The sequence below is a fragment of the Sceloporus undulatus genome, chromosome 1 (assembly GCF_019175285.1).
Source record: "Sceloporus undulatus isolate JIND9_A2432 ecotype Alabama chromosome 1, SceUnd_v1.1, whole genome shotgun sequence".
Classification (NCBI taxonomy): Eukaryota; Metazoa; Chordata; class Lepidosauria; order Squamata; family Phrynosomatidae; genus Sceloporus; species Sceloporus undulatus.
Window position 1 is genome coordinate 122,103,523 of NC_056522.1, and position 106,207 is coordinate 122,209,729.

Here is a 106,207-nt window from a genome sequence, read left to right on the forward strand (position 1 = left end):
GGCTACAATAACATGTCCTCTAAATGACTCAAGAAGGTCTTGAACAGTTACCATCAGAAATCGTTCAAACTCCCAATTAAAGAACCAGTAATCCTCTTTCCGAGTGAGCTTTTATTACAAGCATACTTCCCCCTGCCTTTGGTTGACTATGGGAAGGGATCAAAAATAAAAACAGTGAATAATACATCTCTTTATATCTCTCTAGTGCAACTGCACTTATTACACTGAGTGGCAAACAAAGTACTTTTACTAAAGATAAAGTACTTTTAATCTCTGTACCGAAGCCGAAGAAGATATCTTTTAGACTGTATTGTGTATCACTTCACCTGCCAACCCTGCTGCCTTTAGGGCCATCCTGAAAATTCTGCTGAATTGGACCTGGATGTGTGCCCCCCACCTTGCCCTAACATTTCCACAGGGAGCACTATGTACAATTCTGATCACCTCATTTCAAAAAGGGATATTATAGAGCTGGAAAGGAGAGCAGAAAGGGACCTCCTAAGACTTAATCTGCTTCCCTGTAAAGGTATTTAAGTGGTGGTTTATTTTAAAGGGGGAGGAGAAAGTAACAGGACACATGAGAAATCATTGTTTTTAAATTCTGCATTGTATGGAGAAAATGCTCATATAGTACTAGAATCCAGGGTCATACTGTGGATCAGAGCGATGGGGAAGTACAAGACAGATAAAAGGAAGTCCTTTTCACAAAGCACTAAGACACTGCAGAATTAGTGCTGTTTGACACCACTTTAATTCCATGGCTCCATCCTATAGAATTCTGGGATTTGTAGTTTGTCATGGCACTAGAGCTCTCTGACAGAGAAGCTAAATATCTCACAAACCTACAAATCCCAGATTCCATAGCATTGAGCCTGGCAGTTAAAGCAGTGTCAAACCACTTACTTCTAAAGTGCGATCCAGCCATAGTTGAACTGCAGGATTTGCTACCACAACCTCTTTGATAACCATCACTTCAGGTGACTTTACTGGAAGATTAGACAAATTCATAGGAGGAAAAAACTATGCAGGATTACAAATTATTCTGAACATGCATTACTTTCAGGTTCGGAGGCAGCATGCTTCTAAATTACCTATTGCGAGAAACAAAAGTGGAAAAGGATTCTTGCCGTTAAAGTGGTCTCAAACTGCATTAATTCTGCAATGTAGATGCAGCCTTACACTTCATGATAGACTCTCCATTTGACAAGAACCACAGTACTGTAGTAGTGTTTCCATAAAGAATATTATTGTCACTCAGAACCACATATTGGGCAGTTGATGCAGTTGCATGGGATCCATCAGTATCAGGATGTAGAGATTCAGGATTGGTAAGAGAAAATCCAAGAATATAACACTTCTAATCAATGATGAGATGAGCCAGATTTTGTTTCTCACTCTCAGCTCTACAGACTGGATTGTAAATGAAGGCAAACATGCTAGGTTGAAATATGCAGGCAGACTGTATACTACAATAATGACATATGCAGTAGGATTACTCTTCCTGCTGCTTACATTGCCATTCACTGTGTCATCTCATATCAGAAACAATGATCCTTCAGCATCATAAGAAGAGACTTTTTTTACTTTGCTCAAATGCCAAGGTCACATTCAATCCACAGAAACTGCAAAGCTACCCTGTGGTCTGGTCTTGTCTATATAATCTTCTAATATATAAGGAGAACGTGTACCACAAATCAAGCACCAATAAGTCATCTCTTAGAGCTTCATGAATACATGGCACCAGAGATACTGGTGTCTCCACCTTTGGTGCCACTGGTGGAGGGGAATAATGAGGTGGCAGCAGCCAAAATGGAGTGCTCACTCTTTTCTTTCACCACAGTAGCTGCCTCCTCCTAAGGAGGGAGTTGCCACTGTCACAGCAAAGCCTGGTAGGATGCACTTGCACTTTCAGGCTTCACCACAGTGATGGCTTTCTCCTTGGGAGGAGGCCACCAAAGAGCCATGCTTGCTCCTTCTCACTACCACCCAGAGGGAAGAGGGCTCAACCAGGTGTCAACCTCTCTTCTGGGTGGTGGTCCACTCCTTGAACCACCCCTCACCCTCCCATCCACCCCCCAGTAATACCACAGACCAGAGCGCAAAGGACTTTGGCCTACTGCTTATTCCTTGGAAGCTCCTAGCCCCATGCACAAATTGATTGCACTTACAATGCACTAGCACCAGTTGGAAAATTATATGATATTGACACACCAGAACTCACAACATACACTCAATCTCAATATTACTGTAGTATTCTGATCTGAATCATGCTAACTGATCCACTAGCAATCTGCATTTAAGGGATATGGGCACATGTTCATATTAAACACCATCAGACTTTAGATTGATGGCTTATCAATATATAGATTGGCAAATGCCATCATTTCATTAATTTTCTGTAATGATGAAAAATCTGTTCACTTCCCACAGAACACTGACTGTGTATCATGAATTGTATGTTAATAAAACGCTTACTGTGTCCCAGGACTAGATGATCCCCCATTGTTATCAGGTAGAACAGACCAAGCTTTTTGAATGTGGGTGGCCCTGTATATCACCCCACATCTCCTTTTATTAGGCACTTAATGATCAACAAAGTGAAAATAGAGAAACAGGTTAAAGAGAGACTACAGGGCATGGTAAGGAAAAGAGAGATTTATATGATGTCATAAATTTCCTCCAATTGTGTTTGCTTTACAGCTGAATGGATTGCTTGATAGAATGATATAACATGATGCTTCTTAAGATCCAGCCTCACAACCTCATTGCAACAAAACGTTTTAACCACTTTGGCACCTACGTTGTAAAGATTAAAATGTCCCCTGATAAAAAGGCACATATGAAATTACAAGGAAAAAATTGGGTTGTCTCCCTTTCTTCAGATACAACATAGAAGTGGCACGGTCACCATGTGAAATATAATTCATTTTTCAAGCAGTCATATTTCATATTTGCCTTGCATGATTACACCTAAGCTCTCAAACTAATTTATCCTTTGGAAAAATATCCTGCAAGGGCAGCAAGAGACATATTTGTTTGCCTGAAGTTAGCTAAGATATGTGCAAATGGATATGAGCTCACAACAGAAAGCTAAAGCCTGCTCGCACTCTTCATTTTTGTCTATCTATACAAATATACATCCCCATCCACAAAAAAGGAGACACAAAAGACTGTAGCAACTAAAGGAGCATAGCATTAATTTCCCAATCAAGCAAAATTATGCTCAAATTCTGCAGCATAGACTCCAATCACAGCAGGAAGCAAATCAAGAGATAAGTGGAAATGAGGCCCAAGGCTGCATCATTTCAGCTGTTCAACTGCTCAACTTGGATGCAGAAAATAGCAGAAGAAGAGTAGGCTTGGACACAGTGAAGATGGAAGGAATACAACAACCTAAGATATGCAGATGACACCTTACTACTAGCAGAAAACAACACAGATGTGGAACAATAATTAAAGAAAGTCAAAGAATAAAGTGCAAAGGTAGGCCTAATGTTAATGAAAACAAAAATAATGACCACAGAGGATTTACATAAATTCAACCTAGATAATGAGGATATTTAAATAGTTAAAGATTTCCCATACCTTGGATCAAACATTGATCAGACCGCAGTCAAGAAAGAAGATTAGGAATGGGAAGGGCAGCTACGAAAGAACTAGACAAAATTTTAAAGTGTAAAGATATATAGCTGAACACTAAAAACAGAATTGTGCAAGCCATTATCATTCCTATTACCATGTATGGCTGTGAGAGCTGAACAGTGAAGAAAGCAGATAGGAAGAAAATTAATTCATTTGAGATGTGCTGCTGGAGAAGATTGCTGGGGATACTGTGGACAGCTAAAAAGACAAACAAATGGGTCCTAGCACAGATCAAGTCAGAATTTTCCCTGGAAGCCAAAATGACTAAATTGAGGCTGTCATATTTTGGCCACATAATGAGAAGGCATGACTCATTAGAAAAGGCAAAGATGCTGGGGAAGGTGGAGGGAAGCAGAGGGGGAAGACCACATGCCAGGTGGATAGATTCGATCAGGGAGACCGTGGGCCTACATGACCTGAGCAGGGAGGTAGAGGATAGGGGGGCTTGGAGACATCTCATTCACAGGGTTGCCATGAATTGAGATTGACTCAAATGTAGCTCTAAATATGAAGAAGAGTTCACACTATGGTGGACACTCTTCATTATTGGCTATCTGCACCTCCACCAACCAACCATTAGCAGTAACAGAGGACTAGCCCCAGCTAGAGCTTGAAAGTAACTAGTTATAAAAACTAGTTGCTTGTAATTAATTCCTTTCCCTTAAATCGATATTGTAGTTAAGATACATTATGACTGTAATTTAGGGGCTGTACAAATTATGACTGTAACTTAGGGGCATGCAGCCACCCCTTTACTGGCTGGATTGGGGCTGCGGCCACCACACGCTGCAGCCCTGATCCAGCCTCTGGAGGGCAGAAAAAGGAGCCGCAAAATGCAGCTCCTTTTTGCGCTCTCTAAAAGGTGTCACAGCCGTGGCGGCATGACTTTGTGATGTCCTTTTGGTGCTGCATTATTTAGATGCAGCACTAGGGTCACACCATGATGCCGTGCGCTGTCTAGAACGGTGTGTGGCTTCATGGCACAAGGGGTGGAGTCGCAGCATTGAGCGTGCCGAGGCTCTGCCATGACTCTGCCCACAGGCCAGCACTTTGTGCCTGTCTGTACCAGGCCCTAGCTAGGGAGAACTCCATTCTTTTTGCAGTATAACTCTAAGATATTTTTAAAGTGATGGTGGTCTGGTTAAATGGTAGAAGAGGAATATTGCATGCTTCAAGTACTGCCTCATGTTGTGGATGTTGAGGAGAGCATAGTTTGTATCACAGACCCACAGTTTAAAAGGAACCTGCTATTTACTATTGGTCAAAGGAAACCAGGCTACTTACTCCTGAGAAATGAGAATGCAAATGGCTCCTTTTTTTAAGAGTGTAACTATAATGTTATTTGATTACTGAAGCATCTTTGTAACTGTAATTGTAGTTAGTTATTACAATATAATTACAATACAATTCAGGCTCTAAGCTCTGCCATTTGGCAGAGTGAGGCAACTGCATCAGGAAGCAGATGCTGGGGACGGCAGTGAAAGCCTACTGACTTTTCTTCCAGATCTCCCTAGTTGTTCCTTTCTGTAAAAAGTCAGAGGTGTGTAGCCACACAAGATAGCCTGTTGTCTCAGGTGCAATGCAGGATATTTTTGCAAGACAACCATTTGCCAATCCAGATAGCTTACGGGATGAGGAGGGGATCCCATCTTCTTCTTTGCTTCAGGGAAAAGATGTTTTCGGCCAGCCCTGAAACAGCATGAGGCCCTTCCATACTTCACTTGTAGTCATGGACCACCATCTCTTCTCCATGCTCCCAGAGCACAGCCAGTGCCTTGTTGCATTAGCCTTGGCAATGATACCTGGAAAAGGAAATAACAGTGTGCCTACCTGAGAGTCACTGTAGTAGAGGGGACAAATAAATAGAACAAATATCCTTACTATGCACTCCTTTCATGTGCCCAGAACTGGCAGGGGCTCTTTTTAAAAAACAAAGATTAACATTAAAACAGTAGAACAACAGAACAAAAATATTGACAATGATTACATAGGTCATGAGTTATGTTTTTATGGTCCTGAAATGCAAAGTTTTGCATTCCTAGAACTGTTCATGTATAGAATTTTCCATACACAAGAGAATATGAGGCATGTCAGTTACATTTACCATACTTTGGAGAAACTGCAACCATAATGTTAATAGGCTTAAAATCACATCAACAGCAGAAAACGATACTTTCACTCTCCACAATATTCTTCCTATAATATTCTCACTTCATATAGTACAGTATTTCCTTATTTTGTTACCTATAAAGAAGGCACTCAAGTAAGATACTTTGCCCATCTGCTAATTGCTGCTAATCACAAAAATGCAAGGCATTTATATATCCAAGTCTCATTCCCAATTTTTTGTATTCCAATCTAACTGCCATTGCAAGATCTTATGGTTTGTAGTTTGATGAGGCTCTAGAGCAATCTGGATGAGAATTTGAAATGCCCCTACCTAAACCTCAGATCCCAAGAATCCATAAGATGTAGACATGGCATTTAAAGTGGAACATAGTAGTACAATTGGGTAGTGTGCATGGGTCCTATGCCTTTGTATTTAATAGTGGGCATTCTGTACAATACTAATAAATACAAAAGAAGAATAGATTTAGTACATCCAGTATGACATGAAACTTATAAAACTACAGATTCACTTGGGCTGCTGCCACACTGCAGAATTGACAGCTTTAACTGTCAGGGCTCCATCTTATGGAATCCTGGGATTTGTAGTTTGTTGTGCTACCAGAGCTCTCTGAGATTCAGCTACTTGTTTCACAAACAGAATTCCATAGCATTGAGCCATGGCAGTTAAAGCAATGTCTAATTGTATTAATTCTGCAATGTAGATGCAACCTTTGACTCATTGTGAAATATAACATCAATGTCACCATGAGTAATATAATAGAATTGTGCTGACATCAGTAGTACAAAAAATGTAAATTTATTGGGCTTTTTTAGAAATAGTCTCAATATGAGGCTTGCAAGTCAAGAAAGGTATGTAAATCTTTTTACATGTTTTATATTTATAAACAGCCATGAAACTTTTTCTCACCTGGAAAAGTTTATGAACCTGAATAGTTCAAAGCATCAAAACCTTAATATGTTGAATAATGTATAGAGTATATACTGTTGTTTCTGAAAGAAACAGCTGGCTGAAAAACATAAGCAAATGAAGTCATTTTTTGAGCCTAGTGCCCATACAAAATCCACATGGATCAAGTTCTCTTTGCTTATAATAGTAGATGAACCATTCTAATGAAATCAAGTTACAGGTTTATATTGGAGCCCCATCTTGTCCTCCATATAATTATTGTGACAGCTTAAACGCAGTGTTTTCAGATCTATCTATTTAAGTCAAGATGAAGGTGTGTTTAAGCAAGTCATTTTTACAGGTGTGCTATTAATTATTAACCATAAATCTAAAAAAGTACTGTGCAGGAATAACATTGCTCTTTTAAGGAATAATATTGCTTGTTGTGACACATACCATCCTTGCAATCATCCAGAATTGCTTGAGTTGTATTATAATCCTGACTGTTTTAAAAACAAACAGCAAAGATATTGCCTTCTGGCTCTGTTTTGACTCAGAAGGAAAAGTCCTATTGAGAGTTGCCTTCCATTATGCAGAGCTCTCTCATTTTGACACAAGATTGATTCCTAGTGATTCTGACTTTTCATGCTTTGAGGTCAATAAATAATTTAGTGATTGGTAACAGTGTCACCCTAGGCTTCATGATGGCTTTCACCATGGAATAACTGGCTACCACTCAGAAATATGTAGAAAGTTTAACAATGTACTATTAGTTTGTTTGTGAGAGCTTCAGGCCCTGTATACAATCTTCCTCCCCATTGTCATCCTCACAACAAACCTGTGAGGTAGGTTAGAGTTTATAAATGGCCAAAGGTCAACCAGAATACTTCATGGATGAGCTGGAGCTTGAACCAGGGTATCCCCAGTCCTGATAAGTAAATTCAGAATGAATTGGAATAAATGGATCAATGAATGAGAGTGCCTTGAGCCACAGAAAGATTTTGATACAGATAGGTCATATGCCAGAGCATAACCCTGGTCCCCCTGTGCAAAAAAGTAACAGTACCTTGTGGCAGCTTTATCATCGCACTGATGCATTCAACACAAAGAGAGAGAGATGTACAAAACTGGCACAATCCCTAAGACTACTATATTTTGTACTGTATCTACATTTCCCCTTGGTTGTGCTTTTTTTCTAAAATGGTCAGACGTAAAGAAGTGCTTAGCACAAAGAACAGTAATGTGGGTCTAGAAGTTCATATTAAATATCAAGCAGTATACAGAGTGCTCTCATCTTTTCTTTCACAGAAGATAGCACTGTGTTGCCAGAGTAAAGAAAGCTTCTAAATTTTCAAAAAGAGTGTGCATCTTTTAATTTTAAACTCTGTATTGGCTCTAAAAAGAAAATCAAAATGAAGTCTTTTACAGGCCAAAGAATGCCATTTCAGGGTGCATCTGCACTGTTTAAAAATGCAGTTGACAGCACTTTAAGTGCTGTAGCTTCATCCTATAGAACCCTGGGATTCGTAGCTTTACAAGGTCTTTAGCTGTCTCTGTTAGAGAACTTTGGTGCCTCACAAAACTACAAATCCCAGGATTCTGTAGGATGGAGCCATGGCAGTTAAAATGCTGTCAAACTGCATTATTTCTACAATATAGATCAGTAATTCCCAAAGTGAGTGGTCTGGCCCTTCCTGGAGGAGGTGGAAAGATCCAGGGGGACGGTGAGGGGAAAAGGTTTGGCAGGGCAGCCTTCAGTCAAAGTAATGGCACACAAGGAAGACAAGGGGAACTAGTGGCTATTAGGACCATGGTGGGGTTGAGGAGTTATGTGGTGGCAGGGGAGAAGCAATGGAGAAAAGAACTGTTTACATTTGGGACCCTACTTAAGTTATGTGAGCTTTGCCAAGACTTGGTTGGTGTTCCTGCTTTCTTTCATCAAACAGGGTGAGAGAAGTACCAGAAGAAACAATGTTTGTGGGGGTGGATGATGACTTGAAACCATGTGAGGAAGGCACATCTGTGTGGAAGGAGGGAGGAATATCTTAGGTAGATTCTTTGAAACAGTCCTTTGCCTCTCTTGAATTGAGAATCCTTCATGGCTGGTGAGAAAAGTAGGAAGCTGGCTGCACCCTTTTCCTCCCCAGCAAAGAAGGATTGAGAGTCCTTCCTCTCCAGGGAGAATCTTCTCTTTGCATCCAGTCACCTTGGGAGCAGCAACTGAGCAGCCAGTCAAGCAGCAACCAAGAAACCTCTTGCCCACACTGGCCTTTGCTGCAAGGCTGGCACAGTTGCTACTCAACCAGCTGCCCAGTCACTTCTTGGTCATTGTTCCCTTTGCACCCAGTCACCCTGGGAGCAGCAACTGAGCAACCAACCAGCCACCTTTCCTTTTGTTGTAAGGCCAGCATGGACAAGGAGGAGAAGGCCTGGGATGCTGTCACTGCTGTATTCATGCATGAGAGGAGTACAATGAGTTAAATGTTGAGAAGAGGAGGAGGCTGTGGTGAGCTGGAGTCACCTTAGGTAGATGCCGTTGGCCTGATGGCTGCTGAACAAACAGTAAACCTAATACGAGTTGGGTTATCATGCAAAAGGAAAGGGGATGGTAACTTGAAAAAAATTGGGGATCACTGGTGTATTATTATTATTATTATTATTATTATTAACCTTTATTTATAAAGCACTGTAAATTTACACAGCGCTGTACATACAATCTTTTTAATTAGATGGTTCCCTGCCTCACAAAAGGAGAAGGGAGTGGTGGTGGGGAAGGGGATGAGGTCTAGCAGTTCTTCTCTGCCTCCGAGACCTGGACCAAGGGAGATGGACTGGAGCGAGGGCTTGCCTTCTTAATGGATGGTTAAAAGGAGGCATTCTGGGGCAGAGAGGGGCTCGCCCCTGGGAATATAGTCTTTAACTCAGTTTTGAAGCTGGGTAGAGAAGTGATGAGGCGTGCACATGGGGGAAGAAGGTTCCAGGAGTAAGGAGCAGCAAGTGAGAAGGGATGAATCCGGGAGGGGGCGGTAGCAATCCTACACTGGGACAGGAGACCTTGACTACCAGAGTGGAGGGTACAAGTAGGAATGTAAGGAGAAAGAAGGTCAGATAAGTAAGGAGGGGCCAATCCATGGAGGGCTTTGAAAGTCAACAACAAATGTTGCAGTGTAGATGCACCACTACACTGCAACATTTTCAACTACTTTCCACCATCACCAATAATGTACCCAGTTCTGTAGAACACCAGCACTATAATTCCCAGGACTATTTTAATATGAGTACGTAGAGAAATCTTGTAGAACCTTTGAGACTAAGGTACAAACAGGCCAAAAGCCTGCGCCAATTCTAGGGTTCTGGAATGTGCAGCAACCGCACGCTGTGGAACCCTAATTCATCCCGGCGGCACCATGACTGTGCAGCCCCACCCACACATGGAATGCATCCATGACATAAGCACGGTACAGTGTCCAATGGCGCATTGATGACGTCGTCCGCGTGCACCAAAAAAAACCATTTTTTCCAAGTTCTTTTTGGTCCAGAGGGACACTGCTGCGGCGTCCCTCTGGAGCAAAACTGGGTGCCTCCAGCTCACCCTTTTGGGGTGGTTTGGACTTCAGTCTACGAAAGCTCATGCTGCCAATTTCTTTCTTTCAGTTAGTCTCAAAGGTACTACAAGATCTCTCTACGTACTGATTCTATAAACTAACATGTCTATATCTTTGTATTTTAATATGAATTTGCTCTCTGCACACAAAATCTATACTTCTATTCAAATATTTTTTTTAAAAAATCTCATTAAATATAATCATAACATTAAGTCATATTCAGACATTTTCTCCTACAGGAATGCATCTTAATCACTGTAATTCTCCATGGAAGCCTAACTCAATTTGGGCTTTTTCACACTAAAAATTATAGTGCTATTAATCCACTTTTAATAGTGGATTAATAGTGCTATTAATCTATCATGGCTGCATCCAGAAGCCCTAGTGGCGCAGTGGTTAAATGCCTGTACTGCAGCCATTCACTCAAAACCACAAGGTTGCGAGTTCAAGACCAGCAAAAGGGCCCAAGCTCGACTCAGGCTTGCATCCTTCCGAGGTCGCTAAAATGAGTACCCAGACTGTTGGGGGCAAATTAGCTTACTTGCTAATTAGCTTACTTGCAGTTCACCGCTATGATCTTTGGAATAGCGGTATATAAATAAAACAAATTAAATTATTACTATTATCCTACGGAATCTGGGACTGGCAGTTTAGGGGTGAACATTAGAATTCTCAGCCAGAGAACTCCTTTATTATTTCACCAAACTGCAAATCCCAAGATTTTGTAGGATGAAGCCATGCCAGTTAAAGTGGAATCACAGTGTTATAACTGTGCAGTGTGAATGGAACCCTGCTGTTGCTTTATGTAATGTGAGAAAAGAAACATGCTTCTCAAACACAGAACTACCTTTGGATAAAAGACCTATATTTTAGTCAATAGCTTATTCTCTGTTTAAAATATTAGTTGGTTTTGTAATACTTTCTCATCACAATGAACATGAAGAATTTTTTGTTACCTTTTTTTAATTTTATGCCCATTAATATTTTAGTTCATGTATTTTGTTTCAAAATAGCAGGTATTTGTGTATGTCCATGCCTGCATGTCTAGTTATATTTACGATAAATTCAGTTATGGATTTTAGAGACTATCAGCCACCACTTGATTAACAAGAACGTATAATTAATTCCATGAAAAGGATTTTAAATAAATTCAACACTTGGAAATAAAGATATCAATTTAATTGGATGCCTTCAAAGGTAAAAGTTTGCTTTTATATTCTCTTAACTTTGATTCATAACTATAGTAATAGAAAAGTCTATTTGTTCATATGGTTTAATGGTTTGTATTTCAGACTTTAGCGAACCTGAAAGAAAACCATCTGGTAGAGATTTCGTTTATACATGATTCACACTGCAGAAGGGAATGCCTTGTGAGATTTATGAAAGGGACATATGTTACATCATACAATACTAGTGTATTCAGCTTGCATGCTCCTGTTTCTGGATGCTACTAAAAATATATCCTTTTTTACAAGCTGATTCAAAGAGAAGTGTAATGCCCATACCTCAAATTCCATGTGTGACTAGACATAGACAGTGCCAACGTCTTGTGAGTTCTGTGGGGCCTCACAGCAATTTTCAGTATCATCAACCATGCTATCCTTCTGGGCCACATTGCCAGAATTAGTTTAGAGACATAGGCCCCATACAGACAGGCCAAAATAAAGCTGCTTCAGGTCACTTTGGAAGTATGCTGTTTAAATGATGCATGCGTCCTAAGAGTCTGGAATCCACACCAAAGCCATGATCCAGTCCTAAGGACTGGAGCACAGCTTCCAGACTTTTATGACACATGCATCATTTAAACAGCATACTTCCAAAGTGACCCGAAGCAGTTTTATTTTGGCCTGTCTGTATGGAACCATAGTTTTACAGTGCCTTTGTTGCTTCCTCGAGGGACAAGTGCTGGGAGATTCTCATCCACCACCTTCTCTTGATGATACCTGCCTTTGCATCAGTAAGGACACAAATAAACTGAAGCTTAATCCAAACAAGACAGAGATGCTCCTGGTCAGTGACAAGATAGATCAGGGAACAGGGATTCCACTGGTGTTGAATGGGGTCATCATCTCCTTAAGGACTTTATCACATGGGGGAAATCGGATTTAAAAAGGCATTTTCCTGGGACATTCACACAATCGCAGGAATGATTTACCCACACATCATGCTTAGAGAGGACTTATCCTGGGAAGAACCAGGAATGCTCCAGGAATATGTGGGAAAATCCTTCCTGCAACTGTGCGAATGTCCCAGGAAAATGCCTTTTTAAACCCCTGAGTTCCCCCATGTGATAAAGTCCTGAGACTTGGGTTCATAGTTTGGATGTACTCCAAGAATCAGTCCTGAAACAGGATGCTCAGGGTTTTGCAGTACCCAGGAGTACATTTGCAGAGTACAAGCTAGTGCACCAGCTGTACCTGTTCCTGAAAATGTTTGATCTAGTAACAGTGCCACATGCCTTAGTTAAAACCCAGTTGGATTATTGTAATGTATGGATGTGATACTGCTTTGAAAACTGTCCAGAAATGTCAACTGACCCCAAGAGTTGCAGCCAGACTATTGATTTGGGTTGGTTAAAATGGAGCACACATCTCCCTTGTTACAACAGCTCTATTGACTACTGGACATTACTTACTAGAGCAGGCGTGCTTTTACTACAAAATTATGGCAGTTCAATATCACTTTAACAGTTGTGGTTCCCACTTGAAGGAATTATGGATTGTGTAGTTTAGAGAGGGACTTTAAAATTTTTGTTAAAGAGCTCTAGTGGTTTAGGATAATGTTCTATGCCAGTGATTATTAGCCTTCAGTCCTTCAGATATTTTGGACTTCCCATTTCCAGAATGCCTGGCCATTTACCATTCTAGCTAGGACCTCTGGGTACTGAAGGCCAAAACATTAAATGGCCTTAGAAGTTTCAAAGTCCCTCCTCCAACGACACATCCTAAGATTCCATAGGAAGAGCCAATATGTTTAACACCATATCAAACTTCTATAACGGTCCAGTGTTTTTATACCCTGCACTTCAGAAATAACTTGTATTTTTTTACTATTTTGCTCATTGCTTCCCAGTCTATTCTTAGAGGGAGGATCTTAGAAATGATAAAATGGTATAAAAGATGGAAAATCTTGCCAAATGCCTCTAAAATGTCCTAAAAGTCACTTTGAAAGGAGTTGGTAACTATTGAACATTACAGAGCTAAAGCAACTTTGTTCCCATTCTTTACTTTTTGGCAATGTAATGTTCTTGCACCCTTGTTGCCACTCAAAAAGTAACATGCTCACAGGTGTAGAATCATAAAATCATAAGAGTTGGAAGAGTCCACAAGGGCCATCTAGTGCAACGCCCTGCCATGCAGGAACACAAAATCAAAGCACTCCCCAAAGATGGCCTTCCAGCCTCTGTTTAAAAACCTCCAAAAAAGGAGATTTCGGCAGGCCTTTCCAACTTAGTTACCCTCCCCAGATATAGAGATATTTGTCCCCTCATCTGTCTATTTTTCCCCTGCCAATGTTTCTGCCTATTTTTTGTTTGTTCAATGTTTTTAATGTTTTTAATGTTTTAAAGGTTTTAATATTATTACTGTTTAATTCTATTTTAGTACTGGGAATAGGTGGTGGTGGTAGGTCTAGGGTTTGATTTTTTAACTCTATTGTAATTTATTGTATTTTATTGTTGTAACCCGCCCGGATTCTTCGTGATTGGGCGGGCTAGAAATAAATCTATTATTATTATTTATTATTATTATTATTGATTCCATTACCCTCTGACCAAGTGTGTTCCACTGTCAAACAGCTCCTATTATCAAGAAACTCATCCTAACACTGAGGTAGAATCTCTTTTCCTGTAGTTTGAATCCATTGCTTTGGATCCTAATCTCTGGCTTGATCCATCCTCAATATGACCCCTTCAAATGTTTAAAAAGGGCTATCATGTCACCTCTTAACCTTCTCTTCTCTGAGCTAAACATATCCAGCTCCCTATAGTCGCTCCTCATAGGGCATGGTTTCCAGACCTTTCACTATTTTAGTCACCCTCCTCTGGACACACTCCAGCTTCTTGACCTCCTTTTTGAATTGTGATGCCCAGAATTGGACACAGTGTTCTAGGTGAGGCCTGACCAAAACAGAATAGAGTGGTACTATTACTTCCCTCAATCTAGATATTATAGTTTTATTGCTGCAACCTACAATCACATTGGCTTTTTTAGCTGCCATAGAAGAGGTAACTACATTGCTTGTAACTAAGTATTTCCATGACTTAGAAGATCAGCTATTTCTACCCAAGCCTTCTCCTTCCATGGACAGTACAAAGTTCCCCCTATAAACATTGCAATCAGCAAAGCAGAATGGACTAAATGATATCAATAACCAAGGCCAATGAAGAATGCAGCCTGGAATAAAAAGTCTATTTCTTACAACTTGGTCTTACACCTTTACACTGTGGTGGGATAATAGTTCATGTTTTTCCCCCATTAACCTAAAAGTTGTTTAATCAGGTTTGTTAGGCACTGCATATTATTGTCTGTTTTTTTTTACTTTAAAAAAATAGCATTGCATCAGATAATAGACCAGGAACTGTGATGCCCTGTACCTTGGAGAACAGACATGGCCACAGCTTGGAAGCAATCAGTTTCAAATAGCAAGTTTGTTCTTTTTTTTCCAGTCATGGAGATATAACAATATTACACTGTGGTAATAACTTAAAGAAGAAGAAGTTCACTCCTTTTGTGCTGTAACTGTAATTATATATATAGGACATGGCCTAAGGGCTCTGTAAGCTGTACCCCATGTGGTGTTGTGACTGGTGAGGCAATGACAACATGGAAAAGCGGATTGTGTTTTTTGTACTACTGTATAACTATAAAAAGTTTAAAAGTAACTTTCTAATGTTGCAATGATTTTTAAGTGATATTGGTAAAAAAAAAAAAAGCACCAATACTTGTGGCCTGACATCCCAAAAGTACTAAGGTCGAGTAAATGTTTACACAATTTATTTAACTAGGGTTCAAAAAACATTTTTTTCTTTGTGGTTTCTGTAAGTTCACATAAATAAAAGTATATGATGTGGGCCATTACTTGTCATTATTCTGTAACCCAAACTCAGTTTCAACCCCAGAAACATTTATTGCAGCACACAAGGGTCAGCAGTAACCTACAAAAGAATGAAGCAAGGTCTGAATGTTAAAACAGAAATAGTGCAAACTAAATCCCTGTTTGGAAAATTTGCCAAAGACCATACTCTAGAAAATGAGAGGCAAGTTCACCTGCAAAAGATCATATGCCTGTTAAAACTTAGAGATCTGCATCAAGAAGGTGTTTATTTGGCTAATTAAATATTCCGCCTCTGCTCCTGGGGGGAAACACAGCCAGTGGGGTGGAAGAGGGACACCACTGAGTAGCCTGTGCTGCATGTGCTGCTAAAAATTAAAATGAATAAATACTTTGAGTTAAGAGAAGAATTTTGTGGACACTGACTCCACAAAGCTTTTCCACAGACATTGTGCTATAATTCATTTATTATATTTCTATCCCATTCTTACTCCAGAGACCTCAGGCCTGCATGGATTATCCTCTTTTTTTTTTAATCGCAACACAAAGCAGGCTCCAGCAGACTGGTCAAAATGCGGCTGTATTCATGCAATGTTTTTTTCTGTCAGAGGTTGGGGGTTTTTTCCCCCTAAAATTCTTATACTAGCTACAACTTTTTATTCCGACTGCAAGGATTTTTTCTCTCTGTCTTCCTGGAGTTTCCAGTATGGGCCAAGATAACTGTTACACATCTGTGTCTGAAAGAAAGAAATTGGCAGCACAAGCTTTCGTAGGTCTAATGATATCACCCACAATATTAGGCAGGCCTTCACATGCTCATCCTTCAGTGTGATCTATGCTATACTGTGTCAGCAATGCCCTTCAGCACGCTACATTGGTCAAACAGGCCAGACCCTATGCCAGATGATAAATGGAAATGAATCGGAAATTAGGAATGGGAATACACAGAAACCAGTGGCAGAACATTTCAATCTCTGTGGGCATTCCATCTCAGACCTCAAAACAGCAGTCATAAAACAAAAGAATTACAGAGGTAGATTGGAAAGAGAAACAGCAGAACTGGAATTCATCCACAAATGACAGCCCCTCAGCAATGGACTGAACAAAGACAATAGTGTCCTGATACACTACACACAGTTCAACACTATTTGACCCCATCCTCATGGGGATGCCCTACGTTCATCTATTTCCCTTACCACAGGCTAGTCACATTGCAAAATTGGATCTACCACTTCATTTCCATGCACAAAGACCACTTTCTTGTGTCTTTGTGCACTAATGACTATCGTTAAAATTGGATCTGCAACTCCATTTCCATACACCAAGGACTTGTAATTTGTATTGACATCCCCACATACCAATGGCATAGGAGAAGAAGAGAATTATTATTAAGTAATTCTAATTAATATTATTAATAAATATTGATTGATTAATAAACATTAATTGGTATTATTAATATTATTAATATTTAATTAAAATCTATCTGTGGCCCAAAGAAGTTTAGCCGATTTTCATGTTGGCCCCTTCCTACTGCCAAGTTGTGTAGGCCTGGTGTAGATTAAAATGCATAAAACTATTTAAACTCACAAATTAAAACACATAAACATAGGATACATTTAAGCCATCCAACATAAAATTTAAAATATAAAATTCATTTTAAATTCATAGTTTAGCCTTCAGTATTATACAAAAACTTTTTGAAACATTAAGCAGAAAACTAGACAGAGAAATAATGTACACGATGGGGGATACTAGGCAAGGAGCATACAGAGGAGGTATTGACTTCATGAAGGGGTTGGCAGAGATGGAGGGAAACCAAGCCAGTTTAACCACATCTCAAGTAGGAGGAAAGAGTAAAATGTAGACTAGGAGAAGTGCTAAACCCATGGCAACTAGGAACAAAAAAGGACCAAAGCCATGACTATTTCAGGTATAACTAGATGGATAAGTGGAAACAACTGATACAAGGCATTTCTTATTGCTGTGTGCCTTCAAGTGGTTTCTGACTTAAGAGGACCCTATCATGGGGTTTTATTGGGCTGAGAGTGTGTGACTCAACCAGGATCAGCTCATGGTTGAGTGAGGAATTTAACCCTGATCTCCAGAGTGGCACCACGCTGTCTCTGCAAAGCATTACAATGTGTGAAATCCTGAAACAGAATGCCCTAATATTTTTATTGGAAATATTGGCCAGTCTGGAGGAACAGAGATTAGGGAAGGAGAGTGAGAAAGAGAAAGCAAGGACAGAGGGAATAGTACAGACAACAGAGGGGGGGAAAGCACTTTTCAGAGTAACTCCCAGAATTCCTCACGTCCTAGCTGGAGAATTCAGGGAAATGTAATCCGCCATGTAATTTTTTCAAGTTCTTGTCTAGAGCACTTAAGAATGTGTCTAATTCTCCCATCCCTTGTGAGAGCATCAACCATGACAGCACCACTGATTATGCCACACTGGCTTTCAGGAAAGATGAATCACTGTTTGCTCATCAATCTTCCACATCATTTTGGTGCCAGACACAGAATCAATATGGCAGGTGGCTTCCATGTCAGTGGGGTGCTGGATTTTGCTCTGGTCTCTAGAATCGTAGAATCATAGAGTTGGAATTAAGGAATACACAATCAAAGCACCCCCCAACAGATGGCCATCCAACCTCTGTTTAAAAACCTCCAAAGGAGGAGACGCCACCACACTCCAAGGCAGCATGTTCCACTGTTGAACAGCTCTTACTATTAAGAAGTTAGGAAGTCCTGAATTTGTTTATTTTTTTCTGACGTATCCACTATGAATTAAGGAGTGGGTTTTTTTTTTAACTTTGTGATTTAATGGAATAATGTAAATAGTTATGAAAATCTTTGAAAGGCATGAGATACATACACACAAACACACACACACTCACACAAAGGTCTTTATGCCCAGTCTTTCCCTTTGATTGCTCAGTGATAAATGAATGCCAAAATAGATGGAGAAGTAGCCACCAAGACAGAGCATGTAAAAATGTTAGAGGCGCAAAAGTTAAGGTTCCCAAGACAACAGTAATTTTGCCATATGGGACAACATATCTGACAGATGTTTCGCTTTGGACTACCCTCTTTGATTGTGCTAATAAACATGCTTATTAGACGATCCCAGTGGTCTCAGTGGCATGTGTTCATGAGTAACTGTGTTTAAGAGTGTGACCTCCTTTACAATATATTCACCCTGGTTCCTTGAAAGAAAGAAAAACATCGTGATATAATGCAGAAGCACCAGGACCAGCTGAGTTAGCACATCGCAGCACAAAAATACTGTTGGGTTGAGGGCATACTAGAACTATCCCTGCATCTTTCCATTTATGAGTATTTGAACCCTTTCCCTCTAGATTAGGGTGCCCACACTGCCAGGGGGCACAAGATGATATTTCAAGGTGTGCAACAAAGGAGCTTGTGTCCTTGAGTCACAAATTGCATTTTATACACTGAGTTAAAAGCTTATTTTACCTTTTCTCACAAGACTTTTCTATGTGCAGGGAGTTTTTATACTGGAGAGGTGTAATAGATCTATGTGGTGCAGGGAGACCTTCCCTATTCATAGACCCCTTTTTTGTACTGTATAAGACTTCCTCCAAAAAAAGCAATAATTATCTTAGGCTGCCACCATTCAAACTAAATCAAGTGACACATTCTATGCTGTCTAGTTGCCCTTCTGCCAAGGGCACCTCCCCTTCAGCTCAGCTACAGAAAAAAATAAAAATGATAATAATCTTTGGATTTCCTTTCCCATAGCCTCGTAGACATCCAAAGTTACTAGATATTATGAACAATCTTACCACATGAGCAAACTGGCCTGAAAATACCTGAGAAAATACATTTTTAAAAAAGAAAGTAGCCAAATGCCCATTTTATACAAGTTCATTTGAGTAAAATTTGGAAGAAAAGGAAAAAACAGGGGACAATAATGCCACACAACCAGTTAGGAAATAAAATCAATAAAGTTAGTTTAATTTAACTAGTTACATACTACCTTCTGGGCTTTACACAGACTTCTTTGTAGGAAAGAATACCTCATACATTTTTATTGCCTGCTAAGGTGGTTCCAACACCCAATATATGACAGGGATGCTTCACCTCTTTAAAGAAATAGATAAAAAAACAAAAAAAAAAAACACTGTCCCTTACTGGAAAGACGGTTATCTGGACCATTTGAGATCAAACTGCTTCTAACAGAAGTCAGAAATTTAGAGGATGGATCCATCTCTTCAACAAGTCTTGATTTACATGACAAAAGGACTAGTCAGATTCAACTACTGTGAATAAAGGATTAATTCTCAGAATGTATATTGGACATAGGATACCTTTCTACGGTGGACTTCCAGAAGAGGCACTTTGGATCTATTCAGAAGTTAGCATTTGTCATGGAAAAATTCCTTCATATGATTCCTCATCTGTAGTGAAATGGCTCAAAGACAGCTCTACCATGTGATCTATCTGTAGATATATTTCAAGGGATTCAAAGATGTGAGAAAAACACTCTTGAAATGTATGAAACCAGACATTTGGTGGGCCAGAGGTTATGCAAAACCTAGTCAAGGGCTAATAACCATCTCAAGAATTGTAGGTCTCAGCTTTGGAAGTACCCATATCTGCTAAGGTAACAAGCAGCTTTATCAAGAAGTACGAACATTCTCTTTGTGGAGAGTTCCCTTGAAATACATTGAAAACCCCATTCCGTTTGGGCAACCATCTGTTGTTGGTGACAGTGATGGCTTTTACTACTGCTTGTGATCTTTTCTATTGTAGATGAGGAATCCATGCTGTCTAATTCTCTCCCACTTTATCACAACTCTGCAGAAAAACAGACTACACACTGAACTCTTGACAATAGCATTGTCCTTCCTAACTGAGGCTTACTGAGTATACCTTTAACAAATTAATATTCATGTAACTGTTTGTTCATGAAGGAGTGCTACTGATAGATAGGCAAGAGCCAGTGTCTCCAAAGATTTTGTATCTAAATAACTCAAGAGAGAAATAAATATAAGATGAAGTACAAAGGTTTGCTGTAGCAGAGGGAAACAAGGATTACTGCTGGTGAAAAACAAAAGGAAACTATTGAGATGACTGAGTAGATAAGGGCAGGTCTACTCTAAGCATAAACACAGAAAGTAGGACCTGTGGGAACAGAGCTTGAAGAGACGAGAGAGACACTTGGAAAGGGTTTAGAAAGTGAAAGGAAATCATAGTTGGTGAAGGAAGTCACCTTTTAAAAAATATGCAGTAAAGATGGAGATGACAAGGTCATAGAAGAATTTTCAAAGTTTGTTCATTAATCATTGATTAGACAGAGTTTGGGCCCTTGTGTTATTAGAGAAACTGGCATACAAATTCCATTTGGTCTTCTTCCATCAGTTTATGAAAAACATACCACATTTAATTGCTTATCCAGGCACAACAAATTGACAAATATATCCCTTGAAACAGCCTGTTTCAGTATCCTTCATGCTCTTTTTTTGTCAGCTAACAACTAACCTGTCATCTTTGTTGTTGTTGTTCTTATTCCAAAAAGGTAAAAATCTTGACTGCTTACAAAAAGCAAACCCAAAAATGTTTGAAAGCCACTTAAAGTTTAAAAAGAATTAAGAACTTTAACTAAAATACATGTTAAAACATACATATCCACATGTATTGTGTATGTTGAATTAATCCTAATAAAACAAATGTTAGAAGGTCAACACAAAGTTATACTTCTCCAAGGGGCATACAAGCGACATTTACTTCTAAAAGATTTCTTTCAATTTGGATTTTACATTTTCTCAGACACATCAATATTTTCATTTGTGTTCCTCCAGATGAACAAAAATGAGTGCCTTGCAAAAACCCAGATGTGATGTATAAACACTTATTTCTTTTCCAAAATGATACGAGTGCAGTTATTCTAAATAGTGATTCAAAATAATATGGCCAGCCATCTAAAACAACAATTCACATTTCTTTTTGCTGAAATTCATATAAGATCATACCTAAACATCTGAACCTTTGAATGAGGGAGATGTGCTTTTCTCCTACCATTTACACATGGAGAAAAGTAATAAAATGAGATAGCTTTCATCCATTGTGAAAGTAATGTTTTATATGTATCTGACATTTGTAGGGCAATATTTTTAATGGTGACCTGTATGATATGCATTATTTTTATCATCTCTCATCTCTGACTGTTCATGGACAAATTATTAGCACTGAGAGCAGAAAGCGGAGCTAATAAGAGGCACAATTATGGGACCTGATTTTGCAGGGAAGGGGGAATCCTATCCATGATGTTGAGCTCTTTGTACTTGAACCTGGAAATCATAAAAGCACTTTCACATAAACAAATACATCTACATAAATATACATTCATAGTCCATCTGGATTCAAGAGTCAGAGTGCTCTTGAAGACATAACAAAGGTATTTGCCAAGATCAATATCCCGCAGGGATACATTTCCCAAGAGCATAGCTGTCCAATTAACTCCAGCTCAAGTAATTTCATTTACTGAATTCTTATGGCTCCACTGCATAAATGTTTGCATGTTTCCCAGCTCTTCACAATCACTAATCAGAGTAAAGTACAGGAGCATCTGGGAGAGAGTGGCACACTCAAGCTGTATGAGAAGAAGGGCAGGACTGAAAATAGGTGTTCTGGCTGGTTTCACCCACACAATTCTACATTTTGGATATTTGATCTGTGAACTGAAGGGAAAGTTGTATTCTCTCAACCTGTTTTCCCCCCAGTGATGCAATACCTTGTAGCAGGCTCTGAGTGCAATCCAGTGTGTGTCCCCGTAGTTTGGAAAAGGCACTTTCATGGGCCACAACTTTCAGAATCCCCCACAGATATGGCTGCTAGGCATGCTGGCTAGGAATTTATGGAGCTATACTCAAAAGAGCTGTTCACACAGGCCAAAAGGCCCTTGTTACCCCCAGCCTGAAATCATCCTGTCCGTATGACACAGGTCAATAACCCTAGGCCATCTGCAAATGTCTATCTGGCATTTCTGGACCAATCCCAACCCAAATGGGCATTAATTTGATGTAAAATGACTGGCTGTTTGCCACTGGAAACTCCACAGCAACAGCCAGCAGGCCACACAGCCCTGTGCACCCCATACCTGGCATTGCATTCATGTCTGCTGCACAGACCTCTGCTATGGCCTGTGACATCAAAAGGGGAAACCTGGCCACATTGGTGTAGCTATGTCCCTTGTTTTACCCTTATGGGTTGTGGTGGTGCCATTTAGAGCAGACACCAGAGCAACAGCACCAAGTACTGGGCACATAGCTGCAGCAGATTCACAGCACAGTGGTGGGCAGACAGGTGAACACCTCCTGATCACTGCACTGGCCCAAGGACTGACCCATGTGGAAAGCACAGTCAGGATACCAGGGGATTGCTCAGTGGAATCCTGCCCATCTGTTTAGGTCCATTTAAAAAAAAAAGAAAACCAAACTCTTGCATGTTTTCCCTTTTGCATCATGGAGAATGACAAATCAAGCTATGAGGAGGACACTGTTCAAGTGGCAAATATGTCAGGAGAGTTTGAGTAGGGATGGATGAAAGATCACCATGTAGGTGTTGAGCTTACAATAACGCTCATGCACTATCCACAAGAGGGATGAATGAATGCATGGTGATAGGGACCCCAAACACACTTCCTGACATTACAGCTCATAATGGAGATTATCAGATAAGAGCAAAGTGTCCTTATCCCGTCCTTAACCCGTGGTATTCATATGACTGGGGGAGAGATTATCACACCCCTGTGCACTTATCACATTCTTCTCCTGTCTGTAAAGAATAATGGACCCATTATTGGTATTAATGGAATCTCTCATTAATACCAAATGATGGTCCATTACTCTTTACGGATGGGAAAAGAACAAGATAAACCTGGGGGGCTTTAATAATCTTCCCCTGATCACACAAATACCATGAGTTAAGGACAGGATAAGGCTGCTTTTGCTCCTCCGCCTGATAATATCCAATGTCACCAGTGCTACAATTCAATACACTCTAGTGGCACAAGCAGCAACAAACATACAGTTTCAAGTTCTCAGACATCCTTAAAGAGAAGAGTTTTGTTTCTCACAGCCATTGTTTAAGAGCATGCCGCATAAAGAATGAATTCTGCAAGAGAGGCCCTTCTTTCATTCCACCACCTTCACAGATAGAGTTGGCAGAAACACAAGACAGGGCCTCCTCACCGGCTGCCCCTGAACTTTGGAACTCTCTTCCTAGGGATGCTAGAATGGTCCCCTACTTGCTGTTTTTCTGTCAACAGGCGTAGTCTTTTTTATTCAGACAAGCTCTTAGAACTGAAGCAGGGTGACCAAATGTCCTCCTTTTCCAGGATATGTCCTACATTTCAACCTTCTGTCCAGGAGGAATTCCAAAATGTCTTCCATTTTGAGCATGATTAGTAAGCACATTGAGTAACACTACCCTTGCTGTTCCCTCTGAGAAATTCATCTACTTGGCAGCTGCTGTCACTGCAAATAGGGGGATAGGATGGATTCTTCTAAAGTTCTTTTTTCCTAGGAGCAGCTGCAGCAGATAACACTTGCTCTCCTTTCTCAGAGGGGAAAAGGACAGCAAACATGTTAGGCAATAGGCTGCTTGAGGAAACAATGCAAATATTGAAAGGGGTCTTTCCTTATTTTCAGCACAATAGACAAATGAAAGGAATAATTTAAATATAAATTCAATCAAGGGGTTGTTGCTAGTAAAGTGCCATTTTAAGCCTTGTCTTGCTCAGAGTTCTGTAAGTATATTCCAAGCCAAAAAGGCATTTTAACAAAGATATGATCATCCAAAAGATACAGTTGAGTACATAATAAGATCCAGTATATGCAATACACCATATGAAATGAATTTTTATTCATATTAATGTTCTTAGCTTTTATTTTGTAATGACCTCGATTTTTTAATGTTCTACGTTTTGCAGTGCTTTGTTCTCCTTTGTAGTTATGATGTCTGGTCACCCGGAACTGAAGACTTTTAAGGAAAGAACTGCAAGATGGTACCACTACCACTACTATAAAATGTATCTTTTTAAAGTGTATATTTTGAATTGTCTTAACATGGTTACTGTTTAATTTTGTTTTAATATCAACTTTTTGTATGTTTTTATTATACCTGTAATCATTTTAATTTGCAGACCCCACTGAGTCCCAGTCTTGGGGTGAAATCAGGTTATAAATAAAAATAATAATAAAAACAAGAATGGGAATCAAAATTATCAAGGAGCTGGAGCAACTCTTTTATAAGGTGGCAATATTTCAGCATTTTAGCTTAGAAAAAGAAAAGAAAAAGGGGTGACCTGACAGAGGTGCATAACATAGTGCTTGCAGATTATTGTAACTGCAAAATGTCCTCCATTTTGAGCATGATTAAGAAGCACATTGAGTGCCAAACACCACCTGGAATTAGTCAAGGAAGCTGAATAGTAAGAGTTGTGAAACGAATAAAATGAAGTACTTCTTTACACAGAACAAGGTTAAACTATGATATTTAGTACAGTGATGGCCACTAACTCACACAGCTTCAAAAGCATATTGGGCAAATTGATGAAGGACAGGACTATTAATGGGTACTAGTCATGATGGCTATAAAATTTTCTTCAGTACTGAGGGCAGCATGCCTCTCAAAGCCAATTGCTGGGGAATATGAACAGGAGGCTCCTCGTGTCTAACTTTTGAGCTTCCTGTGATAATATGTCCTGCTTGATTCATTTGTTAGCAGAATGTTGAACTAGATGGACCATTGGTCTGATCCAGCTGACTCTTCTTAGGTACTTATGAAGGGGATAGCGTGACTGTCAATTTCCCTTGCTCATCTGTACAAGGTGTTTTGTCCTTGTGCTCTCAGCAGCCCAATGGCACCTGCTATCTGAAGCTGAGTTGGGCAGGGACCCTGTAGTGAGATACATGTAGAATTTTTAGGCAGATGAGTGTTACAGTTGTGTTTTCTATGAATGCTGCAGAAATAGGGTGGTTTGTGTCCTTGCCCACTGTCCTCGGGAAAAAGGACTTTTCCCCTTATGAGCAACACTCAGAGAGTATAGTTTCAAATTACAGGAAGGGAGATTCTATCTAAACATTAGAAACAAATACTTTACTGTAAGAACTGTTCAGCAGTGGAACAGTCAGCCTCAGAGGCTGGGAGACCTTCCTTCTTTGGAGATATATTTTTTTTGGTATCCTATACTGTTCCACATCCTGATTAGATGATGTTATGTTTTGTACCCTATATTAAGGTGTAGCAATATGAGTGGAGCCAACATTGTGGCATCACCTGTTTTATTATTCCCATGGCTACCATTGGACTCCATGGGGAGAGGGTTTCCTTGCACTAGCTCTGAGACTGTTATGAAGCTGTACCATGGATTGAGTCATAATCTGAGAGAGGATAGAATACGGCATAAATGTACTCACCCCTGTGGCATCCATTCCCTTGTATCTACCCTGTTTTAGCCATTCTGCCAGCATGTTTTCATTAGTGCAGCCAGGTTGCCTGCACTGGCCCGGTTACCCAAAGAAAGATGGGGCAAACTGCAAGGGGTCCCCACCAGGTATGTCAGGATTACTTTGAACACTGGGGAAATAAACTTTGCTAAGTAACCTTTATGACCGTTTGCATATGTATGTGCCAGTAATAACTGAGGATAACTGCAGGTTTGGGTGAATTAAGAGGCTTTTAGTTAGAAAAATGTAGAGTGCAGTCACACACACACACACAGAGTAGCAATTCACACAGGCAGAGCATTCACAGCTAACCAAATGGAAATATGAAAACATGACAGCGGATTTTGAAAGGTTTAGAAGGTGATATTTACCAGGCTGAAGAGTTGACCATGGAAAGCGAGCTTCGCTCAGACTGGGGTCTGGGGGTGACACAGAACATACACAGAGCATGGCCTGGGACAACTGTATGAATACTGTGTGTGCAGAGGTGTGTGCTGACTGTGTGCAAAGAGGCTAGGTTTTGAGGCCAATATTTATACTCGAAAACTAGCCTCTAGGGATGTGCTATCTTGTAAGGTGATAAAGGCTGGATGTTCTTTCCCAGGAATCAGCAGTGGGATTCTGAACTGGCTGATGACTTTAACTTTAAGGTGACAAAAACAGCAGTTGGATCAGGACAACCCCAGGGTGACTGGACAGCATGAAGTAGCAAGGAGATCCTTCGTCTCAACGTACAAGAGGAAATGCAGATGGGAGAAGGAAGGAGCAATGAGTAGCTGCCATTTAGTTTTGACTGTATTTATTACCTGGATTGTCCACATGCCTTGGGGCTCTCATCTTTTCTCCTGGGACCCTGACCCAGTCCGTGCAACCTCTCAAGAACATTCTGGCTCTAGATATGGAATATGAAAATATGGGGCCTCCAAATTCAGCTCGGGTATGCAGGGTGTAATAACAATCCCCAGTATATTTGATATTACATGGGCAGCGTGGGGCTAACATTATACCCTATAGCCTATTAGTGCTTGTAACTTTACAAGCGACCTTAAATGTCATTGCATACTCAGCAGGGAATGGCAATATGAATAACATTTATAACAACTGTTAAGGAGTATTAAAATATTGCCACAAATACGGATCTTGCACATATATGGAACATACTACACATTTAATTTAGCAGTTTCAAGACTTCAGCTCAAGTTTCCAACAAGAGTTGTTCACATTTTTATAGCATATTCTGAAATCATATGGCTGAAAATGGTTTCAGAAATAACAAGAGAATTGACCTTGCAATAAAACTGGTGCTGTTTACAATGTGAAAACTAAGGGAAAAATAACTTTGGTATGAGATTGAACAGAACACTTTAAAAATACTTAGAAATATAATGCTTAATTTTTAAAAATCTTCGAATGTGAAGATCGGGAGCTGGATTTTAGAAATACACTACCACAAAAGGGTGGAATTTTTTAAATAGTAGTGCCACAGTACCACCTTGTGGAAATAAAGTACAGTTGTAATTTCCTATTCAGTTTTAGGAAAGGAAATCAGCAGCTTGCCTTCTTTTCCACATGTTATGTTTTATTTATGGACAGTTCTTTTGGTGTTGGGGTATGTGAAATGCATTCAATAAGATCTGAGTTCAAAGGAGAAGAAAGGAGGAGAGAAAGGAAGGAAGGAAGGAAGGAAGGAAGGAAGGAAATTAAGTCTAGTTATGTAAACATGTCTTTTTGTTACACAGATTAATAATTCGCAGGGGCAGCTGTGTTGGCCAATTAAGAAATACAAACAAAATTCCATCAGTGATACTTTTACTGGCCAACCGAAATGCACAATATACTTGTTGCAAAAGCTTGCCACAAGTATATTGTACATTTCAGATGGCCAATAAAGGTATCACTGATGGAATATTAATAATTTGTTGTTGTTGTTGTTGTTGTTGACTGCCCTCAAGTTGGCCCCGATTCATGCGGACCCTATGATTGAGGCAGCTCCAAGACTCCCTATTCTCAACAGCTCTGCTCAGGTCTTGCAGACTCAGGGCTGTGGCCTCCTTGATAGAGTCTATCTATTTGGCATGCTGTCTTTCTCTCTTCCTACTGCCTTCTACCTTTCAAAGCATCACCATCTTTTCTAATGAGTGATATCTTGTCATGATGTGGCCAACGTATGAAGTCTCAGTTTAATCATCTTGGGTTCTAGGGAGAGTTCAGACTTGATCTGTTCTAAGATCCATTTGTTTGTCTTTCTAGCAGTCCACAATATCTACAGAACTGTTCTCCAGCACCACATCTCAAATGGGTGAATCTTCTTCCTATCAGCTTTCTTCACCATCCAGCTGTCTCACTCATACATAGTGATGAGAAAGACGATGTTATGGACAATCCTAACTTTAGTGTTTAGTGTTTAATCTTTGCATTTCAGGATCTTGACTAGTTTTTTTTTCCCAGCTGCTCTTCTTAGTCCTAACCTCCTTCTGATTTCTTGACCTCACCCAGCCTTCTGATCAATGATTGATCCAGGATATGGGGAAATTTTATTTAAATTTCCTCATCATCTACACTGAATTTATGTAAATCCTTTGTGATCATTATTTTTGTTTGTTTTTTAATGTTCAACAGTATACAGCAGCATAATACCTCTATCAATATTTAGTATCTAGTTTTTTATTTATAAACTGAACAAAATTTGCTCTGGCTGTAAAGAACAATGGATGCAGCTTATAGTATCAAATGTAGGGTGCAATCTTGTATAGAGTCTCCTGGATCCAGAACCAGTCTTTCCATTAGGCAGAATGAGTTAACTGTTTTAGGTAGCAGATTTGGGGTGTTATGAAAGGAAGCAAATTCTGTTATTTTATTTCTCATTTTTGTATTTTTGTAAGTAATGGTAGCGTAAGGTCCCTGTGAGATTTTTTGTCTTGTATGTCTTGGTAGCTTTGGATAGTATGCACATTCTAAATCGGTGCCATTTGCTATACTACTCCAAGAAGACAAATATCTTGGCTAGATCAAGCCAAAGGCTCAAAAGGTTCAGCAGGGTTTCAGTAGGATGTCCAAACAGGACATGAAGGCAAGATCCCTTTCTCACAAGGACACTCTCATGTCACACACACAATCTTTTCTGCTTTCATAAAGTAGGCTAGGTCAGCCCTGGTTAGTGTCAGGATTGGCAACCACTAAGGCAGGGGTGGGCAAAGTGTGGGCCATGCCATGGGCTACATGTTTCCTCTCAGGCCATTTCTATAGCTTCAAGGTATACCTAGAGGTATACCTCTTAGAAGTATAAAGTGTGCTCCAAAATGCCCCCAAATGGCCTATATGTCACCACTATATTTGGAGTCCCCCCAGGTCCTCCAAGGATGAAACAAATGTTTTTGCAAAATCCCCCCCCCCAAAAAAAATCAAGTTTTTACAGATGATGAATCTGAGGGGGAACATGGTTCCCAAAATATCTGTACATGAACATCCTTTAACAGAATTGAATACGATTAGATCTTGCAGAAACAAATCAGAAGAAATGGGTCTTTTTTAATCTCAGTGCTGCCACCTATTATGTGATGATGATGGCCACTATCCCACCAATTCTTCACTGCAATACTCAAACCTGGGATTCTCTTAAGTGTCCCCTGCACTATACCTCTCTTTAGATGCCAGCACTCTGGGTTTCAAGTTTTCCCTTCAGCTTGTCACCAACTATTCTTTGACAATCACACATTCACTATCCAGTGTGTCCCAAACCTAAAAGACTTTTTTCAATATTGGTAGCGTTTTAATGTGTTTCTGAAATCACTTCAGACAGCTGCTTGTTGAAACAAAATCATAAATTTATTTACAAGTCAGGCTGAATACAGCATCTCTTTTGGTGGGTGGTGTTCGCAGTAGATATGGTGTATAAATACTTTATTAGTTACACAGTTTAATAGTTTCTTTAGCTTGTTTTTGTAATTGTTTCTCCATAGCTTTATATATGTTTCCTTACAAACTATGTTCTCACAGAAACTTTATTAAACTTTTTGTATCTTATAACCCTTCTGGTTATCTGTGACTCCACTAGTCACCAACACTATGTCTCCCGCAGGACACTACTACAATTTAATTAAGGATATTCTTTGTCCCTTTCTTGGGTACCTAAAACCCCTTCTAACTGACCCTCACAGCAGCCTAACCTAGCCTCAATGGCTCTTCAACCCTCAGGACACAATAAACATCAACAACCCTTTCAAACCTGCTCCTCCCTCTTATATACTCCTGGGAGCAGCCTCCACCTTTTCCTGGCTTTGCTTCCATTGGCTAGTACCAAGGTCCTAATCTGCTTGATGTCTCCACAACATCTAAAGAACCACATGATTCCTAGTCTTTGTATTAACCTCAATACACTATAATACTCCCCTGCTGTGATTAGTGGAACACCTACACTAGCACATTCTGAACTAATAGAGGTTGTTGGATAGAGTCAGTAGAATCCTGGTGAGCCACTGCCTCAATCATTTTTTATTATTTTCAAACATGAAAACAAAAACCAATTGTTTTAACATCTTCCTATGTTACAGTACAAGAGAGGTTAAGATGGGTACTCTATCTCTCAAGTAGCTTCTAAGATACCATTGTTTCTAAACTGTAATACTACACTGGTTGCAACAACAACAACGGTGCTGTCCTGTTTAAACATTCATAGTTGATAATTCCAACATATTCCTGCTCTGAAAGAACCACCATTGTTTGACTTCTCTTAAGAATTACATGTTACTGTGATAGGTCACTACTTCATACAGTTTTGTACTAAGTTCCTACAGTGTTAGAACTTAAAATTCTATTTACTTGTTGATACTAAGAATACCCAGATTTAATATCCAAACTGGGAGGAAATGCAGTATCGCAAGGAAGACTCAGTAACATGACTGCATATGTTAACTGCTCAGAAAACATCTTTTGGGGCCTAAATCACGACTCATGGCATGGCAATTGTGTTTGTTCAAAGCAATTATCTCTTTCTCAGCATGAAACAAGTTGTTGAAATTTCTCTACAATCTCTCAAGCTGATTTTCCATTTGCAAAGCCAAGAGAGAGCACATTTCCAAGCTGTTAGTGCTCCCTTTGGAGGCCAATTTTTGTTTGTTTGTTTTATTTCAATTTTTAGAGGAGTCAGCACCTTGTTTTATTGACTAGGGTCACGCTCTTAACAGTTTGGACATATGTTTTGAGACTGAGAGATTAACCCTATTTAAAATTCCTCTTTTCCAGCATTATGAACTTGACATTATGATTTTCAAATATTTAAAAACAGGTTAGAGATAATATGTAGAATAATTTCTTACTATTCTCTTAAGAATATGGGCACGAAGCTGATAAAAATCAGCCTGGCAAAAAATCCACAAACTTTAATACAGTGCACAAAAATTGTCCTGTTTCCTTTCATTATGATTTGCTCTTCATTATGCTCTTAGCCTGTGCCCCCTCAATATATTATACCATTTGCTGCCTAAAACAGAAAAAGAAAACCATTGTAAAGCTTGCTGCCAATTTGGCTGGGACTAATTTACTGCCAAAGAAGACTAGGACGATATCACATGAATGAAATTGGAAATATAATCCAGTGTCATCCTGAACAGAATCATGCATATTCGTGTTATTGCGTGAAAAGTTACCACACATGATCGCTGGCAGTCTGAACGCACTCCGAACACAATCACATGTCAATCCACAGTTAAGTAAATTCGGTGAACTAGCCAAGTCACAAATCCTTTTCCTAGACAACTTTGCACTCAGTGCGCTGTTGTTTGGTGTGATGTGCATGTCTCCTTTGGTCCTGGTCCCCCCCCAATCTGCAAGGGGGGTTCCCATGAAGCCACGCTGCAATTCCGCTTCGATTTTGCTTCCGCTTGTCCTTCAGCATTGCTGAGGGGCTGCTGCCTGCTAATTAAGAGGCATGGACCGGGAGCTATTGGATAACCATTATATTCATGTTTTAATGTGACAAGAGTGAATATATGCTCATTTTAATATGAACAGAGCATGTTCTTTCAACCATTCGTCCCGTCCGCCTCCCCCAACCTCTTTTGTAAATTGTGGGGTTCCTTGGTTCCTCTCTCTCACTCGCTTAAATATGCTATGCTCCAGTCATCTGGAGTCTCACTGAGCATGTGCAAGGGTGTCAATTCGCAATTAAGAACCCACCGATGTGATGGCTTACTTTGCACAGAATCTGGATCGCGTTCGGGGAGGCCATTACAGCAAATTTAAGGTGTGATAGCGTGAATTTTCGAATTGACCTCGCTATCTTCTCTTTTGAAATTGAGAGCCTCCCATTTGATAAACTCCTAGGAGCTGGAACAGATGGGCAGGAAAAAGAGGCCCAATCTTGCTTTTTTCCTAAATCAGGTCAAAACCCCACTGCTCTCATGGCTCGTTCCCTAGGCAGGCCAAATAAGCACGGGCCGACTGCACAGCATGGCATCAAGCTGCGCTGCTGGGAATTTGTTGTTGTTGTTGTTGTTATTGCCTTCCCACCATACATGCACACCGTCATGCAAACACACCACCTGCGATCTCTAAGTACCTTCCATATCTGCCCAAATATCATCTCATTGCATGGCCACGTAGTCACACATGCAATGCTCCATTGATAGAGGGCATCAGTGAATTGGTGTGCGAGTGATATACTGTATTGGTAAATCATAGTCATGAGGGACCCCCTCCTACATGCCCCCTTTACCCCATGCCCCCAATGGACTGTCTTGTTTGAGTCATCCATTTGAGTCATCACACTTTCATTTCTTTGCTTTGCTGCAGTCCTGCACTTGCACTGGGGCCTTTATATGCACAAAGATGCACATTTTCTGCCTTGAGTCGGATTATCCCAGCTTTTTTGTTTGTTTGTTTGTTTGTTTGTTTGTTTTTTGCTCTGGTTTTTACTCCTAGAGCATGGCTTTGGTCCTGTTTCCAGCCATTTTCTAGGGGTGCATCATCTAAATGTTTCACCTTCAAAGTAGCTTGAGACTGCTTTATTTGCCCATCTGTTTCACCCCTAGGTGAATAGTCTGAATTATCTTTGTATTGGAATCTTACAGCTAATTCTGTTTTTAGGCCCAACCAAAGTAGACACACTGAAATGGAATTTTAGTCACTCCTTGTAAGATCCATTGATTTATATGGCAAAATTGCTTGAGAATCATAGGCCCGGTACAGATGGGCCCTGAATGACACCCTCGTCACATGCTAGGGTTGCCTTGGGGCAGAACATCCACATGCCCTGCAACCCTAGCACGTGACTAGGGTGTCATCGCTGTGCAGCACCGTATAAACAGCAGGTGCAGCGATGACATCACTGCTGCGCTGCAACCAAACTAGCAAAGTTCCATGGCACAAAAAGGAGCTGCTTTTTAATGCTCCTTTTTTGCTGTGCAGCAGTGCCTTTTGGGCCCGTCTGTACCAGGTCATAGAATCATAGAGATGGAAGAGACCATATGGACCATACAATCCAGACATATGGACCCCCTGCCAATTCCCAACAGATGGCCACCCAGCTAGTTTAGAGACATGCAAAGAACAGCCCTCACTGTCAGGAAGTTCTTCCTAATGTCTAGGGTGGAACCTCCTTTCCTGTTGCATGAATCCATTGCTCTGTGTCCTAGTCTCTGGAGCAACAGAAAACAAACTTGCTGCATCTTCAGTATGATACCCCTTCAAATATTTAAACAGGGCTATCACCACTTAAACTTCTCTTCCCCTGACTAAACATAGCCAGCTCCCTAAACCGTTACTCATAGGGCATGGTTTCCAGACCTTGCACCATTTTGGTTCCCCACTTCTGGACACACTCCATCTTGTCAATACCCCTCTTGAACTGTGGTGTCCAGAACTGGACACAGTATTCCAGGTGAATTCTGACAAAAGCAGAATGTAGTGACACTACTGCTTGCCTAAGTCTAGACACTATACTCCTACTGATGCAGCCTAGGATCACACTGACTTTTTTAATTGCTGCATCACACTGCTGACACATATTTAGCTTGTGGTCTATTAAGATTCCTACATCCCTTCTGTATATACAGTGGATCCTTGTTATACGCTGGAGTTTGGTTCCAAGATCCCCCGTGTATAACAAAATCCGTGTATGCTCAAGTCCCATTAAGTATAATGACATAGCAAAATGGTGTCCCTAATAAAAAATGGAACATCAAGGTAAATTTATACTTTTTTGGAACATTTTCAAACCGTGTATGCTTGAATCCGTGTATAAAAAATCTGTGTATAAGAAGGGCCGACTGTACTGTTGTCAAGCCAGGTGCCACCCATACTATATCTGAGCATTTACTTTATTATTATTATTATTATTATTATTATTATTATTATTATTATTACTATTTGCATTTTTCATAATCTGTTATGGTCATTTTGAATTCCAATCCTCTCTCTCAGGTATTAGCCCTCCTAATTTGGTATCACCTGCAAATTTCATAAGCATACCCTCTATTCAATATCCAGTTCATTGGAGATTTTCATACAGGGGGAAAAAGCCAGGAGTAAAAGGCATACTCCTAGCAAAGTTCCGCGATCACACTGAGGATATTCAGACACTGCACTGATCCAGAACTTCTCCTGGGAAGAACTAGGAATGCTCCAGCAACAAACCATTCATGGGGAAGTCCTGTGAAAAGTTTATTGCTGGAGCATTCCTACTTCTTCCTGAGATAAGCCCTGAATCAGAGCGAAATCTGAAAATCTTCAGCGCAATCATGCAACTTTTCCAGGAGTATGCCTTTTACTCCCAGCTTTTTTTCTGTGTCTGAAAATCCTGATTGATAAAGATGTTGAACAGCACTGGACCCAGGACAGAAGCCTGTGGCACCCCACTAGTCACTTCTTTCCAGAATAAAAAGAAGTCATTGGTGAACACCTTTTAGATTCAGTTACTCAACCAACTAGAAATCTACCTGACAGTTGCATTGTCTAGCCCACAGTTTACTAGTTTTTTTGCAAAGATCATAGGGGACTTTGTCAAAGGCCTTACTGAAATCAGGATATACTACATCCACAGCATTCCCCTCATCTACCAAGCTTGTACCTCTATCAAAAAAAGAAAGTTAAGATTAGTGTGGCATGACGTTTTCAAGAAACCCACGCGGACTTTTAGTTATCTTTGCATCTCTTTCTAAGTGCCTACAGACGGTCTGTTTCATGAGCTGCAGAGTTGGGGTGTACAGTGTGCGGCTGCCATGTCCCCCATTCCGCCCCGATGCCGGTGTTTAGTGCCGGTCTGTTGAGGCCCTTAGTTTGTAAAATTATACTACGCATTTACAGCACAGCATAACTGTTACATATACTGTAATTACAACAACCATTCCTAATCCAGATAATCAATGGTTGCATGATTGGATTATAATCAGAAGCATCACAACTGTAATGCTTGTAATGCCAGAAACTATACCCTTACTTGAATTGTGTATTGAATACCATATAATTCCATCACCCCACCCCCACTCCCCCAAAAAACCAGAAGATAGCTTTCTGAAATGGAGAGCTTCCTCTGTCCATGATCAGAGGATATTCTGGGACAACAGAAACTGAGATGGGCAAGAGATAAGGCTAGCATGCGCCCCATGAACACACATTGACTAAGTATACAAGAGAAACACCTGAATGAGATGTAAGATGAAGACGCTTGCTCAGCTGTTTCTTTGTCTTGGACCTGTAAAGTCTCCAGCACAAATAAACAGCCCACTGCTATAACTACCTATAAGCTATCCCGGTCAAGGGAAATATGAAGCATTTCCACGTCACTTGGTTTATGTGTTAAATCACAGCACTGATAATTATTGGAACTGAGTTGCTATCTGGCTCTTGGTGCTGTTTTCTTATGAATCTTTAAACTTTAGAATCAAATGGGAAGTCATTCATTTAGGACTGAAGAAAAATGGCGAAAGGAAAAGGGATACCGAAAGGAAAGGGGATACAATACAATAGCCACCATTCTGAGCTTTTGCAAGAAGGATGTTGCTGATAGATTTCCCCACCATTGCTCTTCCTGTGTAACATAAATTGTTTACCAAAACACACATAGATCTCAGCCATGTTATTCTCTCTCCATTCTTTCTCTTTCATACAGATTCATCAGTTCTCCACATCACACACTGATCTAGTTTGTGTACTTATATAATACTTTTTCTTTCTTGTACACATATCTGTAAGAGATATTCTATCTCATATAACTATGCACACTCTGTATCATAAGGTGCAGGCCTACAAGTACTACCCACTGCTCTGAATTGCTACTCATTATCTATGTTAGAAGTGTGAGCAGATGTATAATTGATACTCATTATCTAGGTTAGATAGCAGATGTGTATCTCAGTTTGTCAGCCAGTAAAGTGATGCTAAACATCACCTTTGTGCAGAAAATAATACAGGTGCCTTCCTTACTCTGAAAACTGGAAAGCTGTGCAAACATTTATACAAGAAAATTAAAGCAACTTCATTCCTGTAACCTCATTAATAATATTAACAAAACTTGTCAAGATGTAAGAATGCCAAAGAAGCAGCTATGGGAAAGTGTTCAGCTTAGAAAATTGGGAAATGTAAATTAAGCAAAATATTTCATAAATATGTGCATCCTGAAATTCTTTTCCATCAAATGAATGGGGATTTCATAGCAACAGCTGTGCAGTAGAACACTTTAGTGAGCTGTGTTGAGTTGCCCAGGAGGTTTTGAAAAAAAGACTAAGCAGCTCTTTCTCCAACAATGATGTTTGTAGTTGCATGGACTATGCTGCTTTATAAGGATTCATCTAGGTTACTCTTTCCATTTCCATCCCTCTCACAGGGTTCATTAATAATAAAAATGGTGTAAGATTCATGCTGTTGCCAGCATTTTGGTAATGGCATGGCAGCAAGACAGATCTGAAACTATTCTTTTTACAGCACAGTTCAAAGATATGGATACGTTTGTTGTTGTTGTTATTGTTGTTGTGTGCTTTCAAATCATTTAGCAAAGAAGTCAGGCAAGGCTGCATAACCTGCATGCAGAAAATATGGTATGCGAAGCAGGCTTGGACTCAGAGAAAGGAGGAGTGAAGATCGGAGGAAGGGAGATTAATAGTCTTATATATGCAGATGACAGAATACTACTAGCAGAAATAAACAAAGAAGGTCAAGGAGGAAAGTGCCAAGGTTGGATTGAAGCTGAACATTAAAAAAACAATAATAATGACCACAGAATATCTAGAAGAATTCATCCTAGACAATGAGAAAATTGAAATAGTTAGAGTTACCGTAATTTGGTTCAAATACTGATCGGTGTTTCTTCTTCCCTTCTAGGTCCAGAATGGCCACCTAAAGCATATCACAGATAATGATATCTGGAAATAGTCGGGTATGCTTTCATTGGGAGTTCCTGCACGGCAGGAGGTTGGACTGGATGGCCCTTGTGGTCTGTTCCAACTCTATGATTCTATACCAAAGAAGAGATTGCAGTCAAGAAATAAACTAGGACTAGGAAGAGCATCAATTAAAGAACTGGACAGGAATCTAAACAGTATACAATTGAGCATTAAGTAAGAATTATCCAAGACATTGTATTCCTCATCACCATGTACAGGTGTGAGAGCTGGACAGTAAAGAAAGATGCCAGTGGAGATTATCACACGGGGATGGGACGTTTTTGTCCTGTCCTTCCCCTGTGATCACACGGAGTTTTTCAGATGACATTGTGCTTATTCAGTCCTTCTCCTATCCCTGAAGTGGCATGGCTTTAAAAAGGCAGTCAAGATGTATGTCTTCTGATAGGCTTTCCTAAACTAGCCTCTCAGTGGCCTCCCATCAATTGCCCCTCAATTATCCTTGCTTAGTTTTATAATTAAAATGTATTTTTATTGTGGATAGGAGGGTTTATGGATTATGTATTTTAATGTTATTTTATTATTGTTAGCCACTTTGATCTCCTTGGAGAGGCAGAATATAAATTATTATTATTATTATTATTATTATTATTATTATTATTATTATTATTATTATTATTAATATTATTATTATTATTATGGCCCTGTCAGTTTGTATTAATGGAAACTCGCAATACAATGAAATGTGCCACTGATGGGAGAAGGATGGGATAAGTGCAGAAGCGATAAGGACAGGGTAAGGACGAGAGCAATCCCTCCTGTCTCATGTGATAATCTCAAAAATCAACTAATTTGAGATGTGGTGCTGGAGAAGAGTGCTGAGGATACCCTGGAGAGCCAAAAAGACAAACAAATGGCCCCTAGAACTGGTCAAGCCTGAACCCAGTCCCAGAAAGAAAGGAAGACCACACACCAGATGGGTAGACTCAGTTGGGGAGGCTATGGACCTGAGCAAAGCAGTGAAGGGTGGGGATCTTGGAGATGTCTCATTCACAGGGTTACCGTGAGTTGAGGTCAACTTCAGGGCAGTTAACAACAACAACAACAGGCACCACACTGCTGGGGGGAGGGGAGGAAGCATCTTTTCTTGGACTGCAGTGCAGATCATGACCTTTCACTTTCCTATCCCTCCTTGGCCATTTGCTCCTGTGTGGCGTTAACTGAGGCTGAATCCGCAAATGCAGAAATCATCCAGTTTGACAATGCTTTAACTGCCAAGGCTCAATGCTATGGAATGCTGGGATTTGTAGTTTTGTGAGTCAACTAGCCTTCTCTGTCCTGAAACAGACAGGCCAAAATTGCAAGCTTCGGACCAAGCTGGGGACATGGCATTCAGATGACGCAGACTGCCTCAAAGTTGCACCGCGGCTGCTGAAGACAGTCCAAACCTAGCTGCAAAAGGGGTGCAATAAAAGCTGCCAGTCTGCTTGACCCCTCTCATCAGAGAGCTCTGGTGTCACAACAAACTACAGTTCCTAGAATTCCTTACCATTGAGCCACAATAGTTAAAGTGACTTGATTATTTCAACAGTGCAGATGCAGAGGTTCTCTCTTCCTCCCGGCGCCTCAGGCCAAGTCAGATCCTACTTAGAGGAAAGCACAAAGCTTTCCACAGCTAAGAGGCAGCCCACATCAAACTTCAGGGCGGAGTGACCCCATTTTAACTGTTCCCCATTTTGAGCATGACTAGAAAGCACAAGTTTATACAGTGGATCCTTGTTATACACTGGGGTTTGGTTCCAAGATCTCCCGTGGATAACAAAATCCGTGGATGCTCAAGTCCCATTAAATATAATGGCATAGCAAAATGGTGTCCCTTATAAAAATTGGAAAATCAAAGTTTGATATTTGAAATGTACAGTGGTACCCCGGGTTACGAAAATAATTCGTTCCGCCGCCGCGTTCGTAACCCGAAATCCTTCGTAAGCCGAAAAAGCCATAGGCGCTAATGGGGAAAAGCCGCGATTTCGTGCGAAATAGCGCCGAAAAGCACCAAATTTTTTTTCGTAACCCGAAAAAACCTTCGTAACCCGGAACAGTTTTTTCCTATTGATTTTTTTCGTATCCCGGGAATTTCGTAAGGCGGTGCTTTCGTATCCTGGGGTACCACTGTATAAGGGACATGTATGTATTTATGAGCAGTTTTTTAGCTTTTGTTTGGCCATGTCCTCCATTTTTCTTGAAATGTCCTCCCTTTTGAGCCTAAGCAGCATAAGAGTGTTTTTAGCTTTTATTCATCCATGTCCTCCCATTCTTCGCCCCTTCAAATGCCCTCCATTTTGTGGTGCCTTCTCCACCTTTGTGGTTAGGACAGAGTGGCCAGGGGCCCTCCTTTTCCAGGACACATCCTCCATGTCACCCTTCGGTCCAAGAAGAATCCCAGAGCGTCCTCCATTCTGAGCCTGACTAAGAAGCATGGATTAACATTCCTATTAGTATGTTTTATTTTTATTCTGTCCAGGAAGGATTCAAAAGTATCCTCCATTTTGAACCTGGCTGAGAAGCAAGGATTTACAACCCTAGGAGTGTTTTTATTGCTTTCATTCAGCCATGTCTCCCCTTCCCAACACCACCCCTTTGAAAAGGCCTCCATTTCTAACTGATGGAAATGTGAGCAACCCAACGCCGCATTTTATCACGTGTGGTGGAAGTGCAAAGAGGCAATAAAACTTGGGGAAATAATTCATGGGGAAAAAAGAATTCAAGTTATTTTTTCAAACTGAATTTGAGATGAATCCAGAACTTTTTTTAAATCAAATATTACCAAGGATATAAAAAGGAAGCTCAACCAAGAAGAAGTAGGCGTATTTTTACATATGATTACAGTGGCCCGCCTAACACTTGTGAGGAGACATTGGAAGGACAAGACTGTCCTTGTATTAGTTTGAAGATACAAGGATAATAAAGTTAAATGATCTGTCAATAATGGACAGATTAACTATGATTATAAATGGTAAAACAGAAGACCAGTTTCAAGAGAAATGGGAAAGAACTGAGGTGCTTTGGGAATAAGGGAAATCAGATGACATGTACATTTATGTACATATATATATATATATATATACACACACACATATACACATACACACACACACACACTTGTCCCTCCATATTCTCTAGGGTTGGGGGCACAAGACCCCCGTGGATGTGGGAAAACCACAAATAAGAAAAGCACCACGTTTTTACCTGAGAGGAGGCCTCTCCGGGAATCTCTAGGTCCTCCAGGGCAACTCTGTGGCCAACGTCCGACAGACACTGACCATAGGACGCCTGGAGGGGCTAACAAAGGCCCCTAGTGGAGTGTTCTCTCTAGGGATTCTCATGTCCTCTTCCAGGGGCAAACTCTGTGCCAACGTCCGACAGACACTGACCCTAGGACTGCATGGAGGGGCTACAAAGGCCTAGTGGAGGTTCTCTCTAGGGTATCTATGTCCTCCAGGGCCACTCTGTGGCCCAACGTCTGACAGACACTAATAGGACTGCCCTGGGAGCTCCAAAGGCCTAGTGGCAGTTTTCTCTTAGGGATCTCTATGTCCTCCCAGGGCAACTCTGTGGGCCAACGTCCGACAGACACTGACCATGGACTGCCATTGGAGGAGCTACAAAGGCCTAGTGGAGTGTTCTCTCTAGGGATCTCTTGTCCTCCAGGGCAACTCTGTGGCCAACGCCGACAGACCTGACCATAGGACTGCCTGGAGGAGCTACAAAGGCCGTGGAGTGTTCTCTCTAGGGATCTCTATGTCCTCCAGGGCAACTCTGTGGCCAACGTCCGACAGACACTGACCATAGGACTGCATTGGAGGAGCTACAAGGCCTAGTGGAGTGTTCTCTCTAGGGATCTCTATGTCCTCCAGGGCAACTCTGTGGCCAACGTCCGACAGACACTGACATAGGACTGCATTGGAGGAGCTACAAAGGCCTATGGAGTGTTCTCTCTAGGATCCTAGGTCCTCCAGGGCAACTCTGTGGCCAACGTCCGACAGACACTGACCATAGGACTGCATTGGAGGCTAACAAGGCCTAGTGGAGTGTTCTCTCTAGGGATCCCTAGTCCTCCAGGGCAACTCTGTGGCCACGCGTCCGACAGACACTGACCATAGGACTGCATGGAGGAGCTACAAAGGCCTAGTGGAGTGTTCTCTCTGGATCCCTAGGTCCTCCAGGGCAACTCTGTGGCCAACGTCCGACAGACACTGACCATAGGACTGCATTGGAGGAGCTACAAGGCCTAGTGGTGTTCTCTCTAGGAACCTAGGTCCTCCGGGCAACTCTGTGGCCAACGTCCGACAGACACTGACCATAGGACTGCATTGGAGGGGGCTACAAAGGCCTAGTGGAGTGTTCTCTCTAGGAATCCTAGTCCTCCGGGCAAACTCTGTGGCCAACGTCCGACCAGACACTGGACCATAGGACTGCATTGGAGGAGCTACAAAGGCCTAGTGGAGTGTTCTCTCTAGAATCCCTAGGTCCTCCAGGGCAACTCTGTGGCCAACGTCCGACAGACAACTGACCATAGGACTGCATTGGAGGAGCTACAAAGGCCTAGTGGAGTGTTCCTCTCAGGAATCCCTAGGTCCTCTGGGCAACTCTGTGGCAACGTCCGACAGACACTGACCATAGGACTGCCCTGGAGGAGCTACAAAGGCCTAGTGGAGTGTTCTCTCCAGGAATCTCTAGGTCCTCCAGGGCAACTCTGTGGCCAACGTCCGACAGACACTGACCATAGGACTGCCCTGGAGGAGCTACAAGGCCTAGTGGAGTGTTCTCTCCGGGATCTCTAGGTCCTCAGGGCAACTCTGTGGCCAACGTGCACAGACACTGACCATAGGACTGCTTGGAGGAGCTACAAAGGCCTAGTGGAGTGTTCTCTCTAGGATCTCTAGTCCTCCAGGGCAACTCTGTGGCCAACGTCCGACAGACACTGACCATAGGACTGCATTGGAGGAGCTACAAAGGCCTAGTGGAGTGTTCTCTCTAGGATCCCTAGGTCCTCCAGGGCAACTCTGTGGCCAACGTCGACAGACAGAACATAGGACTGCATTGGAGGAGCTACAAAGGCCTAGTGGAGTGTTTCTCTAGGATCTCTAGGTCCTCCAGGGCAACTCTGTGGCCAAGTCGCACAGACACTGACCATAGGACTGCATTGGAGGAGCTACAAAGGCCTAGTGGAGTGGTCTCTCTCTAGGGATCCTAGGTCCTCCAGGGCAACTCTGTGGCCAACGTCCGACAGACACTGACCATAGGAACTGCATTGGAGGAGCTACAAAGGCCTAGTGGAGTGTTCTCTCTAGGGATCCCTAGGTCCTCCAGGGCAACTCTGTGGCCAACGTCTGACAGACACTGACCATAGGACTGCATTGGAGGAGCTACAAAGGCCTAGTTGAGTGTTTCTCTAGGAATCCCTAGTCCTCCTGGGCAACTCTGTGGTCAACGTCGACAGACTGACCATAGGACTGCCTGGAGGAGCTACAAAGGCCTAGTGGAGTGTTCTCTCCAGGAATCTCTAGGTCCTCCAGGGCAACTCTGTGGCCAACGTTCCGACAGAGCACTGACCATAGACTGCCTGGAGGACTACAAAGGCCTAGTGGAGTGTTCTCTCCGGATCTCTAGGTCCTCCAGGGCAACTCTGTGGCCAACGTCCGACAGACACTGACCATAGGACTGCATTGGGGAGCTACAAGGCCTAGTGAGTGTTCTCTCCAGGATCTCTAGGTCCTCCAGGCAACTCTGTGGCCAACGTCCGACAGACACTGACCATGACGCAATTGGAGGGAGCTACAAAGGCCCTAGTGGAGTGTTCTCTCCAGGAATCTCTGGTCCTCCAGGGCAACTCTGTGGCCAACGTCCGACAGACACTGACCCTACATTGGAGGAGCTACAAAGGCCTAGTGGAGTGTTCTCTCCAGGGATCCCTAGGTCCTCCAGGGCAACTCTGTGGCCAACGTCTGACAGACACTGACCATAGGACTGCATTGGAGGAGCTACAAAGGCCTAGTGGAGTGTTCTCTCCAGGGATCCCTAGGTCCTCCAGGGCAACTCTGTGGCCAACGTCTGACAGACACTGACCATAGGACTGCATTGGAGGAGCTACAAAGGCCTAGTGGAGTGTTCTCTCTAGCGATCTCTAGGCCTTTCAGTGCAACGTTTGGTTAAATTTGACCTAGATATTCCTAGAGATAACATATTAATCAGTATCTGTGAATAATCAAATCCACAAATATGGAGGGATGAGTGTGTGTTTGTGTATACATACATATATGTGTGTGTGTGTGTGTGTGTATACACACACAAATGTGTGTGTATAAATATATATTTGTACAATATGTACAAAGATGTTGAATTTTATGTACCTCTGCTATGTAGAAAGTAAGTTCTATGTGTACAGCTATTAAATAATTTAATACTAATAAAAAAAATGTTTGGGAGCCAATTCCACAGACACAAAAAAGAAAGGAAGAGAAGGAAAGGCCTCCATTTTGCGGGGCCTCTCCAGCCTCCTCCTCCTGGGCCTTTCCATCCTCTGCTTCCTCGGGGCCTGAGGGAGGCGGAGCAGCGGGGAAGGGAGGAAGAGGAGGGCCGAGGCCTACGACGACGAGGAGGAGGAGGCCTGGCCCTTGTGAGGCTTTCCTGGCCTCCCCTCGGGCGCGCTCCTCCCCGGCGCCCTCGGCGAGGCGACCCCCAGGCTCCGCGGCCTAGCAGTGCCTGTGTTTGAGGGGAGGCTGGGCGCCGCCGGGGGTAATAATGAGGGGGCTCCAGGCTCAGTGAAGCCCCGCAGGAGCCTCGCATGAGGCCTCTGGGCGGCTCGGGAGGCCTGCTCCTGCTGCTCCTGCCGCCGAGCAGAGGGGAGACCCCGCCGCTGCCGTCGCCGCCGCCGCCCGGGAGGGACGACGAAGGGCCCGGGGGAGGAGGAGGAGGAGGAGGCGGCAGGGACACGAAGAGGCGCCGACGGAGGGATGTCTTCGGCCGCCTCCGTGGACATGATTGAAACGCCGCCCGTGCTCAACTTCGAGGAGATCGACTACAAGGCCATCGAGGTGGAAGAGGTCGGTGTCCCCGGAAGACGACGGGGAGGGAGAGGCCGAGGGGCGCCTGCACTGCGGGGATCAGCCAGGCTGAGGCCGCTTTGACGGCTAGGAATGCTGGGGTTGCAGGGTCTGTGGCACCGGAGCTCTCCCTGGCAGAGAAGGCTATGGGTCTCACAGACACTACTACGCTCCCCGGGATTGAGAGGTTGGGGGCATCCGCACTCTGTAGATAATGCGTAATACAGTAATAACAACAACAACAACAGCAAAGCAAAGCAGCGCAATCTATATGAATGCCACCTTCCTATTCACGTTTAATTTCTTTCCAAATCCCTCTTTTTGATCCCTTTGGATCAAACACACTGCAGCTCTCTCTGACAGAGAAGGCTAAATGCCTCACAAAACTACACTTCCCAGGATCTTCTAGCATTGAGCCAGGACAGATAAAGTAGTCTCAGACTGGATTATTTCTGCAGTGTGTTTTGGACCAGTGTTAGACTGCATAAATTCAGGCTCAAGTGTCTACTCAGCCATTTCAGGGTAATCCTGGGTCAGTTACTCTAAACCACTGAGTAATTCCTTTGAGAAGGAAGAATTTACACACACCCAAAGCACTTTATAAAGTACCTGCCCTGAGTCTAGGTTCCAAAATTTAGATCTGAAGCTAACCTGTTGATATTTGGCTCACATCAAGATCTGAACATACCCCAAAGGCATACATGGAACAAACCCAAAAGATACACACATCTAAAAGTCCCACACTATGACAGTTAGTAGACCTTACAATTCTTTGCAGCAAGTTTAATTTTTCAAGCTATCTATGCAGCATAAATTTTTGTGGGTTTTTTGGGGCTCTGTGGCCATGTTCTAGAAGAGTTTCTTCTTGACGTTTCACCAGCATCTGTGGCGGGCATCTTCAGAGAACGCTGGCATGGAAAGGAGTCCTTTCCAGGCAAGCATTCTCTAAAGATGCTGGTGAAACGTCAGGAAAAAATTCTTCTAGAACATGGCCACAGAGCCCAAAAAGCCCACAAAAATCTATGGATGCCAGCCATGGAAAGCCTTTGACTTCATATCTATGCAGCCTCAAGTGGCATTTTGTATTTCCTTATATTATTATAATGGGAGGGTTGACAGTTTGCAGTCTAGGAAGAATATAGTGGAGAACATGTTTTGTATCAGTCATGGAAAGCCTTAGGCCACTTCATATCATATTATCCTGAGAGCTCTTGGTTGAAGGTACTAGGAGAGAAAGGGAATGAAGCCTATGGGTGTATTTTCATATGTGAGCATCCTACATTTGTGTAACTTCACTTGCACATATGTGCTGGGAAACTGTAATAAACCATTACCCAGTAAAATATAGACATGTGGCTGACAGTGCCTTCACTTACTCATGTCAGGCTGAGAAATGTTTAGTCCTTCAGATACATTAAAGTGCCCATCAGACATGGCCAGCATAGCTAGTGATAAGGGGTGATGTGAGTGGCAATCCAATTTCCAAAGTGCCACCCTCTCCCACCTTAACTCTTGTCAAAGTCTCTCATGGATCTTTTTATGTGATACCCCTCTTAAAAATCCTTACAGTGAATACATTTTTTCTGCTCCCAATCCAGCAATAACTGTTCAGCCCAATGTCAAATCCTTCATGGTCTTATATCCCAATATGTTGTTGCCCACCCACGGTCCTCAGTTATCCATATGCCCCCTCAGTTATCCATATGCCCCTTGCTCCCTAAAATATACGCCTAAGGCAAACAAATCTAAACTTGTAGTCATGGAACAGAAAATTTGGGCCCATAGTTGGAAACAAAATGAAGGACAGATGGGGTAACCAAGAACAAGAATGAAGACTGCATAAATCTTGATTAAATTGCATCTTCCAGATCAATACTGGCATGACATGAAAACAGACCAGTCACAGTGTACCAATGATGACTGACATCCAGACCAGTGCAAGCCATGCATTTATGAAAGTCAGGTTAGATCAGCCATGGGCTTAGGGGCTATGTAATGCACCAAAGCCCCTGGCCAGGGCAGAAGTGACCAATTGTTGCAAGTTCCCACAAGGAAGTACAGTACTTCAAAGGACAAACTTCTCTACATACCTCCACCTGTCCTTAGCCCTGTGCCCCATTGCCACATACTTGCCTCTGAATGAATAGCAATGAAAGCACACAGTTATAACAACAAAAATGTCCACTATGAAGAAGAAAAGAGACTGGATCCAAATAGCCAGGCAGGAACTACTAGCTGTACATAGCTGGGGGAAAGGGTATGCATATAGAACTTGACAGATCACCCAACAGAAATGCTCACAAACTAGATGAAATGATAAGCCCCACTGAAGTCAATGGAACGCAGACAGTTGGTGAAAGATTCACTAAACGTTTTGCTCTTTGGGCAAACAAATCCCAGCACTAATGGCATTGTGTGCATACATATTGCATCGTTGATCAACTTTTGTTCTTGCCAATAATCAGACAAATGCAAGTAGTTATAATTAAATCGTCCATCCATCTGTGAGACAACAAAAGTGTTTATGCCGATACTTAGTATTGGTCTGAATGTATGCTCACTGGTGCCTGAAGACGAACTTTACTCTCCCAGTCTTCTAGCAAAATATCACAAACACTGTTCTGTGAAATTCATAACAGAATAAGGAAGGAATTTGTAGTGGCACAAAGATGTGGAAATGGAATTCAGTCAAATACAAAGAACAGTTCATCTCAAACTGTAGAATGCATCATTTCTCAGTAAACTGCTTCTCTTGCCTATGGGGCAAATACAGCTTCCAGTTTCAGATTGTCACCTTGCCACTCTTGGATTTGGAGACCAACATCATTGATCAAACACATCTGAAAAAAATGAGTTTCTTGCATTTATTTGAATGTCAAGAACTTAAAGCTAGTAAAGTTAGCTATACTTCAGTTGAACACCTACAGAGCTGTATGAAACGTTTGTAAAAGTAATACCCTCAGAAATGGAATCTCTTTAGCCTGTGTAACAAAGAAAATGAGTTTAATTATTAGTTCTGACAAATTCATGTGGAAGTCTACTTTGATTAGGAACTGGATCAGTGCTTGGAAATAAGATGTAACAAGTTGCTTTGGTAACTAGTTAGTTTTTGCTCAGGACCTGGAATGGTGTTACCTTTTTGCTTGTAACAAGCAGAGCTTTGATTTTATTATTTTTCTGTGTAACATAATGAGTCTTTTCTGATTCAGAGTAGTGGAGACGGGAAGGAAGGAGGGTCACATAGATGGTTGCCTTGCACTGTTTGTTTGTAAGTTAGGTGTAGTTAGTGGTGAGCTCAGGAGCCTGTAACAAGGAGGAAAGGAGGGTGTGAGAGAGGTAACACATTAATAATATAAGCTTCACTAGAGGATCAGGTTAATTGGGTGGGGGGATTAAGTTTTAAACTTTTAAAAGTTACCTTTTTGTGTCTTCCCCCATTCTGCCCAAATGATGAGACTGCTGCTGCTAGCAACAAGAGGAAGGGAGTCAGTATGAATGCAGGAGGAGGAGGAAAAATGAGCTTGCATCCCCAAGAGAGATTAGTGTACAGGGAGCTTCTGTTGTTGGGCACATTCAAAATCAAATACATGAGTGTGAAAATTCATCTAGAGAAACTGGCACACCAAGATGCAACAGGTGAAACTCAGCCCACCAATATTGTGAAGTAGTTTCCAGGTACATGATTAAACTACAGTTTTGTTACTTGTCAAGTGTTCTGAAAACAAGGGGTTGTTTATTGTTGTGTGCTTTCAAGTCATTTTTGACTTATGGCAACCCTAAGAAAAACGTATCCCAGAGTTTTCTTGTCAAAATGTGTTCACAAGATGTTCTCTAAAGTCATAGTCCAATGCTCAAACCGCTCCACCATGCTGGCTCTCCACAGTGAAGAGCTTATGAAATGTATGCATCTTCAGAGATGATGTGGGCCCTTTTGCAGAACATAGAGGTGTGTTTTACTAGGTCTTTCCTTAATGTTAAGCAAATAATTATTGGAACTATAATTTGTTTGACATATTTATCAATGTTTCCAATTTCCTTTTTGCTTAGGTTGTTGGAAGAGGAGCCTTTGGAGTAGTTTGCAAAGCAAAATGGCGAGGGAAAGATGTGGCCATTAAGCAAATTGAAAGTGAATCTGAAAGAAAAGCCTTCATAGTAGAGGTATAATTTTGCTTTAAAATGTATTCTAATAAAGTCTAGCAGTCTGTTAATTCTGGAATAGTATTTAGATTATGCTTGAACTCGGTGCAGCTACTGAAAACTACCATCAGTAATATGTAATTAGAATTTCTGTCTTAAAATCCATGGATTTGTATTGGTGATGATTTTATACATGAGTCATAAAATGTTCTCTTAGATTTGTTCCTAGATTGTGTTCAGAAACTTTTTTATGTCCATGAGGATGTGTTCAATTATTCTATTCTTTATGCTCTACCTTTTGCCAAAACTGGGACTCCACGGGTTTGCAAGACTACCAAAAAAAAGTAAAGAAAAAAAGAAAGAAGTAAAAACACATATAGTTTAAAAAGTGATATTAAAATAATATTATATTGTCTAGAATTAAAATAATTTAAAACACTGATTCAAAAGCAAAAAAATAAAAGTACTACATCTCTGTAAAAAGTTCCTTTTCTGCTTGCAGAAAAGGATCTTCACCTAGCCGTGTAAAAAAAGACAGAATGAGCCAGCCTAGGAAGGGAGTTACAGAGCAGAGGCAGTCACAGATAAAGTCTTTTCTTATGTTCCCACAAAATATGCATGTGCGAGTGTGGGATCAAAACAAGTGCCTTCACTAAGGAGCTTAGAACGTGAAAGCTCTTATGGGAAGATCTGGTCATATAGAGTCCCCGTATGACCTACTGTATATACTCATGTATAAGTCTAGAAATTTAGGTCAAAAAATTGACCCCAAAACCCTAAGTCGACTTATCCACGGGTCAATGTAAGTATTGTATCTTAACTCTTATTTAAAAGAAGGAACCATCGCCTTGTGAAAGGCAAGGGTATAATCTGTCCTGGAAGCACCGATCCCAGTTTCTCTCTTATCTATCCAGCTTTAAGAGTGAGCGGCAAGAGTTATGGCTGCTGGAATTTTTTGACATTCTTTGACATTGTTTTCCTTTGCTTCATCATTTAGATCCTTTGCTATGTGCCCCTAAATTTTACCCTCGACTTATCCATGGGTTGTATCAAAATCCATAATTTTGGCCCCCAAACTTGCCCTCAACTTATACATGAGGTCGATTTATATTTGAGTATATATGGTAGGCTTCATGGGTATTTATGGGTCATAAACTCTACTTTTGATTGCACCTGGAAACAGACTGGCAACTAATAGAGTCATTTTAATAAGGGTGTTGTGTGCTTCCTGTTACCAGTCCCAGTAAACACTCTGTTCAAAACTCTTTCAATCAGTTGAAGTTTCTGAATATTCTTTGAGGACAACTCTGCATGCACAAATGGGATGAAACCAAAATATGTCACATTGGTCAAGTCAGGCATCCCTAGGAATAGACACAGTTGGGACACTGCTTGTAATTTTATAGATAAACATCTAGCCACTGAAAAAAACCTGAGTATCCCAGTTGAGGGCTGAATCCAGCAGTACACACAAACTGCAGATCTGTGTTTTTAGGGGGAGAGTAACCTCATCCAGCACAATTTGTGTACCCCCGTTCCTTGATCAGCCTTGTAAGTTCCCAGGAGCAACTCTTGTCTCATCTGGATTAAGCTTCAGTTTATTTGTCCTCATCCAGGCCATTACCCCAGTGGGCACCAATTTAATACTGAAACCAGCTTCCACGGATTAAGGTGAAAAGGAAAAATGGAGTTGTGTAAGACAGAATACCGAAATTCATGGCTCCATTGTGGGAAGAAGCAAACTGGCAAGAGGCATCCATGAACCATAAAAATCATACTGGCCATGTTGGTGAAAGGATTTAGGGCATTTCCCAAAGTGCTATGACTATGACTTCCACCATTTGTGCATATATGGGAAAGCTCTCTTGCATGATTAAAGGTTGAACTCTTGTCTGTATGGATATTCTGTTAACTGCTTTGATCTTGAATAATGAACTCTGCAGATTACTTCAGATGGGTTATTGATGTAACATAATACAGTTGGCCCTCCATATTCTTGGATTCTGCATACAGAAATTCATCCATCTATGGCTTGAAAATACTCTAAACAAGAAAAAAAATGTAAAAAACAAACTTTGATTTTGCCATTTTACCAAGCCATTGTATATAACGGGACTTGCGTTTCCATGGATTTTGGTATCCATGAGGGTGGGGGGTCTACACCATGGGCCCACTGTACAGCCAATCTCAGGGACTTCCAGTGGAATTCCAGCAGAATGCAAGGCCAAAGAACAGTATGTGCCGTCAGATTTAATTCTCACCAGTTTGGACAATGTCCAACAAGCATACAAATTACAGCTTTCCAGCTTGCAAAGCATAACTCACCTTATTAAAACAGCTTTCCTGATTGCAAAATTCGGTGCAGGGAACTGAAAGATTAAATAATTCTTCTCAGTCACTAATTGGGGGTATCAGTAGAAAGAAAGAAGTTTGTGGGCTGGATGGTGAATACTGTATACTTCAGTTTCTCTATTCACACTTGTATGTGCAGAATAGAGAGTGAAATTGTCGCTTCTCATGTGTTCAACTCTTTTTAAACAATATTTAGATTGTATGTGTGCATGTGTTTTTAAACCAATCAAACCATGAAAAATTAAAATGTAGATCCAAAGAAGACCAGAAAGTTTGGTGCACGTATAACCAAGACTGAGCACTGCTATTAAGGCAGACACTGAGCGTTTAACAAGGATACAAAATTTGTGGAGTACAGTGACCCCTTGCTTTATGCGGGGGTTCCATTCCGGACTCCCAGCGTAAAGTAAATACCACGCATGCTCAAGCCCCATTTAACTGAATGGGGCTCGTGCATGCGGTGGTGCGGCAGTGCGCGCACGGCCCATTAAGCCTAATGGGATGTGCTGCCTCTTGTGCCCCATGTATTCCCACGCGGCTTTCAGCATATGCTGAAAGCTGTGTATAGCGCACCCACATATGACGCGGGCACACTGTAATTAGGTCCTTCTAAAAGAATCTGAGTTGGTCTGAGAAGAGCTGTACTTTGATTGTTTATATATGAAAGAAACAAAACTATCTATCAGTAAATGTGTTTATTTGTTTTTGTCCATCAGACACCCGAAATTACTTAGTGAATTTGTAAATAAGGCAAAATTGTATGTCACTGAATAAGCACAAGCAGATTATTACTACTCTTTGTGAGCAGCAAATTCAAATGTACTGCCAACAATAAAATTACAACCATAAGTCCTTTTGAGACAAGTTGCTAAAACCCCATCAAAATCCAAGATAAAGACAATTTATATTTTGAAATTAAGTCACATTTGTTTCTTACTTCACTATAAACTGGCATCCAAAATATTTACAATACTGTATTACATTGTCACATAAGATGATATGACAGGATATGGCAAAATGCTTTATATATTTAGAGATAAGTATAGTCTGTGAATTGGTTTAAGTGACTCTTTTTCTTTTCTTCAGCTGAAGTCACCTTGTACATAGCTATTCCAAACCTTATTCCTGTCTCTTCAGCTGCAGTCCCACTGACTGAGTAGAGAGGCAATTCACAGTTAGAGTCAGTCTATATAAATATATATGCAATGAATTTTAATCTAGACTTAGTGTGTTAGTGGATTTCTTGGCTAGTTGATATGTCAAGTTCATTGGAGTATTAGTTAGTCATCGCAACTAATGGTTTGCATATAAGGTTTCCATACACTTCCTAATTGTGATATGAAGCTAAATATTATTTGTAAAGGATGTGTATAAAAGTAATACAAGGTCATCTGTGTAAAAGTGTTTGAAAAGGTGTAGTATGGCCTCTTTGGCTTGAAGGCACTTGTCATTTTGTTACAATATGCAGCTGTGTAAATATAAATCTTAGTTTGAATTTGTTCTAAACTGCAAATCAGCATCTTAGATACACTTGGGTAGCCATTGTTTAGAAACAGCACCAACTTCTTATCTCGTCTGACATGGTAGAGGACAGGCACGGGGATCACCCTTTCATTTTTCATTGTGTAAAACCTCTGGTGTTTATTGCCCGTGCAGATCCCTTTAGGGGTTTCATCCCTTCCACCAACACTGCCAGGCCCTCCCTGTGCATCTCCTTCTGCAGAACAAGTGACCCTACTGGGAAATAGGGTACTAGATTCTCAGTGGCATTAGGTGATCCAGGGAGATACACAGCTATGAAAGGCTTCATTTAGATTTTGTGTTGCCCATCCTTGCTAAGGGCATTCAGAAACAGCAAGAAAAATGCTCACTGCTCTGACTACTTTCCAAGCACAGCAGTAAGTGACAGAAGGACATTATTCTCTCAGTTCCTTTGGAAGTGTGAGAAACAGCTGGTTTCATTGCTTACTACATATTGGGGTTTCAAAAAACTTAGAACTGGGAACAAGTTTTCTTCCGCCTTCTGAATGTATGAAATTCCCTACACAAATTCTCTGTGTGGCCATTCAGGCATGGAGCCATGCATGTTGGCCTGTCCCCCTATGTTTCACTGTGAATGGACTTTACTCCCTCAATGTCAGCTTCCTTAGCTTGAAGGTGAGTAGAATGCTCTACTTGATCCAGGATCATGCTCAGCATCTGAACAGGGCTCATGTGAGACGAAAAACCATCACTCTCTACTATTGAAGGAAAGGCACATGTCTGGCACTTCTCTCTCTAAATTCTTTGCACAGAAAACTTGGAAAGTACGAGAGGTCCTGCTGGGAGGTGTCATTTAGGAGAGATAAATGGCTGTCAAGGCTGACCTGTATACAGGTTTTATGTTCCAATTTAGTACTGAGAAAGAAACACTTGCAATAGATCAATGGGAATCATAGGCTAGCAAGGGAAATTTTAGAAGTGAAATGTGTAACAGGACAAATATCTTGAGCCATATCCAGAGGGTCATTGTAGCAATAGGTGTTCTAAAAATGCAGTCTTTATATCTTGTTTTGTAGCTTTATAGGGATTAAAGTAAGGAACGGAAGTGGATGGCAACTCTTGAAAACAGAATATTATAATATAGCATCAAACCTGGTCTTTTATAATTGGTTATGAATCAATCATGAAAAAAGTTTTAAGAAATGAGCAAGTTGGGCCTAAGTATTTGGCCTTTAAATAAATTGCTTGTTTTTAAATTTCAGCTTCGACAGCTTTCACGTGTGAACCATCCTAATATTGTCAAGTTATATGGTGCTTGTTTGAACCCAGTAAGTACTACCGCTTCAGGTTTTACAGCCACAGTGTGATTTTGTTGTGGGACCAAAAATATATATGTATATGTAGGTTTTGTTAGAAGTAAATGGAAATATCAGTGCCAGCACAGTGGTTGGAGTCCTGGACTAAGATTCAGGAAAAATGGAAGATTTGAATAAGGAAACCCTAGAATAGGGTGGCCATAAGTCAGAGCTGACATAAAAATAACACTAACTCTTTATTTGTTTTCTTTCTACATATTACATTGGCTCTGTTCTCCCTTTATTGTTTAGGGCATTATGGTTATACATACACAAACAATAAAAAAATTTCATGAAAAGGTTGACCTTACAATCTTCACAACTGGATTGTCCCCTAGATAGCATAGTAGCACTATATGGATCAAATTGTAAATAAAAATATACTATGCACCAGGCTATCCTGGCAACAGAAATCACATCCATAAGTGAATAGAGGGAGTCTATTAAAAAAAAAAAGATTCCAAGTAAGTTGATTCTAAAATTGCCTAGAGAGAAGTATCTGAATTATGCCATGTTTGCCAACTATTTGTAGAAGTTAGAAGGCACACCTTATGAAACACAAGTCTGGAAAATTATATTCTCCTTTTGAAAATTATAGTTGCATCTGTTTAAGTGAAAAATGAAGTTGTAAGGAGCCAGTAAAAACTTCCTAGAAATAGATTGATTTTTTGAAAATAAACCTGAAGGATATATAGTGCAGTACCTTGAGGAATTTACAATATTTGTGGTACAACATTCATCTTAAGTACAATCAGCCTTCTTTATCCATGGATTCTGCATCCACAGATTCAATCTGATTTTGCCATTTTATATAAGGCACACCATTTTACTAGATTATTGTATATAATGGGACATGAGCATCCATGTATTTTGGTATCCATTAGTTGTCCTGGAAGCAAACCCCAGCGGATACAAGAATCCACTGTATATTACCCTTACACCAAATACTTAATTTTAACTATGTTTTGTTCCAACTCAAATTGTGAGCTGTCTTGGGTCACATTGAAATGCAGGATTTAAATTAAATAAATGAATAAATGGAGTAATTTGAGTAGTATCTTCCATCCAAATCCAGGGATATTTCAACAGGCAATGCAGACCATTTCAGTTCAGTTGAGTAATATCTGTGGAACCTATATGCCCAAATACCTCACATCTTCTGGACAAGAGTGAAACTGCCAATGAACAAACAGCCCAGAGGAAATATTAACCAAACAGGCATAGCCTCAGATTTAGACCAGATAAAAGAATAGCAAGGTCATAAAGTATTTTCAAAATTAATTCTGGAACTGGTGCATGACATTTGCCATACGTTTCATTTCCTTCCGCCTGTTTCATTCTTTTCCCTCCTTATGTGTTACCAATGTGCAAAAATGTTTAATGCAACTAAATGTTTAATGCAGCTCAGCTAAGCACAGATGTCCATCAGGATTTCTTTTTATGCTCTGATTTACAGGGTAGTGCAGCAGTAAATAGAGTAGTTAAAGGGTTGTGAAGAGTACGTTTAGAAGAAAATTAAACTTGCAGTAAGTTCATTTGTGCAATTATCTCTTTGAAGTCTCAAAATCAGAAAAATAAAAAATTGTATGATCTGAAGTCATTGTTGCTTTTGTACTAATAAGGGCAGGCAGGAGCAAAACAGACATTCAAAAAAAGCCCACAGCAGGGCAGCTTGGGAGCATGGCGATCACATGATGCACACCCCGAAGCCACCCCAACCCGCAAAAGCCACCTTGAAAAGGAGTGGTAGAAAACTGCTTCTTTTCAGGGAACCATTCGGAACTGTGGCAGGAGAGCAGATTGGGGGTGTGCACGTCTGTTTGCCACAGGTCCAGGGTAGTCCCAATCTGCCCTTTTGGGGAGGTCTGTTTCACTCCATAGTCAATATCCTCCAAATTCAGACACAAATTCAGGTGGGGGAAATTTCAGAATCCTCCATATTTTCAGCTTTTTTTTCCAGCACGAAATCATTTCCAAACTGTCACACATTATTCTATAGTTGTAGAAAAATCTAAGAGGACCTTAAAAGCTTTAAAAGTGATGTATATTCTTTAGCATTATCTTTTGTACAATGTTGCCCACTTCATCAATTGTCCAAGGGGTACAAGATGTTATCCAGAATTCAAGGAACAAGTATAGTATTTTTAATTGACATGATAAGAATTGTAGAGAGAGTGGTCAAAAGGAAGTTAAATGCAGAAAGTATCAGCTGTGAGGATTTTATTATTAAAACTGCCATTTGCCCCATGATTGCTGACTATAGAAACAAAACTTCTTTTAACCTGTTTTTTCATTAAGGTATGTCTTGTTATGGAATATGCTGAAGGAGGTTCGCTCTATAATGGTGAGCATCTCTCTTGAATTGCATTGTCCAGAACTACCTAACATGTAAGGGTACATTTACAAATTTGTTTTCATGAAATCAAAGACACAGAAGTGGCTTGGTTAGTTTTTGGTGTTTGGTTGATAGTGTGAGCTCATGTGTTCTTGTTTTGTTTCTCTTCTGAGGGGTGGAATCAGAACCAAGCATTCAATACCCTTGTAAACTACCATTAATGAACTCTGTCTAGTTATTATTGTGGAGATACAGGCAATTCATACAGGCAAATTCAAGTTTGTTGCTGAGTTACACAAAGATTAAATGGTGTGATTATTTCATCATAAGTTCATAATTCACAAACCATTCCATTTCTATCAAGTCAGTTGGTGAAAACATGCTGAGCTGTGGTAACATAAATGTACCAGTAGATTGATTTGTACACACGGACACATTGTACACATCCGTTTATTGACCACCACTGCAAACATCACTGAAGTCAAATAACACTCATTGGATGTTCTTATTCTACTAATTTAGCTCCCAAATTACTCCCGTGTTTTGTTTCAAAAACAGAGATATTCCTATAACAAAGGTCCAAAACAGACCGGCAGTAAGCACTGGGTTGGCAGCAGCATCTGAGCGTGGCATTTAGGCACTGCTAGGAAGCCGCCTGGCTGACCGCACGCATAGTGGTTTCATGGCATTTCGGCAGGACAATATTTACACACACTGAAACACCAAAAAGCCATGGTAGCATGGGTGCCCTTTTTTCGACCCCAAAAAAGAGCAGCATTTTGCTGCTTCTTTTTGGGCCAGAAAAACGCCGGATCAGGTCTGTGGCATGCGGTTGCCACAGCCTCAATCCAATGCTCAAAGGTACAGCATGACGCCACCCCTTTAGGGCTGTCTGTTTTGGCCACAAGCAATCTTTTAACATTTGTGCAGAAGTGGTGTAATTCATAAATAAAATGGGCTGGGGCATGGGGAGATGTATCCCATACTGCTAAACAGAAATGATGTCTCAAACTAGTTTGGTTCCTTTGGTTAATTTATTCATCCTAACATAGGCATACAGTGGTACCTCGGGTTACGAAATTAATTCGTTCCGCGGCTAATTTCGTAACCCGAAAAACCTTCGTAACCTGAATTGCCATAGGCGCTAATGGAAAAAATAGCTCTCTGCTGCCCTCCGGTGGCGGAAAATAGCGCCGAGGTTTTTTCGTAACCCGAAAAAACCTTCGTAAGCCGAAACAATAAATCCCTATGGGATTTTTTCGTATCCCGAAAAATTCGTAAGCTGGGTAATTCGTATCCCGGGGTACCACTGTAGTTGGCTTCCCACATCAGTTTACAGGAATCATTGTTAGATTGTAAGGTTTAGTACAGCCAAACAAAACCACAACCCTATATGCTGTATACTGTATATACTCATATATAAATCTAGAAATTTTAGTCAAAAAATTGACCCAAAGAACCTGTCAACTTACCCGTAGGTCAGTGTGAGTACTGTACTTTAATTTGTATCAAAAAAGGAATCAACTTATTCTCTGAGCAGTGTGCCAAAAGTGAGAGTTTAGTCTGTCCCAGGAGCAGTTAAAATATGCACCAACCATTCAGTTCTCTCTGCCACAGTGCCGCTTCTGGCCTTTTTGAATGCCTGGTTGTCAAAATGGTGATAGTGGCAGCTCTTTGGTGTTTCCCCTCAAAGTAGCACCAAGAGGAATCAGGCTTTAAAGGATTTTTGTGTACATTTGTCAACTTTTCTGGGTTAAAATCAGGCAAAGTTACCACACGACAACTAAAGGTTATAGTCACTGCTAATATTGGCCTGGAACACAGGGCCCAGAATGAGCGGCCAGAGGCCACTCCGGCCACAATGGGGCTGGGACTGTGGTGACCGCACAGCCCACTTGTGAAGCAGGCCGCCGCCGTGGTCCTAAATTGGGGCCGACAGGAGTCAGATTTAATCTGCTTCTTTTTGATACGGTCTAAAGGACCAGATCTCAGCATCAGAGCAGCTTCTGGCCACTTTGTGGGCATACGTCATTTGAACACCACATCCCCAGAGTGGCCGGAAGCTGCCTTATTTGATGTTTCAGGCTGTTGTCACTATTTTCTTTGCTTTGCCTGTTCATCCATTTTGTCATGTGTACTTGTTCTCAGCCCAACCTGTACCTGGTCACCTCCCCCACATATCACACATCACCTTTTATCATAGTCCCTCCTCATCTATCCAGTCTTTAGTGTGAGCACAAACAGTTGTGCCTGTCAGGCATCATTTTTCTTTGCTTCATCCTTTACATCCTTTGTTATGTGCCCCCAGGTTTTACCCTTAACTTATCCACAGATTATTTTTAAATCCATAATTTTGCTCCCAAAACCTGTCCTCAACTTATACATGAGGTCAAGTTATAGTTAAGTCTATATTTCACATCATGTTCACAGAAATAGTGTATTTACATCATATTTACCATAATGTGCAATAAAGTTCTTTTTAGTTTGTACCTTTGTTTTCCAGTTCTACATGGTGCTGAGCCACTGCCTTACTACACTGCTGCACATGCAATGAGTTGGTGTTTACAGTGTTCTCAAGGAGTAGCATATCTTCACAGTATGAAACCAAAGGCTCTTATTCACAGGGACCTAAAGCCACCAAAGTAGGTTTTCAGGAATCATAATATTTTCTGTCATTCAAAGATTCAAATGTTGCCTTTTTTCTACTCATTTTAAAGGCTATTGTGATATATAGTATCTGCTATTACATGTGATGTAAACTATCTTAATTTTAGTCTTGTATGTGTAACAACATGTATAGATATTATTTTCATGATTATTAAAGAGTGTACAGTATTCAGCCCAGCGACTCACTGAAGAATTTAAGAGCACATCTGTCTGTATAACATTTTAGATTACAATTTTAAGAATATATTAGTTCATTTGTACCAGTTCATCTGGACTGGATAGTGTACAGATAGTCCTTTAAATGTTTATTGCTTATATTATATATAAATGGTTCTTGCAAATATAGAATAATTGCCTTTATAGTACTCAGTTCTTTTCTCGATTGGTTAAAACTGAAACAATATGGTATCAGTGTTCCAATAAGACTCACTTTGTGCCAAGATTGCACCATTCTGCCTTATAATGTAAGTCCTGTAGTGACTCAGAAAAGATAAGACATTAAAATAAAATGTGAAACAGTAGCAACTATTAACAATGAAAGCACAGACTATGAGTGAATTATTAACTTAAATCCTCCTGCTTCAAGATTGAACAGTTAAGTCCCTCATAGCCCATCATGTTGTAGGTTCCCCTCATAACTAGACTTACAAAGTAGGTTATTTTTCAGCATTATCACCAGAACAGTTACCCCAGATTTCAGCCAATTGCCATGTACAGTTTGTTTTTCCAAATAAAATGCACTGGGGCCAAAACCAAAAAATAAATAAAATAAAATAAAAAAATCCCAACAATCCGTTACTTTTTCCAATTGGAGTACTCTTAGATCTCAATCAGTGTTAACATAATGGAACAAAAGCAAACAATAAGGAACGTTACAAGGAATAAAATGTTCTTATTGTCTTTTAGTTGACCCTATTGAGTGACGCATCAGAATTCTCACTGGGGTCAGGAAACACAAGCAGTTTATATGTTAAATATTGATCCTAACCTAAACCCAAACTTAGACCCTAACATTTACTACATTGCAGTTCTCATTGGGATCAGAAAATGTCTCACAGCTCACACAATGCAAGATTTTAGTTGTTGCTGCATTGGTTAAAATGAGTTTGCAGTTGGACATGCCATTTAGCATTTGTTTCTATCTTCATTGCTGAGTAGATATAACCATAGTGAAAAACATGTTTTTCCTGGTTAAAATGGGACCTGAAAAAGAAATTAGATGTCCATTAATAACATATATGCCAGTGTCTGATTTCTGTCCATTTCTCATGTTTTAATGCAGGGTGGGCAGCCATGAACAGAGTATATTAATTTAAATCAATGATAATTGGTGATAATTTAATAATTTTAATCACCAAAAGAAAACCTACGTTTGTATCATTGATTCAAGTAACAATTTCCCTGATACTACTTTGCATATTTCCTTAACTGTGGTACAGATCTGATCATCCAAAATATGTTGATGTTGTTCACTACTGGTAGTCAAGCTGCCAATGCTGTGTCAACACACAAATACAGTCAGCCCTTCTTATACATGGATTTTTTATACACGGATTCAAGCATCCACAGTTTGAAAATGTTTAAAAAAAGTATAAATTTCAAATATCAAACCTTGATTTTTCATTTTTTATAAGGTACACCATTTTGCTATACCATTATATTTAAGGGGACTTGAGCATACATGTTATACACGGGGGATCTTTGAACCAAACCCCAGCGTATAACAAGGGTCCACTGTATAACAGTACAGTTGACCCACCATATCCATGGATTCTTTATCCACCAATTCAAGCATCCACTGCTTGAAAGATAGATAGATAGATAGATAGATAGATAGATAGATAGATAGATAGATAGATAGATAGATAGATTACACAAAGGAACCTTTGATGTTGCCATTTTATATAAGGGACACCATTTTGCTATCAATTGTATCTAACGGGACTTGAACATCCACAGATTTTGGTATCCACGGGGGAGCCTGGAACCAAACCCCAGAGGATAACAACTGCCCACTGTACTTCAGTTTAAATGTTGGATAAATGTAACATGTAATACATATTTCTTTATATTTAAATCTTCAAATATTAAATCTAAATGATCTTTGTCAAGATTGAAAACAATTCTGCAGACATGCATTAGAGTAATAACTACTCTGCTTTAGTTGGAGAGCTACTAAACTATTCTTTTTGTTTGACAGCTTGCTTTTGGTGGCAGGGGGGACAGTTTTAAAAATCTGTGACTTTGGTACAGCCTGTGATATTCAGACACACATGACGAACAATAAGGGAAGCGCTGCTTGGATGGCACCAGAAGTTTTTGAAGGTAACAAAGTAACATTGACTTTAATATATATTGTTGTTTATTTTACAATGTGCTTGCTGATTTCTAGTTCTATCGTGGAATTTATGTTGGGAGGGTGGAGTAATTTTTATAATTTTATTTCATTGTTTAGGTCTTAGAAATAGCTGAGTAGATTAAAAAAAACTTTTTAAAACCCTCTAACAAAATGATATACTTTAAATATTTGAGGTTCATAGCTAAGCTGTTATTTTAAATAAGTAAAGACAGATAATAGCTTGTCTAGTTTAATTAATCCAGTATAAATTTATATAGCTGGAAAGAAATTACTAATCTGCTAATAATAAATCTTAATAAAGCTGTGTTCCATTTCATAAGGAATTAGAATGTTGCTGTTTCTAGATATTCTTGAATTGTATCTGTTGTGTGACACTGAAATATGGGCAAATAAGATTATGGACACAAGCAGTAGGCATTAGGATCCTTCTTCTTTGCAATACCATTGTGGCAGGACCACATCTTAACATCCCAACACACTGAAATGCTGTATGGGAAAAGTTGGACAATAATGTTCAAAAAGAGACCACTTAGCAGGTTCTCACTGAGGGCATGTATAGTAGTCACTTCAAGATGCTTTCTCTGCCTTCCAGTCAGCAGTCAAACAGAGGATGTTTTATAACATCCTCAGAATGATTATTTTACCAGGAAAAATCTGTAAAGGTTTTCCTTATTGCAAACATATAGTATTATTTTTTTTTGTGAACTTTCATCTATTCAATTAAGATAAATTGAGAGACCTAAAGAAAATATTTTTTCAAGATGCCTTCATTGGTCAGATGAATTAGAAACAACAACAACAACAACAACAACAACAATAATAATAATTTTTATTTATAAACTGCCTTTCCAAAGGATCAAGGCGGTTTACAAAATTACTTTCAGTTAAAAAGTTGTACTCAAAGTACTCTGTTCAGCATCAGACTAGTAGTAATATCAATCAGCATCTAAGAATACAGCTTTCTATCTACATAAAGGTTTGGGCCATTTATAAATCTCAATAGGCCAGAATTCATATGTATTCTAGTTGCAAAAAGGAGAAGCTAAACAAACAACTGTCCCTTCCATCCATGATTGGCCCCATCTGACTACAATGTGGTCTCCTACAACAAACCAGAAGAGTAATTTATGGTTTATTGTTCACTTGTTTCTCTGGCTTGTTGGTAGAGAGCAAGTACTGGAATTGGACTTCAATGTAAGGTATTTGGTTTGTTTATTTACTCCCGCTTATATTAGAAGCAAACAAGTAGCTTGAACAAGCACACTCAGTTTCCCCCAATGAGCCAGAATTCTGGAGAATTCTGGATTATTGTTGCATGTGAATGTGGTCAGTGTCCAAGGATGCCATGGGTCACTCACTTCATAGTTGGATTCACTTACAAATGGTCTGGAATACTCCAATATCTGCATAAATATGGAAGACATTGGATTCTAGCCTTTTTTTTTCTGTTTACAAACTGGTCTGAACTCAGTATTATTCAACACTGGCTGTATGTGAGGAAAGGGAAGCCTTCTTCTGAAGCCTACAATACAGAATTGTGTGTAACAAACTTGGTTCAGTTTTGCCATAACATTCAGATAATTCTTTTATCTCTTACTAATGAGAATATAATGTTTTTTAAAAAGACACCAATTATATAAATGACCTTTTTTCAGGTAGCAATTACAGTGAAAAATGTGATGTATTCAGTTGGGGTATTATTCTTTGGGAAGTGATTACCCGTAGAAAACCTTTCGATGAGATTGGTGGTCCTGCTTTTCGAATCATGTGGGCAGTTCACAATGGTAAGTTGAAAAGTTACAGGGCTAGTGCTTTTCTAAAATATATGATTATGTGTTTTGCCCCACACTTTCAATATCGTGCCATACTGTGATTCCAGATGTGCTTATGAAAGCCTAGGGCCAAAGCAGACATACTAAAATAACTTTGCTTGTATAAAAGCTGATGACACAAAATTTAGAGAGTGAAAGCAAGGTGTGGGATCTGATTAAGAAAAGTAAAAGATGCACGGGAATGGCTAATGCAACCCCCAGTTTATCTTCCCACATGTTTTTTGCACAAGTGAAGCAGATCCTTATTTACATGTACAAATCTATAGGCACCTCTTCAGTTTGGCCATTGCTTTAGCTAATGGTCTTGTTGCTTTCTAAATCGCAACCTGTTTTTAAAAGTTATTATTATTATTATTAACCTTTATTTATAAAGTGCTGTAAATTTACACAGCGCTGTACATACAATATTTTTAATTGGACGGTTCCCTGCCCTCAGGCTTACAATCTAAAAAGACACAACACAAAGGGAGTAGTGGTGGGGAAGGGGCCTTTCTAGTAGGATAATACATATAAAATACATAGCAATATAGGAAATGATTCAATAAAACATGTTTTGGTACAGGTTAGTCACCCTTCTCTAGCATGTGCGATTTACACTATATTTGTTCAGACTTGACTCAGATAAAGTAATTCAGCATGGTGTGTTTGAGTTTGGTTTTTCCCCACAATTTAATTATTTGAAATATTATTAATGCCTTTTAGACTGAGGATATAGCCCAGCATTAAAAACTAGTGCTTTGTTTCCTGGCCCAGTATAATAATAGAATTATATTGAGCATTTTTCTATTCTTCATGTATATTGAACAAGTATTGTCTGGATGATTTCCAGTAGTACATCAGTACATTTTCATTCTAAAACCATAGGTGGTAAATATTCGATCTAACATTTTGAAGACAGTATTTTTCTTCATTTACAACTTGTTACTGCTTGTTATATTGTTATTATTGTCTCATGTTCTTTTTACTAATGTAAGCAATTCTGAAAGCCTTTTCAGGTACAGAGTGAAATATAAATTATATAAATAGCTAGGAAGACTTTGTTATTCTGAATTATTGTACCTCTTCTTAAAGTTGACATATATCTGGAGTGTGCCAATTAGTGAAGGGATGAAATAATTCCACACTCATATGTGAAATCTTTCAGTGTCCAAAGGGGGTGGGATATTGAAAGCAGAAAAAATACATTTTTAGGAAGAGTAGCAATGTTATGTCTAAATCAGGATGAAAGAAAGTTTGACCACATTTGCACCACCCTTTTTGTATCCCTAGCTCCTCTCCCAAGTACATTTTAAAAACATTTTGGTGACAAAATATCCCAAACCTTTTAAAAGAATATAGCAAAATACAAACAAACAAAAGCCCAAGAAGTTACTTTGTAACCTTCCTGTCTCGGTTTTTGACCTGAGCCCTGGAAGACTTGGCAAGATTGTAGAACTATTCATTTGCTGGAAATAAATAGGAAATCCATGTTAACTGAAAGTCAGTTTCCTAAAGAGTTTTCAGAATATTTAAAAAGGCCCGAAGGGAACTCTGAGTTTGAATAACTTTACTGCTTTGTTTATTATTTCAGTGCACAATAATAGTATTATTATTTTTTTGAAGGGTGACACAAAAAAGTGTAGACCTTCTACAGTTTAATATCCTGGAAGGTGGTCTTCAACCTCATCACAGTTCCCAACTTCTATCCTAAACCATCAAGGATGGTCAATTCAGTACAGTCAGGGGATGGATAACAGTGTCAGAAATGTGTCTCATTCTCACAAGTTCTACATGTACAAGAGAGAGTAAAAAATAATATTACTGATCTACTTCCAGGTACTCGTCCGCCACTGATAAAAAATCTGCCTAAGCCTATTGAGAGCTTAATGACACGCTGTTGGTCTAAAGATCCCTCACAAAGACCTTCCATGGAGGAAATTGTCAAAATAATGACACATTTGATGCAGGTATAACAGTTTAAATTATAGTAATATAATATACTATAAAGGTCAGTTTGTTTAAGGTATGGTAAGCAGAAAACCATGGAAGTAGTGTATGAAGATAAGTGTGGACATAGGGAGAAAGTAGCTAACATAGCAGAACTGGAGGATAAAGATAATAGAATCCCCTGGTCATGAAACATTTCATAATCACGTCATTGCATCAGAGCATCCAACCTGTTCAAATGGCTGGATTGAGTAGAAAGTTGGTATTTGAAATGGAGTTTCAAAAGCATTTTTTCCCTTTGTCAGCACCATGAATAATCAACGACAGTGTCTTGATGGTATTTATCAGCCTCATTAAGATATAGTTATAACATTGTCTTACTATTCTCCCCTCCCCAATTCAAAATATAAGACTAGGGGCCATTTCCCCACATAATGCCACCACAGTTCAGCACGACAGGAATGGGCCTTTGGTTTATGTGCCCTGTTCACCCTTTGATGCCACTATGAGATCAGATTTTTTTTCCCCAAAATGTTCCATGGTATTCTTGAACAAACTACATAGCAGTGGTTTTCTGATTCTTTCTCTGTCCATTTGCCATCACATGCTCTGTCACATTGGCTAAAAAATAAATTTGTTAATCATTAAGATTTTCCTCCTTTATATCCTTGCAGTACTTTCCAGGAGCAGATGAGCCTCTGCAGTATCCATGCCAATATTCAGATGAAGGCCAAAGCAACTCTGCTACTAGTACGGGTAAGTAAAGAGAATACATTAAAAGTTTATGATTATATGGTACTGATATAGACTTCAATACACACACACATGCATACATGTGTGCTTTAGATTCATTCCTAGCAGTCACTGGTCTAGATGCAGCAAAAGACTCCTGTAGACAGAAGTTCTCTTTTTTTCCACAGACAGTATGATCCAGGGGAAGTTTTCTAATAGTTAAATGGTTGGGGGGGGGATAATTTCCATTTATTCCCTTCCCCTGCATTCCATTGTATGCCTTCAGAATCTTTCCCTGTGGATTGAAAGGTCTTCCAGAACAGTGTAGGAAGTGGTGCTGGAAAATGCATGGAGGTGGATTGAGAGCATTCTGAAAACAATTCCACTTATGGATGCTTCCACTAGCAGAATTTTTTTTTAAATTTCTAGATTCTGGACTTCACAGGTCACAGAGGTGTAATGGCATTGAGGTAGACAGAAGACGTTGCAGTGAAGCAGAAGCATTGGTTATAACCCTAGAAATAAACGCTGTATGTCAGTGATTTCCAACTTTTCTTCCACCAAATGTTTTGGACTTCAGCTTCCATAAATCCTGACTGTTGGCCAAGTTGGCTGTGGCTTCTGGGATCGGAAGTCCAAAACAGAGGTTTTGAAACAACAGATAGCAGAAAAACAAATCAGTGATCCCATATAGTCAAATGTAGTTGCTACTAAATCATAGAGGTTTGCTAGTATTTCAGACAGATTTCCCTAAGGATATGTGGCTTCCATAGTTGTTCAGATGCAGCTTCCAGCGTTCTTCACCATCAGCTATGCTTACTAGAGCTGCTGAGATTTGCAGTCCAACAACCCCAGAAGGGCAAGATTTTTTCCACCTTTTGTCCTGTTTAAAAGAACAATAATATACCTATAGTTAATGTGTATACTTATAATTTATAACAGAATATAAATTCTGTTAAATAATTTTAGTATGAAAAAAAATCACTGTAAAGAAATAAATTTTCACTGAAAGTTGTTTTGTATGCTTCACTGTTGTTGTGTGTCTTCAAATCATTTCTGACTTATGGCAACCCTTGTTTTCTTGGCAAAATTTGTTTGCCTTGCCTCCCGCTGAGGCTGAGAGAGGATGACTTGCCTAAGGTCACCCATTGAGTTTCCATGGTCAAGCAGGGATCTGAACCCTGGTCTCCAGAATCAGAGTCCAATGCTCAAACTGCTGCACCACCATTCATGTAGCAACTCATATATGAAGAAATTACCTGAAGCTCAGCTTCCTGTTTGAATATATTCCTCATAAAGTTTGATACTATTCACTATATTTTGAGATACGTGTAGAAAAATAAATGAGGTATCAACATAAATCTCCACATTTAAGATGCTTCTAGTAAATAGGATTTTGTTGGCGCGTTACAGACTGCCCCTTTGGGGCGGCCTGTAGGCGCTCGTTTCCCTGCCGGATCAGGGCCTCAGCTGCCAGAACGGCAGCCTCTGGGGCCCCGATCCGCCACTTTCCAGGCCGCGGGGAAGTGGCAAAAGGCCGCTTCCCCACGGCCTGGAAAGGGGTGTCCTTGGGGCTTCATGCCTTAATGACACCTGACAGCGGTGGGGACAAGCGGCCCTTTTCTGCCTTGCGTCACTGGCGCAGCTGTCTAAAGGCTGCGCCAGCGACACAAATCCCAGAAGGAGCTCCATTTCGGAGCTCCTTCTGGTACCGTGGAAAGGGCACTCTATGCTCCCTGGCGCGGTGCCAGTACATCACAACCGCGCTGCCTTGTTTGGAGACGGTGCAGTGGTGACGTAGCAATGGCGCCCCCCATGTGGAACGGGTGCCGCCATTTTGTACGGACTCGATACGTACTAGGGTTAGGAGTGTCCAGAAGGGACGCCCCTTTCTAATCCTAGTATGGACCCAGTCCGTACTATTACGCCCGTCTGTAACAGGCCGTTGTTATGTTCTCATGAGCCTGGGGTGGAAAAATCCAACATTGGTGGGGAAGTCTTCTGTGCAGTTTTTGTACGTGCCCATACCTTCATGTTTGAAGTAAAATGGCCCTAAATTGCCATATGCTGCCAAAAATATCTCTAGAGACTGCAGGTTGGGACTTAAGTATGGTTTGGGGGTGCAACCACTCCAAAACAGCCTACAACTGCAGAAATTGTGACCAGAAATTCTCTCCTGATCTTGGCAAATGGTAGATGCAGTCTGCAAGGATTGGGAGGACCCAAAAATGACCTTATGCACATGTATTCACCCTGATGTAAAATTCCTAGAGGATTTGAAATAACCCACCCTCTATCTATCAGAACTAGCTTTCATGTCTCAATAAAATGTCTTTACTTGTGATTTATTGCATTAATGGTTAGAAACTGATTTTCACATGCTGTGTTAAATCTGCTATTCTAGAAAATAACTGAAATATTTCAATCTACTTGGTATTTTTCTACATACTTCCAAAAACAAGAGAAATAATAGGATGCAATAAATATACAAAATGTACAGTTGCCCCTCCGTTTTTGCAGGCTTCAAATCTGCGACCCTCGCTTACTCGCAAGGAGCAAACGGAGGGGGTTAAAATGGCCTGCAGCCATCCGTGGGCATGCGCCACCCTTCAAGCCTATGGGGCATGAATATCTGCGAGTTTCTGTTTTTGCAGGGGGTGGGGTGTCCCAGAATGGATCCTCTGTGAAAATAGAGGGCTGACTGTATATGTAGCAAAGCTTATAAAGTTTTGTTTAAATTAAAAGAATGAATATAATGATGCACCCAAGCTATCTATTCCATCCAGTACTACTAAGTGTACCATGGGTCCCAGAACAGTTATGGTTGGCTTCAGTTACAGATGTCTTTAGCTGAGGATAGTGTCAGCATTTATTTATATTTTTGTTTCTTAAAATTAAATTTTCAAGTTTTGATTTATAGTGACTTCTTAACTAAAGCAAGATCCTTCTATCATTTTTAGGTTCATTCATGGATATGACTTCCACAAATACCAGTAACAAGAGTGACGCCAATATGGAACCAAATGATTTTCAAGGACCTGCTACCAATGACACTATTAAACGTTTAGAGTCAAAGCTGGCCCAACAGATGAAAAATTCAGCCAAGCAGCCGGTAAATTTTGGCAGCAAATCTAGATTAGATCTCCTGGCCCAGCCCCCCAAACCATGATTTACCATGCATCAGCTGCATTGAGCGATGGAGGTCTGGTCTTCTGTCAATCAGGACACTGTAGACTGATGTTTCCACCCCTCCAACAAGTGATTTTCAGAGAGACAGTCAAAATCAGGATGCCTGTCACACTTATTTCTTGCACTGGAGATCATTTGCAAAGAGAAAGTGGGAAGATCAGTCTGCTGCGTCTTGATTGACAGGAGAACAGACTCTTGTTGTTCACAGCAACTGCTGTCTAATACATCAGGATTGGGTGACTGTTATTTATGCCCACATTAAATACCTACTGAATGCTTTTGATGAAGATACAAAAAAAATTAGGTCCATGGATTAACTGGGTATATTTTAAATCTCAACAGAAGTATAACTATTTTTCTGTCACTGCTGTGCAGTAGTAATAATTATATACTTCTATGTCATTTTATGAAGTTTAATTTATAAAATGATGGTTAAAAATGTATCTGTATATGCATTTTTGTTCACTCACTTCAGGAATTAGTTTTTTTTTTTTGAACATTTGTAAAGCAGTCACTTTTCTACAGGGAGAGCCTGGCCGCTTGAGTTTACCTCCATCTCGTGGTAGCAGTGTGGAAAGCTTGTCAGATGTTCGTGGAAGACCACAGTCAACCCTTGTTTCAGGAGAAAGCAAGCGAATGAGTGCTGATATGTCTGAAATAGAAGCAAGAATCGCTGCTACCACAGGTAAGAATACAACTGACTATCTAGACAGTGAGCAGCTCAAGTAGGAATGACATGGACAAAAGCTAGACATGTAGAAAACCATATACTCATCCTTTAAACGTTTTAGCATTTCTTATTAAGATTGTCACCTTGGGTAGGATGAAGTGGTTGCATGAATGTAAGGTTGTTAGGACAGTAGCTCTTTGCACTCCTCATCTGCTCAAAATAATTATCTGGAAGGCCAGATCCTCCTAATGCCACAGTGGATGGCAGAAATTACCCAAATTCAGACAAAGGCCCCTTGCAGAAGTGGAGCTTTACTAACACAGGAGACTTGCACTTGGAGACGATTCCCCACCACATCACAGACTCCTGTAGTACTGTACAATCCATGTTATTCAAGAAAGCCTGGGACTCCTTGAGGAGGATTTTCAAGGGAATGACAGGCTTTCTCTCACTTAAGCTTTATATCCCAGTTGTAAGGATATCTTAACATTCAGCCAATTTAAATGGATGATTTTCAGTTTTGCACAATATATTGATACAAAAAACAAGTGTGTTTAACAGTGACTCTTGTATTGTAACTCTGGAACACCCCAAAGAAAAAGGAAGTATTTCTGAAAATCATACATAATACTCATAGTGCTGAATCCCTATCTACTCCCTCATAACTGAAATTTCCATTAATTCCTGCTCAAGTCAGTGAAATGTAAATGCAATTTTTGCCTTTCTTTTAGATATGTCTGTGGTTTTAGCTATTAAAGTCACACTTTTTAAAAAATAAAATAAAATTGCTCTCCTCTTTAAAACTGTCCATTTTCATCCACCCAGAGCTGAAACATTTCTGCACTATTAAGACAGAGGAAAGTATTGCCCACATGCCTCATTTTTGTGGCATCCAAGGGCTCCCAAACCAAGAAAAAATTTTTGTAGATTCTGTAGATTTTCAGATTAATTTTTTTATTAAAACCATCCAAAACTTGTCCCAAATGCAGCAGTTATTGTCTCCGAAGCCCCTGAAAACCACAAAAACAATTTTTTAGGCAAAAGATTTTCCCACTCCAAGATAAATTGAAAAGTAGTGGACGATTCTCCTCATGCAAACCTATTTGAATGAATTAACTAGTGCAAACATAAGGCAAAAATATCCATGAAATAAAATGTGATCTTTGCAGAGCATTCAAGCTAATCTTTGCTATATTTAAACTAGTTGTGTTCTATTTTAGGAAAGTTGTATTCCGGGTGTGGTTTTGTTTTGTTTTGTTTTGTCTTGAGTTTTTTTGTTTTTTTGCAGGGACTTAATAATGTAAGTATTAGCTGTGAGAGATGCTGGATGCTCAGGATAATGTCACTCAGACTGGTGATCAACATTGCTATCAGTAGATGGTCCACAGGGTTTTTCTAGGAAACTATACAATTACAGTAATAATATGGTGCACCAATTGTACTTATCCCTGGCACATAAGAAAAAATGTATTAGTCTGGTCTGTCACATCATATAACTTGAGAAATATGGCCTAGAATGCTAAGCAGTGGCCACAGTCCAGAGTACTTATGAATATAGTAGAAAGTACACTCATCCCTCCATATTTGCAGATTTGATTATTCACGGATTTGATTAATATGTTCTCTATAGGTCCTCCAGTGCAACTCTATGGTCAATTTTAACTAAAGGTTGCACTGAAAGACGTAGAGATTCCTAGAGAGAATACTCTGCTAGGTATTTGTAGCTCCTCCAAGGCAGTTCTATGGTCAGCATCTGTGGGACGTTGACCACAGAGTTGCACTGGAGGACCTAGAGATTCCTAGAGAGGTATCCTCTCAGGTAAAAAAATGGTGTTTCTGTTATTTGTGGTTTTTCCATATTCACGGGGGTCCTGTGCCCCTACCGCTAGCGAATAGGGAGGGACAAGTGTATTGTACTTAGTATGATTTCATCTTTCTCAAACGTCTTTTGAAGCCACTTCCGTTTGCAGTAGCAGAAGGAGATGCCCAGGGTATCACATTCCCCACCCTTTTCGCAGAACAGCTTTTATTTCTGTTGATGTTTCTTGTCAGAGATCAGGCATCTGGAATACATAAAATTGTTTCTTTTTCCTTAAGTAAGAGCCGAAACAAATGGCCCATTAGAGCCTGCTTCCAAGCATTTGGGGAGCATGGTGTTTACACACCGCAAACTCCAAAGATACACAGAAGCTGGCCAACTGCCCAGATATGGGCAGCTTCAAGACACTCCAGCAGCACAGTATTTACACACTGCACGCTGCCAGAGCCTCTTGGAACTGTTCTGGGGCTACAGCAGGGCTGGAAAAGGCAGCTCTTTCCCGGCCCGAATAGCATTGGGGCAGCAGCGTATGTTTCCTAAGGCCCCAAAATGTCTTTGAAGGGGGCTTCAAGCCGCCCCTTATTGGCCGTCTGTTCTGGCCCTAAGAAAGCATTGTGGGTTGGCTCCAGATAATTTTCTGTCAGGGGATATTCCTTGAATAGTGTTCTGCTCAGAATTGGACCAGTGCCACTTCCCCTTCCCACTGCAGCTCCCTAATTTAGGGACTAGCATGTTCAGATATGGTTGCTGAATAAATCAAAATCTATTGTGCCTAGAATAAATGAAATAATTCAAGGATAGATTTGTTTCTTATATTAGAAAACTTGTGTACCCAAGTATCTGAGAATAGCCTTTGAAGTAAAGTTGCTAAAGCAACAGATCTTAATCTTTAACCACAGAGAACATTGCCCTTTTTCAGTTTTCAATCTCACACCCAAACCCAGAAATAGATTCTCTTGGTGTCTTGCATTGGGATTGCCTTAGGCAAATACTGGAAAATTTACAACCAAAATAGTGATAATTTTTCTGTAGAACAGCTTCATGTACTAGAATGCATTCACAAATATGTTCCTAATAAGGAGCTTTTAACTTGTCGAGCCACCATACTACTACTACTACTATCATCATCATCATCATCATTTTTTACATTACTATCATACTTTTTTATTTTAACTGGTAAATTAACAGCTGTACTGTACTTAATTATGAAGCTTTATATTACAAATTACATTTCCAGCAAATACTTGTGTTGTTTTACCTTAATCATTTCATAAGTGTAACTGGTAACTGTAAACTTAATGTTAATGGCATTAGTTGATTCTGACACTTTTTCAAAACAGCAATAGCAATCTGCTTCCAATTTAAAAAAACAGAAACTTTAAATCTAGTTATGCTAAACTGAGTATATCAATATCATTCATGGAAACATATGACAATTTAGATAAAGTATTTCTCTTGGAGTGTACATTTTTTTATAGAGCATTTGTATTCCATTGTAGGGGATTCATTTTGTGAACATACGAGTGAAGTGGGGCCAGTGGACAATATAGCTTGTCTTGTGGCTTGATTTTGGGATTTCCCTTCTTCATTGCCATTGCACTTTGTTATTTCGACTTTTGTGTTTCTAACTGTAACTAATAATGTGCTGTGTTACATGGTTGACCCAAGTTATACATGCTGCTTTTAACAAGTGCTTTACTGTTTTAAGCATGATTGGAAAGCTGTGCAGTTCATTCAGCATGACCTGTTTTGCATGTATCCTAGTTTAACCAAATCCAGTAAAAAAAAGTGCAGGTTTTAGTCTGAATGATTTGTGTTACCTTTGTAGTCGTTTGCATGTGTATTGTATGTGTGTGTGTGTTTTTTCAGCCTCTTCCAAACCTAAACGAGGCCATCGTAAAACTGCTTCATTTGGCAACATTCTGGATGTCCCAGAGATCATCAAACCAGGTATCAAATACCAGCTGCATGGGTCTGTTGACACTGATTCTGGGATAATGGTCAAATCTTTAAATACTTCTTGCTCCTGTTTATGAATGGATTACTGTCTAGTGCCAGCTTGTCAGATATGAATGTAGAAAGGACTTCTTTCGGTGTTTCTTGCTTCCATTCCAAAATATCAGAAATCTTTTCTCTAATAAGTAAAAATATCCAGGGCATGGATTCACCATTACGGCATAGAAAAAAACTATACTTTACAATTCTTTGTAAACTGTTTAACTTTTGTAACCTTTGTAGCTACATAATGTTTCCTGGCCTGATTCCTCATCCCTGCTGGGATTGGGGGACTTCCATGGTCCCTAAAATAAAAGAGATTAGGATTGAAAGTGTAATGCTAGTTTCTACAAAATTTGATAAAGGATTGCCATTCTGTTTCAGTTTAATAGTTTAGCAGTGTTTAGTTTGGTCCATTTAGTTAATAATAACCACACCCAACTTCTATAATTCCATTTTGTAAATATTTTATTATTGATGCTTTTTTTTAAAAAAAAAAGTTCAATTAGATGTTTTCATTAGGATTAAATGGTTTTTGATGTCAAAGAAAATTCATAAGCCAAAATCGAATAAAATTCTGGTGTTGCCTTGCCAGTGTAACAGAAATTTCTTTCCCTCCCTTTTCCTAGCAACACACACCTTCATTCTGTTTAAACAGAGTAATTCTGTCAGGAAATGTACCCTGCTGGATCTTGGCCGTAATTTTAAGTGTCTAAATAATGCTGAATATTTTCATTGAACACATATATGGAGCTAGTATGTAAGAGGACTGAAATAACCCATCTCATGGTTCCCTAGCAGTAACCACTATATCAGGTAAACATTGCATACAGCTGCTTCTGTTATAGTGTGGCCACACTCTTGGGATAGAAAGAGTAGGAGGACCCAAAATCAAGCAATCCTATCTCCAGAAGTCCCTCACCCTGTCTCACACAGTGGGAGCTCCCAACTCTCTAAAGGTACACAGATAGGAGGAGGGGAAAACTTTATTTCTGTGAGCACATTTAAGCTAACTCATTTCAAGAGCAAAACATATAATAATAATAATAATAATAATAATAAATAAAAGCTTTATTTTTAGCCTGCCTTTCCTGAGATCAAGGCGGGTCACAACAGCCAAAAACACAATACAATCAATATACAACAAAATTAAAATACAGAAAATACAAAATCTTATAACAGTTAAAATACAGCTAAAAAGTTTCCCAACTAGCACAAAATTGCAAAAACAATGAGGAGAGAGAAGGGGGCAACATGGAACCTTTCAATACATAGACATGAAGTCTCTGGGGTAGTTAATGCTCTCCATAAGACTATCACTCTAGATTTGTCAGCTGAAGCATGCTTATTGTATGACCTTTATATAGTACTAATTTCTAGCCAAACAAATGAGCACATTTCATATACCAATCACATGTACATCCTGAGTAAAATATGAAGACAATGTGATGCAGTATGTTAGGATGTGGTGAAGGAAGCTTTGAAAGGAATTCTAAATAGGCAAGATGTAATGCCACTTGGCCATGATACAAGTGCCAACACCCTTGGAATTACCCAACTGATAAGGAATTTCAGACAACAAGTGGTTTGGAACATCTTTATGTATCCTCAGAAACGGTGATGCTTTGAAACAAGGTACTCCTGCAGAATTTTAAATAGCAGAAAACTTATTTGTTTTACACATTTGTAAGCCAGATCCTACCACCTCAAATGTGTGAAAAATAAATATGAAATAAATCTAATTATCAAATGTTTGACAGCTATTCATGTCAGAAAATCTGACACTGGAAAAATCTCTAACTGCTTATACATCTGGATTTGCATTATTCAAGGTTAGCCGTTTTTATGTCAGGTTTTGAGGCCATGCTTAGGTGCACATCAGTTCAGTGTGTTCACAACACAGCCAATGGGAAAGTGTTTCTGGAAACATTCCCTGAGACGACTAGACTACTACTTAGGAGACAAATCCTGAAATTCCCCTGAAGAGCCTTTCTGACAGGATTGGGAGCTGTTATTATTTTATTTTGTTTTATTTAGAATTGAGACTCATTTTGACACATTGGGCTACAATAGCAATACATAGCCTTGCTTGCCAATAGAACAACAGAAGAAACCTGATAGTCTTTAGAATCTGTAGTAGCCATCAGGCCCAAATGCCGTGCATCATTGCGTTTGAAGGTGTAGATTATAATTCACTAAAATTTATAGGAAAATACAGTGGATAGTCTTAAAGCTACCACAAGTGTCCTTCTTTATGCCTTTTCTTTCCTTTATAATTTCTGAAAGAAATTAATATAGCTGTCTCCTAGAAGATAAATCATGCATTTTGAGCTGTTGGTTTGTTGATGTATTATCATAAGTAGTAAATTTACACTGTGTAAATTTACAGCGCTTTATAAATAAAGCATAATAACAATAACAATAACAATAACAATAATAATAATAATAATAATAATAATAGTTTGAGGTGTACAGAACATTATTGTGACTAACTAAACAGTATTTCATAGAATGGTACTTGTGTTATTTTCTACATACATTATGTATTTGGGATTCACTGTTAGGTAAAGGCAGAAATGTTGATTAGCCACTTATCACTGAGTTAGGCTTTCACACCTTACTATAAAATCCTTCTTTTATTTTAACTATTCAGTACCATTAGTTATTGAAATGTGTCTAAGGTGCATTACAGAGCACCCAAGAAGGGTGCTCTGCCGCTGCTGCTGTTTGCTATGTCCGGGAACCGCAGCGGCCAGATTGTGCAGTTCCCGGGCGCAGCAAGAAAGAAGCCCTGAAATGGCGCTTCTTTCTGCGACCCGGAAGTGGCACCGCGAGGCACTAGTCGCGCACTCGCAGCGTCACTTCCGCCGCGCGACATCCAGACACTACACATCCGCGGCGTCAAAATGGCACCCCCTGTGTGGACGGGCACCGCCATTTTGTATGGACTCGGTCCGTATTAGGGTTGAGGGGCGTCCGGAAGGGACGCCCCTTCTCAACCCTAAAACGCCCCTTCCTAACCCTAGTACGCCCCTTCGGCGCATCTGTAACGCACTCAAGTATGATTTCTTGACATATTGGATCCTGCAGGTGTCCATTGTCTCTCTGAGTTCTGCAGGTGAGCTTTCAGCAGTATTTTCAAGTCCTGTTGACATCAGTGTGACTTAGAATGTTCTTAGATATTATCTGTATTTCTCAGATGGAATTCCTATTGTGTGAAAAAGAATTGCTCATGCCTCTAGTCTTCATAGTTTCCTGAGGTCTTTTTTATGCTTTCATACAACCTGTTTGCCATTAAAGAAGCATGGAAGTCAGCCGTTTTTATTCTCTTCTATGTCTGTATTCAGCCCTTTTCAAACAACAGCTGTACACCTCCAGCTGAAAAGTCTAAGACCTAAAGCCTCCGCAGCTTCTACAATACTTTTATACAATTTTTAGGAAACAGATAGTTAAATTCCTGCTGTTGGTATTGTAGGCAGATATCTGAACCAAAACTTTAATCCATCAGTCAATAGATATATGTTAGGTAATATATTATCACTTTAATGCAGGTGTGATAAATGGGAGTCATCACTTTAATGCAGGGTTTTCTTTCCTCTTCATTTTGGTCATGAATTGCAAAATGTTAAAATTATAGAGACAGTCTGATTTCCTTGCAATTTCCTCTCTTCATCTCTCACTCCCAAATTGCATAACCACTTGAATATCTGTGAGTTTTGTAGTAGTTGTGTATAAATAGAACTGTTTTCAGTTCCTCGTATTAAGATTAAGACAGTTTAAAAATTCTGCCAAAAGTATTGTTAGCTGGTCATACTGCTAGAAGATGTGTGTTTTTGTCATAGCTAATGAGTCCCAGGAGCAAAGAGTATTTATTGATATTCTGCTGATTTGGCTGTGCTTGAGCTGCTTGCCTTATGCCTGCAATAGTTAACAGCAATAAATATGCTTAGCCTAATAGCTTGCTTTAACTTCTTGCTGCTAATTGGGATGTTTCACATTTAAAACATCCTTGCTGAACACAACCTTCCTGTTTTGTTTTGTTTTTTTTAAGAAATACATATATTCACATTTACCTCTGCCCGACTCTGATTACTTTAATTTTTTGATAGGCCATGATACAATGTTTCAGTAGCACATGTGCTGGGTTCTTTAGATTCACAAATGTTGCTAATCTGAAAAAGAATGAGTAGTCCAGTTTTTTTTTCCCCAAGTTTATTTCAGATGAGCTAATTTTAGACTGGAGCAGTTGAATGAAATGTGGACATAATTGTATCAGTCATGGGTGGATCAGCTGAGATCCATGAAAAATTGGTCAAGGTGGGAACCAACTGCCTAAATCTGTTAATGAGTAATAGGTTGTCTAAATGTCTGAGCTGCTGCGGGATGGGGGACGTGGAGTATAAAATCTTAATTTTCAGTTAATGCCCCTTTTGTGTCAGATTGTTGTATAGTTTAGCTGATCACTTGGATTGTTCTTTGGAGATTTATGCAGTTGATGTGGAAGTAGAGCACTTGTGTTTTGGAGCACTTTGTAACTTGTATTTTTCAGAGATGGAACAGAAATTTGGAACCACTTTAAGAAATACAGTATAAGCATCAACATTTTCTGCCTTCAGCTCCATTTGGTGGGGGGAAGCCCACAAATTTAACAACTAAATAAGTCAAGGCCTTAGAATAAATGTATAATTCTTCTCTAGTTCTAAAACACACTTAAGCTATATGATACACTTTTTATAATTTAAGAACTTGACACATAAAAATTCTTTTGTGAAGTGTAGGTTAAATAACAGTGTGTAAGTTACAGGCTGCTTGTGGAGAAACAAAAGGTTGGATTTGGTGGTTGAATAAGCAGAAGTCAGCTTACCCAACCAGTCTTCCTGTTCCTTTTCCTCTATAGCCTCCTGTACTCCTTAGCACCTTCTTTGGAGTGTCAGGGATTCTCCTGAATCAGGAGAACCATATGGTGTGCTTGTGTTTGCCCAATTTTGATAGATCCCTACCTACCACTGGCCTAGAGAGGTTTTTCAGTGATACCAGTCGTTGCTGGGTGGAAAAGAAAAGAATGATTCAAAATATGACTGTTTTAAACTGCTTACATCTCCACTCCCTTTCTTTTATCCTGTTTAATTGGCATGCAGATTAGAAACGTGCAACATGAAAATGTTCCCAGGTGTCTTTTATTCAGTGTTGCAAAAAAGTAAACTATTGGTTACAGGCAAGCTGCATGTTGTAAAAATCCTGAATGATGAATGGAGGGACCTTGGATGTTTATGCATGTGCTTGTCATTGTTGGAGTGCTTGCTGTAAGTGTTATCAGTAGTGTGATGTTATTTTTGAAGTTATGAAATGGCAGCTTTCAAAGACAAAAGAATCCTGGGTATTGTGTCAGCTGTTAATTGCAACAAGTTAGTGTTTACTTGTGGATGGCTGATCTCTCATCTCAAGAGCAGTCTAAACAATGGGACACTGTAATACGTGTGCTTCAAAAATTATACAGAACAAAAACAGTCTTTTTTATTTAAATAGTTCTTGATTGATTTTCAGACTAATAATAACGCTGAATTTTTGTAGCCACCACTGCTTAATTTTTTTACAAGTTTGATACTGCTTGGTGCTGTAGCCAGAGGCAGATCTTTTTTAAAATGTTAGGAACTTATTTGCAATACGGTTAGGTGTGTTTTTTTTAGTGTAACTGATTCACAAAACGGGGACAATAATTATAGCTAGAATTGAAATTATAATTGACATTTTTTAGGGTAGAGCAGGGGTAGGCAACCTGCGGCCCGCGGGCCGGATGTGGCCCGACGAGGCCTTGGGACCGGCCCCAGCCCGGTCCTGCTGCCGATTGCCACCGGGGCCTTTGGCGTCTCGCGCAAGGGGCTTGGTGAGGCAATTGTCTATAGAAGCCTCAGAAACATGCATTTAGCTTAACATTTTTTAAAAAATCAGCAAATTTTTTCGCGTGTCCTCCATTTTTTATGTAAAAAGTGCCCTCCATTTGAAAATTTTGTCTTACATTTGTCCTGGTTTATTTATTATTTAATTTTTAAAAAAATATTTAATTATTTATTTTTTGGCTTCGGCCCCCCAGTTGTCTGAGGGACAGCAACCCGGCCCCCGGCTCAAAACGGTTGCCTACCCCTGGGGTAGAGGGACCATGCTAAGGTTAGCACTGTCATTTCCTCATTCCATTGATTCACCCAGAGCACCCATTCATTGTGGCTAGTCTGAATTAGAAGCTGGCAACTTGTTGTTTTAGCAGTCTTGATCTAGAATTCCCCGTAGCGTAATCCCCTTGAAATAGATGTCGTCATCACTGCCAGTTTCCTCCCTACATGCTAAACTAGCTAAAGCAATGTGGCAGAAGATGGTGAAGGAAAGTGCAGAAGCTATTCATGGGATAGGAGTGGTTATTGTATTAAGATAAGCTTTCTGTTGACACGCCAGTGTGCAGGGTGTTCTTTTTTTTTCTTCCCTTTTTTTAAACTTAAACTTTGCAGCTGTCTTCTGTGCTGTCCCTCTCCCCTCCTCTATATACAAGCATACTCTTTCTTTCCCTGTCGTTGGATCAGTACAAATTCCAAGCTCTTTCTGCAACAGTAGTACCCTTCTTATTTTGTTTGAGTGCATTTCAGGGTGTTTTTTTCTCTCTCCTTCACCAGCAGGCAACGGACAACAGAGGCGCAGATCCATTCAAGATCTTAGTGTGGCTGGAACAGACTCCAACCAGGTAAAATAAGAACGGGGGACTACATTTTTGATACTCAGAAGTGGTTCACTGAAAGATGTTCAAAATCATTGCATTAATGATTCCTCTCAGGTGGGATATCACAACATTGACATTATAAAGGGAAATTCTCCTAATCCAAATACTTGAAGCATACAGCTGTAATTCTTAAAGTGTGGTGTGCAGGTGTGTAGGGTTCCTTTTGTAGCTCTGAATTTTATTCATACCACTTAAATAAACCACGCACACATACGCACACACATAACAAACCTCAGAATGATGTATCATTTGCTCTAGTCAGTTCCTTTGCTTGTCTTTTGCTAAAGCATAATCCTGGTATATTTAATTGTGGGTAAAACCACTGAAATTAGTAGGAACGACTTCCATTGTGAGTGTTTTATTATGGCTAACCTTTGGAAATAAATGTTAATGTTAATTGTGTATGCATTGATATTTTATTTTGTTTTGTATTTTTAAGTAAATGTTTGTTTGTGCTATGTGATACTTTGACTTTAAGTTTCAGAAAAGTCAAAAATGCACACTTTTTTTTTTATAAAAAGCAGAATACAATTCTATAGTTGTTCACTGAAGTAAGTCTTGGTGAATCCAGTAGGACTTACATGCAAGTAAATGGGTATAGGATTGCAGTCTTGGTTCATTTTCTAGTTTCACCCCTTTACTAATAAATGTTTCAGTACAGATGTGGATTCGAAAACCAAAACACCTGTAGATTACCTAAGGGTTTACTTAATGCTAGACTTTTGCACACCAGACAAATGCATGTGTGCCCTGTTGTTGTAGTGGTAATGGTGTGCCTTCGAGTAACATATATACTTGACTATAAGTGGACCTCGTGTATTTTGGGGCCAAAATTATGGATTTTGATATGGCCCATGGATAAGTCAAGGGTAAAACTAGGGGCATGTAACAAAGGCTCTAAAGGATGAGGCCAAAGAAAACAACACTAAAGAGCTTAAACATTCCAGCAGGCATAATTCTTTAGCTCACACTAAAGGCTAGATGGATGCAAGAGGAGAGGGAAGTCAACTGGATGGATAAGAGAGCGGCAGGGTGAGGTTGGGGGGTCAGTACTTCCAGGACAGATTACACTCTTGTCTTTCACCAGGGGATGGTTCCTTTTTTAAAATAAGAATGAAAGTATAGTACTTACATTGATGCAGAGATAAGTCAACTCAGGATTTTGGGGTCAATTTTTTGACTAAATTTTCTAGACTTATACATGAGTATATACAGTAGTTTTTGACTTATGGCTGCCCTATGGCAAACTTATCCCAGGGGTCTTTTGAAAAGGTTTGTTTGGGACAGTCACCTTCCTCTGAAGCTGAGAGCATGTGACTTGCTCAACATCATCCAGTAGGTTTCCAAGCCCAAGTGGGGATTAGAATCCTCATCCTCAGAGTGGTAGTCTAGTGCTCAAATCACACTATGCTGTCTTTCCCATATGTGCATGTTAGGGGAATAATCATATATTGGTGGCTCGTAGTGAACACATTGGAGGCAGTGGGATAATAACACTATTATGTGTTGCCCTTTATAGTAATAATGAGTTTGTATCCAGCATACTGTTAGTCACTTTTAACTGTCTTTCCCTAAGAATTATTAGAGTACAATTAATGAAAATGTCTAAAATTGACAGCTGCGTTTTGTGCATTTTTGTGAAACATTTCAGCACTTTATAATTCATTCTGATATACCATGATACATTTTAGATTAGTGTAGACTAGTGATAAAAATCTGTCTTCACTTTTGAGACAAGAGACCCTCACCAACACACACACACACAAATATATGGTACAATGGCATTTGTACTTCAAGCAATTGTTAGTACATCTTAATTAAGGGCAGTTAGGAGCTGATTTGCTTCAAGCACCACTTTGTTGATGCTATAAACCATCTGTGCTGCTGCTCCACATACATGATAGAATTGTAGGCCTCTATTGTTCCAGGAGTGAACTGGGAAGCACCGTAATTGCAAAAGACACCATAGTTGGAATGACAGCCACTCCTATAGAAACTTTGGCAGTTGTAATGCTCATCAATCATGATGTTCAGTTCTGATATCCTCAGATTTCCCATGCATGGAAGACACCATTGAATATTCAGGAATGGTAAAAATATGATATCTTTATGGAACCCATCTCTACACATCTACAAACCTATATTAAAACCCATAATCACTCAGTGATCATAACCTGTCATCAAGCAGTAGACAGAAAGGTAACAACTGATATCTTCCTCTAGAAACTCCCTAGCTTCTTTTAGATCACAGTCCAAATCATCTGATAGCCCAAGAAGTGCCAGTGAGAGTGACTGGCATACAGACCAGTGTCCTTGCTTAGGTAACTGTCTGGTGTGCTCTTATCCCAGGAGACCTCTTCTTTTGTCCAGCCTGCCATTCCATGCTCATCGTGCATGCTGAATATTAGTTAGAAACATAGAGTGGGCCATCCAGTCCGACCCCCTGCCACGCAGGAAATCTAAATCAAATCATCCCTGACAGATGGCCATCCAGCCTCTGTTTAAAGACCTCTAAGGAAGGAGACTCCCCTACACTCCAAGGGAGTTTGTTCCACTGTCTAATAGCCCTGACTGTCAGGAAGTTCTTCCTTATTTTTATTTAACTACTGCACTAGTACCAGGATAGAAGCAAACTTTGAAGGCTAAATTAGATGTGACATTATTCAAAACTTTAGTGCTGACATGCATAATTTTCTTTTTAAAAAATAGTTGTGGTGTTAGGCCCCTGAAAAGGATTCTTTGCCCCACTGTGGGCTTGTCTGAATTAGAAGCAGGTGCACTATCCATCTGTCATGGGAGGAAAGTTCTGTTTGACCCCAGTAAGATTGAGGGCATTGCTGTCTTAACTTGTCTTCCTTTATGACCTGCTGGGCTCCTTGTTTCTGTGTTCTGAAGAAGCAGACAGCAAGTGTCCTTACAGAAATGTATTCCAAATAGGTAAACTGTTCTACCATGTATAATTTTGAGAGGAAACAAACATCCCACATGTCCATGATATCTGAATGAGTTAACAAATCAGCTTCTTGTGCAGTGGTGGGTGCATGTTGCCCTACAGTGCTGTTTTTGTTGCTTTAAAATGGCCAAAATATCCTCTAGAGACCCAGGAAGGGGGGCAGGTGTATGGGATTTTTTTTTCTGTAGTACTAGTAGTAACTGGTGTGGTGTGGTGTTTTGTAGTAGACCTCCCAAGGTTTTCTGTGGGAGTAATGCAGTCCCTTATTCTTCCATAGTTGCTCACCCCTGTTCTTGTGTTTTGTAGCAATTCTAATAATTCTCTATTTTCCAAAGTCTCGTTTAAAAAACAGTGTCCTTTTAATGATAACAACTTGTGGTTTTTTGTGTTACAGGAAAGCAGAAATAGCAGTAGATCATCTAGTCCTAGTGTGAGAATGATCACTACCTCGGGACCAACCTCTGAAAAACCAACTCGCAGTCTTCCATGGACGCCTGATGACTCTACAGGTAAACTTTTTTTTGATGGCGGGAGGTTGTAATGATCTAGCGTTTTAGGGAATATTGGACAAGCTGTACAGTATATATTAACAAGGATTCTGTATGTATGAAATTAGACCCTTAGACATAAAGTTTTAAGTCAGTTTTAAGCAAAGTTGGGCACATGCCATAGGACAAATCAATTTGATGTTATAGTTCCTCAATAATTCTTGCTTACTTGCCCTGAACAATAGAGTGCGAGGGAGCAGCTGCAGCAGAAACAAGGAAGAGCAGGAAAAGCTACTGCACACTATTTCATTCTTTCCTGGCTCTCTATTCTTGAAGAGGGTGAACAGGCAGTAGCTTGCCTGTTTTTCCTCAGATGGTGATGGAATGTAAGGAGGGTGCATTATGGATTTCATATGCATTTTAAGCAGAACCACTGATTTCCCAATTCTTGAAGCTGACTGCCTATATATGCCAGTGTTTCTTATAATGTGTGCATTTCACACAAATACAATCCAAGACTTGTGTGCATATATGTTTTTTTTTAAATGTCTAGAGTTGTTTAAAATTATATTGATTTATACATTTCCCATCTGTAGCCTTCCCAGTCAACACTTTCTGGGATGGTTTGGCATTGAGACTTTATGTGTGTTAGGCAGATTTTTTGTGGGGACAACTCCAAACCATAAAATACATTATAATTCTACCTCTAAGCAAGGTAAAACTTGGACTACAATTTGGCAAGTTTTACCTATATAACACCCAATCCCCCCCCCTCAGATTTAACAGTACAGAGATCCCTTGAGAAATTTAGTGTTCTCTGCCTAAGAAAAGAGCAAAGAAAACATCCAGGAGTATGCCATATAGCAAATCCAGTAATATAAAAAAAATCCACCAAACAGTGATACCTTCATGGAGTCAACCAAAATGCACAATATACATGTTGCAAACTTTCAAAGTTCCACTGACTTCTTCATCATGCAAGGTGTTAAAAACCATATAGGAGGGAAAAAAGTGAAGGTGTTAGTCAAGGCCTGCATTTTGCTACTTTTGTTCTTAGTTCAGATGGTACGAAGGGGTATCTCTTGCAGGTTGGCCCCTCCTCCTTCTGATCATGTAGCAACTGGGAGATTCTCAAAGTCCAAGAAATTTAACATCCATTTGCAACACAAAAAGATGCTTCCTTTGCAATCCAGTATGTCTCCATCCTTTGTGAGGCCACAGGCCCCTGTGTTAGGCAGAGAACGCTGAAAAGAAGAACAGTTAGCTTTGCACAGAACTGGGACATCTTGGTCTTCGGATTGCCATAAATTGAAATGACTTGAAAGCACACAACAACATTTCAGTCATTATAAGAATATGCAAGCTTTCAAAACTTCACTGGCTTCTTCATCAAGCAAAGGTGTTAAAATCATACAGGAGAAAAAAAAGGGACTATTAAATTCACAGGCCTACATTCTCTCTGAAATGTTGTCCGTTAAGATAGTATTGATATATCTAATATTACATTGCAACTATCATTCAGTTCTGTGTGGTTGTAATGACCCTATAAATACTTTACTGCACGACGAGTTACAACAGGCAGTTAATTATTAATGCAGCCATCCTTCTGTGAGATATAAACAGATGCCATGTTTACGTAGCATGATTAAGATCCAATATATCTTAACTATAGAATTTCCAAGTCTATTTATAATACTACTAAGCATACCAGTAAGAATTAAAACATACAAAATAACACTTTAGATACAGTAAGACTGCAAACTTTTGTGAATGTCCTATAAGAACTTAGATGGGCTTTCATTAACGCCATTGAGAAATTTGTAACTTCCCCAATAATACTTGAATCTTTATGGGAAAGCAAAAATTCTGGTTTTTGGCAAAGGAACCAATTATTTTTAATTGATAGCATATTTCTCTACAAAGTTAGATTGTATTGCTGGCAGTACATACTGTATTTCTGCTGAATTAAAAATAATAATGGAAACAGAACAGACTCAAAATTTCCTGCTTTTCTTTCTCTTTTGTTGTATTTCATTTGACAGGTAAATTTCTCTGAGAGGGCCACTACCCTCACTTTGTACAGCTGTTAACTTGTTGATAAACCCTAAATTCCTTCCTTCCTTTTAACTCTTTTTGCTCAAGGAACCATCAACAAAAGCTATAAAATGTCTTTATGTAGTAAATTTTCATTCTCTTCTGTGAAAATGGAAAGTACTGACATGTCCTCCATGGCTTAACTGTGTGATTAATCTTTTGAAATAAGGGAAGAGGTCAATAACTTGCATTCAGAAGGACTAAACATGTGCACAGTCATGCCAAGTATGCCATAAAGCCCACCCTTTAAAGGCATACCCTTCAGCAACTCAGTACATTGGCACAGAATTTAGATAACTGGATTGGACAACTATACCATCTCAGAGTACCTTTCATTTCTGTAATAGAAGCTGAAATAGATTTAAATGGGAGGGAGGACTTCTTTTTTACCATTTATTTGCAGACAAATATCATGCTTCCATGCATACTTTATACTTTATGCAAGGCCATATTTGGATGCTTAGCCCTTTATTTGTCAGTGCTTGTATTAAACACAGTTCTTTGTATTTGTCTGGGGATTTAAGTGGTCGTTTTCTGTGTAGTACAGTGCGCCCACGTCATACGCAGATTTGAGCATACGCTCAAATCTGCAGAGAGCCACACGGGAGCGCGTGGGGTGCAAGGGGCGGCAGGCCCCATTCAAATGAATGGGGTGTGTGCCTGTGGCATGCATGTGTGCCGCCACACCACCGCCACATGCACGAGCCCCATTCAAGTAAATGAAGCTCAAGCATACGCGTTTTTTGGCTTATGCGAGGGGGCCGGAACGGATCTCCTGCGTAAGCTAAGGGCGCACTGTATACTCGTTGCAAAGGAAATAACTAGTGCCTTTGCTATCCAAGTGGTCCTGAAGGTTCCTGTTTTATCTAATAATAATAATAATAATAATAATAATAATAATAATAATATTTATTTGCTTATACCCCGCTCTTCAGCCAAGGCTATCAGAGCGGCTTACAAATTGTTAATCAGACATTTCCCTGCCCTTAGGCTTACAATCTAAAGAGACAAGACACAAAAGGAGAAGGGAATGGTAGAGGGGAAGGGGAAAAGTCCAGCAGATCTTCTCTCCCTCTGATGCCTGGACCAGGGCAGATGGACTGGAGGGAGGGCCCTTCTTCTTACTCTGGTTAGGCCCAATTAGGGAAGGTGTTGGGCCTACCTTTCTCTCCCTCAGAGGCCAGGATGGGGTTGGATGCCTTCTGGGAAGGGCTCAGTTCCTTTAGAGAGGCCTGATGGAATCTAGTTAGCTGAGTGTCAACAGTTCTCCTTTATTAACAAATAGAAAACCCTATGTATTTCCAATTGTCACCAATCTGCAAACTCTTATATTTTCTCGGTATTATATCAGAGTGAGTGGGAGATAACTGAGGTCAACCCAAAATGACCCCAACTTTGATCACTTAAAACTGAGAATATCTGTGTATTTTTTTTTCAACAGATACTAATGGGTCTGATAACTCAATCCCAATGGCATATCTTACGTTAGATCACCAGTTGCAGGTAAATCCTTAGTATGGATATTCTTATGTATGTTCAGTATACATGTTTTAGGTCTTTCTCTGAATAAAGATAGCTTTGTATGTGTGGTATAATCTGATTTGTCTAGGTTACATGTAAGAATACTCTTACTCTTAAATGACTGACCATGTCTGACACATATTGAAAGCTGTAGAAACTGTACTCTCTATTTTTTCTGCCTGAATTGAATGGTGTTGCTGTTTTGACACTGCAGACTAGAAGGCTAGTCATAATTCGTAAGCATTACTACCGAGAAGCATCTTGCCAACAATAGTCTCTCATCCTGCTCACAATACTAAATGTATTATCTATTACTGCATTGGAATCAGTGTGATCGTTCAGCCTGTATCCTAAGGGACCAATCTCTGTATCTAGGATACTTCTCTAATGGATGACATGGTTTCATATTGCAACCTTTTGAGTGTTCATCCTGCAGATTATCAAACAATACTGTTGCTATTTATTGTTTGGGACAAATCTGTTTATTTTTAAGCCACCCAATAACAAAGGTTATCTAGGTAGATTACAAATGCTAAAGGGATAAAATTTACTGCAATAAAATGTACAGTACTTAAATACCTTAGGAAATATGTTATGAAACAGCAATACAAAGCTAAAAGGCCAGAGAGAAATTAAGATTGCTAACGTGTAGAAGACACTGGGGAAGCCTTTTTTTTTTAACCAGCCACCATGGCACGCTCTCTCTCATAGTCTCCTGGAAGACTTGCTTTGATTCAGCAAAAGTTCTGGCTAGATTTTGCCCCCCCCCCCAATGGACTACACTAGCACATTGTGTAGAAATCAAAAGCAATAGCCTATTGCTTCAGGATTTTTTGTTTTAGAGTTGAGGGCAAGGCAAGTCATAACATTTGCAAAACATTTGCAAATGTTTTTGAAAATGTCAAGGCCAAAAATCTCACATTTTAAAAAAAAAAACGCTCGAGAGAGGTCCAGGGACACTTGGAGGGCTGCAAAAAACTGAGCTTGGGGGCCACAAGCAATGAAAAGGTGTACCCTTTCCCAACACTTAACCTAACTGCTAAAAGTTACTGGGAAGTCTAAAAGAACCAAGAAGATTGTATATTCTGCAGGGCAAACCAGTTTCTAACCCACAATCAAATTTAAAGCTAGATTGGAATAGTACAGCAATTATTTGCTGAAGCACCTTATCCAAGAAAGGGATTTTAGTCTACCATTGTCAACTTCTGGACTCAGGTCAGGTTCCTTCAGTAGCGACCTTACTATATTAAGGTTGTGCTTGACCAAACACCGAATAATAAAACAAATTGGGCTGATTCGTCCCAATTTCTAAATGCTCTGAATCAAATCAGATTGGTCAACTCGACTCCAGATTGATCCATATACCCAGTAATTAAAAACAAGAAGAGAAAAAGGCAGACCAACATGGCCATACAAATAAAACACCAACTTGGTGTGGTATGGAGAAGAGAGCTGACTTGCACTGACAGCTATGTCTTCCAATCTAAGGTAAGAATCTCACCCCAACTCTCCAATCAAGGTACCCAAGAGGAATGGTGGTTTTTTTGTTGTTGTTATTGTTTTAGATCTTTGAGCATATATAGTTATGTTCTGTGAGCATATCTTCATTAATTTGCTAGATTTGGCTGTGTTAATGGCAGATCATGAAAGAGCTATACTGATGTTTGGCCCTTCCATGACTGTTATCTGAGCTGGTCTCTCCAGGTCTTCCTCTTTTAAGTTTCCATTTTTTGTGTTGACATCTTAATGTTCTATTTACATCTTAATGTCTATTAGGCTTTTTTATTTTTGTGTTTATAAGTCTGTGTATCTCTTTAAGTAGTGAAACCTAACATGTCTGATTTTATTTTCAGCCTCTAGCACCATGTCCAAACTCAAAAGAATCTATGGCTGTGTTTGAACAGCACTGTAAAATGGCTCAAGAATATATGAAAGTTCAGACAGAAATAGCTTTGCTGTTACAGAGAAAGTAAGTTGAAATAATATGTTCTTTATCATGGGTAGATAATACTTATTCCAATAAAGTGTGACATAAGAGCAACTGCAAAAAGAAGTGGCTATCAGCATTAATTTACAAATAACAGCATTTTCATTTTTCTACCCATAGTTCTTTTTATAATAACATCAATTATACTGAGACAAAAAGTAGCGTATTCCTGGAGGAATTGGTTTGTGTTTATAAGAGGTAAAAACATGTTAAGATAAAAGGCAAAAAATCATTTGTTTGTTCCCCACTGGGGTAGAACCATGAAATCACGGATTTATGTGCTGATTTAGTGAGTATGTTTGATGAGGTTAAGCCCATAGTGTTTTGCATCATGTACCAAGCTTGAACAATATTCCTCTCTAATTGCTTGGAATACCAAGTGAGGTTAATACTTGTAAAAACTAGCCGTTGAAGTTTGCAAAGTATTCAAAACCTTTCAGTGGAGGTTTTTAAGTAGAAGTTGGACAGCCACTCCTCAAAGATGCTGTGGATTCCTGCCGTGGTAGAAAATTGGATTAGATGGCCCCTGGAGTACCTCTGAACTCTGATTCTAAGTTACTACGTGTCACATCTAGGGTGCTATTTCTGGGAACAATGTAACTTTGGAAAGACCTAGACCAATATGACTCTGGAAAGACCTAGCCCATAGTATTTTGCATCGTGTACCCCTTCCCCAACTGTCAGTTAGTAGTACCTTGAGATGACTCACCATGTAATATAGAACCATGATGGTTCCCTTTTGCCACCACCCTTTGGAGATTCTGTAGTCATCCTCTGCCCCAAAATTAGATATGTACAATCACATTCTTTTCATGTTTCCTGCTTCTGTTTGTTACGACTGGGCAGGCAGTGTGGCCTTTCTGTTCCCAGACCAGTGACCAAATCTTTCTTGCCTTTGCCGTATTAGTGTAGTGTACCTTTCTCTGAGTGTATTTGGTGCAAGGAGAAGAAGGTGGGGTTGAGATAATTTCCTTTTGTGGTAAATGTGCTTCCCAGCCTCCTTGTATTAAAATAGGCAAATTAGACGACTTGCAAGTAAATAGTTGTTTTTTTACAAGTAGTTCCTGAAAGATTATGTAGAGGAATTGCATTCTGTAAAGCTGGGATGATTAATACACTGCTTTTAGGCCATGCTCAGTCCCCACCACCACCACCACCCCCAAATAAATCTTGGGCTGTCCAGAGTCTGATCCTGCTGACAAACATGGGCCTAAGTTCTGTTTTAGTTCTATTTAACAGTTGATTGAATGGATCCATTCTTGTGACTAACCAGTGGATGCCAGCCAAGGTGTGGACTCCTGTTTAGCATTTTTTTAATGAGAATTACTAGAATTTTTCTGTGCCAGTGAAAGGATGTGTTCCCCTGTGGATTACAGCAGGGAGTACCTTATGTCCCTCACCCCAGGTTGGCAAATTGTCCATTCCTACTGTAAAAGAAGAGTAGACACTATCCTGTAGGCAACTTTGGGGCCTAGGAGGGAACATTGGCAAAGTAATTCCCTCCAAATGTGCTTGGGATATTTGGTCATCTAAAATTAGAGGCCAAGAGTGTTTTGAATGCTTACCTCATCAATTAAATGAAATGACAGTTGTGGAAAAAAATAGTCTACGTGACTCTTGCCTCTGCTATTTTAACAAAAGTTCATCTCTACATAGAACATGAGCTGTTTTTAGAATGCTTAAAAATGACAAAATCTAAGCTATCTTTGAACCCAGAATAATCTTCTAGTATATATTTAGCTAGCTCTTTTTGTCATTTTTAAGGTTGTAAAAGAGGCTTGAAGCTTGGCAGTGGCATGGCAAAAGTAGTGAAGATTAGTTCACTTACTTAACAAGAAAAAAAGTCTATTTTTATATTGTAATGTTCAGTGCAGTGTGATAGTTTATAGTATGCCATTGTGTAATAAGTGTCCTTGCCAAATTGTGATCACTCTTCTCTCCCTGTCACAGCTCATATCCCATCATGTGATTTATTGCCCTTGCATCTGCTGCCAGGAAGCAGGGAATTTGTTATATGATGTCACACATTACACAGATGCTTGAATCCACATTAAGAGGAGATGAAGGGAAAAGATGGCATAGAGGTGACTCAAGTGCTAAGCACCGATTTGCCATTAGTTTGGTCTTATTAAGATGCCACTGGTACTTGCTCATTATTTAATTTTTTCAGGTTCAAATTCACATCACATAGATAGCAGCATTGTAATTATCCAAAGGCCAATTACTTTCAGGCATATTGACATAAATTTCTGACTGGTGAGCTAGTAAATAAATTTCTAGCATCTTAGGAATTCCCCCAATGTTGGTGCTGAGGGAAGAGTCCAGCAAATCACTGATAATTCATTGGATATTGTGAGCCTCTGTTGTGGCTAAAACCCCTGGAATGGGTCAGCGTTGTAGCATTTCATGCCTGACCTAAGCCTGCTCTAGTATGAGACTGGTAGATTCACTATGTTTATGAATACTTGTCTCCTGTAACATAGCTGTCTACAGACTTATCTCTTGTGACAAGAACACCAAACCATTTTGCTCACAAAAAAAATCATTATGCCATGCTACAGTGTTGAATGGAACTAAATTCTGTACAATCTATACAGCTAAGCACTGAAGTAAATATTGATTTTTCTCAATCTAATGAGTATAAGACTGGTTCACAGTATCCCTCCACTTCAAGAAGAAGACTCAAGAACAATTCAGATGGAGAATCTGGGTGGTGGTGGTGGTGGTGTTTTTCTGAAGCACTTGTTTCCTGGAAAAAATGGATTGTGGATTTTTTAATTACTTTTTTAGAATAATGTATAAAATGTATAAGACAAGGTGTTCCTATATTTACAGTCCCCAAATTATTTCTAAAAACTGTGTAAGAGAAAGTTTTTTTATCTGAGTGTGTACATTTACATATCATTACAATTCTTGATCTAGGTTTCATTTTCTCAGATCTTTCTGTGAGAATGAGTGAGTTATGTGTGCTTGACACAGTAGAGAACCAATATAGACAAAATGATTTTCTCTGTTTTACTAATTTTGATGGTTTCTTCTGTTTTTATTTGGGTGGTGGTGCCTGCTCTGCAGACTGATAAAACCAAGCAGGTTCTTTATTGTTCACATGTTCCTTACAGTTCAGGACTTTGTTAAATCCATTTATAATTTAAAAGTAAGTTCCATTTGTAGTTATATTCAGAAACTGTATAACATTTGTAGTTATATTCGGAAAATTAGAGGCCAAGAGTGTTTTGAATGCTTACCTCATCAATTAAATGAAATGACAGTTGTGGAAAAAAATAGACTGCTTGTCAGTTGGATGCTATGGGGGCAGGATACAGAGTGTGGGCAGATATTGTAACAACAATGTTATGGCATAGCAATAGAAACTTTATATACTTTCAGTATATTTAATGTAATAATTTTATGCCAAAGCAAAGTATATATAATATATTTTATGGTCCTAGAATAGCAAAGTGATTATCAATCTGAAAAGAGTGCTAGTGTTACATTTTTTTCCCTGGGGGAAAAAGTGGAGAAAAATATTTTCCCATGGTTTCAAAATTTCTAGAAAGTTTACATATCTACCTCTCTGCCGCCACCATCCTATTGTCATCCTCACATGTGTTGTGACGTGAGTACATCTGTGGGATGTACATCTTGCATACATATAAATGTATGTATGTGGTATATGTGAAGCACCACATTCGAGGTAAGGAGTATTAGCAGTATATGATCTGGTCACTATGTGACACAACAGATAATTGGTTGTGGGTGTTTTTAATTAAAATAAACAGCATTAGCTCTCGCTAAAGATATATATCATGTTTTTTGTTAGATTCTCACTTATATTTTTATTCAATTTAGGCAGGAACTAATAGCAGAACTGGACCAGGATGAAAAAGACCAGCAAAACACATCACGTCTGGTACAAGAGCATAAAAAGCTTTTAGATGAAAATAAAAGCCTTTCCACGTACTACCAGCAATGCAAAAAACAGTTGGAGGTCATCCGAAATCAGCAACAAAAACGTCAAGGGACATCATGATTCACTGGAACTTTGCATTGACAATGATGCACAGAAAAAAAAACTTTCCTTTTTTAATTATCCCATAACATGACAACTTCTGAGTGTTTCCTTACTGGTGTGTGCTGTATGTAGACGTACTTGCTGCTCTTCCAGCATCAGTTCACTATCCTTTTTATTTGGGTAAACATTGAGGTTTTTGAGAATGCAAGAGCAGCTACATGAATAATCAGCAGCACTAAATATAAAGCGAAATGCAATGAACTCTGGCTGTTTGCATGCCCCTTGTGTGATGGCTACCCTACCAAAAGTAATTAAGTGGCTGCTAAATTGTAAGATCTTTTGGTGTTAATGCAATAGGAGCAATGTAGATTCCCTCTTCCCCATTTTTAGACTTTTTTTTCTTCTTCTCTCACCTGAAGCCATTGTTAAGAATTGGTTATTTCCAAGGACTCCATTGACTTTACACCAAGCTCAAGAAGTGATGCTGGCTAAACAGTGTATTCTTTGGAATAATTCCATCTTTCACATTAAAAACAAGAAGTCTTGGCTGATGCCACCGTCACTAGTCAAATGCTTGACCACCTTGCATCTTGTAATCATAAATCACTGTATTTTCTTTACTTTGAAGGTTGAAGAATGGGTAGAGTATAGTAAAGAAAGTTATTATGGCCCTATGTGCAAATTGAGGATAAAAATTCATTAAGTCAGGTGGTACTGATTTATGTTATTTAATCATGTGTGAAATGGTCTCCTGTCTACTTGTAAGTCATCACCTTGCAGTTAGATGTACAGTGGTGCCTCGGGATACGAAATGATCGGGTTACGAAATTTCCGGGATACGAAAAAGTTGGATTGGCAAAAACTGTTTCGGGTTACGAAATATTTTTCGGGTTACGAAATTCATTTCGGCGCGAAATTCAAATGCTGCAAAGTGCAGCTATAGGCTTTCCAGTGCTAACGGAAAAGTGTTTCGGGTTACGAAATTTTCGGGTTACGAAAGGAATGGCGGAACGAATTAATTTCATAACCCGAGGCACCACTGTATTCCACTGAACATCCTGATGCAGCAGAAAAGAAACTAACTGCAGCTCCCATCTGATTCTTCCTGTATTCTGTAGTGTGCCCCATTTTTTCATTTGCCATTGCCAGCAAGATTCCTGGTGCAAGTTAGGGAACATGTGAAATGATAATAATCAGGGAGTGGGTGATAGGAACAGCTGCTGCCTGATTTTTTTTGAAATAGTGTAGGACTGAGAAGCCAGTGGACTTTCAGATTATGTTGGACTCTAGGACTCTAGTTCCCATCAGCACCTTCCACACAGGCTGGGGTGACATAGTCTTACAGTAAGGCCAGATAATCCTACTGAATACTGAGCAGTTGTGTATCTAGTTAATTCTAGTTTACAAACCCACAATTGCTTTACTGAATGCTAGCCATTGCAATGCAAAATGCTAGCCATTGTAGCTTATGTCATCAAAGAACGGGGACCACAACCAATGGCTTCATGCCTGATTATGGACTTGTTGTCTAGTGGCTTTTGTCCTCATTTTACCTTCAAAGAATAGTCGATTTCCATACGCTATCATGGTATACTTTTAAACCAGCCTAAATTTTACAAATGGTTTTCTCTTTCTGGGAGCTCCTTTTTAAAATCTTAGGAAGAAAATGGTCAAATAGAAGGTCAGAGTAGAAATGCTACTTGGGTAGACTCCATTAGATGAAATGCCTGCTCTCTTCTAAGTTGGAGGTAGAAAGGCAGCATTTTGGCAATGTGTTGCCTCAGTGCTTCCAAATGACACATTTTTAAAAAACAGTTATATTTTTTGAATATCTAAATATGGCACAGCAAGATGGGGGAGGTCATGGTTTTTTGTAAATAAGAAAATCATGCTTTGCTTTTGTGGAAATTTGTATAAGCATCACACATGAGAATTAGAAATAATGTCTCACTATGATTTGGCAAAAGGGAACACACTTCTTCCATTTCTGTCCTGTGGATTTAAACAGAAAAGTGGTTATGAGAACTTAGGTCCTGAACAGACAGGCCAAAATAAAGCTGCTTCGGGTCACTTTGTAGGTATGCTGTTTAAATGACGCATGTTTCCCTAGTAAGCATGTAAGGCTACAGCCATGTACACTGTTCATTCAAGTCAACTTTGACTAATGGTGACCCTATCAATGAGAGACCTCCAAGTCACCCTATCCTCAACTGCCTTGCTCACATGTGAAGACTAAGAGCCATGGCTTCCTTGGTTGAGTCAGTACACTGTTACATGGGAGTAAATATGTTTAAACTCAATAGAATTTCTCAGTAGATGAAAATAGCTTTGCAGAATCCATCCCACTGCTCCCCATTTCTTTGAAATCTGAAAAGCTGGCCTGGGCACTATAGATGTGCTCTCAGCCCACTGTATCCACTGATTCAACCATTCACGACTTGAAATTTTATTTTATTTTTTCAAATGCCGAAAAGCAACCCTTGATTGCCATTTTATATAAGGAGCACCATTTTACTATCCATTGCATATAGGGGGATTTGAGCATCCATTTTGGTATTGGGGGGTGGGGGTGGGCTAGAATCAAGCCCCATCAGAAACCATGGCCCAAAACACACTGCTGAAATAATCCAGTTTGAGATCACTTTAACTGCCCTGACTCAGTGCTAGGGAATCCTGGGAATTGTAGTTAATTGTTGGCACCAGAGCTCTCTGACAGAAAGCTAAATGTCACACAAAACTACAGTTCCCAGAATTCCCTAGCATTGAGCAAGGTCAGTTAAAGCGGTCTTAAACTAGATTATTTCAGCAGTGTGTTTTGGGCCCAAGGGCCCATTTTAAGTATATTTGACTTTAAAGTAAACTTGTTCTATGAGATTTAAAAACCCATCTTATTTTGTTTAAGTAGCAGATAATTTGATTAGCTGGCTGAAAATGATACTGCGCTCAACCTCAGGGCACATATATTTATAGCAAAGTATAACTGGTGGGGAAAATAACTATAGTATTAGCAATAGCACAAGTGATCCTAGCATTGCTCTCTGCAGACATCTGTCAGGTTAGCAACGGCTGCATCTGCACTGCAGAAATAATCCAATTTGACATCATTTTGATTGCCAGGGCTGAATGCTATGGAATTCTGGGAGTTGTGAGTTTGTGAGACATTTAGTCTGTCTCAGAACTCTGGTGCCAAAATTCCTACAGTTCCGAAAATTTCATAGCATTGAGCCATGGCAGTTGAAGTGGTGTCAAACTATTATTGCTGCAATGCAGATGCAGCCAATATAGACCCAGCTGTGAATCTGTTTCTCAACATGAGTAAACATGACATTTTTACATCATTGGATACAGTCATAGGTGTACTTATACCAAGTTCTTGTAGGGGCTGGGGAAGCAAAGAAAGTGTGGGAAGACAACATCTAATATTTTGAATCCTAAAATCCCTATGATTGGTTTTGAAAATAGGGTGCTACGTCCATCATGATCTAGAAATCTAACAATGATTTTTTTTAAAATAAGGATTTAAAAAAAGACAGGTATGAATAAGTGCAAATATATAGGATAGGAGGTTCCAGGCTTGACTACATAACACGTGAATCGATATGCAGGCTTAGTAAACCACAAGCTAAAAATGAATTAGTGCAATTCTTGACTGCATCAACAGGAGTATTAATACCCATAGTATAGGAAGTAACAGTATGCTAGTCTGCTTTGGTCAGATGTCACCTGGAATGCCACGTTCAATTCTAGGCATAGTTCAAGGAGATGTTGACATGATGGAATGTGTCTAAAAGAGGGCAACCAAGATGGGAAAAGGTCTGGAAGCCAAGCCCTATGAAGAATGGCTTAAGGAGTTGGGAGACAGGGCTGATATGATAGCTGTATTTAAATACCTGAAGGGATGTCATGTTGAAGATGGAACGAGCTTGTTTTCTGCTGCTCTAGGGGAGCAAAACGAACAGGTGGATTCAAATTACAAGAAAGGAGATTCCACTTGAACTTTAGAAGGAACTTCTTGACTATAAGAGTTGTTTGACTGCAGAATAGACTGCCTTTGGAGGTCTTTAAACAAAAGATTAGATGGCCATCTCCCAGGAGTAGTTTAATTGCATATTTCTGCACTGCAGTGGGTTGGATTAGATGAACCTTGCAATCCTTTCCCAACTCTGATTTAAACTGGAGCGCTTCAGAGAATGACAATAGCAAACTCCCTGTGAAGAAACTTGCCAAGAAAACATCTTGATGGGGTTGCCTCAGGGTCACCAAAAATCAGAAACGTAAAGGCTCACTACGACAATAAGTCTGACACTGCGGCAGCTCATTCATCTCTTAGGAATCATAGAACAATCTTGGGTCAATAATAGCATGGTTTTGTGGTATCGTGAATTGGTGGAATTGGCTCAGCTCAGTGGAATAATCTAGAATGTGTTGGGCAAGAAATACAGCTAGGTTTCCAGCTCTGCTCTTGACAGATTCTTGCATAGGAAAAGCAGCAATAAGCTGCATCTGCAGAGTAACCAGATAGCCTCCTTTTCCAGGACATGTCCTACATTTCAACCTTCTGTCCAGGAGGAATTTCAAAATATCTTCCGTTTTCAGCATGACTTTATATTTATGAGTGTTTGTAGCTTTTTGTTTTGTAATGTCTTGCATTTTTCCTGAATGTGCTACATTTTGCGGTACCTTTGAAGTTGACATGTGCATGCAGTGAATCTACAAGGAACCTATCTTATACAAGAAAACAGATATTGCATTTATACCTTCACATTACAGCTGTAGGCTCTCAGAACACTCTCTGCCCTCGAAAAATAATCCTTTTAATGTGTTTATTAATAATATATTTTTAAAATATATAAATAATAAATAAATCCAGTCCAAATAATAAATATAAACAGGGAGGTAATCCTAAATTAAAGAATGCAGTGGCTAAAGGCAGTAGAAGTTGCTAAACATAATAGAGGAAAGTAAGTGACAAGTCCTGTTGAAATCAAGGGAGTCCGTAATGTAGGACAAGTCTCAAGGTAAATTAGGTAGTTTTTTGTGGGCTTTTCGGGCTATGTGGCCATGTTCTAGAAGAGTTTCTTCCTGACGTTTTGCCAACATCTGAGAAGGTTAAGAGGTGATATGATAGCCCTGTTTTAATACTTGAAGGGATGTCATATTGAGGAGGGAGCTAACTTGTCTTCTGCTGCTCCAGAGACTAGGACCCGGAGCAATGGATGCAAGCTCCAGGAAAAGAGATTCCACCTCAACATTAGGAGGAATTTCCTGACAGTAAGGGCTGTTCAACAGTGGAACAAACTCCCTCGGAGTGTAGTGGAGTCTCCTTCCTTGGAGGTCTTCAAACGGAGGCTGGATGGCCATCTGTCAGAGATGCTTTGATTGAGATTTCCTGCATGGCAGGGAGTTGGACTGAATGGCCCTTGCGGTCTCTTCCAACTATGATTCTATGATGTTATGAAATCTACCTTGGAGCATTTCAGAGGAGAAAATATTAAATCTGGCAGCAACAAAAAACAACAAACTATGATAATTAACAATAGTCAAATTCTTTAAATACTAGATGAAATGGCTGAACATATTCTATGGGCGTGAATGAGCCCCAAGATTGCAGAAAGCGATATCCCAGAGCCTTTGCTTTACTGATTTAAGATCAATGTCATAGCCAAGATATGTAAGGAGGGAGGATGACAGACCAATTGAAGGGACTTTTGGGGTGAGAAGCTTTGACCAATGGCTTATATATTTATCCTGAGATAGGTAAAGAATTAAACCTGTGCCCAATTTTAAAAAACTAAGCTTAAACCAAAATTTTAAAGCTACCACCCAAGCCTGTGTCAATAGAAGGCATTCCCCTGTTTCTAACAATAGAACTGTGTTAGGAACACATCTGGGGCTTTGGAGCAAAGCCCTCAAAACTTTAGCCTGGAGATGATCTAACTCTGATGTTAGTCCCATAATCCAAATAGCAGAGTCGTGCAGCAGCTGTGCAACTGTCTTAACATTAAAAACTTCAACCATGCTTCTTCTTCGTTTTCTCTGAGCCTCACACAAATGCATCTTGCGCCAGTGCTGATCTGATTCATAAAATGTTCCAGAACTGATTAGTTTTTAGTAGTAATCCCACCCCTTTTGGGTGCCAGCAAAAAGCATGCCAAGAACTACTCCCCTCAGTTCCTTTTCATCCATTGTACAATTCACTTCAAGATCTACAGACACTAAGTAGCTTCCAGTTCCTCCTCCATCTGCTGCGAGATTTCACCACATTTCTCTCTTTTCTTTCTTTTTTTTTTCTTGTTTTTTTCCTCTTTTTTTTTCTTTTTTTGGTCTGTTGATGAAAAAAAGAACGAACCCTTCATACATACCTGCAACTTCTCCCACCTTTTCTCTCTCCACCTCAGTCCCAGCCTGGTTGGTAGTTCTCTCAGAAGTGTTATATGATCTTGTTCAAGAAATGCTCTCTGTGCAGAGGGAAAATCCTGCACTCAGAATAGATGCCTATTCTGCCTTGGAGAGGAGCACTGAATTGCTTTGTGCCCAATTTGCCATAGCTGCACAAATCAGGACCTACAGAAACATGTTTCTCATCTGAGAACAGATTTGTGGGAGCAATGCCTGAAGGTAGTGGAGGAGGCCATGAAGAACCATCCCTTACATTGATGAGATGGCCTCTGTCCCCGTTTGCAAGATACACTCTGTTCTTCCAGTTTTCAAGGGTCCATCTACCTCAAAGTCTAAGATCTGCCAGACTCCACACCACCCTGTCTGAAGGCAGCTCTGAGGTGATAACCACTTTCTCCAACCATGGGACTATTGATGATGGTTCATCCCAAGGCAACCAAAGGGCATAAACAGGGTGCAGGTGACTCTACAGCTCTAAGTGCTTTTAAAAAGGCCAGAAGAGGCTGACAGGGTGAGGAGCAACTTCATCAGTTCTTCCATTGATGAGACAGTCAGACTCAACTAGCCCTCCAGCTTTACTTGAAGAATTGGCTCATACTGAGGATCAGTCATTCCAAAAAGTACCTCAGATTGCACACATTCAGTCCAACCCACCCTCACCAGAGCAACCTCACAAGCCTTTCAAGTTAACTGATTAATGGCTCAACAACTTCCTCCTGTCTCACCATACCCATTGACTTCTCCATGTTGTGGTGAAGTTTTTCCTCAATTGTTCCCACCCTTCCCTGTAACGGTAGTCCTTGGGATGGCCATCTTTGCCCTCACACAACCTGCCCTCCTCACCTCTTTTCTTGCAGGTCCACCTGACCTTACAACTAACATTGGAACTGAGGGGAGCAGCACTTGGCACTATTTATGCTGGTGCCCAAAGGAGTGAGGTGACCATCAAGACCTACTCAGTTCTGGAAGATTCTGTGAGTCAGATATTGCAGATATGAAAGATCCATTTGTGTGAAGGCACAGATGACCACTCACACGTCTACAGTTAACAGGTAAGCAATTCATCCTTTGCAAAAGAGGTAGTTTTCATGTTCAACTATGCATTCTCACGAGATGACAACATCTCATACAAACAGGGATGTGAATCAAATTTTGTACCTTCCATCCAATATTTGTTTTTCCATTTTCAAAGAAATTGGAAATTTAGACCTGTGTGCCAAGGTGTAATTAAAAAAGAAGAAGAAGAAGAACTAGTTTGGAGAGTGACTGTTAAAATTATTGGCCAGAATCCTGTTGGGCAGTTACAAATATGTAACCTATAATTACACATTTGTAACTGTTAAGTATTCACAATCCCTACATAGCCCTTGGTAGGAATAATGAAACCTACCAAATCCCACTTACTCGTAAGCAATTGCTGGGATCAATGGGGATCCATTCCCCTGTTGATCAAGAAGTAGTTGCCTGACCTTCCCATCCACTGACTCCCCTCATGTAAGCAGGATTTGGAACAGCGGTCCTTTTTCTGCCTGTTGCACTGGAGATCACCTGTGGGAGGAAGTAGGAACATCAAGCAGCCACCTGGGCCCTGGGGAGACTCTAGATAGAATCTACAACGTAGCACTGTGTTTATTGTAGTTGTACATAACCATCATGTAGTATTCTGCCAACTAGAGACAGGCAGGAAATAGTAAAGTGTGGAAGGGAAATATACATATGAAAGGCTGCACTTTTATGTCCACTTACTTGGGAGTAAATGGAATTTTAAACGTTTCAATCAAGTTGAAAGTTTAAGTATTTGTAGATATTATTCTCATAGTGAGTCACATCCTGATCTAAATAAAGTAGATAAAATTCTGGGCACAGCGATCTTTCTTCTTTTTTTCCTTCTGAATTATAAAGGAGAGGAATCTTACAAAGAAAATAGAATATATTTTTTTTAAAAAAAATAGATCTGTTGTTGTTGTTGTTGTTGTTGTTGTTGTTGTTGTATGCCTTCAAGTAGTTTCTCATTTATGGCAACCCCAAGGTGAACCTATCACAGAATTTTCTCGGAAATATTTGTTCAGAGAAAGTTTGCCTTTGCCTTCCTCTGAGGACGAGAGAGTATGACTTGCCCAGGATTACCCAGTGGGTTTCCATAGCTGAGTGGGGATTTGAACCCTGGTCTCCAGGGTTGTAATCCAATGTTCAAACCAGTACATCATGTGAGCTGTAGGATATGCCAGTTCTTAAGCAACTGGAAACATTTGACCTCTGGGACAGATGGGTTTTGTCAAATGAATTGGCTGGACCAGGTTCTTTAAAAATGTATAGAAGTGACACTTGCTGAAAAAAATTTTTGAAAGTAATTTATTAGCCAAGGAAAACTATCTGTGTTCTGCCTTGTCACTTGAGCTTCATACATCAATTCCAGCCCTCTACTTTATGGTTAGAACAGAGGCTGACATCATTTGAGTGACACAATGCACTGAAGTGACAAATTTCCCTGGGAACTTTGTTGGCTCTGCCACCAGAATGGGATTAAGGATTTATTTTAGTAAATTAAGCAGATAACAAGAGGAGAAGAAACTGTCATGAAGCATGATGCCATTTTTATATGTTTTTCTGTCAGCACTTGCGCTTCAAATGACAGCAGAGAGCAACAGCTGAGAGAAAAAGAAACACCTCCTTTGAAGAAAAGGCAACGTAGCATCCTTCCAGGCAGACCTCCAAGAAATGTTGCTCTATAGCCAAGCTTTGCAGCTTAGTTCTGAAGACCACTTGTACCTCTTACATTTTCATAGCAATCCTGTACACCCTTTCCCTGGGGCAGATGCCTCCGAAGCAAATTACGAAGGGGTAAGGCGAACCGTCGGCCCGTGGCCGGATGCGGTCCGGCGAGGCCTTGGGACGGCCCAAGCCGGTCCTGCCGCCGATTGCCGCCGGGGCCTTGGGGGGCAATTGTCTTAGAAGCCCAGAGAACAGTGCATTTATATATTAACATTTTTTTAAAAAATCAGCATTTTTTTTTTTGCGTGTCCTCCATTTTTTTAAAAAAGTGTCTTCCATTTGAAATTTTGTCCTACATTGTCCTGGTTTATTATATATTAATTTTTAAAAATATTTAATTATTTATTTTGTTGGCTCGGCCCCAGCGCCCCCATTGGCTGAGACAGCAACCTGGCCCCCGGCTCAAAAAGGTTGCCTACCCCTGCATTACGACTTACGTCTAAGTGTAAAGGGCTGTCGTGTAAGTGACTAAGCAGAATGAATGTGTGTCCTCTCTCCCTTCAAAAGCATTGAGCTTGGTGATAAAAACATATGGAAACTTAAATAGGGGATGAGACTATCAGAAACAATGGCATTGTGAACATATCCAGGGATAACCATGGTGGCTACATAGCAAAATATAATAACATCCAAAATTGACAAAACAGTGATACGTTTATTGGCTAACCAAAATGCAAAATACACACATTGCAAGCTTTCAAAGCTCCACTGGCTTCTTCAACAGGCAAAGGTGTTAAGAATCATGCAGGAAAAAAATTATAAAATTGTGATGTTAGTCAGGGGCTTGCATTTTCTCAAACTGTTGTTAGTGTTCTTTGGAGGCATATCAATGCAAGTGGGGCCCTACTCCTTCTGACAATGTGGCATTGGGAACAAAGCATTCCAAAGTCCAGGAGATCAAATATGAATGCCATTAGCAAAGCAAAAAGGTACTTCTTCTGAGGCCTCGCTCCCACTATAATTTAAACTGGTATGCAAACTAGTTTGAAGTGGGTTAAATGACACTTGTTCACACTTGAGCCAAATCGCTGAAGAGGTTTGGAGAGGGGGGACATGCGCTACACCCATTTAACACACTTCTTTTTGATGCTAATTTTTTCTGCTTCTTTTGCAGTAAATCGATTCAGCCCAAGTGTGAACGGGACGCGGATTGGAATTGGGTTTTTATTATGATGTGATTAGATGATTGTGTACTGAGGAGGGTCCCTTTGAAATTGAATCATTAGTCAATGTGAACGGGACGTGGGTTATTTTACAATAAGAAAATGCGATCAGGGCAAGTGCAGTGTGAACCACCACACTCCACTGTCAAATCGATCCATCAATTCAGATCGTAAATTTATTTATTTGTAAGTGGGAATGAGGCCTGAGATTCCAGATGTCACCATCCTGTCTGAGGTCACAGCCCCCTTTGTTAAGCAGAGAACATTAAATCTCTCAAAAGAAGCCTCCATGCTTTTGCATTAGCAAAATTTTAGGTGTTGTTATGGTAAAGCATGCAAAATTCCACAAAGATGAACAGAGCAGCACACCCTCTCCATTCCCAGGTTTGCCTGGCTCTTGTTCTTCTGCCACTTTTTACATATACGTGCACATGCACAAAAACACACACACACACTTATATCCCTTACAAATGCTTTCACAACCTAACTTAACAAGAATACTGAAAAAGTGATCAAAGTCAGGGAAGAGGGGAAATAACAATCACAGATAAAACTAAAATCTGTTTATTTTGTTCTCACACATTCTTACTCGGGACTCTTTCACACTATACAATTATAGCACTTCATCGTCACTTTAATTGCCATGGCAATGTTCTGTGGAATCTTAGGATCTGTAGTTTAGGAAGGGAGTTTAAAATTCTCAACCAGAGAGCACGTCTAATGCCTCAGATCAAGCTATAAATCCCGGGATTCCAAAGGCTGAAACAATATAAGTTACAGTGGAATCATAGTGCTATAATTGTGTCATGAGAAAGAGCATGAAGTTTCTGCAGACAGAAACATTCTGACACATGTCATGGTTTTTGTGTACATATCTGTGTGTGTGTATGTGTTGTGTGCCTTCAAGTCATTGCTGACTTGTGATGAGCCTAAGGCAAACATAGTCTTTTCTTGGCAAGTTTCTTCAAAGTAGGTTTGCCATTGCCTTCCCCTGAGGCTGAGAGCATGTGATTTGCCCAAGATCACCCAATGGGTTTCATGGCCAAGCTGGGAATCGAACCTTGGTCTCCAGAGTCATAGTCCCACACTCAAACCACTATGCCAATATACAAAAATCTTGTTAGCCAAGAAGATTTTTAAAAAATATATATATGGCATGAATCAGGATGTCAGGCAGAAAGTCTGGTGACTCTGGAAGAGATTCACTGAGCTAAACCTTTTATAAATCACACCCAAAATGACTTGAAAAGATTCAGAGTGATCCAGTTCTTCTTGAATCAAAATGAGCAGTTCCTACATACACATACACAATACATAACCCTCTAGTCTTAATGCAATCATTGTGCCTGGAAAATACACTAGGCTCATTAAAAACTCCGAGAAAGTTGAGACTGGAGGCAGGAAAATAATGTTCATTCTGGAAGCTGCCAAAGCAACTGCTTCCCATTAACTCTAGGCTAAGGGCAGTCCTGAATGCACTTAAAATTATATCTAACCAGAGCTTAGAAAAGTCACTTTTGGATTATAGCTTCCAGAATCCTGACAGCATAGTCATGCAGGCTGCAAATTCTGGGAATTATAGGGCCTGAACAGACAGGCCAAAATAAAGCTGCTTCAGGTCACTTTGGAGGTATGCTGTTTATATAATGCATCATCCTAAGAAGCCAGAAGCCTTGCCAAAGCCATGCTCCAGTCCTAAGGACTGGAGTGCAGCTTTGGTGCAGCTTCTGGCCTCCTACGATGCATGTGTCATTTAAACAGCATACCTCCAAAGTGACCCGAAGCAGCTTTACTTTGTCCTGTCTGTTCGGGCCCATAGTCCCCAAAAAAGTAACATTTCCAAGTGCTCTGTCTAACCCAAAGGGCATCATAGGCACAAGAATATACAAACTCTCTCTCCCTTGACAAGTTTTTTTAAAAGGGGGTTGCCACTGTCATCTTCTATGGCTGAGAGAGTGTGACTTGCCCAAGACGACCCAATGGTTTTACATGGGCAAGCTGGGAATCGTAGTCCAACTCCCAAACCACTACACCACACTGGCTCTCAATAGCCATCTAGCTATTGCTCTATAACTAAACTATATACAGCTGCCAAAAGCATCTCTCTCTTTTGATTAAGGAGATTATCAGAAGGGAAAATTGGGAAGAAAAAGGCATACTCCCAGCAAAGTCGCACAATTAGGGTTGCCATATCCCGCCTGGGGGCGGAACTTTCCCGGTTTGGGACCAGGCCACACGGTCCCGCCCCAGTTTGGCCCCCGGGACTCCCCCCCCCAGCGAGGCCCTGGAGGCAGCTCCACCCCTCCCCGTGGCTGTGTGCCACCCTCCCTGCCTCCCTGCCTGGCTCAGCCTAGAGAGCAGGTCTTCAGGACACCTGCCACTCAGAGCTATTGCCAGCCCACTTGGTATATATGTCTTGCAAAAGGTTACAGTGAGGGGAAAAAAGGCCATAAATCGTTCATGTTTCACTGGGAGTCTAAATGCCTCATCTTTTAAATGTATTTTAAATGTATCAGTATTCTTGTAATTCTTTATCACAGGATCGTTTTTGAGGCCCTAAACACCTTTAATTGTAATATGCAAATTTCTCCCAAAGCTGACCAATGGGAAAGAAGCAATCAGCCCTCCACTTGGGTTGGTTTTCAATGGTTTGGAAGGAAGAGATTTTGCCTTGCTTGTAAATAGGAAGGGCTTTGGGGTAGCAAAAGGCTGCAGAAATAGTTTGACCACCCCTTAAACATCCATGGCTCAGTGCTATAGGATTCTGGGAATTGTAGTTTCTTGTGGCACCAGAGCTCTCTTGACAAAAGGAGTCTGAATGGTCCACAGAGCTACAGTTCCCAGGATTCCATAGCCTTGAGGAGGAGGAGAAGGAGGAGGTGGAAGGGTGCCTTGAAGGGCATAATTGGCGCAGAGGAGGAGGAGGAGGAGGAGTTGGAGGAAAGCTGAGTCAGTGGCCATTAGGTCTGCCTTGGT

The 106,207-nt window shown here is 40.1% G+C and overlaps 1 protein-coding gene across 4 annotated transcripts; it reads left to right on the forward strand.

Annotated features, from left to right (window-relative positions):
* Positions 1–43,745: 43,745 nt before the first annotated feature.
* On the forward strand, positions 43,746–93,604 carry MAP3K7 (mitogen-activated protein kinase kinase kinase 7). 4 transcript variants are annotated; one of them, XM_042464935.1, is made up of 17 exons: positions 43,746–44,226; positions 48,274–48,384; positions 53,460–53,525; positions 55,851–55,896; positions 58,391–58,529; positions 60,755–60,879; positions 62,569–62,697; positions 64,561–64,691; positions 65,346–65,427; positions 68,364–68,515; positions 69,118–69,277; positions 72,951–73,031; positions 79,739–79,806; positions 83,190–83,304; positions 86,819–86,880; positions 88,752–88,867; positions 92,735–93,604. In XM_042464935.1, exons 1-17 carry the CDS (start codon positions 44,137–44,139, stop codon positions 92,913–92,915), a joined length of 1,854 nt encoding a protein of 617 aa, XP_042320869.1. In that variant the 5' UTR covers positions 43,746–44,136; the 3' UTR covers positions 92,916–93,604. The 4 variants fall into 4 exon arrangements, with proteins under 4 accessions (XP_042320869.1, XP_042320879.1, XP_042320887.1 ...); XM_042464945.1 differs by lacking the exon at positions 72,951–73,031; XM_042464953.1 differs by lacking the exon at positions 72,951–73,031 and having other exon boundaries at positions 79,742–79,806.
* Positions 93,605–106,207: the final 12,603 nt, after the last annotated feature.

Coding starts and splice junctions, on each gene's coding strand:
- MAP3K7 (XM_042464935.1), top strand. CDS start 44,137: ATGTCTTCGGCCGCCTCCGTGGACATGATTGAAACGCCGCCCGTGCTC. Junction 64,692..65,345: donor TAATGACACATTTGATGCAG/GTATAACAGTTT, acceptor ATATCCTTGCAG/TACTTTCCAGGAGCAGATGA. Junction 73,032..79,738: donor CCCAGAGATCATCAAACCAG/GTATCAAATACC, acceptor CTCCTTCACCAG/CAGGCAACGGACAACAGAGG.